At 31.3% G+C, this 134,443-nt stretch overlaps 3 protein-coding genes across 4 annotated transcripts; all 3 read right to left on the bottom strand.

Annotated features, from left to right (window-relative positions):
- Positions 1 to 3,494: 3,494 nt before the first annotated feature.
- On the bottom strand, positions 3,495 to 4,023 carry LOC111379748 (NAC domain-containing protein 72-like). The gene is made up of 2 exons (XM_023003186.1): positions 3,843 to 4,023; positions 3,495 to 3,736 (listed from the first exon to the last, which is right to left on the bottom strand). Exons 1-2 carry the CDS (start codon positions 4,021 to 4,023, stop codon positions 3,495 to 3,497), a joined length of 423 nt encoding a protein of 140 aa, XP_022858954.1.
- A 31,495-nt stretch (positions 4,024 to 35,518) lies between these two features.
- Positions 35,519 to 46,667, bottom strand: LOC111379747 (NAC domain-containing protein 72-like). The gene is made up of 3 exons (XM_023003185.1): positions 46,487 to 46,667; positions 46,081 to 46,382; positions 35,519 to 35,554 (listed from the first exon to the last, which is right to left on the bottom strand). The coding sequence occupies exons 1-3, from the start codon at positions 46,665 to 46,667 to the stop codon at positions 35,519 to 35,521; spliced, it is 519 nt and encodes a 172-aa protein (XP_022858953.1).
- Positions 46,668 to 73,166: 26,499 nt separating this feature from the next.
- Positions 73,167 to 116,823, bottom strand: LOC111379762 (NAC transcription factor 25-like). 2 transcript variants are annotated; one of them, XM_023003201.1, is made up of 2 exons: positions 116,515 to 116,823; positions 73,167 to 74,225 (listed from the first exon to the last, which is right to left on the bottom strand). In XM_023003201.1, exons 1-2 carry the CDS (start codon positions 116,806 to 116,808, stop codon positions 73,518 to 73,520), a joined length of 1,002 nt encoding a protein of 333 aa, XP_022858969.1. In that variant the 5' UTR covers positions 116,809 to 116,823; the 3' UTR covers positions 73,167 to 73,517. The 2 variants fall into 2 exon arrangements, with proteins under 2 accessions (XP_022858969.1, XP_022858968.1); XM_023003200.1 differs by lacking the exon at positions 73,167 to 74,225 and adding an exon at positions 115,400 to 116,286.
- Between the last annotated feature and the right edge of the window lie 17,620 nt (positions 116,824 to 134,443).

The following is a 134,443-nucleotide window of genomic DNA, read 5'->3' as shown; positions in this document are numbered from 1 at the left end:
TTTGAGGTTCATTTTCTAACAAATATGTTAGAAAATCAGGCCCAAAGGAGGTTGACGTCCTAGCCCTCTTGCTTCGTCTAGGTTGTTTATTTATAGATTCTTGATCTATAGTTTCTTCGTTTTCACGAGATCTCTTTTGTGAATTTGATTCACCTTGCATGTTATAAGGAAAAGTATTTTCGAAAAATGTAGCGTCCCTTGATTCAATAATTGTATTAACATGCATATCAGGTATTTCAGACTTATATACCATAAATCTGTACGCATTACTATGATAGGCATAATCAATGAATACACAATCAATGGTTTTAGGTCCTATCTTAACCCTTTTAGGTTTAGGAACTACTACCTTAGCCAAACATCCCCATACCTTCAAGTATTTATAATTAGGTTTGTGACCTTTCCATACTTCATAAGGTATCTTTTGCGTTTTTCGATGTGTTAGTTTGTTAATAATATAGTTGGCAGAAAGCAAGGCTTCCCCCCGACAAGTTCTGCGGTAATCCAGAACTTATTAACATAGCATTCATCATCTCCTTCAATGTTCGATTCTTGCGCTCAGCAATACCATTAGATTGAGGAGAATAAGGTGCGATAGTTTGATGAATAATTTCGTGTTCCGAACAGAATTTCTCAAATGGTGAATCATATTCACCACCTCTATCACTTCTTATGGCCTTAATCTTTTTGCTAAGTTGATTTTCAACTTCTAACTTGTAGTGTTTAAACACTTCAATTGCTTCGTCTTTGCTTTTGAGCAAATACACATAGGAATATCGAGTACAATCATCGATAAAAGTGATAAAGTACTTATTACCTCCTCTAGTTTGAACAAATTTTAAATCACATATGTCGGTGTGAATTAAATCTAGGGGTTCGGTACTTCTTTCAACAAAACGAAAGGGTAGACGTGACATTTTGGCTTCTACACATATATCGCATTTGTGATTAGGATTTAAATTACACTTTGGTAATAAATCTAATTTGATTAGTATACGCAAAGTGTTATAACTTGTATGTCCTAATCGTTCATGCCAAATGTTAAATGACTCAAGCAAGTAAGAAGAAGATGTATTCTTATTCATAATTGGAGGTACAACAGTCATTACATTCAATTTAAAGAGCCCCTCATTTAGGTAGCCTTTTCCTACAAACATTTCATTCTTTGACAGTACAAATTTGTCGGAGACAAATACTAGTTTAAACCTATTCTTACTTAGTAGAGAACCAGATACCAAGTTTTTTCTAACATCGGGCACATGAAGAACATCATTCAGAGTGAGCTCTTTTCCACTTGTCATTTTCAACACTATCTTCCCATGTCCTTCTACCTTGGAAGATGACGAGTTTCCCATGTAAAGATGTTCATCATGATCCATTGCTTTGTAGGTAGAGAACATCCCGCAGTTTGAGCATATGTGACGAGTAGCTCCAGTATCTACCCACCACTCCTTAGTGTTTCCAATTAAGTTACATTCAGAGACGACCGCAGAAAGATTCATGTCTTGTACCTTATCAGTAAGGTTCTCATGTTCTGTTACATTGGCTTAGTTAGTTTTTCCCTTCACATTTTTTGGCTTTCGACAATCCTTGGATCGATGTCCTGCCTTGCCACAATTGTAACAGTTGCCTTTAAACTTTTTAGCAGTTTTTGAAGAACCAATATGTCCTTCCCCATTGTGCTTCCTCTTTTTGCTTGTCTTGAAGCCTCCTTCTACAATGTTGGCTTTTGGTTCCATCGAAGTAGGTGCACCATTCCTTTTTTCCATTTTGCGATTGTCTTCTTCTATTCTCAAACGGACAATGATATCTTCAAGTTTCATTTCCTTACGTTTGTGCTTGAGGTAATTCTTGAAATCCTTCCATGAAGGTGGTAATTTCTCAATTAGTGCAGCGACTTGGAATGATTCACTTAGTTTCATTCCTTCGGCATGGATGTCGCTAAGTAGGATCTGAAGTTCTTGAACTTGGGATATGACAGTCTTGTTGTCAACCATTTTATAATCCAAAAAACGACCAACAATGAATTTCTTCGTGCCGGCATCTTCGGTTTTGTACTTTGTGTCCAAAGATTCCCTCAGTTCTTTTGCAGACTTAGCATTGCAGTACACATTATATAATGTGTTATCCAATCCATTAAGCACATAATTTCTGCATAAGAAATCAGAATGCTTCCATGCATCAACCGCAGCCAATTTTTCAGCATCACTGTCTTGCTCGGTATATGAAGGCGCGTTTTCTTGGAGAAATTTAGCCAGATTTAATGTCGTCAGATAAAAAACCATTTTTTGTTGCCAACGCTTGAAATCTGACCCATTAAACTTTTCTGATTTTTCCCCGATTGTATTCGGGAGTGTGGTACCAGAAGTTGCCATTTCTGAATGCAATCAGAAGATCAACGATAAGAAGGAGTAGAAACAGAAACAAATAATAATTGAAAAAATCAAATTCGTTTTAAGATTGTTGTTTCTAGAGTTTGAATTCACTCCTTCGAAAACAATCCGACAGAATTACCTGAATGCAGGAATTGATCAACAGGATCAGAAATTGTAATTTGAGCCCACCGACTTCACGATGTGTCCTTAAAACGAATTTGCTACCTTCAATGGTGCTAAAGGTGTCCAGCAATCGTTTCCCAGGATAGAACGAATTTTTCGTCTCCTACGGAAGCAGTACTGCAGTCTGTAGGAGTTCCAACAAACTCAACGAAGTATTTTTGACTTCGAGACAAAATCAGAACGAGAGAGAGGGAAATGAGATTCAAAGCACAGAAAGTTTGCAATGAAAATGGTGTAAATTTTCTGGTAGAAAGGCTGGCTATTTATAGACTTGTTCGTGGCCATTCGAACAATCATCACCTTTCAGACAAGCCTCAAAAATCCGAACAGACATACTGTTCTTAAAAGTCGTGTCTATTAAGTCGGTTAACAGTCGGCTGTTTGGTCGGTAAACAGTCGACTGTTAAAAGAAAATAAAACACCCGGAATAAGCCAAAATTTAAATTTCATTTTGTACCCAAGAATTTGATTATTTACAATTTGGCCCAAAATTTTGTCCAAAAAGTTAATATAGTGTAAAGGTCAACTCGGACCCGCACCGAACCGGACTGGGCTCGTGCCGTGCCGTGCCGAGCCGAGCCGGACGGCGGCGCGCGTGTGGGTTTATGACCGAACCCAATAGGATATAGGTCTTCCCCCTTCCAAAGACTATTGGTACCCCTTGGGGCCCAAACCCAATTCCAAACTTCCACCTTATAAACCACACCAAAGTTTCCTAACTTTCCTATGTGGGATAAGTGTTTGGCAAATCAAATTCTTCCATAATCCTTAGTTTATGTGGGTTACTTTAACGCTTAATATTTCATTCAATTTTAAATGGTTTTCGATAAATAAATATATCACGTTAATCATCTCGCGGAGTAGAACGTGAATATGCTAGGTCCCGTATTATTTAAAAGGTGGGTCCCACTGAAATTTGAGTTCAAATTTGACCCATTAAACCATTTTTTCCAACAAGTTAGTCTTCGTTCCTTTATTGTTATTATTAGATTTCCTTTCACAATAGACGAGCACCTTTTTCCGACCAACTTCTTGGCCATTGCTTCGGACAATGATGTCACCTCCGGTGGCTTTCCAGTAGCCATCAGCTGCTGTTCGGTCCGGCCGATCACCTTTATGATACTTCCTAGTTCTTGAAGTAAAAAAGTAGCCCTCATGTGTTCCATTCGTCCCACTTTCTGACAATCATATTAATAAATTCCAAAGAACGTAAATATAAATGATAACCGATGAAGGTAATATTAAAAGAACCACCAAGAAACATCGAGAAATAAAGAAACTTACGGCAAAGATCGCTGGGATGGTACTTGTAGAGATCAACATCTTTTATGGCATCAATGGATATATGTTTATTCAGAATCCTGAGGTTCAAGTAGTGTAACAGTTCCTTGTCGGTTTGCTTGAATCGGTAACCGGGCGGAATATTTTCTTCAACATGAAAAGTAGAACCTTCTTGTGCGGCCATGACAACGTGTTTGCCTTTGTCAATTGTTTCTGGAAGTAATAGAAGAATTTAATGCAGAGATATTGTATTGATTAGGAGTATTATATATGGAGAGAGATAGATGGATAGAGTTAGAAGAGGATTACTATTTTGATAGAGTTAGGTCATTGCACTTTCCATGCACAATCTCTGTTTATACGCACACACAGAATTACATATCGTGTATAGAATATGATTACCTGATTGGTTGTTGATATGGAATAATTGTCTGATGTGGAATAGGAAGAACAAGAGGATTTCGGAGGGAAAGAAGTTCTGTTTTTAATAACAGAAATGAAGGAAGGGAAGGAAGAAGAAAGTTCTGTTTTTAATACCAGAAATGAAGGAAGGTTGCCAAGGTTTAAAAAATAATAATATTAAAATACAAAAAATCAGTCATTAAATAATTCACAATTTCGGTGATAATTATTTGTGATTCTTTATTATTATTATTATTATTATTATTTTTTAAATCAATTAAATGAAACGAGCAGAATTTGACTGCCCGGGTCTGATTATTTGGGATTCAAGCAATTACCCCAATAATAAATGAACACTTTTAATTAATCAATTCTACGTAGTTTTTTTTTTTCCTCTGTGTATATAGGATTTAAGTAATGATAGGACAAAAATATTTAGAACTCTAAGACGGGTCTAAAGTCATCTAATGAGTTCTAAATACCGATATCTCAAATATAATTTTCAAATTTTGAGACTCGATGATTTGATTCTTGATTATCTATACATTCTCAAATCTTCATCATGAAGTTCAACAAAACTTTTGAGTGTTTAAGTATTGGTCCCCGAAATTTGGATCTCTTACAACTTAGCCATTTTATCCAATTTTGTCAACTTTTTTGCTTATTTCCTTCAATCAAATCAACCTATACCACAACATCAAAAAACACATTAAAACGCTCTAAAACTCATAAGAACAAGCTAAATATCAAGTTTAAATGGTACCTAAAGTATGAGTGAAATACACTCATCAAGATATAATCAGGAAGTACACCGGTTATATTATTGATATCATATGCAGGATGATCATTGTATCTTCAAAATTCATACAAATTACTAATTAAATTATAAATGTCCAGTTAAAATCATCCTTGTATCTTCAAAAAACTTATACAACTCACCAGTTAAATTCTAAATACCAAACGAAAAAATAACCTAACGATCTCTAAAACTACACAAATCGTTGGTAAATTAACTTCCAAACACCGATAGCTAGATTAGAATCTATTCACGTGATTCTTAGATTTGTTTGTCATAAAGGATTCATTCTTTATCAAATGGATGTCAAAATTTCTAAACGGCTTTATTCAAGAAGAAGTCTTTGTTGAACAACCCCCTATTTTAAAGATTACAAGTATCCATACTATATTTTTAAACTTAGAAAGGCTCTTTATTGCTTAAAACATGCTCCTAGAGTTTGGTATGAAAGATTGAACAAATTTCTACTTTCAAATGGTTTTTCAATAGGAAAAGCGAAAACTCCCCTTTCCATCAAAACTCAAAAAAAATGATATGATTGTTGTTCAAATTTATATTGATGATATTATATTTATTGCAACTAATATCTATCTTTGTGAAGAGTTTTCAAATTGCGTGAGCATGAAATTTAAAATGAGCATGATTGAAGAACTTAAATTCTTCCTTGGTCTCCAAATCAAGCAAACTAGTGATGGGATATTCTTCAATGAAAGTAAGTATGTATTGTATATGCTAAAGAGGTCTGAAATGGATGACATGAAGCCAATGAACACTCCTATGAGTACATCCATAAAATTGGACAAATATGATGAAGGTACTTCCGTTGATGTAACAAAATATTGAGGTATGATTGGATTCCTTCTTCACTTAACAACAAGTAGACTCAATAATCGGATTCCTTCTTCACTTAACCACAAGTAGACTTGATACTCTGTTTAGTGTGTGTTTACATGCTAAATTTCAATCATATCGTAAAGAATCACACCTTAGTGCTATAAAAGCGATTTTTAGATATCTTAGTGGCATTAGAACCTTCAAGCTTTGGCATCCCAAAGGGCACTCACATTGATCCACTTAGTTATTTGGATGCCGATTGGGGTTGGTTACATAGATGGAAAAAGCACTAGTGAAATATGTCATTTTCTTGACTTTGCACTTGTGTTGTGTTTAGTAAGAAACAAAATTCTATTGCATTGTCTACCTTTGAAGTCAAATATATCTCGACTGCTAGTTGTTGTGTGCAAGTGGTATGGATGAAACAAACTCTTTAGTGACTGTTACTTGTCATTTTATTATATACCTATCATGTGTGATGATACTATTGTCATAAGCTTAATTTTTCTTTAAAAAAAATGTTTTCGCTGCTGCCTCATTTTCCACTTTCACTCCGATACCCCACTGACAGTAACTCACGATCTCGTCTTTCTTTCCTCTATTTTTGTAGCTCATAACGTCATTGATCTCCTGCCTCACGACATCTCTTCTCTTTTTTAGCTATGTCACGATCCTTCAGCTAGAAGGAGAAATCAATTTCAGCCTTTAAATCACGGTGCTCAACTATCATGAACTACCAATGTGTGCGGCTAAATTTGGACATTGGTGATATTAGCATTGCACAACTGCCATTGTGCATGACTCGATCTATGCCGCTGTGAACTGCTAATAAATTTATCTTTGTTGAGTACGGCGACAATGATGGCCCGAAGAAATTAGGAAGAATCATTGGTAGTATTTCCTGATTCTACTTATCCTTGTTGTGTAATGCAGGTAAAGTCAATCCTCTGAGGTCATTGATATACGAATATATCGAGATTGATTGTGGTAGTTCAGGTTTTTGAGGTGGTTTTGTGGTAGATTTCATCCATCGGTGAACATTTAGCAAAAAATTCAGTTTCGTAAAAAAAATAATAATAATAATAAAATAAAAAAATAAAAAAAATAAAAAAAATTGTCTCAAGTTAATGAATGAATATCAATTTATTTTCAAATTTCATGAATGTTATCATATTTATAACAATATGATCACTTAACATCAAGATTATGATAATGTCTTTAGATTACATGTCGCTCATGGATTATATAAAAAATTTAATCAGTCTCGAATGCAACAAAGAGAGCGAAAATTAAAATTGAAGATCGGTGACATAATAAAACTATATTGATTGTAACAGTCTAATTGAGAGTTAGTAATTAAATTCTAATAATTTCGTTAAAATTTTGTTGAAGGATTAGTGATCACAAATAAAAATCACCCCATCAGTTTGGAACGACCCCAAACTGGTCTAACCTCGAAACCCCAATAAACAATCATTCTTCTACAAAAATTTAAACATCTTCAGATCTTTTTCTTGAATCAAATCGCAACACTTCCTATTCCGAATTACATGAGGGTCGCACATTTCCTTCTTGACACCACTATTTGATCGATAGTTCAAACTTTTTCCAAGAGAAAAATTGTTAGCAAAAAGTACTTTTACACCACTCTTTACCATAGACAGTTATTTTCATCAATCCAAAAAAGATACATAATAATCTAACGTTAATAAATTTCAAAAGTGGCATTATCATAAAAGGGCAGCAAATATATTATTGAAGCCCATAAAAAGATCCCATGAAGAAAGTGTAAATCAAGACTTGAATTAAGTGTTATTTAAAAAGAAAAAAGGAAAAAAAAAAGTCCTTTGGAAGAAAATGTTAAACATCAAATGCATCCTATTTCAAAAAAGACAATGATTAAGTCATATCACCATCATAGCCTAATGGGAAATTTTTTTACCTTTCTTCAAATAAGATTGGTCAACTTTTTCGTTGTAACATAGTTAGCATATGAATAAACTAAAAATTACACAAATATCCATCAGTTATTAATATTGAAAATACTCTTCCAAAACAATATTGAAAAATGCTAAATTACTCACTTTAATGTTTGCATGCAAGGAACAATTTTCTATCTCAAGTAACAAAAAAAATTAATCGATAGATTGGTGCTCATACACCATCCACCAATTGAACAATTCGATGCGGATATTTAATACTTCCGCAACATTACATAATCGAAAGTTTAAATTCTTAGAAAATTGCAAAAAATGGCATTCTTCTCTTGATCGAAGATTTTAACATTTTGTCCTTAAGTGTAGATCCGGCACCTTCGCAACCAAATTTACTCACACCATTCTACTGGAGGAGAAGGTAAATAGAAGTCCTCAGTGGAAGCTGCAAAATTACTTGTACCGGAGCCAACCATAACGCCATGTGTTTGTGTAATTGATTGGCCAGGTGGAATTGGCGAAGACTCTAATTGGGCATTGGACGAATTGGCGAAAAGAGAATCCAATATATTATCATCCAATGGAGACAAAAAACCAAACAGAGGCGAGAAATATGGAGTCGTGAAATTCAAGTCATCACCATAATAACCATGCCGATACTGATCATTGCTTTGCATACCGGTCTCAGGTTGAGTAACATTGCATTGATCACCAGGAATGTTCGAAAGAGGTTGAGGAGATGGAAGAATATTACTCTGAATTGCAACTTCGCCATGCATGTACGTAAATGGTTCACGAACCAACTGATATTGATCATCAATGCTTCCTTGTTGGTCGGGAAGATAAGCACCATGCAAGGACAACTGATCAAGTGTCGGTACATGATTATGAATCTATGATAATGATAAGACGACGCTGCTGCCAAATTTGCACCAGGGACATGAGTTTCTTGAACTGGGATCATGTTTCTTCGTTTTCAAATTTTGAGACTCGGTGATTTGATTCTTTATTATTTCTAATTTACTAATTAGTGATTAAGTCAATGCATGGTTTAACTTAATAATAGATTTAGAATAAATTTTGATACAAATTAATCGATGTCTTGAGCTTCAATTTTTATCAACTTTTTTAGATAAATTATATAGATACCAAAATTGTCTTTGAGATTAATATATAACACTTCATATTATCTATACATTAATTTTACCATTTCATAAAAACATCTCAGCCTAGAAACTTTTTACATCTAAACCTTGTCTAGACTCATTTAAACTTGTAAAGTTTGAAACTTTGACACACGCCTAATCACACTTTACGTTGTTTAGAACACTAATCAATTATGACCTATAAAATTTTTAATTTGTGATTGTGAAATTATTTGTGATCTATAAAATTTTTAAATTGAGACTCAGAAATAATTTGCGAATGATAAATTAGATAATTTGTTATCAAATTGAATAAAATTATGAACTTAGTATAATTTATTAATAAAATGTATTTTTAATCAATTAATTCATAAATAAAATTTATTAATATATGATTTTTGAAGTTTTAAACTTTATTTTTTAATTTTAAAATTGATCATACTTAATCTCTTAGATATAAAATTCTTAAATGAATAAATGTCTTAAATGTAGTCTATAACCCACATTTAACCAATTTAGTTGGCTAGCCCGGCTGAAATTGCAAAACCAATGTCGGTTTTCATTTTTGACCCAATTGCAATTTTTTTTAGCCCAAAATAAGACCAACCTAACATGAGCCACCTATCTTCCATCCTTTCTTTTCTTCAGCCCACCGTCAATTTGAGAAATTGTCTCTTATTGAAAACCAAATTTGAAATTTCCAAATCCTTTTAACTCCAAATCTTTCCCTAGCCAACCGTCCACCAGAGCCGCCTAGGCCGACCACAAACTGGAGTCTCTGTACTTTCATATGTTTTTTTCTTTACTTCTTCCCCTAAATCTGTGGGAAAAAAAACTAAATTAAAGGTTGAAAATTAACGAGTATACTCAAATATACCAGAAACAATTAACGACAATATGCTTCTTGAATTAAATTGAACTCACATTTACCAAAATGGTCTCACGATGTGCGCGCATGCCACTTTCCGGCTAGGTTATTTTGCTTGTTTCTCGTAAATTTTAGGACTTCTTCTACAATTCCACCCAGGACAATTTTTGGTCATTTAAATACCATTATTTGTCAATTTATAAGAAGTCAAAGCAAAGATGTTTATATCATAAATATCAAATTTGAAAGTCATGAAAAATATTTATCAAGTTTAAAGGAGGATACTTGGTTGTGGCTTAGGAGATTATGTCATGTTAGGATGGATCTTCTCTCACAAATATTTAAATATTGTTTTGTCAAAAGTTTGTCAAATTTAAAATTTGATAAAGATAAAATTTGTGATGCTTGTCAATTTGATAAACAAGTTTAAAGCTCTTTTAGATCTAAACTATATTCTTTAACTACAAAATCTAAACTATATTCTTTCCTAGAACTGCTGGCTTGGGTGAAAAATATTATGCTGTCATCATTGTCGATGACTTTTCTAGATTCACTTGGGTTATATTCTTAAATCTTAAAGATGAAGTTTTGAATATATTCAAATATTTTTTCAAAAAGGTTCAAAACGCAAAAGGATACTTCATTATAAGTATTAGGGGTGATCATGGTTGAGAATTTGATAATATCGTTTTTGATAATATTTTGTAATGTAAATGGATATGAACATAATTTCTCGACTCCTAGAACTCCTCAACAAAATAATGTCGTTGAAAAAAGAACCACACATTGCAAAAAATGGCTATGACCATTGATCGTTTGATTTTTCGCAAGCGGACGATGTAACACTCCAAATTCTAGCAACCCCGAACGTTAGGAAACATGAATTTTATTAAAGTTCTTGAGGCAAATAAATTTTAGTATAACGAGAAATTCAGTAAAAATTGAATAACCTTTAATAAAAGATATTAAATAGAATGAAAATATGCTGAATGTTTTGGAACCATATCTTTCATCAATCATTAATAAAATTAGGACTAATTGAAAATTATGACGTTATTCACAATTGAGTCTAAATTTAAAAACAAAATAATCAAATGTTATTAAATATTCTAGTGTTCCTCAAAATTAAAGTACTTCATGACGAATATCCATTGGTCCAATATGCATCCATCCACTGCCGTCCGGCATACTAATTTTTACTTGAAAATTGTAAATAAAGAGGGAAGAGTATAACGAATTATACTCAATGAGATGCTTGTTACTCCACATTCAAATCAAACGTGAAATTATGTATAAATTCTCTTACAAACATAACATGATAATTATCACACCATAATAAATGATAATTCAAGCAAGCGCTGCAAAATAACGTGAAGGCTAAATTGTGCCTTAAAATGTGTCATGATTTCTCCCGAAGGAGCCCTGAACTGAAGTAATTAAATTCATACATAACAACGTATTTGAAAGATGTGGAAAAATCACTAATAGCACTGAGCATCTCACCTTACGTAATAAATCTTGTATTATAATATATACTTGGAAAGCAAATTGTGGAAACTTAATTTGCTGAGATTTTTCTCTTGGCGGCTTGTGAAATTGAATAAAATATAGTAGATTGTTTTGGGTATAAAGTCTTAGTAAAATAGAGGAAAATTTAGAGAGGGAGAAAGGATAAACGTGTCCTGCAGAATGCTTTAAGGTTTAGTGCTATATATATAGTAGCACGGTAGAATTATTTATGGTAGTGGAGTTTCATTAAGGTTTAAATTCGCAATTCCCTGCACTCTTCTCGGGAATTGGACCAGACGGAACTCTTATTTAATATTAACCTAACCGGTGGTTTCTTATTAGACTTTGGTAAGTTCCAAGCCAACAACAATTATAATAAAGAGGCATTAAAGATTAAACTGTATATCTTTTGCACACGTGGAAAAGTAAGACAAATTGGGTCTCCTAATTGCATGTGTTATATCTTATTCAAACAACTTAAATAATTAATTAATCTTCGATTAAATCAATATAAATGGCAGAATGTTCCACTGCAATTTCTGTACAACTTAACTAGTTTTAATTAATTAGAGTCCTAACTAATCTAAAACTAAGGTTTATTAAAGAAAAGTGATGTAATTCAAATCCCACATAATTAAGGGTTTACATTTAGTTTCAATCCTAATTAAAGTAGGTTAGTATTACAAAGTAACTAATAATTTTTACAAATCAATAACTAGACAAAACAAAGAATGAATCGTCATCCTTACTTAATTAACAAGAATATTCCCTTAATTATAATTTCCCATCATCTTCTTTTGATGGCTAAAATGAATAATTCGCCATTTATTACGAGCTTCAAAATGAGCCCAATATTGATAGGGTAATTCTTGCTCCTCCAATAGTTAACTATTTGGCCTATTTAATAAAAGTATAAAATCTGAAACTTATTTTCACTTTAGTCCCTCAACTATAAAGATATCCATATATATTCAAATTAACCATAGAGAAAACCAGTTAATTTGCATAAGGACTTATCTGAACATTGCATTTCTATTAAATGACAATTATATGCAAACCAAAAATTTGGGATTCTACAGACGAGATCTTGAAATAGAGTGTCGAACATGCGAGGACTATGTTTTTCATTGAGTTAAAATCAATTGCAACTTTAATCGAATAGTAAACAAGTTGTTGTAATTTTTCTAGCTAAACCTTAAGTTATTAATCAAACTAGTGAAAGCAAGTAATTGTGTTTTTTAAATATGTGAAATGCATTGTTAAGATGTCGAATCCCCCTTATTATTCCATTTTTAGTGTAACAATTAAATTAACAATTTGTAATCATTCATGTTGGTCAATGTTCCTAATTTAATTGAAAGCCTTTCTCAATAGCTATCAAATCTATTTCTCCTCATGTGACCCTCTCATCTCTCAATGAAAGATAGAAACATATAAATACATGCATTAACAAGTGCTAGAACACCTATTGAAACCATATAAAGTATAGAGATATATTTTTATCCTATATCGAACCGTACAATATTTATTATATTGTGCTTAAACCCTATTGTCTCTCTTGACAACAATAAAATCTACTAACAATTCAATTGCTAATCAAGCAATTGAAAAGAACGATAAAAGCTATAATAAACACCCAAAATCAAACTAAACTTAAGTAAAAATAAAAATAAAAAAAAATAAAAAAAAAAATATATATATATATATATATATATATATTAAAATCTAAAATTATCATAACAATGATTCATCTCATCTTAGCAATTTATAAAACTAGTATGACATATCAAAATTACAAGAAATCATTTTTAAGTGAAAAGGCATATTCAGAATTTTTGATAAATTGAGAAGATGAAGATGAAGATAAACCTTGAAATCTTGAGTCGCTTCAATGGTTTCTTGATGAATCTTCCCTTGAACATTCTCTTCTCTGTCCAAAAATCAAGTTTGAATCTTCACTTGATTCTATTCTTACAAGTCCCCTTCCATTCTCTCATAAAATTAAACTATGAATTTGCCTTACCTTTGGTGTATGAATTGATGAATATTGGAGTATAAGATGCATATGAGAGGTGTAGGAGAGGTAGAACTATTAAGTATTTGTTGGAGTAAAAAATTAGTCGAAAATCATGTCCAAATCGGTTTCCACAAGAATTCCAATCAAACACAAAAAGTTATCTTCGTGCGTGCATGTTTTTCTATTTGCACAACATATATTTTGGTCATAACTTTTTCTCCTATTATTCGATTAAAGCAATCTAAAGTGGTTGGAAAGATAACTCAGAGAGTTGCAATTTTGTTGGCAATAGAAATTTTCCAATTCGGATGTTTAATATGCTAAAAATGGGTCTCAGTCTTTGATTAAAAATCTGGAAGATATCATGTGTAATTGAAAATTGATTTATGGTAATAGTCCGATCATATTTCATTCCTTTTTGACTTCTAGTTTTATCAAATTGACTCCTAGCAATTTTCATTGTATATCTTGTGGCCCAAATCAACTATTAGATATTTAAATTTTGTCCTCAAACTTTATACTTCACCATTTTCGCTATTTTTCACTTCTTTCTTTCAATTCCACTTCCAATTATCGAGTTTTACCTAATAAATGAAATATACAATAAACTAGAATATATTTGCTTAGAAAACTATTAAATGCCTATATTTTCATGTCCAAATAAGTGTATAAAATATACTTATCAGCCATGCTAAATGAAAATAGCATGCGAAAATACTTTTGGATCGAAGGCATTAACACCGCTTGCTATAATGTTTATAGAACTTTAGTTAGTCGAAATAAAGCTAAAATCCCCTATGAGCTTTGGATAAATCTTAATTCCAAATATTAGTCATTTCAACTTTATTGGTTGCAAATGCTTTATTTTGAACACAAAAGAAAATTTGGAAAAATTTGATACGAAATCCGATATAGGAATATTTCTCGATTAGCAATGCTCATAGAGCCTTTAGCAAAAGAACTTCAGTCGTTGAAGAATCCATGCATGTCATTTTTGATAAAACTAACCCTCTTGATCGTGAGAAAGGTATTGCTAATGATGCATGTTTGAAAATTCCTTTCGAGCAAATGATTATTCAAGACCAAAATAAGGAAGATCCAAAATATGAACACAAGTACGAAGCAAACGTTCAACAAAGTGAAGTAGAAGCTAATGATATACAAAATGATCATTCTGTACAAAAATGATCAAGGTTTGTTCCTTCTCGTCCAAAAGAACTAATTATTGGTGATCCATCGAAAGGTATTACCGCAAGAGCTTTTGCTAGAAATCATCTAAACAGTTGTGCTTTATTTCCCAAATTGAACCAAAAAATTTCAAAGACGCATAGTTTGATGAATTTTGGATTCTAGCTAAGCATGAAAAACTAAATCAATTTAAAAGAAATCAAGTTTGAGATTTAGTTACTAGACCAAATTATCAAAATTTCATGGCGCAAAATGGGTTTTTAGAAATAAACGAGATAAAAATGGGACAATTGTGCTAACAAGGCTAAATTAGTAGCCCAAGGTTGTAATCAAGAAGAAGGTACCAATTTTGAGGAAACCTTTACACCGATAGCTAGATTAGAATCTATTCACGTGCTTCTTAGATTTGTTTGTCATAAAGGATTCACTCTTTATCAAATGGATGTCAAAATTTCTAAACGGCTTTATTCAAGAAGAAGTCTTTGTTGAACAACCCCTTATTTTAAAGATTACAAGTGTCCATACTATATTTTTAAACTTAGAAAGGCTCTTTATGGCTTAAAACAAGCTCCTAGAGTTCGGTATGAAAGATTGAACAAATTTCTACTTTCAAATGGTTTTTCAATAGGAAAAGTGGATGCTCCCCATTTCATCAAAACTCAAAAAAATGATATGATTGTTGTTCAAATTTATATTGATGATATTATATTTAATACAACTAATATCTATCATTGTGAAGAGTTTTCAAATTGCGTGAGCATGGAATTTAAAATGAGCATGATGGGAGAACTTAAATTCTTCCTTGGTCTCCAAATCAAGCAAACTAGTGATGGGATATTCTTCAATGAAAGTAAGTATATATTGTATATGCTAAAGAGGTCTGAAATGGATGACTTGAAGTCAATGAACACTCCTATGAGTATATCCATAAAATTGGACAAATATGATGAAGGTACTTCCGTTGATGTAACAAAATATTGAGGTATGATCGGATTCCTTCTTCACTTAACCACAAGTAGACTCGATACTCTGTTTAGTGTGTGTTTACATGCTAAATTTCAATCAAATCGTAAAGAATCACGCATTAGTGCTATAAAAGCGATTTTTAGATATCTTAGTGGCATTAGAACCTTCAAGCTTTGGCATCCCAAAGGGCACTCACATTGATCTACTTAGTTATTCGGATGCCGATTGGGGTTGGTTACATAGATGGCAAAAGCACTAGTGAACTATGTCATTTTCTTGGCTTTACACTTGTGTTGTGGTTTAGTAAGAGACAAAATTCTGTTGCATTGTCTACCTTTGAAGCCAAATATATCTCGACTGCTAGTTGTTGTGCGCAAGTGGTATGGATGAAACAAACTCTTTAGTGACCGTCACTTGTCATTTTATTATATACCTATCATGTGTGATGATACTATTGTCATAAGTTTGTCTAAAAATACTATTTTCCAATCTCGAATGAAGCATATTGAAATTAGACATCATTTTCTAAGATTTCATGCACAAAAGGGAGACATTTTGTTAGAATGAAGCATATTGAAATTAGACATCATTTTCTAAGAGTTCATGCACAAAAGGGAGACATTGTGTTAGAACTGGTGAACTCTGAAAATCAACTAGCCGATATCTTCACAAAATCTCTAGCACTTGACCGATTCTCACATATACGAAGATGTTTAGGCATTATTGATGAATCGAAGTATATAACTAGGTTGTATTCATATATGTGTTCATACATGTTTTATTTTTATATGTGGCATTATCTATTTTATATTTGATTTAATATAATATAAAAGGGGAATCGTACGAGTCAACGGAGTCTCCAGATTGATAGAAGAAACTAAAGCAATGGAGCCCTATTGACCTGGACATCCGGCTCCGTGATATTTTAATTTTTAAAATCACATAAAAGGCCTTTTCTTCTCCAATTTCTTTCCTTTCTCTCGCATTTCTCTTCCTAAATCTCCTGTCGATCCTTCAATTTTCCATTCCAAATCATCAATTGTTTTCTAATTAAAAAATTCAAACTTTCATCCACGAAAAACACAAAATACCCCAAAATACGAAAGCCTAGTGCGATTTCTAATTTATTCTCCTATTTTACAATTTTTCTACCATGACAGGTCTAAAAGAGTGGGGAAAAGGCTCAAGAGTACCGTGAGAAGATCTCCTCCGCCCTCCTCCAATGAAGAATTTAACCCCTCCTCCTATGAAGAATTTAACGTGGAACACAAAGTACTAGCTAACCCTTTTGAAAAATCTCCAATTTTAATAGGTAAAATTGTTGATTTTGCTTATTTTATAATTGAAGCACCCACATTTCACATAAAGGAATATTTTGAAAATATGGATTGGATGTCAATTGCTACATTAGACAAACATGCATATCCACGTCTCATGAAAGAATTTTACCAAAAAAATGGTCATTACTCCTCGTTTGAATGAGATTTCTTGTTTACTTAAAAACACCCGCATTATCATTAACAAAACTCTCATTCTAGATATTCTCGAGCTTGAAATGTGTGAAACTCAAATTTCTCTTTGTAAAATTCATACCGTTTGGGAAGGATATAACCCTATTGAAGCTTATCGTCGAGTCATCCGGAAAAACATAGAGAATATCACCAAACTTAGTTCAAATCAACACGCTTTTCCTTTCAAATTTTTGCAAAACATCATTGCACATGTCATTCTTCCCAAAAGAGTCATCGGGATACAGTAAATAAGATTTTTTCATTCTCGATTCCTTTCTTGTCGAGCGAAAACTAGATTTTCCAACGATTGCGCTAGGTCTTATGAAACTTGTCCATTCCGCTCATCATATTAAAGCTTTACCTTATAGAATGCTTCTTACAAAGTTTTTTTAAACATTTTGATACTTCTTTAAATGATGAAACCTTCGTTAAACTTCTCCCTACAAGCACCATCAATATTTAAACTCTTAAACGCATGAAATTAGAGAAGGCGTAGGTAATACTAGCTGAATAACAACAAAGAGCAGCGACAACATCTGTTGTCAAAACACCAACAAATTTTTTTGCCGCCTATTTATCAATGATCGAAGAAATTCGTCGATAAATTAGCTACGTCGGTTTCACCATTTGAATTACCAATGGATTGATTCCATCGGTAAATACCGTTAGCTATAGAAATCAAGTCATTAGAGACGAGAAATTCCATCTTTGAAGCCACATTTTTTTTGTAGTGAGTGTAAACAATTCGTGGATTAGAACTTACCCAAACTTACCAACATATTATTTATGAGTAGGGTTCAAGCAAGGACAAATTGGGCGGGGCAGCACTTGGCTGTAGACCAATTCTGTCATAGTCCGTGTCCATTAAAATGCGTCCGACAAAATGAATAAATTGGAAATTACACCTACCTATATTTTTAAAATGCCCAATTTAAAAATCAAATTTGAAAGTTTTTTGTTCAAAAATCACATAATCATTTAAACTTTTTCTTGTTTTAAAGTTAAATTAATTGCCCTCAATACACACCAGACACACACACACACCAACATCCACAAACCTTAATTTTTCTTTAAAAAAATGTTTTCACTTTCACTCCAATACCCCACTGACAGTAACTCACGATGTCGTCGTTCTTTCCTCTATTTTTGTAGCTCATAACGTCACTGATCTCCTGCCTCACGACATCTCTTCCCTTTTTTAGCTATGTCACGGTCCTTCGGCTAGAAGGAGAAATCAATTTCAGCCTTTAAATCACTGTGCGCAACGATGATGAACTACCAATGTGTGCGGCTAAATTTGGACATTGGTGATATTAGCATTGCACAACTGCCATTTTGCATGACTCGATCTATGCCGCTGTGAATTGCTAATCAATTTTTCTTTGTTGAGTACGGCGACAATGATGGCCCAAAGGAATTAGGAAGAATCATTGGCAGTATTTCGTGATTCTACTTATCCTTGTTGTGTAATGCAGGTAAAGTCAGTTATATGAGGTCATTGATATACGAATATATCGATATCGGTTGTGGTAGTTGTGGTTTTTGAGGTGGTTTTGTGGTTGTGTTGGTCATGTGGTCCCCTTGATAATTTTGAATGAGATTTTTGGGTGGTGGTTTTGATGTTGGTTGCGGTTGTGATTATGTTGGTAGTACTGGTGAGGTGTGGTGATTGTGGTAGTGGTTGTAGGGTGGAATGAGAATGGGATGGGCCATGGGAGTGTCTGTGACTAATTATTTAGTTGACTGTGGCCAATAAATTGGTTAAATCGGGAAAATGACTCACTTTGTGACTAGACACTTCTTTTCAATGCTGAATAGCTGAATTTTTTCCATCCTCTCGTTCGTCTTACCTAGGTACGTTTTATTAGTTTTTTATTTTTCCCTTTTTTCTGAGTCTTTTATTGTACTTCAGTTTATTATTAGGGAAAATTGCAGTCGAGCTACCAAACCTTTCGTTTATTAGCAAACTTTTCCCAAACCTTTAGTTTGTACCACCCATAGTCTCAAACCTTTTAAAAATATGCACCGGGGGTTCAAATGGATGGAAACCATTAGTAAATCCGTCAGTTAAGCTAAAGTCAGCATTTTGACCAAAGTTTGACTACATTTTAAAGGGTAAAAATGTAACATAATGTTTTCTATAAAAACAATTAAATTAATTAAATTTAAAAAACCAAAAATAGAATAAAAGGAAAAGAATTTGAAAAAAAAAATAATTTCATCTTCTTCTTCCCTAAACCAAGCCCACCCCACCCCACCCCACAGCACCACACCGCACCGAAGTCAAACCAACGTCCACCCACTCCAATCACTCCAACCACTGCCGTCCACCACCGTCCACCACTCCAATTGCGTCGGCCATCACTCCCAAATCAATCTTCGGCAGGCGAGGTGAGAAAGATTAAAGACGGCCCGTCAAGCCACCATAGTTCCAAGATTAAAGATGGCTCCTCAAGCTCTTATTTATCAGCTTGAGTGGGATACTAGATGAACTACTGCTCGTTAATTAAATTTAAAAAACCAAAAATAAAATAAAAAGAAAAAAATTAAAAAAAAAATTCATCTTCTTCTTCCCTAAACCAAGCCCACCACACCGCACCGAAGTCAAACCAACGTCCACCCACTCCAATCACTCCAACCACTGCCGTCCACCACCGTCCACCACTCCAATTGTGTCGGCCATCACTCCCAAATCAATCTTCGGCAGGCGAGGTGAGAAAGATTAAAGACGGCCCCTCAAGCCACCATAGTTCCAAGATTAAAGATGGCTCCTCAAGCTCTTATTTATCAGCTTGAGTGGGATAATTCAGCTGTCCAGCATTAACAAGAGCTTGAGGATGAATTTGTTAATGCTGGACAGTTGAAGAATTTGTTAACAAGAGCTTGAGGATGAATTTGCTAACAAATTTGTTAATGCTGGACAGTTGCCCACAAATTCATCCTTCCTGGATGAATTAGATACGTTCACAGAACCTGAAGAAAGAATTTCATTTGGCAGTGACGATTCCATTTGTTGGTTCTGGTTTTTTTTTCCTTTGGGGTGGGAGGGTGAGGGGTGTAGGGTCTGTGAAGAAGATGAAGGGTAATTTGTTTTTAATTATTTTTTTATAGAAAATATAATGTTACATTTTTACCCTTTAAAATATAGTCAAAATTTGATCAAAATGCTGACTTTAGGTCAACTGACGGATTTATTAACGGTTTCCATCCATTTATACTTCGGGTGCATATTTTTGAAAGGTTTGGAACTGTGGGTGGCACAAACTAAAGGTTTGAGCAAAGTCTGCTAATAAACAAAAGCTTTGGTACCTCGACTGCAATTTTCCCTTATTATTATTTTGTTTAAAAAAATTCTTTTGAATTTAATTCCAAGTTTTTAAAAGATATTATCTGTACAAAATTTAAAAATGACTTTATCTAAATAGTTAAATAAGATTTATGCTAGGTGCTATCTACATTATGTCATTAGGGTTTTGAGACTCCTTATTTTGTTGAAAACTTTGAAAACATATATAAAGTTCCTATAAATTTATTAAATAGGATTTGTCTAAATGAAAATTGAAACTATAAAAAATAGTCAATTTTTTGAATTTGAAAAACTTAAAAATTGTATAACTTACTAATTGTAGGATTTTATAATTTTAGATGTTTGATATATATTATTTTAATAATTAAATAATTAAAAATGATTAAAGTCAAAATATATTAAAAATAAGAAAACACTTTTTTACCACTAAACCTCGTCTGGACTCATTTAAACTCGTAAAGATTGAACCTTTGTCTCTATGCCTAGCCACACTTTACGTTGTTTTGAACACTAATAATTGTGACCTATATAATTTTTAATTTGTGATTGTGAAATTATTTATGATCTATAAATTTATTTATCTTTTTTAATTTGAGACTCAGCGATAATTTATGAATGATTAATTCGATAATTTGTGATCAAATTGAAGAAAATTGTGAACTTAGTACATTTTATTAATAAAATTATTTTTAATTAATTATTTCATCAATAAAATTTAATTAATATCCGATTTCTAAAGTTTTAAACTTTATTTCTTAGTTTTGAAATTGGTCATACTTAATCTCATGTATGAAATTCTTCCATGAATATTTCTTAAATGTAGTCCCACCAATAACAAATTTACTTGGCTATCCCGGCTCAAATTGCAAAATCAATTTCAGTTTTATTTTTTTGACCCAATTTATCTTTATTTTTATTTTTTTAAGCCCAAAATAAGACCAACCCATCTTTCATCATTTATCTTCTTCATGAGCCACCTATCTTCCAGGGGCGGAGCCAGGAATATTTTTTAGTGCGGGCATAATAATGCCGAACTTTGAGTTTTTGACTATGAATTTAATAATGATAAAAATATAAAACAATACTACCGCAAACTAAAAATGATATAGCATTGTTCTATGAAAAAAGGTCATCAAGAAAGCTCAATATAAGCTAATTACCTTGCTGTTGGCAGTAGCATGCTTCTCATGAACTGAAGCCTGGGATTTCTGGATTTGTATATGAAACATTCTTTAATATCAAATCTTTCCTCTTTCCCAATGAAACCACCAACCATCACTGTAATATTGACTCCATTGTATGCTTCAACAACATTAGCTGTTGCGACACCACCTGATTTAAATAGCAGAGTAGATAGATACATGTTATCCACTTTTTAAGTTTTAACCCATATCTCATCTGGCATACAAAATATCAAAATACATGAAACTATTGACGATTCATTTCACTACTCAGGAGTAAATTACTAACCTTTGAGAAGAGGGAATGCAGCATTGACCAATCCCATATCACTCAGCAGCAGGACGAATATCTAGCATGTGAAGGATGAACCTAGCAATCATAGGAGCAAGAGCATATCCAATTTTCCCTACAAAATTAGCAAGCTTCAATCAATTTAGTTCTAGAGATAATATAGATTTAAAATCCAGAAACCAGTACCTGAGCAAGTTAAATACTTTGATTCAGACACTTAAATAAAAACCACTCACACTCAACCATATAATAGAACTCCCTATGTTTCTTGAAATGTTACTTAATTTAGCTATGATCAGTTTTTTATATAAGCTATTAGCTTAGAGTACATTTTCAGTTTTTTGTTCGCAATAGAATTCGACAATGTATGCGTTTGAGTGGAAAGATTCAAGATTCAAGAAATTTCCCTCAGCAATTCACATAATCCAATTACTCGAAGCAATTCAATTCACAGATCACAAATACTGGAAGCAAAAATAGAGCTATTCACTAAGAAATTCACAGACACGGTGGTAATAATACTGGAAGCAAAAGCAATTCACATTTCACAGAGCAATGAATTCACTGAGCTAACTCCATATACAATACAAAACTAATACATGAGTATGATGATTTTACCAAAAAAAATAAAATAAAAAATCACCTGTCTACAGCTGAAAAATTGAAATTGGAGTGGCTAAAATTGAAATTGAAATCAAAATCACCTTCTTCAGTTCTTCTGGGCTCTGGCTTCTTCTTCTTTCGTTGGGCTGGCTGGAACTAGAAGAAACAATAGCCGATTCTGCAATTCAGGTGGTGGTGACGGTTGGAATTGTTATATATATGCACTACAACTCACTTCAGCCATCATTGAATTAAGTTCCTATTATACATATACTATAATGAACTATTCCAATCATTTATCACAATCATCACAAATCATGTGAACATCAGAAACACCTTCTGATATTCAAATCAAAAATATTTCTTCAAGATCAAAACAACAAGGCTGAAGCCTAATCATAATAATATAGCAACAAAAGGATGTTATTTTACCGATCAAAAGAGACCTATATGCATAAACTAGCTAGGAATTAGAGGAAAAATCGAATTAAATAGCTAGTTCTTTATTGGCACTAAATAAAGAATTCTACTGGATACAAAATTTCTAGAATAATCATATCCAAGATCATAATAATCTTCAGTTCCGCTCATAAAGAATGAATGAAAATACATTTTTGTGTTTTAGGCATGGAACTGTGATAAATTCATCCACAGAAAGGAGTAATTCCACAGTAACAACAAACCATCTTTACACTTATAATTCATGTTTTTAAGGGATTTCTTTACTTTCTCTGAAGGAAAATTAAGGGGAGCTGAAGCCCCACGCATTGCAAATGCAGCTTGATCATAAACCAAACCAACTTCTTCTGCATTGTTAAAAGTCCAAAGCCAAACCCTTGTTCTGTTCCTGGTCGAATCCCTTATCTCTACAGCATACACTTGGAGGTTAAAGTTGCGGTGGGGGATTGGGGATACTAGAGTCAGGGGCCGGAGATTTGAGCCCCTAATCTAGGAGATGTCGGCGGACAGTGGATTGGAACTGGAAGTCGACGAGAAGGGAAGCGAGAGTCGAGAGAGGTGATTCACGTGAGGGAGCAAGGGTTTGGTTTTGATTTTAGTTGAAATGAAGAGCTTGATTGAATGAAAACGGGTTAATTGAATTATGATTTCGGGTCTGGGTCAGTAAACGAGTCATGGGCTATGGGCAATTGGGCTTCTATCTGGGTTGGAGACTTGAACCAGGCTAAACAAAATTTAAAAATAAATAAATAAATAAAATGGGTCTACTGGAGCCCAAAAGTTCAGTGCGGGCATCTACCTACACTGGACCTAATGGGGCTCCGCCCCTGCTATCTTCCATCCTTTCTTTTCTTCAGCCCACTGTCAATTTGAGAAATTGTCTCATATTGAAAACCAAATTTGAAATTTCCAAATCCGTTTAACCCCAAATCTTTCCCTAGCCAACCATCCACTGGAGCCGCCGAGGCCAACCACAAATTGGAGTCTCTGTACTTTCATACATTTTTTTCTTTACTTCTTCCCCTAAATCCGTGGGGAAAAAAACTCAATTAAAGGTTGAAAATTAACGAGTATACTAAAATATACTAGAAACTCTTTAAGACAATATGCTTCTTGAATTAAATTGAACTCACATTTAGAAGGCGGGTGGGGGAATGCTATTTGATTTACCTAGACCAAAATGGTCTCACGATGTGTGCGCGTGCCACCTTCCAGCTAGCCTATTCTCTTGTTTCTAGTAAATTTCGGGACTTCTTCTACAATTTCACCTAGGGCAATTTTTGGCCATTTAAATACCATTATCTGTCAATTTATAAGAAGTCAAAGCAAAGATGTTTATATCATAAATATCAAATTTGAAAGTCATGAAAAATATTTATCAAGTTTAAAGGAGGATACTTGGTCGTGGCTTAGGAGATTAGGTCATGTTAGGATGAATCTTCTCTCACAAATATTTAAATATTGTTTTGTCAAATGTTTGTCAAATTTAAAGTTTGATAAAGATAAAATTTGTGATTCTTGTCAATTTGGTAAACAAGTTTAAAGCTCTTTTAGATCTAAACTATATTCTTTAACTACAAAATCTAAACTATATTCTTTCCTAGAACTGCTAGCTTGGGTGAAAAACATTATGCTTTCATCATTGTCGATGACTTTTCTAGATTCATTTGGGTTATATTCTTAAATCTTAAAGATGAAGTTTTGAATATATTCAAATATTTTTTCAAAAAGGTTCAAAATGAAAAAGGATACTTCATTATAACTATTAGGGGTGATCATGGTGGAGAATTTGATAATATCATTTTTGATAATCTTTTGTAATGAAAATAGATATGAACATAATTTCTCGACTCCTAGAACTCCTCAATAAAATAATATCGTAGAAAAAAAAGAACCACACATTGCAAGAAATGGCTATGACCATTGATTGTTTGATTTCTCACAAGTGGACGAGATCTTGAAATAGAGTGTCGAACCTACGAGAACTATGTTTTTCATCGAGTTAAAATCAATTGCAACTTTAATCGAATCACAAACAAGTTGTTGTTATTTTTCTAACTAAACCTTAAATTATTAATCAAACTAGTGAAAGCAAGTAACTGTGTTTTTCAAATATGTGACATGCATTGCTAAGATGTCGAATCCCCCTTATTATTCCATTTTTAGTGTAACAATTAAATTAACAATTTGAAATCATTGATGTTGGTCAATGTTCCTAATTTAATTGAAAGCCTTTCTCAATAGCTATCAAATCTATTTCTCCTCATGTGATCCTCTTATCTCTCAATGAAAGATACAAACATATGAATACATGCATTAATAAGTGTTAGAACACCTATTGAAACCGTATAACGCATAGAGATATATTTCTATCCTATATCGAACCGTACAATATTTATTATCTTGTGCTTAAACCCTATTGTCTCTCTTGACAACAATAAAATCCACTAAGAATTGAATTGGTAATCAAGCAATTGAAAAGAATGATGAAAGCTACAATAAACACCCAAAATCAAACAAAACTAAAGTAAAAAATAATAATAATAATAAATTACTAAAATCTAAAATTATGATAACAATGGATCATCTCATCTTAGCAATTTATAAAACTAGTATGAGATATCGAAATTACAAGAAATCATTTTTAAGTGAAAAGGCATATCCCAAATTTTTGATAAATTGAGAAGATGAAGATGAAGATGAAGATAAACCTTGAAATCTTGAGTCGCTTCAATGGTTTCTTGATGAATCTTCACTTGCACCTTCTCTTCTTTGTCCAAAAATCAAGTTTGAATCTTAACTTGATTCTATTCTTGCAAGTCCTCTTCAATTCTCTTATAAAATTAAACTATGAATTTGTCTTACCTTTTGATGTATCAATTGATGAATATTGGAGTATGAGATGCATATGAGAGGTAGAACTGTTAAGTATTTGTTGGAGTAAAAAATTAGTCGAAAATCACTTCCAAATTGGTTTCCTCAAGAGTTCCAATCAAATACAAAAAGTTATCTTCGCGCGTGCATGTTTTTGTATTTGCACAGCAGATATTTTGGTCATAAAATTTTCTCCTAAAATTCGATTAAAGCAATCTAAAGTGTTTGGAAAGATAACTCAAAGAGTTACAATTTTGTTGGCAATAGAAATTTTCCTATTCGGATGTTTAATATGCCAAAAATGGGTCTCAATCTTTGATAAAAAATCTGGAAGATATCATGTGTAATTGAAAATCGATTTATGGTAATAGTCTGATCATATTCTATTCCTTTTTGACTTCTAGTTTTATCAAATTGACTCCTAGCAATGTTCAAAGTATAGGTTGTGGCCCAAATCAACTATTAGATATTTAAATTTTGTCCTCAAACTTTATACTTCACCATTTTCGCCATTTTTCACTTCTTTCTTTCAATTCTACTTCTAATTATCGAGTTTTACCTAATAAATGAAACAATAGATTAGAATATATTTGCTTAGAAAATTATTAAATGCCTATATTTTTATGTCCAAATAAGTGTATAAAATATACTTATCAACCATGCTAAATGAAAATAGCATGCAAAAATACTTTTGGATCGAACGTATTAACTTCACTTGCTATATTGTTAATAGAACTTTAGTTAGTCGAAAGAAAGCTAAAATCCCCTATGAGCTATGGAGAAATCTTAATTCCAAATATTAGTGATTTCAAGTTTATTGGTTGCAAATGCTTTATTTTGAACACAAAAGAAAATTTGATACGAAATCCGATATTGGAATCTCTTTAGAATATTTCTCGACTAGCAATGCTCATAGAGCCTTTAGCAAAAAAACTCCAGTCGTTGAAAAATCTATGCATGTCATTTTTTTATAAAACTAACCCTCTTGATCGTGAGAAAGGTATTGCTAATGACGCAAGTTTGAAAATTCCTTTCGAGCAAATGATTATTCAAGACCAAAATAAGGAAGATCCAAAATATGAACACAAGTACGAAGCAAATGTTCAACAAAGTGAAGTAGAAGCTAATGATATACAAAATGATCATTCTGTTCAAAAATGATCAAGGTTTGTTCCTTCTCGTCCAAAAGAACTAATTATTGTTGATCCATCCAAAGGTATTACCGCAAGAGCTTTTGCTAGAAATCATCTAAACAGTTGTGCTTTGTTTCCCAAATTGAACTAAAAAATTTCAAAGAAGCATAGTTTGATGAATTTTGGATTCTAGCTAAGCATGAAAAACTAAATCAATTTAAAAGAAATCATGTTTGAGATTTAGTTACTAGACCAAATTATCAAAATTTCATGGCGCAAAATGGGTTTTTAGAAATAAACGAGATAAAAATGGGACAATTGTGCTAACAAGGCTAAATTAGTAGCCCAAGGTTGTAATCAAGAAGAAGGTACCAATTTTGAGGAAACCTTTACACCGATAGCTAGATTAGAATCTATTCACGTGCTTCTTAGATTTGTTTGTCATAAAGGATTCACTCTTTATCAAATGGATGTCAAAATTTCTAAACGGCTTTATTCAAGAAGAAGTCTTTGTTGAACAACCCCCTATTTTAAAGATTACAAGTGTCCATACTATATTTTTAAACTTAGAAAGGCTCTTTATGGCTTAAAACATGCTCCTAGAGTTTGGTATGAAAGATTGAACAAATTTATACTTTCAAATTTTGTGAAGAGTTTTCAAATTGCGTGAGCATGGAATTTAAAATGAGCATGATGGGAGAACTTAAATTCTTCCTTGGTCTCCAAATCAAGCAAACTAGTGATGGGATATTCTTCAATGAAAGTAAGTATATATTGTATATGCTAAAGAGGTCTGAAATGGATGACTTGAAGCCAATGAACACTCCTATGAGTACATCCATAAAATTGGACAAATATGATGAAGGTACTTCCGTTGATGTAACAAAATATTGAGGTATAATCGGATTCCTTCTTTACTTAACCACAAGTAGACTCGATACTCTGTTTAGTGTGTGTTTACGTGCTAAATTTCAATCAAATAGTAAAGAATCACACCTTAGTGCTATAAAAGCGATTTTTAGATATCTTAGTGGCATTAGAACCTTCAAGCTTTGGCATCCCAACTGGCACTCACATTGATCCACTTAGTTATTCGGATGCCGATTGGGGTTGGTTACATAGATGGCAAAAGCACTAGTGAAATATGTCATTTTCTTGGCTTTGCACTTGTGTTGTGGTATAGTAAGAAACAAAATTCTGTTGCATTGTCTACCTTTGAAGCCAAATATGTCTCAACTGATAGTTGTTGTGCGCAAGTGGTATGGATGAAACAAACTCTTTAGTGACTGTCACTAGTCATTTTATTATATACCTACCATTTGTGATGATACTACTGTCATAAGCTTGTCTAAAAATACTATTTTCCAATCTCGAATGAAGCATATTGAAATTAGACATCATTTCCCAAGAGTTGATGCACAAAAGGGAGACATTGTGTCAGAATTTGTGAACACCGAAAATCAACTAGCCGATATCTTCACAAAATCTCTAGCATTTGACCGATTCTCACATATTCGAAGATGTTTAGGCATTATTGATGAATTTGAAGTATATAACTAGGTTGAATTCATATATATGTTCATACATGTTTTATTTTTATATGTGGCATTATCTATTTTATATTTGATTTAATATAAAAAGGGGAATCGAACAAGTCAACGGACTCTCCAGATTGATAGAAGAAACTAAAGCAATGGCCCTATTGACCTGGACATCCGGCTCCGTGATATTTCCGTTTTTAAAATCACATAAGAGGCCTTTTCTTCTCCAATTTCTTTCCTTTCTCTTGCATTTCTCTTCCTAAAACTCCTGTCCATCCTTCAATTTTCTGTTCCGAATCATCAATTGTTTTCTAATTCAAAAATCCAACACTTCTACACTTCACATTTCTCAAAAATTCAAACTTTCATCCACGAAAAACACAAAATACCCCAAAATACGAAAGCCTAGTGCGATTTCTAATTTATTCTCTTATTTTACAATTTTTCTACCATGACAGGTCTAAAAGAGTGGGAAAAGGGCTCAAGAGTACCGTGAGAAGATCTCCTCTGCCCTCCTCCAATGAAAAATTTAAAATGGAACACAAAGTACTAGCTAACCCTTTTGAAAAATCTCCAAATTTAATAGGTAAAAATGTTGATTTTGCTCATTTTACAATTGAAGCACCCCCATTTTACATAGAGGAATATTTTGGAAATATGGATTGGATGTCAATTGCTACTTTAGACAAACATGCATATCCACGTCTCATTAAACAATTTTCAAAAAAATGGTCATTACCTCTCGTTTGAATGAGATTTCTTGTTTACTTAAAAACACCCGCATTACCATTAACAAAAATCTCATTCTAGATATTCTCGAGCTTGAAATGTGTGAAACTCAAATTTTTCTTCATAAAATTCATACCGTTTGGGAAGGATATAACCTATTGAAGCTTATCATCGAGTCATCGGGAAAAACATAGAGAATATCACCAAACTTAGTGCAAATCAACACGCTTTTCCTTTCAAATTTTTGCAAAACATCATTGCACATGTCATTCTTCCCAAAAGAGTCATCGGGATACAGTAAATAACATCTTTTCATTCTCGATTCCTTTCTTGTCGAGCGAAAACTAGATTTTCCAATGATTGTGCTAGGTCTTATGAAGCTTGTCCATTCCGCTAGTCATATTAAAGCTTTACCTTATAGAATTTCCAAATCCTTTTAACCCCAAATCTTTCCCTAGCCAACCGTCCACCGGAGCCGTCGAGGCCGACCACAAACTAGAGTCTCTGTACTTTCATATATTTTTTTCTTTACTTCTTCCCCTAAATCTGTGGGAAAAAACTCAATCAAAGGTTGAGAATTAACGAGTATACTAAAATATACCAAAAACTCATTACGACAATATGCTTCTTGAATCAAATTGAACTCACAATTAGAAGGCGCACGCAGGAATGCTATTTGATTTACCTAGACCAACATGGTCTCACGGTGTCGCGTGCCACCTTTTGGCTAGCCAATTTTGCCTGTTTCTCGTAAATTTTGGGACTTCCTTTGCAATTTCACCTAAGGCAATTTTCGGCCATTTATATACCATTATTTGTCATTCTTAGGGCAATACTCATAGAAGAACACTTAAAAAATATTCAAGGAGAGAAGAATCAAGAAGAAAGAGAGAATATCTACCAAAATTTGGGAGTTTGAAAGGAATATTTAGATTTCATCAATCCCTCATATCTTTAAGAATATATTCGTGGAACGGTTTTCTTCCACTATCTTGTATTTTTATATTTTCTTCTTCATTTTGCAATGGGTTCTTTCTTTGTTTCCTTTTTATGCCTTCTATTTTGCAGCGGGCTAAGTGTTTAATGATGGGAGTTATGGTGTAACTCGACCCAAGTTTCATTAATGTCAATATTCATCATTTAATACTTTAATTACTATTGTTATTGTGCATTTATTATTGTTCTTTAATTTTCATGTATGTGGCCAATAGGTGATTTGTGCAATTATTGAGAGATTGTTATGTATTCTTGACCAAAATAATTAATGGTGTAGGTAGTTTTAGGAGATAGATATATACTTCGAACCCTAGATGGCCAATTGAGATATATTCGTTACAGATTTAATGTGATTGGTTCGATTTTTATCAACATAAAGATATAGTGGGTAAAACCAACGATTGAGGTTAAATTCGCTCGAAGTAATTCAATAAACTTGGAAAGGGGGGGGGGGTCTAACATTGCAACTTGGTAGTTTGCATTTTCGATTTATTGAGATATTAAAGAAACAACAGTTAAGTGACATCGTAAATTCCAACTCATTTATAAACCAAAATTGTTAATTGTTCCATAAGTTGTTAAATTGTTGCTAATTGATTATTTCTGGACTATAGAATGCTGAAGTGTTTGAAGTTTTCATGCATTTAGATTTTAAAATGAAACAAAATCGACTTTTTGCCAATAAAGGAAAAACCTTGCTATTTTTCATCACAAGATCGATAAATGGATGATGATTTTCTTGCTAAATGTTGATTGGGAATAATTGTAATAGGTAATGTATATTATACGACTTTTTTGTTATTTATGAATATTACGTGGATATATTATTTACTTGGATGTTGTCAGTATTTCCCTCATTGGATTGGACCGTTAAGTTTGGTAACTGAACTAATAGAGTGGTTAACATTAAACGTAAATTGAAGTTTAATATTTTGATTGAAACATATCTAAGTTAAGTGACTAAATTGACCTTTCACCCAAAACTCAGTGACCTAATCATCCTCCAGTAGGATTTCCTGTAATATTTTCAACCTGGTATCTATCAAAGAAATGAAAAAAAATAGAAAATAACATTGGCTGGATTTCGCATTGTCAACGGTAAATTTCACCCCATCGGTGAACATTTAGCAAAAAATTCAGTTTCGTCAAAAAATAAAAATAATAAAATAATAAAAAAAATAGAAAAAATTGTCTCAAGTTAATGAATGAATATCAATTTATTTTCAAATTTTATGAATGTTATCATATTTATAACAATATGATCATTTAACATCAAGATTATGATAATGTCTTTAGATTACGTGTCGCTCATGGATTATATAAAAATTTTAATCAATCTCGAATGCAACAAAGAGAGCGAAAATTAAAATTGAAGATCGGTGACATAATAAAACTATATTGATTGTAATAAATAAATTCTAATAAATTCATTAAAATTTTGTTGAAGGATTAGTGATCACAACTAAAAATCACCCCATCAGTTTGGAACGACCCCAAACAGGTCTAACCTCGAAACCACAATAAACAATCATTCTTCTACTGGATGAATAAACTAAAAATTACACAAATATCCACTCTTTCAAAATAAATATTGAAAAATGCTAAATTACTCACTCTAATGTTTGCATGCAAGGAACAATTTTCCATCTCAAGTAACAAGAAAAATTAATCGATAGATTGGTGCTCATACACCATCCACCAATTGAACAATTTGATGCAGATATTCAAGACTTCTGCAACATTACATAATCAACAGTTTAAATTCTTAGAAAAATTGCAAAAAATGGCATTCTTCTCTTGATCGAAGATTTTAACATTTTGTCCTCAAATGTAGATCTCGCACCTGCGCAACCAAATTTACTCACACCATTCTATTGGAGGAGAAGGTAAATAAAAGTCCTCAGTGGAAGCTGCAAAATTACTTGTACCCGAGCCACCCACAACGCCATGTGTTTGTGTAATTGATTGACCAGGTGGAATTGGCGAAAACTCTAATTGGGCATTGGATGAATCGGCGAAAAGAGAATCCGTTATATTATCATCCAATGGCTGTAGAAAACCAAATAGAGACGAAAAATATGGAGTCGTGAAATCCAAGTCATCACCATAATCACTGTGACGATACAGATCATTGCTTTGCATATCAGTCTCAGGTTGAGTAACATTGCATTGATCACCAGGAATGTTCGCAAGAGGTTGAGCAGATGGAAGAATATTACTCTGAATTGCAACTTCGCCATGCATGTACGTAACAGGTTCATGAACCAACTGATATTGGTCATAAATGCTTCCTTGTTGGTTGGGAAGATAAGAACCATGCAAGGACAACTGATCAAGTGCCGGTACATGATTACGATAACGATAAGACGATGTTACTGCCAAATTTGCGCCAGGGATGTGAGTTTCTTGAATTGGGATCATATTTCTTCGCGTGTCTTGCTCTATGTTTTTGCTCGATTTTGATGTTCTATAGTAAATTCTACATATGCACTTGTCCAACTGCAAAAATATGAAACAAATTCGTGTTACAAAAATATCAAAATTTATGAATTGCTTGATGGGTTTGAGTTTTTTTTTTTTTTTTTTAATTTTAAATACCATCTAGAATTATTTGTTAAAATTTCAATTCAGTCCTAACAACACCAATATATATGAACTGATCGATTAATGAAAAGTTATAAAAAAAAAAAAAAAAAAGAAAAAAGAAATTTAAGGGTTTTACGTACTATCAATTATCAATTAAAGAACCATATATGGGATTTCATGCAATTATCCAAGCAACAATAATAAATGAACGCAATTAATTAACCAAAGAAGATGAAAACTTTAACATACCGTCTTGTCATCTGGAATTGCATTTGTAGAAGAACATGCGACGTCCTTCATTTGATGAATTGTAAATTCATGCATTATCCAGTTAGTCTTTGTTCCTTTATTGCTATTATCAGATTTCCTTTCATAATAGACGAGAACCTTTTTCCGGCCAACTTCTTGGCCATTGCTTCGGACAATGATGTCACCACCAGTGGCTTTCCAGTAACCATCAGCTGCTGTTCGGTCCGGCCGACCACCTTTATGATACTTCCTAGTTCTAGAAGTAAAAAAGTAGCCCTCATGTGTTCCATTCGTCCCCCTTTCTGACAATCACATTAATAAATTCCAAAGAACGTAAATATAAATGATAACTGAAGAAGATAATATTAAAAGAACCATCAAGAAACAACGAGAAATAAAGAAACTTACGGGAAAGATCATTGGGATGGTACTTGTAGAGATCAACATCTTTTATGGCATCAATCGATATATGTTTATTCAGAATCCTGAGGTTCAAGTAGTGTAATAGTTCCTTGTCGGTCGGCTTGAATCGGTAACCGGGCGGAATATTTTCTTCAACATGAAAAATAGAACCTTCTTGTGCGGCCATGACAACGTGTTTGCCTTTATCAATTGTTTCTGGAAGTAACAGTAGAACTAAACGCAGAGATATTGTATTGATTAGGAGTATTATATATGGAGAGAGATAGATGGATAGAGTTAGAAGAGGATTACTATTCTGATGCAGTTAGGTCATTACACTTTCCATGCACAATCTCTGTTTATACGTACACATAGAATTACATATCGTGTATAGAATATGATATCCTGATTGGTTGTTCGTATGGAATAATTGTCTGTCGTGGAATAGGAAGAACGAGAGGATTTCGGAGGGAAAGAAGTTCTGTTTTTAATACCAGAACTGAAAGAAGGAAAGGAAGAGGAAAGTTCTGTTTTTACTCGTACCCAGGTTGCCAAGGTTTAAAAAATAATAATTAAAATAAAAATAAAAATCAGTCATTAAATAATTCACATTTCGGTGATAATTATTTGTGATTCGAATTTTTTTTTTAATACTGTACTTTAAATCAATTAAATGAAATTAGCAGAATTTGACAGCCCAAACAACAATAATAAATGAACAATTTTAATTAATCCACTCTACTTTTTTTTTTTTTTTTTGCCTGTGTAATTAGGATTTAAGTAATGATAGGAGAAAAATATTTAGAACTCTAAGACGGGTCTAAATTTATCTAATGAGTTCTAAATACTGATATGTCAAATATGGTTTTTAAATTTTGAGACTCGATGATTCGAATCTTCATTATTTACTAATTAGTGTTATATCTTAATAATAGATTTAAAATAAATTTTGATAAAAATTAATCGATGTCCTGAACTTCAATTTTTATCAACCTTTTTAGATAAATTATATAGATACCAAAATTGTCTTTGAGATTAATATATAACACTTCATATTATCTATACATTAATTTTACCATTTCATAAAAACATCTCAGCCTAGAAACTTTTTGAATACCACTGCAATTGAATTATTCGCTAAAATCAACAAATAATTTTACGGATAAGTATCTTTACTCATTATACCTATTTACCGAATTTTACTATATCATCTAAATTTTAAATTCATATTTCTATTTGTAAAGAATTCACAAAATCATCAAATTGGTGATCAAGTAATTTAATACATTAAATCCATAGTAAAATCAATACAGAGAAAAAAAAAACAAGAATCCTAATTAAAAACATAAAGGATCCCAATAAGGACACATTATTGTGCTAACAAGAATTTTAACCATTCATAATAGAGGAAGAAAAACAAATAACAATAGTGAGGTCTATCGCCGGGTTTTGAATTTAGATGTAGAGGAGTGGATGATCTTGCACCAAGTTCTTCTTCTCGTTCCAAATCTTGATTTCAAACCCTTGAATGATTGTTTTTCTCGTTTTAAATTTGCTCTCTAATTCTCAAATTTGTGTTCTTGCCTCTCAATGTGTAGAATCCCCATCTCAAAGTGTGAAAAAATTGTATTTATAGGTGCTTCTTTCGTGTGTAGAAAGTATGGTTTCTATGGCTTCAAAAAGGGCCAAAAATGTACCCAGATGCACCCAAGCGGCACCTCGATGCCATGTAGCGGTGTTGCGGTGCCTCGTCTCTGTGCCACCTCTCAGGTAGGAAATCAGCACAACGTTTCCTTTAGTATTTTTATCATAAATTTTCCGCCTGATATTTGATTGAGGCAATTCAAGTTAGGTTGTAAAACTATTTCAAAAGGCTATAACTTTGCTTCAAATAGCTATTTTCCAATTCGAATGTTTACCCGGTAAAAAATGAGTTTTACTCTTGAACTGAAAATTCATAGCGTACTTAAGCGGTTAGAAATCAACGCCATGTCCATTTCTTGTTTATATTTCATTCCTTTTGACTTTTAATTGTATCCAATTGACCAATAGCATTCTCAAATCTTCATCATGAAGTTCAACAAAACTTTTGAGTGTTTTAAGTATTGGTCCCCGAAATTTTGATCTCTTACAACTTAGCCATTTTATCCAATTTTGTCAACTTTTTTGCTTATTTCCTTCAATCTCATCAACCTATACCACAACATCAAAAAACACATTAAAACGCTCTAAAACTCATGAGAATAAGCAAAATATCAAGTTTAAATAGTACCTAAAGTATGAGTGAAACCAATTGTATTATTGATATCATATACATAATGACCATTGTATCTTCAAAATTCATACAAATTACTAATTAAATTATAAATGTCCAGTCGAAATCATCCTTGTATCTTCAAAAAAAATTTACAACTCACTAGTTAAATTCTAAATACCAAACAAAAAAATAACCTAACGATCTCTAAAAATATACAAATCGTTGGTAAATTAACTTCCAAATACCCGAGAGAGTAAGATTGCTGAGGATGGTAACGAGGCTGGACTCTGTGGAGTTCGGTTTGAAATAGGGTCCACTCACATTATTTGAAAAGGAAAATGTTAAAAAAGTATTAGCAACTAAAATAATAAAAATAGGGGTGAAATCAAAACGGCAAAATTGGGGAACTAAGGAGAGACGGAGAAGCAGATGAGGCCATGTATAAAAGAATCTTTGCATTTAGGGAGAAAATTGGAATAGAAGAAGAGAAGTACATGGAAGCGATGGATTCCATATGGGTGGTTGGATTTTTGTGTATAAATTTCAGTATTTGTTGATACGTGGAGTATCGATGGACATGGTCCAATTTGGATTCGATCGAATTTTTGGGGTTTTAATAAGTGGAACCGCAGGGTCCAAATTTAATTATACAATCGTTCGGGTTTTATTTTATTTGATTCAATTCGGTTAGATTTCATTTAGTCCAGGGCTCTATACAGTAGTTAAATTTTTGAATATCTAAAATACAACTACATTAATTCAACTAATGATATTTTTTATCTTAATTCTTATAAAATAACATAGTTTAATCTTATATATTTTTTTCACCTTTCTTTGTTGAGTGCTTCATAGATTTGATTGTTAGAATCAAGGGAAGAGAAATGTAACGAGCTCAAAATGATAAAGAGAGGCATAGTCGAGCTTCCAATTTGTTTGCTCCAGAAATATGGAAATGGCACTACGGTAAAATGATAGATATTGGTAAAACTTATGTCAATTTGATTAAACTAGGTTGGGGGTGGAAATTAGAAATATGAACATCATATTTAGGGTTTGGGTTAACTTAATTTGTTAACAAATTTATTTAGATAAAAATAAAATAATTTGGCTTATTTAATATAAATAAATTACAAAATTAGAAAGATTCGTTCTTTATTTGGTTATTTGGTTCTTGTTCTAGAGTTTCTCGATTCAGATACATGTTCGAGTACTTAATTTAAGAAGAACGCTAAGTTCAATCCTATTTGAGTCGGATTTGGTTCGGTCCGATTTAGTTCGAGAGTTTTATCCAATCATAACGTGGAGTTCCAAAAATTCAAAATGGAGGCTATGGAGAATAACGAAAATAGAGGTTTTCGCAACGAGTTAGATTTGTTTTCCAATTTTTGCTGTCCAATTTGCTAACCACTAATTATTTTACATTAAAATATCACCTATTTTTAGGTATAAGGTATAGTTAGAAAAATATTGAACATATTAATTTAAAATGATGTGTCAATAATTAATTGAATATACGACAAATTGGTAAACAAAAAATTGGGCAAATGATCTCGACTCTTTTGCAACAGGGTTGGGTGGTTGTGGGTTGTGGCTGTGAAAATAATTGGGAATTGGATTCTTTAGAGAGAATGGAAAAGTTGGTGGGAAGGGAAAATTCGAAAGGGAGGGAAAATCAAATGAGAATAAAAATTGGTCGATCAAATTTTGCTTTTAAATTTAGAATTTATTAAACCAATTATAAATATATATATGTATTTAATTCGTAAAGAATATTTTAAATAATTAATAATCATTTTCATTTTATTGTTTATTAATCATTTTAACATTTATCTAAATTTTAATATTAATAGATCGTATCAAATGCAATCGAGAAGATTCTTTCATAGATTCGATTCAAAATTACGATCCTAAATGTTTTGGTTACATATAGTTATGACATCAAATCCTTATGTTATCTAAAATCGGAAAGTATATTTTATCGTACTTCAATTTATCAAATTCGTTTTTCCCTTTTTCTGAGTCTTTTATTGTACTTCGTTCATTTTTTTTTAATTCTTTTGAGTTATTTCCAAGTTTTTAAAAGATATTATCGGAACAAAAATAAAAAATGACTTTATCTAAATAGTTAAATAAGATTATTTATGCTACGATACTATCTACGTTGTGTAATTAAGATTTTGAGAGTCGTTATTTTATTGAAAACTTCGAAAGCATGTATGAAGTTCCTATAAATTTGTTAAAAAAGATTTGTCTAAATGAAAATTGAAAATATAAAAATTAACCTGACTTTGGCATTTCGAAAACTTAAAAATTGTATGATTGACTAATTGTATGATTTATTAATTAAATATAGAATTTTATAAATTTAGATATTTGATATATATTATTATTTTAATTATTAAATACTGAAAATGACTAAAAAATCAAAATAATATTAAAAATAAAAAAACACTTTTTTACCCCTAAACCTCGTCTAGACTTGTTTAAACTTGTAAAGTTTGAAACTTTGACTCCACGCCTAGCTACACTTTACGTTGTTTAGAACACTAATAAATTATGACCTATAAAATTTTTAATTTGTGATTGTGAAATTATTTGTGATCTATAAAATTTTTAATTTGAGACTCGGAAATAATTTGCGAATGATAAATTCGATAATTTGTTATCAAATTGAATAAAATTATGAACTTAGTATATTTTATTAATAAAATGTATTTTTAATTAATTATTTCATAAATAAAATTTAATTAATATATGATTTTTGAAATTTTAAAATTTATTTTTTAATTTTGAAATTTATCATACTTAATCTCTTAAATATAAAATTCTTACGTGAATAAATGTCTTAAATGTAGTCTATAACCCAGAAGTAACCAATGTGGTTGGCTAGCCCGGCTCAAATTGCAAAACCAATTTCGGTTTTCATTTATTGAACCAATTGCAATTTTATTTTATTTTTTTGAAGCCCAAAATAAGACCAACCCAACGTGAGCCACCTATCTTTCATCCTTTATTTTCTTCAGCCCACCGTCAATTTGAGAAATTGTCTCATATTGAAAACCAAATTTGAAATTTCCAAATCCTTTTAACCCCAAATCTTTCCCTAGCCAACCGTCCACCGGAGCTGTCGAGGCCGACCACAAACTGGAGTCTCTGTACTTTCATACTTTTTTTTTTATTTACTTCTTCCCCTAAATCTGTGGGGGAAAAAAACTCAATTAAAGGTTGAAAATTAACGAGTATACTAAAATATACCAGAAACTCTTTACGACAATATGCTTCTTGAATTAAATTAAACTCACATTTAGAAGGCGGGTGGGGGAATGCTATTTGATTTACCTAGACCAAAATGGTCTCACGACGTGCACGGTGCCACCTTCTGGCTAGCCGATTTTGCTTGTTTCTCGTAAATTCCAGGACTTCTTCTACAATTTCACCTAGGGCAATTTTTGGCCATTTAAATACTGTTATTTGTCAATTTATAAGAAGTCAAAGCAAAGATGTTTATATCATAAATATCAAATTTGAAAGTCATGAAAAATATTTATCAAGTTTAAAGGAGGATACTTGGTTGTGGCTTAGGACATTAGGTCATGTTGGGATGGATCTTCTCTCACAAATATTTAAATATTGTTTTGTCAAAGGTTTGTCAAATTTAAAGTTTGATAAAGATAAAATTGGGATACTTATCAATTTGGTAAACAAGTTTAAAGCTCTTTTAGATCTAAACTATATTCTTTCCTAGAACCGCTAGCTTGGGTAAAAAACATTATGCTTTCATCATCGTCGATGACTTTTCTAGATTCACTTGGGTTATATTCTTAAATCTTAAAGATGAAGTTTTGAATATATTCAAATATTTTTTCAAAAAGGTTCAAAACGAGAAAGGATACTTCATTATAACTATTAGGGGTGATCATGGTGGAGAATTTGATAATATCGTTTTTGATAATCTTTTGTAATGAAAATGGATATGAACATAATTTCTCGACTCCTAGAACTCCTCAACAAAATAATGTCGCAGAAAAAAGAACACACATTGCAAGAAATGGCTATGATTAATCGTTTGATTTCACGCAAGTGGACGAGATCTTGAAATAGTGTCGAACCTACGATGACTATGTTTTTTATTGAGTTAAAATCAATTGCAACTTTAATCGAATAGCAAACAAGTTGTTGTAATTTTTCTAACTAAACCTTAAATTATTAATCAAACTAGTGAAAGCAAGTAACTGTGTTTTTTAAATATGTGAAATGCATTGCTAAAATGTCAAATCTCCCTTATTATTCCATTTTTAATTTAACAATTAAATTAACAATTTGAAATCATTCGTGTTGGTCAATGTTCCTAATTTAATTGAAAGCCTTTCTCAATAGCTATCAAATCTATTTCTCCTCATGTGACCCTCTTATCTCTCAATGAAATATACAAACATATAAATACATGCATTAACAAGTGGTAGAACACCTATTGAAACCGTATAAAGCATAGAGATATATTTATATCCTATGTTGAACCGTATAATATTTATTATATTGTGCTTAAACCCTATTGTCTCTCTTGACAACAATAAAATCTACTAACAATTCAATTGGTAATCAAGCAATTGAAAAGAATGATAAAAACTATAATAAACACCCAAAATAAAACTAAAATAAAGTAAAAAAATATATATATATTAAAATCTAAAATTATCATAACAATTGTTCATCTCAACTTAGAAATTTATAAAACTAGTATAACATATCGAAATTACAAGAAATCATTTTTAAGTGAAAGGCATATCCCGAATTTTTGATAAATTATGAAGATGAAGATAAACCTGGAAATCTTGAGTCGCTTCAATGGTTTCTTGATGAATCTTCACTTGCACCTTCTCTTCTTTGTCCAAAAATCAAGTTTGAATCTTCACTTGATTCTATATTTGCAAGTCCCCTCCAATTATCTAACAAAATTAAACTATGAATTTGCCTTACCTTTGGTGTCTGCATTGAAGAATATTGGAGTATGAGATGCATATGAGAGGTGTAGGAGAGGTAGAACTGTTAAGTATTTGTTGGAGTAAAAAATTAGTCGAAAATCACGTCCAAATTAGTTTTGACAAGAGTTCCAATCACATACAAAAAAGTTATCTTCGTGCGTGCATGTTTTTGTATTTGCACAGCAGATATTTTGGTTATAACTTTTTCTCCTAATATTCGACTAAAGCAATCTAAAGTGGTTGGAAAGATAACTTAGAGAGTTGCAATTTTGTTGGCAATAGAAATTTTCCAATTCGGATGTTTACTATGCCAAAAATGGGTCTCAATCTTTAATTAAAAATCTAGAAGATATCTTGTGTAATTGAAAATCGATTTGTGGTAATACACCGATCATAATCCATTCCTTTTTGACTTCTAGTTTTATCAAATTGACTCCTAGCAATCTTCAACGTATATCTTGTGGCCCTAATCAACTATTAGATATTTAAATTTTGTCCTCAAACTTTATACTTCACCATTTTCGCCATTTTTCACTTCTTTCTTTCAATTCACTTCCAATTATCGAGTTTTACCTAATAAATGAAATATACAATAAATTTGCTTAGAAAATTATTAAATGCCTATATTTTTATGTCCAAATAAGTGTATAAAATATACTTATCAACCATGCTAAATGAAAATAGCATGCCAAAATACTTTTGGATCGAAGGCATTAACACTGCTTGCTATATTATTAATAGAACTTTAATTAGTCGAAAGAAAGCTAAAATCCCCTATGAGCTTTGGAGAAATCTTAATTCCAAATATTAGTCATTTCAAGTTTATTGGTTGCAAATGCCTTACTTTGAACACAAGAAAATTTGGAAAAATTTGATACATCCGATATTGGAATCTCTTTAGAATATTTCTCGACTAGCAATGCTCATAGAGCCTTTAGCAAAAGAACTCTAGTCGTTGAAGAATCTATGCATGTCATTTTTAATAAAACTAACCCCCTTGATCGTGAGAAAGGTATTGCTAATGATGCAGGTTTGGAAATTCCTTTCGAGCAAATGATTATTCAAGACCAAAATAAAGAAGATCCAAAATATGAACACAAGTACAAAGCAAACATTTAACAAAGAGAAGTAGAACCTAATGATATACAAAATGATCATTCTCTACCAAAATTATCAAGGCTTATTCATTCTCGTCCGAAAGAACTAATTATTGGTGATCCATCCAAAGGTATTACCGCAAGAGCTTTTGCTAGAAATCATCTAAACAGTTGTGCTTTATTTCCCAAATTGAACAAAAAAATTTCAAAGAGGTATAGTTTGATGAATTTTGGATTCTAGCTAAGCATGAAAACTAAATCAATTTAAAAGAAATCATATTTGAGATTTAGTTACTAGACCAAATTATCAAAATTTCATGGCGCAAAATGGGTTTTTAGAAATAAACAAGATAAAAATGGGATAATTGTGCTAATAAGGCTAAATTGGTAGCCCAAGGTTGTAATCAAGAAGAATGTACCAATTTTGAGGAAACCTTTACACCGACAGCTAGATTAGAATCTATTCACGTGCTTCTTAGATTTGTTTATCATAAAGGATTCACTCTTTATCCAATGGATGTCAAAATTTCTAAACGGCTTTATTCAAGAAGAAGTCTTTGTTGGACAACCCCCTATTTTAAAGATTACAAGTATCCGTACTATATTTTTAAACTTAGAAAGACTCTTTATGACTTAAAACAAGCTCCTAGAGTTTGGTATGAAAGATTGAACAAATTTATACTTTCAAATGGGTTTTCAATAGGAAAAGCGGATACTCCCCTTTTCATCAAAACTCAAAAAAAATGATATGATTGTTGTTCAAATTTATATTGATGATATTATATTTATTACAACTAATATCTATCTTTATGAAGAGTTTTCAAATTGCGTGAGCATGGAATTTAAAATGAGCATGATGGAAGAACTTAAATTCTTCCTTGGTCTCCAAATCAAGCAAACTAGTGATGGGATATTCTTCAATGAAAGTAAGTATATATTGTATATGCTAAAGAGGTCTGAAATGGATGACTTGAAGCCAATGAACACTCCTATGAGTACATCCATAAAATTGGACAAATATGATGAAGGTACTTTCGTTGATGTAACAAAATATTGACGATATTGGTGATATTAGCATTGCACAACTGCTATTGTGCATGACTCGATCTATGCCACTGTGAGTTGCTAATTAATTTATCTTTGTTGAGTACAGTGACAATGATACTTATCCTTGTTGTGTAATGCAGGTAAAGTCAGTCCTATGAGGTCATTGATATACGAATGTATCGAGATTGGTTGTGGTAGTTGTGGTTTTTGAGGTGGTTTTGTGGTTGTGTTGGTCATGTGGTGCCTTCGATAATTTTGAATGAGATTTTTGGGTGGTGGTTTTGATGTTGGTTGCGATGGTGATGATGTTGTTAGTACTGGTGAGGTGTGGTGATTGTGGCAGTGGTTGTAGGGTGGAATGAGAATGGGATGGGCCATGAGAGTGTTTGTGACTAATTATTTAGTTAATTGTGGCCAATAAATTGGTTAAATCGAGCAAAACGACTCGCTTTGTGACCATACGCTTCTTTTCAATGCTGAATAGCTGAATTTTTTCCATCCTCTCGTTTGTCTTACCTAGGTATGTTTTATTAATTTTTTATTTTTCCCTTTTTTCGGAGTCTTTTATTGTACTTCAGTTTATTATTATTTTGTTTAAAAAAATTCTTTTGAATTTAATTCCAAGTTTTTAAAAGATATTATCTGTACAAAATTTAAAAATGACTTTATCTAATTAGTTAAATAAGATTTATGATACGGTGCTATCTACATTATGTCATTAGGATTTTGAGACTGCTTATTTTGTTGAAAACTTCAAAAACATATATGAAGTTCCTATAAATTTATTAAATAGGATTTGTCTAAATGAAAATTGAAACTATAAAAAATAGTCAATTTTTTGCATTTCGAAAACTTAAAAATTGTATAACTTACTAATTGTAGGATTTTATAATTTTAGATGTTTGATATATATTATTTTAATAATTAAATAATTAAAAATGATTAAAGTCAAAATAATATTAAAAATAAGAAAACACTTTTTTACCACTAAACCTCGTCTAGACTCATTTAAACTCGTAAAGATTGAACCTTTGTCTCTACGCCTAGCCACACTTTACGTTGTTTTGAACACTAATAAATTGTGACCTATATAATTTTTAATTTGTGATTGTGAAATTATTTATGACCTATAAATTTATTTATTTTTTAAATTTGAGACTTAGCAATAATCTGCAAATGATTAATTTGATAATTTGTGATCAAATTGAATAAAATTGTGAACTTAGTAATTTTATTAATAAAATGTATTTTTAATTAATAATTTCATCAATAAAATTTAATTAATATCTAATTTCTAAAGTTTTAAACTTTATTTCTTATTTTTGAAATTGGTCATACTTAATCTCATATATGAAATTCTTCCATGAATAAATGTCTTAAATGTAGTCTATAACCCACCAATAACAAAATTACTTGGCTATCCCGGCTCAAATTGCAAAACCAATTTCGGTTTTAATTTTTTGACCCAACTATTTTTTTTTTCTTTTTTTAAAGCCCAAATATAAGACCAACCCATCTTTCATCATTTATCTACTTCAACGTGAGCCATCTATCTTCCATCCTTTCTTTTCTTCAGCCCACCGTCAATTCGAGAAATTGTCTCATATTGAAAACCAAATTTGAAATTTCCAAATCCTTTTAACCCCAAATCTTTCCCTAGCCAACCGTCCACCGGAGCCGCCGAGGCCTACCACAAACTGGAGTCTCTGTACTTTCATATCTTTTTTTCTTTACTTCTTCCCCTAAATCTGTGAGAAAAAAACTCAATTAAAGGTTGAGAATTAACGAGTATACTAAAATATACCAGATACTCATTACGACAATATGCTTCTTGAAGTAAATTGAACTCACAATTAGAAGGTGCACGTGGGAATGCTATTTGATTTACCTAGACCAAAATGGCCTCACGGTGTCGCGTGCCATCTTTTGGCTAGCCAATTTTGCTTTTTTCTCATAAATTTTGGGACTTCCTTTACAATTTCACCTAAGGCAATTTTTGGCCATTCATATACCATTATTTGTCACTCTTTGGGCAATACTCATAGAAGAACACTTAAAAAAATATTCAAGGAGAGAAGAATCAAGAAGAAAGAGAGAATATCTATCAAAATTTGGGAGTTTGAAAGGAATATTAAGATTTCGTCAATCCCTCATATCTTTAAGAATATATTCGTGGAACGGTTTTCTTCTACTATCTTGTATTTTTATATTTTCTTCTTCATTTTGCAATGGGTTCTTTCTTTGTTTCCTTTTTATGCTTCTATTTTGCAGTTGGCTAAGTGTTTAATGATGAGAGTTATGGTGTAACTCAACCCAAGTTTCATTAATGTCAATATTCATCATTTAATACTTTAATTACTATTGTTATTGTGCATTTATTATTTTGCTTCAATTTTCATGCATGTGGCCAATTGGTGATTTGTGCAATTATTGAGAGATTGTTGTGTATTCTTGACCAAAATAATTAATGATGTAGGTAGTTTTAGGAGATAGATATATACTTCAAACCCTAGATGGCCAATTGAGATATATTCATTACAGATTTAATGTGATTGGTTGAATTTTTATCAAAATAAAGATATAGTGGGTAAAACCAATCGATTGAGGATAAATTCGCTCGAGAAAGGAATTAAATAAACTTAGAAGGGGGGGGGGGGTCTAACATTGCAACTTGGTAGTTTGCATTTTTGATTTATTGAGATATTAAAGAAACAACGGTTAATTGACATCGTAAATTCCAACTCATTTATAAACCAAAATTCCTTCTCTTTCATAATTGTTTTTTTAATAGATCTTCAAATCCATTTTCTTATCCTTTTCTCATTTAATTAAAATTGAGTCAATAATTGTGTAATTAAAAAAAAAAAAAAAAGACTCCTTGAGGTTTCGATACTCGGACTTACAAGTCCGCTTTATTACTTGAACGCATCCATGCAATTACAGTATATAATTTTAGTGAACATGTTGTCTAAATTTGGGACCTGTACCATTTTGCTTCCTCCAACTCTCTAATTTATTATTATTATTATTATTATTTTATTTTATTTTATTTTTCTACCGATCTATCGTTACAGTATTCGTATGGAAGGAACTACATGCCAAGACTGGAGTTTGACTTAATTATTATGCCGTTATTTAATTTTACCTTTTTCCTGTTATTTAATTATACTTTTTTCAAATTTACTTTTTTAAATACTCCTTTTAAAGTGTTTGATTTATAGATTTGGTTTATTCTTGAAACTATCGTAAGAAGTTTCAATTTATTGCGACTTTAATTTTCCACTCACTTAAACGAATGCAATTAATTGACCAAATAATATGAAAACTTTTACATACCGTCTTGTCATCTGGAATTGCATTTGTAGAAGAACATGCGACGTCCTTCATCTGATGAATCGTAAACTCGTGCATTATCCAGTTAGTCTTCGTTCCTTTGTTGTTATTATCAGATTTCCTTTCATAATAGACAAGCACCTTTTTCCGTCCAACTTCTTGGCCATTGCTTTGGACAATGATGTCGCCTCCGGTGGCTTTCCAGTACCCATCAGCTGCTGTTCGGTCCGGCCGATCACCTTTATGATACTTCCTTGTTCTAAAAGTAAAAAAGTAGCCCTCATGTGTTCCATTCGTCCCGCTTTCTGACAATCACATTAATAAATTTCAAAGAACGTAAATATAAATGATAACCGATGGAGATAATATTAAAAGAACCATCAAGAAACAACGAAATAAATAATCTTACGGCAAAGATCGTTCGGATGGTACTTGTAGAGATCAACATCTTTTATGGCATCACTCGATATATGTTTATTCAGAATCCTGAGGTTCAAGTAGTGTAACAGTTCCTTGTCGGTCGGCTTGAATCGGTAACCGGGCGGAATATTTTCTTCAACATGAAAAGTAGAACCTTCTTGTGCGCCCATGACAACGTGTTTGCCTTTGTCAATTGTTTCTGGAAGTAATAGTAGAATTAAACGCAGAGATATTGTATTGATTAGGAGTATTATATATGGAGAGAGATAGATGGATAGAGTTAGAAGAGGATTACTATTCTGATAGAGTTAGGTCATTACACTTTCCATGCATCTCTGTTTATAAGTACACATAGAATTGGATATCGTGTATAGAATATGATTTCCTGATTGGTTGTTCATATGGAATAATTGTCTGACGTGGAATCGGAAGAACGAGAGGACTTCGGAGGGAAAGAAGTTCTGTTTTTAATACCAGAAATGAAGGAAGGGAAGGAAGAAGAAAGTTCTGTTTTATAATAATAATAAAATAAAAAAAATCAGTCATTAAATAATTCACAATTTCGGTGATAATTATTTGTGATTCTTTTTTTTTTTTTTAATTAATTAAATGAAACGAGCAGAATTTGACTGCCCGGGTCTGATTATTTGGGATTCAAGCAATTACCCAAACAACAATAATAAATGAACACTTTTAATTAATCAATTCTACGTTTTTTTTTTCCTTTTCTGTGTATTTAGGATTTAAGTAATGATAGGAGAAAAATATTTATTTTTTTTTTTTTTTTTTTTTTTTTTTTTTTTTTTTGCTTCCCTCTATGTATTTAGGATTTAGGTAATGATTGGACAAAAATATTTAGAACTCTAAGACGGGTCTAAAGTCATCTAATGAGTTCTAAATACCGATATATAATTTTCAAATTTTGAGACTCGATGATTTGATTCATTATTATCTATACATTCTCAAATCTTCATCATGAAGTTCAACAAAACTTTTGAGTGTTTAAGTATTGGTCCCCGAAATTTTGATCTCTTACAACTTAGCCATTTTATCCAATTTTGTCAACTTTTTTGCTTATTTCCTTCAATCAAATCAACCTATACCACAACATCAAAAAACACATTAAAACGCTCTAAAATTCATAAGAATAAGCTAAATATCAAGTTTAAATGGTACCTAAAGTATGAGTGAAATACACTCATCAAGATATAATCAAGAAGTACACCGGTTATATTATTGATATCATATACAGGATGATCATTGTATCTTCAAAATTCATACAAATTACTAATTAAATTATAAATGTCCAGTTGAAATCATCCTTGTATCTTCAAAAAACTTATACAACTCACCAATTAAATTCTAAATACCAAACGAAAAAATAACCTAACGATCTCTAAAACTATACAAATCGTTGGTAAATTAACTTCCAAATACCCAAGAGAGTAAGATTGCTGAGGATGGTAACGAGGCTGGACTCTGTGGAGTTCGGTTTGAAATAGGGTCCACTCTCATCATTTGAAAAGGAAAATGTTAAAAAAGTATTAGCAACTAAAATAATAAAAACAGGGGTGAAATCAAAACGGCAAAATTGGGGAACTAAGGAGAGACGGGGAAGCGGATGAGGCAATGGATAGAAGAATCTTTGCATTTAGGGAGAAAATTGGGATAGAAGAAGAGAAGTACATGGAAGCAATGGATTCCATATGGGTGGTTGGATTTTTGTGTATAAATTTTAGTATTTGTTGATATGTGGAGTATCGATGGACATGGCCCAATTTGGATTCGATCGAATTTTCAAGGTTTTAATAAGTGGAACTGGTGGGTCCAAATTTAATTATACAACCGTTCGGGTTCTATTTTATTTGATTCAAGTCGGTTTGATTCCATTTAGTCTAGGGCTCTATACACTAGTTAAATTTTTGAATATCTAAAATACAACTACATTAATTCAACTAATGATATTTTTAATCTTAATTCTTATTAAATAACGTAGTCTAATCTTATATATCTTTTGCACCTCTCTTTGTTTAGTGTTTCATAGATTTGATTGTTAGAATCATGAGAAGAGAAATGTAACGGGCTCACAATGATAAAGAGAGGCATAGTCGGGCTTCCAATTTAATTGCTCCATAAATATGGAAACGGCACTACGGTAAAATGATAGATATTGGTAAAACTTATGTCAATTTGATTAAATTGGGTTTGGGGTGGAAATTAGAAATATGAAAATCATATTTAGGGTTTGGGTTAAATTAATTTGTTAGCAAATTTATTTAGATAAAAATAAAATAATTTGTCTTATTTAATATAAATAAATTTCAAAATTAGAAAGATTCAGTCTTTATTTGGTTCTTGGTCTAGAGTTTCTTGTTTCAGATACATATTTGAGTACTTAACTTAAGAAGAATGCTAAGTTCAATCCTGTTTGAATCGGATCTGGTTCGGTCCGATTCGGTTCGAGAGTTTTATCCAATCATAACGTGGAGTTCCAAAAATTCAAAATGGAGGCTATGGAGAATAACGAAAATAGAGGTTTTCGCAATGAGTTAGATTTGTTTTTCAATTTTTGTTGTCCAATTTGCTAACCACTAATTATTTTACATTAAAATGCCACCTATTTTTATGTATAAGGTGTAGTTAGAGAAATATTGAACATATTAATTTAAAATGATGTGCCAATAATTAATTGAATATATGACAAATTGGTAAACAAAAAATTGGACAAATGATCTCAACTCTTTTGCAACAGGGTTGGGTAGCTGTGGGTTGTGGCTGTGAAAATAATTGGGAATTGGATACTTTAGAGAGAATGGAAAAGTTGGTGGGAAGGGAAAACTCGAAAGGGAGGGAAAATCAAATGAGAATAAAAATTGGTCGGTCAAATTTTGCTTTTAATTTTAGAATTTATTAAACTAATTATAAATATATATGTATTTAATTCGTAAAGAATATTTTAAATAATTAATAATCATTTTCATTTTATTGTTTATTAATTATTTTAACATTTATCTAAATTTTAATATTTTATAGATCGTATCAAATGCAATCCAGAAGATTCCTTCATAGATTCGATTCAAAATTACGATCCTAAATGTTTTGGTTACATATAGTTATGACATCAAATCCTTATCCCTACTATATAAAAAAGGGGAATGTGAAGGCACTGTAGAAAGTAACAGTGTCTTGATCTATCTTTACTGTAGCTTTTTTTTTTTTTTTTTTTTAATTGGGGGCCAAAAACGACGCCATTTGCTTGATATATATTTTATTTTATTGTACACTACCTCCAAATTTACTGCAACACGCAATTTCCATTCCTCCCCCACTCCGATATAGATATATATATAGTAGGGATATAAGAAAAAAATCACTTTTGTATATATATATAAAAAAAAGATAGAGATAATATGCGACAGAAATTTTTTTACAACATATTATTTGTAGGTAAAAAATTTGAAGAAAAAAGAATTAAAGAGAATTTTACATTTTTAAATAAATGTATAACGTAAAACTACAGCACACAAAAAAATATATACATATATAATCTCTCCGTACATGGAGCAAAAGCCTCCGTGCACAGAGACATTAGTCTCCATCGGAGACTAATGTCTCCGTGCATGGAGGAGGAAATAAAATAAAAATAAAAAAATTTGGAAGGCTCCGTGCACGGGGACCATGAATAATTTTTTATTTTATTTTATTTTTTTATACTTATGTTTTTGTGTTGATTTTCAGACTCATTACGGGATATCAAACGAAATCGAAATATTACATTCTTAATATAGTTTTGAAGTACTCGCGGCATAGTATTGCACGTCGTTAACGGTGCGTGAAACGGTCAATCCTAGCAAATGTTATGGGACGTCAAAATAGGCATTTTCAAACTATATTTCGAAATTTTCGATAACAAGTTAACTTTAAAAATTCATCGACGATTGTACGATAGTCGAATTGATAAATGTTTTACTTTCTCTTAAAGCTCATTTGGAGATCTATATTGTAGAGATATCGAATGATCTAAATAGATATAAAAAATAGTTAAACGGACATTAAACGTATGTGTTAAAAAATACGCATAAGCCGTTTTTTTTTAAAAAAATCAATTATTTTATTAGTATTTCAAAATTTTCGATAACAAGCTAACTTTAAAAATTCGTCGACGATTGTACGATAGTCGAATCGATAAATGTTTTATATTCTCTCGAAACTCATTTTGAGAGCTATATCGTAGATATATCAGATGATTTAAATAAATATCGAAAATAGTTAAACGGAGATTAAACGTATGTGTTAAAAATACGTATACGTCATTTTTTTTTAAAAATCAATTATTTTATTGCTATTTATTCTTTCTTCGCAACAATTTTCTTAATGCATCATTTTACCCAAAAAAATTATGTGGTATAACGGAATTTTTTTCTTCATGCACGGAGTTAATATGTTTTTTTCATCATTTTATATATTGAATTATTACTAGAAAATTAAATTTTATCTTAAACTATTAAAAAAATACTGATTAATAATAAAAAAATTGAAGAAAAAAATTAAAAAGAATTCTAAATTGAAAAAACTATTATTTATAACGTAAAACTACATAGAAAAAATTCTCAAATCTAAGTTTCTGTTTGAAATTATTAAGAGAAAAGAATTATAAATTGAAAAAAAAAATTATAATGTGAACAATAAAAATTAAAATTCTTTTTTCTTCAAATTTTTAACTTATATATATATATATATATATATATATTATTTTTTTTACAAATGAGTATATGTTATAATATTTTGTGTGAATTAGTATAGTTATGGTTGATTTACTCATATGTTAAAGTATACTTTGGTCAATTATTTAATTGTAATATTGTTCATGCGCGATATTAGATATCAAACTATAGTAAAATGGACATATATTTATTAGAACAATTTGATAATTCATATAATTGACGTTAAATTTTGAGAAATGAGAATCATTTCACAAAATTACAAAAATCAGTTCACTCCAAAATAGAAAATATATCCCTACTATATAAAAAGGGGAATGTGAGAGCACTGTAGAAAACAACAGTGTGTTGATTCATCTTTACTGTAGCATTTTGTTTTATTTTTTTTTTCAATTGGGGGCCAAAAACGACGCCATTTGCTTGATATATATTTTATTTTATTGTACACTACTTCCAAATTTACTGCAACATGCAATTTTCATTTCTTCCCCACTCTGATATAGATATATATAGTAGGGATATAAGAAAAATATCACTTTTATATAAAAAAGAAGAAGAAGAAGATAGAGGTAATACGCGACAGAATTTTTTTTTTTACACATATTACTTGTAAGTAAAAAATTTGAAGAGAAAAGAATTAAAGAAAATTTAAAATTGAAAAAAAAAATATTATAACGTAAAACTACATAGCAAAAAAAATGTAATATCTCCGTGCACGGAAGGGAAAAAATAAATTTAGCTAAAGCCTCCGTGCACGGAGGCAAATGTCTCCATGCACGGAGACACTGTCTTTGTGCATGGAGACTCTCCATGTATGGAGACAAAGTTTATAATTTTTTTTTTTTAAGAAGTAATTGTTGCTTTTATCAATTTATTTAAATTTCTTTTTTATTCTTTTCTCTTTTAAATAAAACTTAATTTTTCAATTTTAACAAAATAATATTTATATATATTTTTTTAAATTTTTGTAATTTTTTTATTTTGTTTATTTTGTATTTTTTTTAAATTATTTAAAATTTTATTTTTTTCCAAGTGGGAAGCAAAATAAATAAATATCGAAAATAGTTAAACGGAGATTAAACGTATGTGTTAAAAATACGTATACGTCATTTTTTTTTAAAAATCAATTATTTTATTGCTATTTATTCTTTCTTCGCAACAATTTTCTTAATGCATCATTTTACCCAAAAAAATTATGTGGTATAACGGAATTTTTTTCTTCATGCACGGAGTTAATATGTTTTTTTCATCATTTTATATATTGAATTATTACTAGAAAATTAAATTTTATCTTAAACTATTAAAAAAATACTGATTAATAATAAAAAAATTGAAGAAAAAAATTAAAAAGAATTCTAAATTGAAAAAACTATTATTTATAACGTAAAACTACATAGAAAAAATTCTCAAATCTAAGTTTCTGTTTGAAATTATTAAGAGAAAAGAATTATAAATTGAAAAAAAAAATTATAATGTGAACAATAAAAATTAAAATTCTTTTTTCTTCAAATTTTTAACTTAAAAGTAACTTTTTGTAAAATATTTTTTTATTTTTTTTATATAAAAGATATTTTTTTCTTATATTCCTACTATATATATCTATATAAGAGTGGTTGAGCATGGAGTTGTGAGAGGTATGGAAATTACGTGTTGCAGCTGTTTCTTACAGTATATCATTGTAGTTAGTTTATATAGCATAAAGAGGTATTAGCTTTTATTTAAAAAAGAAGAAAAAAATTAAGAGGACTCCGTGCACAGAGACCTGGAGAAATCAATTTTTTATTTATTTATGTTTTTGTGTTCATTTTAAGATTCATTACATGATATTAAATGAAATCGAAATATTACATTCTTAATATCGTTTTGAAGTGCTCGCGGCATAGTATTGCACGTCGTTAACGGTGCGTGAAACGGTCAATCATAGCAAATGTTATCAGACGTCAAAGTAGGTATTTTCAAACTATATTTCGAAATTTTCGATAACAAGCTAACTTTAAAAATTCATCGACGATTGTGCGATAGTCGAATCGATAAATGTTTTACATTCTCTCGAAACTCATTTTGAGAACTATATCATAGAGACATCGAATGATCTAAATAGATATCAAAAATAGTTAAACGGATATTAAACGTATGTGTTAAAAAATATGCATATGTCGTTTTTCTTAAAAAAATCAATTATTTTATTACTATTTCAAAATTTTCGATAACAAGCTAACTTTAAAAATTCGTCGACGATTTTACGATAGTGAAATCGGTAAATGTTTTACATTCTCTCAAAACTCATTTTGAGAACTATATCGTAGAGATATCGAATGATCTAAATAAATAATGAAAATAGTTAAACGGAGATTAAACGTATGTGTTAAAAATGCGTTTCTTCTTTAAAAAAATTAATTATTTTTTTCTTTTTAATTCTTTTCTCTTCCGAATAAAACTTAATTTTTCAGTTTTAACGAAAAAGTTAATTGTAGGTCAAAAAAATTGAAGAATAAAAATTTTAAAAAATTATATAGTGTGGTCTCCGTGCACGGAGGATTATTTAAATTTTTTTTTTTGTACTTTTTCGTTCTCCATTTTCATACGCTATGGCCACGCCTTTTCAAATCAACTCATTTGCTTATATTATTATATTATATGTATAGTGTAAGAGAAGCAATGTGAATCTATGTAACACGCAACTTTCCATACCTCCCACCTTACTCTGTGCTGACCACTTTTATAAGTAAAAAAAAAAAATCACTTTTAGTAAAAAAAAAAATTAAAAATAAACATATTAACAAAAAATATTTATAATATATGTAAAAATTACTTATATAAGTAAAAAAAATCGTTTAAAATTATTTAGAAGTAAAAAATAAAATAAAGTTATGAAAATTAGATGAAGAATATATAAATATTATTTAATTAAAATTGAAAAATTTACTATATAAATAATTGGTTCTTTTTAATCAATTTATTTAAATTTATTTTTAATTCTTTTCTCTTTCAAATAAAATTTATTTAATTTTTTTTTAAAATTCTTTTGCTCTACCAATCTCGGAGTGACTGTTGTATAGTCTGAATAATAGGCCTGCTGTTAGGGTTCTAATTCTTACACCAACAAGGGAGTTATTTTTGAGTAAGTGCCACTTCAAGTTATTTTTACGTGCGAACTAGAGTTTGTTATTTAAATGTTTGTGTATATGGATATTTTCTTTCAATTTACAACTGCATGTGTTATTTTTGAACTATAAATATAGCCTCTCGAATTGAAGTTGCTAAAGAAAAGCATTTTACAAAAATTCAATTTACAACTTATTTACAATATCAGATAAAAAAAATCTTCATCTACATTAAACAAAAAATACAATCAATAATTAAAAATAAATTATCGTTGACATATATACAATCACAACATTTACTATACTTATTTATAAGAATAAAAATAAATTATCGTGACATAAAATATACAGTCGACCAAAATATGAGAATCAAACAAACATTTCTTATTTCCAAATACTTTTTGTACAATCTATAAATTCTACGCTAATAAAATCAAAATAAATACAAAATTCGTGCAATGTACGAGATGCAAACTAGTGTTATCTAAAAATCGGAAGGTATATTTTATTGTACTTCAGTTTATCAAATTCGTTTTTCCCTTTTTTCTGAGTCTTTTATTGTACTTCATTTTTTTTAAAATTCTTTTGAATTTAATTCCAAGTTTTTAAAAGATATTATCCGTACAAAAATTAAAAATGACTTTATTTAAATAGTTAAATAAGATTTATGCTACGATACTATCTACGTTGTGTAATTAAGATTTTGAGACTCATTATTTTATTGAAAACTTTGAAAATATGTATGAAGTTCCTATAAATTTGTCAAAAAGGATTTGTCTAGATGAAAATTGAAAATATAAAAAATAACTAACTTTTACATTTCGAAAACTTAAAAATTGTATGATTGACTAATTGTATGATTTATTAATTAAATATAGGATTTTATAATTTTAGATATTTGATATATATTATTTTTGTTTTGATTATTAAATACTAAAAATGATTAAAAAGTGAAAATATTATTAAAAATAAAATAAAAAACACTTTTTTACCCCTAAACCTTGTCTAGACTCGTTTAAATTTGTAAAGTTTGAAACTTTGACTCCACGCCTAGCTACACTTTACGTTGTTTATAACACTAATAAATTATGACCTATAAAATTTTTAATTTGTGATTGTTAAATTACTTATGACCTATAAAATTTTTAATTTGAGACTCGGAAATAATTTGAGAATGATAAATTCAATAATTTGTTATCAAATTGAATAATATTATGAACTTAGTATGTTTTATTAATAAAATGTATTTTTAATCAATTATTTCATAAATAAAATTTAATTAATATATGATTTTTGAAGTTTTAAACTTATTTTTTAGTTTTGAAATTGATCGTACTTAATCTTTTAGATATAAAATTCTAACATGAATAAATGTCTTAAATGTAGTCCATAACCCACCAGTAACCAATTTAGTTGGCTAGCCCGGCTCAAATTGCAAAACCAATTTCGGTTTTCAATTTTTGACCCAATTGCAGTTTTTTTTTAGCCCAAAATAAGACCAACCCAACGTGAGCCACCTATCTTTCATCCTTTCTTTTCTTCAGCCCACCGTCAATTTGAGAAATTGTCTCATATTGAAAACCAAATTTGAAATTTCCAAATCCTTTTAACCCAAATCTTTCCCTAGCCAACCGTCCACCGGAGCCGTCGCGGCCGACCACAAACTGGAGTCTTTGTACTTTCATACGTTTTTTTCTTTACTTCTTCCCTTAAATCTGTGGAAAAAAAAGACTAAATTAAAGGTTGAAAATTAACGAGTATACTCAAATATACCAGAAACTATTTACGACAATATGCTTCTTGAAATAAATTGAACTCACATTTAGAAGGCGGGTGGGGAATGCTATTTCATATGCCTAGACCAAAATGGTCTCACGATGTGCGCGCACCCCACCTTCCGGCTAGGTTATTTTGCTTGTTTCTTGTAAATTTCAGGGCTTCTTCAACAATTTCACCTAGGGCAATTTTTGGTCATTTAAATACCATTATTTGTCAATTTATAAGAAGTCAAAGCATGTTTATATCATAAATATCAAATTTGAAAGTCATGAAAAATATTTATCAAGTTTAAAGGAGGATACTTGGTTGTGGCTTAGGAGATTAGGTCATGTTAGGATGGATCTCCTCTCACAAATATTTAAATATTGTTTGGTCAAAAGTTTGTCGAATTTAAAGTTTGATAAAGATAAAATTTGTGATGCTTGTCAATTTGATAAACAAGTTTAAAGCTCTTTTAGATCTAAACTATATTCTTTAACTACAAAATCTAAACTATATTCTTTCCTAGAACTGCTTTGGGTGAAAAATATTATGCTTTCATCATTGTTGATGACTTTTCTAGATTCACTTGGGTTGTATTCTTAAATCTTAAAGATGAAGTTTTGAATATATTCAAATATTTTTTCAAAAAGGTTCAAAACGAAAAAGGATACTTCATTATAACTATTAGGGGTGATCATGGTTGAGAATTTGATAATATCGTTTTTGATAATCTTTTGTAATGAAAATGGATATGAACGTAATTTCTCGACTCCTAGAACTCCTCAACAAAATAATGTCGCAGAAAAAAGAACCACACATTGCAAGAAATGGCTATGACCATTGATCGTTTGATTTCTCGCAAGTGGACGATGTAACGCCCCGAACTCTAGCAACCCCAAACGTTACGAAACATGAATTTTATTAAAGTTCTTGAGGCAAATAAATTTTAGTATAACGAGAAATTCAGTAAAAATTGAATAACCTTTAATAAAAGATATTAAATATAATGAAAATATGCTGAATGTTTTGGAACCATATCTTTCATCAATCATTAATAAAATTAGTTCAAACAAATAATAAAATTAAGACTAATTGAAAATTGTAAATAAAGAGGGATGAGTATAACGAATTATACTCAATGAGATGCTTGCTACTCCACATTCAAATTAAACGTGAAATTATATATAAATTCTCTTACCAACATAACATGAGAATTATCACACCATGATAAATGATAATTCAAGCAAGCGCTGCAAAATTACATGAAGGTTAAATTGTGCCTTAAAATGTATCATGATTTCTCTCGAAGGAGCCCTGAATTGAAATAATTAAATTCATACATAACAACGTATTTGAAATATGTGGAAAAACCATTAATAGCACCGAGCATCTCACCTTACGTAATGAATTTTGTATTATAATATGTACTTGGAAAGCAAATTGTGGGAACTTATTTTGCTGAGATTTTTCTCTTGGCTGCTTGTGAAATTGAATAAAATATAGTAGATTGTTTTGGGTATAAAGCCTTAGTAAAATAGAGGAAAATTTAGAGAGGGAGAGAGGATATATATATATATATAGTAGCACGCTAGAATTATTTATGGTAGTGGAGTTTCATTAAGGTTTAAATTCTCAATTCCCTGCACTCTTCTCGGAAATTGGACCAGACGGAACTCTTATTTAATATTAACTTAACCGGTGGTTTCTTATTAGACTTTGGTAATTAATTAATCTCCTATCTTCGATTAAATCAATATAAATGGCAGAATGTTCCAATGCAATTTCTGTACAACTTAACTAGTTTTAATTAATTAGGGTCCTAACTAATCTAAAACTAAGGTTTATTAAAGAAAAGTGATGTAATTCAAATCCCACATAATTAAGGGTTTACATTTGTTTCAATCCTAATTAAAGTAGGTTAGTATTACAAAGTAACTAATAATTTTTACAAATCAATAACTTGATCCTTACTTAATTAACAAGAATATTCCCTTAATTATAATTTCCCATCAACTTCTTTAGACAGCTAAACTCGGGTTTAACTTATCCAAATTAAAATTTTCTTGAGTTCATAATTTGCCATTTATTACAAGCTTCAAAATGAGCCCAATATTGATAGGGTAATTCTTGCTCCTCTGATAGTTAACTATTTGGCCTATTTAATAATAGTATAAAATCTGAAACTTATTTTCACTTTGATCCCTCAACTATAAAGATATCCATATATATTCCAATTAACCATAGAGATAACCAATTAATTTGCATAAGGACTTATTTGAACATTGCATTTCTATTAAATGACAATTATATGCAAACCAAAAATTTGGGGTTCTATAGACGAGATCTTGAAATAGAGTGTCGAACATGCGAGGATTATGTTTTTCATTGAGTTAAAATCAATTGCAACTTTAATCAAATAGTAAACAAGTTGTTGTAATTTTTCTAACTAAACCTTAAATTATTAATCAAACTAGTGAAAGCAAGTAACTGTGTTTTTTAAATATGTGAAATGTATTGCGAAGATGTCGAATCCCCTTTATTATTTCATTTTTAGGGTAACAATTAAATTAACAATTTGAAATCATTCATGTTGGTCAATGTTCCTAATTTAATTGAAAGCCTTTCTCAATAGCTATCAAATCTATTTCTCCTCATGTGACCCTCTTATCTCTCAATGAAAGATACAAACATATAAATACATGCATTAACAAGTACTAGAACACCTATTGAAACCGTATAAAGCATAGAGATATATTTCTATCTTATGTCGAACCGTACAATATTTATTATATTGTGCTTAAACCCTATTGTCTCTCTTGACAATAATAAAATCCACTAACAATTCAATTGGTAATCAAGCAATTGAAAAGAATGATAAAAGCTATAATAAACACCCAAAATCTAACTAAAAAAATAAAAAAAATTATTAAAATCTAAAATTATCATAACAATGGTTCATCTCATCTTAGCAATTTATAAAACTAGTATGACATATCGAAATTACAATAAATCATTTTAAGTGAAAAGGCATATCTAGAATTTTTGATAAATTGAGAAGATGAAGATGAAGATAAACCTTGAAATCTTGAGTCGCTTCAATGGTTTCTTGATGAATTTTCACTTGCACCTTCTCTTCTTTGTCCAAAAAATCAAGTTTGAATCTTCACTTGACTCTATTCTTGCAAGTCCCCTTCAATTCTCTCATAAAATTAAACTATGAATTTGCCTTACCTTTGGTGTATGAATTGATGAATATTGGAGTATGAGATGCATATGAGAGGTGTAGGAGAGGTAGAACTGTTAAGTATTTGTTAGAGTAAAAAATTAGTCGAAAATCACGTCCAAATTGGTTTCTACTAGAGTTCCAATCAAAAACAAAAAGTTATCTTCGCGCGTGCATATTTTTGTATTTGCACAGCAAATATTATGGTCGTAACTTTTGCTCCTAATATTCTATTAAAGCAATCTAAAGTGGTTGGAAAGATAACTCGGAGAGTTGCAATTTTGTTGGCCATAGAAATTTTCCAATTCGGATGTTTAATATGCCAAAAGTGGGTCTCAATCTTTGATTAAAAATCTGGAAGATATCTTGTGCAATTGAAAATCGATTTATGCTAATAGTCCAATCATATTCCATTCCTTTTTAACTTCTAGTTTTATCAAATTGACACCTAGCAATCTTCAAAGTATATCTTGTGACCCAAATCAACTATTAGATATTTAAATTTTGTCCTCAAACTTTATACTTCACCATTTTCGTCATTTTTCACTTCTTTCTTTCAATTCCACTTCCAATTATCGAGTTTTACCTAATAAACAAAATATACAATAAATTAGAATATATTTGCTTAGAAAATTATTAAATGCCTATATTTTTATGTCCAAATAAGTGTATAAAATATACTTGTCAACCATGCTAAATGAAAATAGCATGCTAAAATACTTTTGGATTGAAGGCATTAACACCGCTTGTTATATTGTTAATAGAACTTTAGCTAGTCGAAAGAAAGCTAAAATCCCCTATGAGTTTTGGAGAAATCTTAATTCCAAATGTTAGTCGTTTCAAGTTTATTGGCTGCAAATGCTTTATTTTGAACACAAAAAAAAATTTGGAAAAATTTGATACGAAATCCGATATTGGAATCTCTTTAGAATATTTCTCGACTAGCAATGCTCACATAGCCTTTAGCAAAAGAACTTCAGTCGTTGAAGAATCCATGCATGTCATTTTTGATAAAACTAACCTTCTTGATCATGAGAAAGGTATTGCTAATGATGCATGTTTGAAAATTCCTTTCGAGCAAACGATTATTCAAGACCAAAAAAAGGAAGATCCAAAATATGAACACAAGTACGAAGCAAACGTTCAACAAAGTGAAGTAGAACCTAATGATATAAAAAATGATCATTCTCTACCAAAATGATCAATGTTTGTCCAAAAGAACTAAATATTGGTGATCCATCCAAAGGTATTACCGCAAGAGCTTTTGCTAGAAATCATCTAAATAATTGTGCTTTATTTCCCAAATTGAACCAAAAAATTTCAAAGAATCATAATTTAATGAATTTTGGATTCTAGCTAAGCATGAAAAACTAAATTAGTTTAAAAGAAATCATGTTTGAGATTTAGTTACTAGGCCAGATTATCAAAATTTCATGGAGCAAAATGGATTTTTAGAAATAAACGAGACAAAAATGGGAAAATTGTGCTAACAAGGCTAAATTAGTAGCCCAAGGTTGTAATCAAGAAGAAGGTACCAAATTTCAGGAAACCTTTACACCGATAGCTAGATTAGAATCTATTCACGTGATTCTTAGATTTGTTTGTCATAAAGGATTTACTCCCCTTTTCATCAAAACTCAAAAAAATGATATGATTGTTGTTCACATTTATATTGATGATATTATATTTATTACAACTAATATCTATCTTTGTGAAAAGTTTGCAAATTGCGTGAGCATGGAATTTAAAATGAGCATGATGGGAGAACTTAAATTCTTCCTTGGTCTCCAAATCAAGCAAACTAGTGATGGGATATTATTCAATGAAAGTAAGTATATATTGTATATGCTAAAGAGGTCTGAAATGGATGACTTGAAGCCAATGAACACTTCTATGAGTACATCCATAAAATTGGACAAATATGATGAAAGTACTTCCGTTGATGTAACAAAATATTGAGGTATGATCGGATTCCTTCTTCACTTAACCACAAGTAGACTCGATAATCGGATTCCTTCTTCACTTAACCACAAGTAGACTCGATACTCTGTTTAGTGTGTGTTTACATGCTAAATTTCAATCAAATCGTAAAGAATCACGCATTAGTGCTATAAAAGCGATTTTTAGATATCTTAGTGGCATTAGAACCTTCAAGCTTTGGCATCCCAAAGGGCACTCACATTGATCCACTTAGTTATTCGGATGCCGATTGGGGTTGGTTACATAGATGGAAAAAGCACTAGTGAAATATGTCATTTTCTTGGCTTTGCACTTGTGTTGTGGTTTAGTAAGAAACAAAATTCTATTGCATTGTCTACCTTTGAAGCCAAATATATCTCGACTGCTAGTTGTTGTGCGCAAGTGGTATGGATGAAACAAAGCATTACACAACAAGGATAAGTAGAATCAGGAAATACTGCCAATGATTCTTCCTAATTTCTTCGGGCCATCATTGTCGCCGTGCTCAACAAAGATAAATTTATTAGCAGTTCACAGCAGCATAGATCGAGTCATGCACAATGGCAGTTGTGCAATGGTAATATCACCAATTTCCAAATTTAGCCGCACACATTGGTAGTTCATGATAGTTGCGCACGGTGATTTAAAGGCTGAAATTGATTTCTCCTTCTAGCCGAAGGATCGTGACATAGCTAAAAAAGAGAAGAGATGTCGTGAGGTAGGAGATCAGTGACGTTATGAGCTACAAAAATAGAGGAAAGAATGACGACATCGTGAGTTACTGTCAGTGGGGTATTGGAGTGAAAGTGGAAAATGAGGCAACAGCGAAAACATTTTTTTTAAAGACAAATTAAGCTTATGACAATAGTATCATCACACATGAAAGGTATATAATAAAATGACAAGTGACAGTCACTAAAGTCAATCCTCTGAGGTCATTGATATACGAATATATCGAGATTGGTTGTGGTAGTTGAGGTTTTTGAGGTGGTTTTGTGGTAGATTTCATCCATCGGTGAACATTTAGCAAAAAATTCAGTTTCGTAAAAAAATAATAATAATAATAAAAAAATAAAAAAAATTGTCTCAAGTTAATGAATGAATATCAATTTATTTTCAAGTTTCATGAATGTTATCATATTTATAACAATATGATCACTTAACATCAAGATTATGATAATGTCTTTAGATTACATGTCGCTCATGGATTATATAAAAATTTTAACCAGTCTCGAATGCAACAAAGAGAGCGAAAATTAAAATTGAAGATCGGTGACATAATAAAACTATATTGATTGTAATAGTCTAATTGAGAGTTAGTAATTAAATTCTAATAATTTCTTTAAGATTTTGTTGAAGGATTAGTGATCACAAATAAAAATCACCCCATCAGTTTGGAACAACCCCAAACTGGTCTAACCTCGAAACCCCAATAAACAATCATTCTTCTACAAAAATTTAAACATTACCGAATTAAGTCGCAACACTTCCTATACCGAATTACATGAGGTTCGCACATGTCCTTCTTGACACCACTATTTGATCGATAGTTCAAACTTTTTCCAAGAGAAAAATTGTTAGCAAAAAGTACTTTTACACCACTCTTTACCATAGACAGTGATTTTTATCAATCCAAAAAAGATACATAATAATCTAATGTTAATAAATTTCAAAAGTGGCATTATCATAAAAGGGTTATCATAAAAGGGTAGCAAATATATTATTGAAGCCCATAAAAAGATCCCATGAAGAAAGTGTAAATCAAGACTTGAATTAAGTGTTATTTAAAAAGAAAAAAGGAAAAAAAAAAGTCGTTTGGAAGAAAATGTTAAACATCAAATGCATCCTATTTCAAAAAAGACAATGATTAAGTCATATCACCATCATAGCCTAATGGGAAAATTTTTTACCTTTCTTCAAATAAGATTGGTCAACTTTTTCGTTGTAACATAGTTAGCATATGAATAAACTAAAAATTACACAAATATCCATCAGTTATTAATATTGAAAATACTCTTCCAAAACAATATTGAAAAATGCTTACTCACTCACTCTAATGTTTGCATGCAAGGAACAATTTTCTATCTCAAGTAACAACAAAAATTAATCGATAGATTGGTGCTCATACACCATCCACCAATTGAACAATTCGATGCGGATATTTAATACTTCCGCAACATTACAAAATCGAAAGTTTAAATTCTTAGAAAAATTGCAAAAAATGGCATTCTTCTCTTGATCGAAGATTTTAACATTTTGTCCTCAAGTGTAGATCCGGCACCTTCGCAACCAAATTTACTCACACCGTTCTATTGGAGGAGAAGGTAAATAGAAGTCCTCAGTGGAAGCTGCAAAATTACTTCTACCGGAGCCAACCATAACGCCATGTGTTTGTGTAATTGATTGGCCAGGTGGAATTGGCGAAGACTCTAATTGGGCATTGGACGAATTGGCGAAAAGAGAATCCAATATATTATCATCCAATGGAGACAAAAAACCAAACAGAGGCGAGAAATATGGAGTCGTGAAATTCAAGTCATCACCATAATCACCATGCCGATACTGATCATTGCTTTGCATACCGGTCTCAGGTTGAGTAACATTGCATTGATCACCAGGAATGTTCGAAAGAGGTTGAGGAGATGGAAGAATATTACTCTGAATTGCAACTTCGCCATGCATGTACGTAAATGGTTCACGAACCAACTGATATTGATCATCAATGCTTCCTTGTTGGTCGGGAAGATAAGCACCATGCAAGGACAACTGATCAAGTGTCGGTACATGATTATGAATCTATGATAATGATAAGACGACGCTGCTGCCAAATTTGCACCAGGGACATGAGTTTCTTGAACTGGGATCATGTTTCTTCGTTTTCAAATTTTGAGACTCGGTGATTTGATTCTTTATTATTTCTAATTTACTAATTAGTGATTAAGTCAATGCATGGTTTAACTTAATAATAGATTTAGAATAAATTTTGATACAAATTAATCGATGTCTTGAGCTTCAATTTTTATCAACTTTTTTAGATAAATTATATAGATACCAAAATTGTCTTTGAGATTAATATATAACACTTCATATTATCTATACATTAATTTTACCATTTCATAAAAACATCTCAGCCTAGAAACTTTTTGAATACCACTGCAATTGAATTATTCACTAAAATCAACAAATAATTTTACTGATAAGTATCTTTACTCATTATACCTATTTACCGAATTTTACTATATGATCTAAATTTTAAATTCATATCTCTATTTGTAAAGGATTCACAAAATCATCAAATTGGTTATCAAGTAACATAATGCATTAAATCCATAGTAAAATCAACACAGAGAAAAAAAAAACCAAGAATCCTAATTAAAAACATAAAGGATCCCAATAAGGTCACATTATTGCCCTAACAAGAATTTTAACCATTCATAATAGAGGAAGAAAAACAAATAACAATAGTGAGGTCAGTCACCGGGTTTTGAATTTAGATGTAGAGGAGTGGATGAATCTTGCACCAAATTATTCTTCTCGTTCCAAATTTCGATTTCAAACCCTTGCATAATTGTTTTTTTCATTTTAAATTTGCTCTCTAATTCTCAAATTTGTGTTCTTGCCTCTCAATGTGTAGAATGCCCATCTCAAAGTGTGAAAAAATTGTATTTATAGGTGCTTCCTTCGTGTGTAGAAAGTATGGTTTTTATGGTTTCAAAAAGAGCCAAAAATGTACCCTAGACGCACCCAGGTGGTGCCTCGATGCCATGTAGCTGTGCTGCGGCGCCTCGTCTCTGTGCCACCTTTCAGGTAGGAAATCAGTACAGCGTTTCTTTTAGTATTTTTATCATAAATTTTCCTCCTGATATCCGATTGAGACAATTTAAGTTGGGTTGTAAAACTAACTCAAAAGGCTATAACTTTGTTTCAAATAGCTATTTTCTAATTCAAATGTTTACAAGGTCAAAAATGAGTTTTAATCTTGAACTGAAAATTCGGAGCGTACTTAAGCGGTTAAAAATCAACGCTATGTCCATTTCTTGTTTATATTTCATTCCTTTTGACTTCTAATTGTATCCAATTGACCTATAGCATTCTCAAATCTTCATCATGAAGTTCAACAAAGCTTTTGAGTGTTTAAGTATTGGTCCCGGGAATTTGGATCTCTTACAACTTAGCCATGTTATCCAATTTTGTCAACTTTTTTGCTTATTTCCTTCAATCTCATCAACCTATACCACAACATCAAAAAACACATTAAAACGCTCTAAAACTCGTAAGAATAAGCTAAATATCAAATTTAAATGGTACCTAAAGTATGAGTGAGATACACTCATCAAAATATAATCAGGAAGTACACCGATTGTATTATTGATATCATATACAGAATGACCATTGTATCTTCAAAATTCATACAAATTACTAAATAAATTATAAATGTCCAGTTGAAATCATCCTTCTATCTCCAAAAACCTTATACAACTCACCAATTAAATTCTAAATACCAAACGAAAAAATAACCTAACGATCTCTAAAACTATACAAATCGTTGGTAAATTAACTTCCAAATACCCGAGAGAGTAAGATTGCTGAGGATGGTAACGAGGCTGGACTCTGTGGAGTTCGGTTTGAAATAGGGTCCACTCTCATCATTTGAAAAGGAAAATGTTAAAAAAGTATTAGCAACTAAAATAATAAAAATAGGGATGAAATCAAAACGGCAAAATTGGGGAACTAAGGAAAGACGGAGAAGTGGATGAGGCAATGTATAGAAGAATCTTTGCATTTAGGGAGAAAATAGGGATAGAAGAAGAGAAATACATGGAAGCGATGGATTCCATATGGGTGGTTGGATTTTTTTTGTGTATAAATTTCAGTATTTGTTCATACGTGGAGTATCGATGGACATGGTCCAATTTGGATTCGATCGAATTTTCGGGGTTTTAATAAGTAGAACCGTTGGGTCCAAATTTAATTATACAACCGTTCGGGTTCTATTTTATTTGATTCAATTCGGTTCGATTCCATTTAATCTAGGGCTCCATAAAATACTTAAATTTTTGAATATCTAAAATACAACTACATTAATTCAACTAATGATATTTTTAATCTTAATTCTTATAAAATAACGTAGTCTAATCTTATTTATCTTTTGCACCTCTCTTTGTTGAGTAATTCATAGATTTGATTGTTAAAATCATGAGAAGAGAAATGTAACGAGCTCATAATGATAAAGAGAGGCAGAGTCGGGCTTCCAACTTGATTGCTCCAGAAATATGGAAACGACATTACGGTAAAATGATAGAAATTGGTAAAACTTATGTTAATTTGATTAAATTGGGTTTAGGGTGGAAATTAGAAATATGAAAATCATATTTAGGGTTTGGGTTAAATTAATTTGTTAGAAAATTTATTTAAATTAATTTAGATAAAAAATAAAATAATTTGGCTTATTTAATATAAATAAATTACAAAATTAGAAAGATTCGGTCTTTATTTGGTTCTTTAGTTCTTGGTCTAGAGTTTCTCGATTCAGATACATATTCGAGTACGTAACTTAAGAAGAACGCTAAGTTTAATACTATTTGAATCGGATCTGGTTCGGTCCGATTCAGTTCGAGAGTTTTATCCAATCATAACGTGGAGTTCCAAAAATTCAAAATGGAGGCTATGAAGAATGAAAGTTCAAGGAATGTTCTACAACCACTTGGAAATTCACGAAGAATGTTATGCTACGTCAAATTCAAGTTTTAGATATTCCCAAGTTTACGTTCCAATCAATTTATTATTCGACCTCACTGCGGAATTGATTAATCAAAGCAACACGTCACTTTAATTAATCGTCTAGGTGATTAAATATACAATCCAGTTAATTCCTATGTTGAACTGCCGGTTTGCATAAAGTAAATAAAATAAAACAAAACAAAACACAACTCACGATATGATGACGGAGAAACCCCAACGTGGGTAAAATTTCGGGACCAAGCCAGTAAGTTCCACTATACCAATTGAGCAAGTATAAATTCTGCCAAACTCCGTACCCAGTCAGACCCGTTGTTCTAGTCTCACGATCTATTACCTTAGATACTAGTAGTCTCCTGCTAGCTTCTCGATCTACCTTTTGCAGCTCAATCTGCTATCAAATACAGCCTCCTGGCCTTTAACTGATTGTATCACCAAGTGGAATTCCAAGAACCTCCTGTTCTTGTCCAGTTCCTGCGCTTGTCATCCACCTCCCTCAATCCCCCTTTGAGAGAGTCCCTTCCTCAACAGATGAAGAAGTACCGGTGTTTTGTCTTCACAAACTTGATGTTTTTCCCCAAAATATTGGTTGTCAGATCACAAGAATAAAATTGATGAATTCTCTAGTTGGTTGTGTTCTTGGATCTCTTCACAATGATGTGAATGTGTTCTAATATAAGCACAATGAAGCAACCTCATTATTTTCGTTCACGGCCTTTGTATTTATAGTTGGGGCAATTTGGAGTTCTAGACGGTGTCAAACTTTCCAAAAATCCAAAATATGATTTTCCATATAACACTGTCGCTCGAGCGGAGAGCGAGCAACAGTATTTTGCTCGAGCAGCGAGCGAGCGACGTCCATTCTTCTTTTCTCGCTCGAGCAGCAGCTAGCGAACTTCTGGCGTCGCGACCTTGATTTGAACCAAATACTCAAACCCTAGTCCCTACCACACAACTTTGCTAAATTTCACCCTAAGTCCCTAACTTTTATAACATGGTACAATTGAGTCACTGACTTTTGCAAATTTACAATTTAGTCCTTTTGTCCACAGAATCGCCAATTTCACCTTTAGACCTAACAAAGAATAACAAAAATAGAGGTTTTCGCAACGAGTTAGATTTGTTTTCCAATTTTCGCTGTCCAATTTGCTAACCACTAATTATTTTACATTAAAATGTCATCTATTTTTAGGTATAAGGAATAGTTAGAGAAATATTGAACATATTTATTTAAATGATGTGTCAATAATTAATTGAATATACGACAAATTGGTAAACAAAAAATTGGACAAATGATCTCAACTCTTTTGCAACAGGGTTGGGTGGTTGTGGGTTGTGGCTGTGAAAATAATTGGGAATTGGATACTTCAGAGAGAATGGAAAAGTTGGTGGGAAGGGAAAATTCGAAAGGGAGGGAAAATCAAATGAGAATAAAAATTGGTCGGTCAAATTTTGCTTTTAATTTTAGAATTTATTAAACTAATTATAAATATATATGTATTTAATTCGTGAAGAATATTTTAAATAAATAATAATCATTTTCATTTTATTGTTTATTAATCATTTTAACATTTATCTAAATTTTAATATTTAATAGATCGTATCAAATGCAATCCAGAAGATTCCTTCATAGATTTGATTCAAAATTACGATCCTAAATGTTTTGGTTACATATAGTTATGACATCAAATCCTTGTGTTATCTAAAAATCGGAAGGTATATTTTATCGTACTCTAGTTTATCAAATTTGTTTTTCCTTTTTTCTGAGTTTTTTATTGTACTTTGTTTTTTATTTTTAAATTCTTTTGAATTTAATTCCAAGTTTCTAAAAGATATTATCTGTACAAAAATTAAAAATGACTTTATCTAAATAGTTAAATAAGATTTATGCTACGATACTATCTACGTTGTGTAATTAAGATTTTGAGACTCGTTCTTTTATTGAAAACTTCGAAAACATGTTTGAAGTTCCTATAAATTTGTTAAATAGGATTTGTCTAAATGAAAATTGAAACTAAAAAAAATAGTCTAATTTTTGCATTTTGAAAACGTAAAAATTGTATGATTGACTAATTGTATGATTTATAAATTAAATATAGGATTTTATAATTTTAGATGTTTGATATATATTATTTATTTTAATTATTAAATAATAAAAATGATTAAAAAGTAAAAATAATATTAAAAATAAGAAAACATTTTTTTTACCCCTAAGCCTCATCTAGACTTGTTTAAACTTGTGAAGTTTGAAACTTTGACTCCATGCCTAGCCACACTTTATGTTGTTTAGAGCATTAATAAATTATGACCTATAAAAATTTTATTTTTGGATTGTGAAATTATTTGTGACCTACAAAATTTTTAATTTGAGACTCGAAAATAATTTGTAAACAATTAATTCAATACTTTGTGATCAAATTGAATAAAATTGTGAACTTAGTATATTTTATTAATAAAATGTATTTTTTGTTAATTATTTCATAAATAAAATTTAATTAATATCTTATTTTTGAAGTTTTAAACTTTATTTCTTAATTTTGAAATTGATCATTGTAGACGGTAATTTCTGCGGCCAAGAAATCGGATCAAGTGGGCCACTAGCAATCCTATGGAACTTCAAGAAAAATAGAACAAAGGAAAATTATAGTAAAAAGATCTTAAAAAGACACCGGTATGGTGTCGACTGAAGACCCTCCGACGGTCAAGTCAATAAATCTTGTTGAAAGTTTGATAAATGTCAGACGGAAGAAAGAAGAAATGAATTGGAGTCTAGTGGATTCTGATACCTGAACGCTTGACCGACTGCTGAATTTATAGGAGTGGGATAACCGTCTAGGAGGGATTGGCGGGGATTCTCCATGATTTCGTGGTTAGTTAGAGCCAAATCTAATCCAATATGTTCAGTTGAAATATCAAATCCGTTTGTAGATAACTCTCACCAGATCTGGATAGATCGTAACGTGAACTATCTGGAAGATAGATTATCGGAGATTTCGAATTGACATATAGGTCATGGATTGTGTATACAGGTCGATTGTTACAATGAGTTGGGCCGATGACGACGCGGTTGAATCATATGTAGACCCTGTCTATGTTTGGGCCACTTGAACTAGTAAATTAATTTTTACCACTGCCATCATACTTAATCTCTTAAAAATGAAATTCTTCCATAAATAAATGTCTTAAATGTAGTCTATAAACCACCAATAACCAATTTACTTGGCCCAATTTTGTTTTTTTTTTTAAATTTTTCGCCCAAAATAAGACCAACCCATCTTTCATCGTTTATCTTCTTCAACGTGAGCCATCCATCTTTCATCCTTTCTTTTCTTCAACGTGAGCCACCCGTCAATTTGAGAAATTGTCTCATATTGAAAACCAAATTTGAAATTTGAAATTTCCAAATTCTTTTAACCCCAGATCTTTCCCTAGCCAACCGTCCACAGAGCCATTGAGGCCGACCACAAACTGGAGTCTCTGTACTTTTATACCTTTTTTCTTTACTTGTTCCCCTAAACCTAGGGGAAAAAACTCAATTAAAGGTTGAAAATTAATGAGTATACTGAAATATACCCGAAACTCATTACGACAATATGCTTCTTGAATTAAATTGAACTCACAATTAGAAGGCGCACGTGGGAATGCTATTTGATTTACCTAGACCAAAATGGTCTCATGGTGTTGCATGCCACCTTTTGGCTAGCCATTTTGCTTGTTCCTCGTAAATTTTGGGACTTCCTTTAAAATTTCACCTTGGGCAATTTTTGGCCATTTATATACCATTATTTTGTCACTCTTAGGGCAATACTCAGTGGAAGAACACTTAAAAAATATTCAAGGAGAGAAGAATCAAGAAGAAAGACAGAATATCTATCAAAATTTGGGAGTTTGAAAGGAATATTCAGATTTCAATCCCTCATATCTTTAAGAATATATTCGTGGAACGGTTTTCATCCATTATCTTATATTTTTATATTTTCTTCTTCATTTTGCAATGGTTCTTTCTTTGTTTCCTTTTTATGCTTCTATTTCGCAGTGGGCTAAGTGTTTAATGATGGGAGTTATGGTGTAACTCGACCCAAGTTTAATTAATGTCAATAATCATCATTTAATACTTTAATTACTATTGTTATTGTGCATTTATTGTTGTGCTTAAATTTTCATGTATGTGGCCAATAGGTGATTTGTGCAATTATTGAGAAATTGTTGTGTATTCTTGACCAAAATAATTAATGGTGTAGGTAGTTTTAGGAGATAGATATATACTTCGAACCCTAGATGGCCAATTGAGATATGTTCATTACAGATTTAATGTGATTGGTCGGATTTTTATCAACATAAAGATATAGTGGGTAAAACCAATCGATTGAGGTTAAATGCTCTCGAGAAAGGTAATTAAATAAACTTGGAAAGGAGGGAGGGGGGGGGGTCTAACATTGCAACTTGGTAGTTTGCATTTTCGATTTATTGAGCTATTAAAGAAACAATGGTTAAGTGACATCGTAAATTCCAACTCATTTATAAACCAAAATTCCTTCTCTTTCATAATTGTTTTTTTAATAGATCTTCAAATCCATTTTCTTTTCCTTCTCTCATTTAATTAAAATTGAGTAAATAATTGTGTAATTAAAAAAAAAACTCCTTGAGGTTTCGATACTCGGACTTACAAGTCCGTTTTATTACTTGAACGCATCCATGCAATTACGGTATATAATTTTAGCGAACATGTTGTCTAAATTTGCGACCTGTACCATTTTGCTTCCTCCAGCTCTCTAATTTATTATTATTATTATATGATCGTTACAGTATTCGTATGGAAGGAACTACATGCCAAGACTGGAGTTTGACTTAATTATTATGCCGTTATTTAATTTTACTTTTTTCCCGTTATTTAATTTTAATTTTTTAAATACTCCTTTTAAAGTGTTTGATTTATAGATTTGGTTTATTCTTGAAACTATCGTAAGAAGTTTCAATTTATTGCGACTTTAATTTTCCAGTCACTTTAACATCGCAACAAACTACCCAAGCACATACTTCTCTTGACCTTTAACAACTTGATTTGCATTTTATGTTGGAGTATAAGTTGATTTAGGATTCATGTCGGATTGTTGATTAATTTTAATATTGTTAATTGTTTGATAAATTGTTAAATTGTTGAATTTGAGGTTTTAACATTTAGATTTTAAAATGAAACAAAAATGACTTTCTGCCACTAAAGGAAAAATATTGTTATTTTTCTTCACAAGAGCGATAAAATGGATGATGATTTTCTTGCTAAATGTTGATTGTATTATGTATAACAATTAACTTCGAACGAGAATTTATTGTGAATTTAGATTTAGATCTTATTGTAGACAACTTTATGTTATAAAACATCAATGGGAATAATTGTAATAGGTAATGTCTATTATATGACATTTTTTTGCCATTTATGAATATTTTCAAGGTTTGAATTAAGAGGTATATTCACTTGGATGTTGTCAGTATTTCCCTCATTGGATTGGACCGTTAAGTTTGGTAACTGAACCATTAGAGTGTTTGACATTAAAAGGATATTGAAGTTTAATAGTTTGATTGAAACATATTAAAGTTAAGTGACTTAATTGACATTTCACCCAAAACTCAAAGACCAAATCATCCTCCAGTAGGATTTCCTGTAATATTTTCAACCTGGTATCTATCAAAGAAATGAAAAATAGAAAACAACAATGGTTGGATTTCCCATTGTCAACGGTAAATTTCATCCATCATTGAACATTTAACAAAAATTTCAGTTTCGTCATAAAATAAATAAATAAATAAATTGTCTCAATTTAATGAATGAATATCTATTTATTTTCAAATTTTATGAATGTTATCATATTTTATAACAATATGATCACTTAACATCAAGGTTATGATAATGTCTTTAGATTACATGTCTCTCATGGATTATATAAAAATTTTAATCAATCTCGAATGCAACAAAGAGAGCGAAAACTAAAATTGAAGATCGGTGACATAATAAAAGTATATTGACTATAATAGTCAAATGCAGACAAATTAATTAAATTCTAATAATTTCATTAAAATTTTGTTCACAAATAAAAATCACCCCTCATCAAAAGTGAGAGCTTGGAACGACCCCAAACTGTTCTAACTTCGAAATCCCAATAAACAATCATTCTTGTACTGGATGAATAAACTAAAATTACACTAATATCCATCAGTCAATAATATTGAAAATACTCTCTTCAAAATAAATATTGAAAAATGCTAAATTACTCACTCTAATGTTTGGATGAAAAAAACAATTTTCTATCTCAAGTAACAACAAAAATTGATCGATAGATTGGTGCTCATACACCATCCAGCAATTGAACAATTTGAAGTGATATTTAATATTTCCGCAAAATTACATAATTAACAGTTTAAATTCTTAGAAAAATTGCAAAAAATGGCATTCTTCTCTTGATCGAAGATTTTCACATTCTGTCCTCAAGTGCAGATCCAGTAACTTTGCAACCAAATTTACTCACGCCATTCTATTGGAGGAGAAGATAAATAAAAGTCCTCAGTGGAAGCTGCAAAATTACTTGTACTCGAGCCACCCACAACGCCATGTGTTTGTGTAATTGATTGACCAGGTGGGATTGGCGAAGACTCTAATTGGGCATTGGACAAATCACCCAAAAGAGAATCCATTATATTATCATCCAATGGCTGTAGAAAACCAAATAGAGACGAAAAATATGGAGTCGTGATATCCAACAAATCACCATAATCACCATTAATGTGTGTAATAGGTTGATACTGGTCATTGCTTTGAATACTAGTCTCAGGTGGAATCAAAGGATTATACTGATCATTGTTTTGAATACCAGTCTCAGGTGGAATCGAAGGATAATACTGATCACCAGGAATGTGCGCAAAAGGTTGAGGAGATTGAAGAATATTACTTTGCAATTGCATTGCCATTTCTCCATGCGTGTACGTAACAGGTTCATGGACCAACTGATATTGATCGTTAATGCTTGCTTGTGGGTCGGGAAGATAAGCACCATACAAGGACGACTGATCAAAGGCAGGTGCAGGATTGTGATAAAACAATGCTGCAGCCAAATTTGCATCAGGGACATCAGTTTCTTGAATTGGGATCATGTTTCTTTGTGTGTCTTGCTCTACGTTTTTGCTCGATTTTGATGTTCTATAGTAAATTCTACATACGCACTTATCCAACTGCAAAAATATGAAACAAATTCGTGTTACATAAATATAAAAATTTATGAATTGTTTGATAGGTTTAAAAAAAGAACTAAAAAAAAAGGAAAAAACCACCAAGAATTATTGGTTAAAATTTCAATTCATTCCTAACAGTAATATATATGAACTGATCGATTAATATATATTTATAGACACGTACCATCAAGTTTCAATTAAAGAACCTTATATGGGCTTTCAAGCAATTATCCAAACAACAATAATAAACGAACGCAATTATTTAACCAAAGAAGATGAAAACTTTAACATACCGTCTTCTCATCCGGAATCGCATTTGTGGAAGAGCATGCGACGTCCTTCATTTGATGAATCGTAAACTCATGCATTATCCAGTTAGTTTTCGTTCCTTTATTGTTATTATCAGATTTCCTTTCATAATAGACGAGCACCTTTTTCCGTCCAACTTCTTGGCCATTGCTTTGGACAATGATGTCGCCTCCGGTGGCTTTCCAGTAGCCATCAGCTGCTGTTCGGTCCGGCCGACCACCTTTATGATACTTCCTAGTTCTAAAAGTAAAAAAGTAGCTCTCATGTGTTCCATTCGTCCCGCTTTCTGACAATCACATTAATAAATTCCAAAGAACGTAAGTATAAGTGATAATATTAAAAGAACCATCAAGAAACAACGAGAAATAAAGAAACTTACGACAAAGATCATTGGGATGGTACTTGTAGAGATCAACATCTTTTATGGCATCAATCGATATACGTTTATTCAGAATCCTGAGGTTCAAGTAGTGTAACAACTCCTTGTCGGTCGGCTTGAATCGGTAACCGGGCGGAATATTTTCTTCAACATGAAAAGTAGAACCTTCTTGTGCGGCCATGACAACGTGTTTGCCTTTGTCAATTGTTTCTGGAAGTAATGGTAGAATTAAACGCAGAGATATTGTATTGATTAGGAGTATTATATACGGAGAGAGATAGATGGATAGAGTTAGAAGAGGATTACTATTCTGATAGAGTTAGGTCATTACACTTTTCATGCACAATCTCTGTTTATGCGTATAGAATATGATTTCCTGATTGGTTGTTCATATGGAATAATTGTCTGACGTGGAATAGGAAGAACGAAAGGATTTCGGAGGGAAAGAAGTTCTGTTTTTAATACGAGAACTGAAAGAAGGAAAGGAAGAGGAAAGTCCTGATTGGTTGCCAAGGTTTAAATAATAATAATAATAATAATAATAATAATAATAATAATAATAATAAATCAGTCATTAAATAATTCCCATTTCGGTGATAATTATTTGTGATTCGGGGATTTTTTTTTTCAATTATTATTTTATTATTATTTTTTACTGTACTTTAAATCAATTAAATGAAATTAGCAGAATTTGACAGCCCGGGTCTGATTATTTGGGATTCAAGCAATTACCCAAAAAATAATAATAAATAAACACTTTTAATTAATCAATTCTACGTTTTTTTTTTCCGTTCCTCTGTGTATTTAGGATTTAAGTAATGACAGGACAAAAATATTTAGAACTCTAAGATGGGTCTAAAGTCATCTAATGAGTTCTAAATACCGATATCTCAAATTTAATTTTCAAATTTTGAGACTCGATGATTTGATTCTTTATTATTTCTAATTTACTAATCAGTGATTAAGTCAATGTATGGTTTAACTTAATGATAGATTTATAATAAATTTTGATAAAAATTAATCGATGTCCTGAACTTCAATTTTTAACAACTTTTTTAGATAAATTATATGGATACCAAAATTGTCTTTGAGATTAATATATAACACTTCATATTATCTATACATTAATTTTACCATTTCATAAAAACATCTCAGCCTAGAAACATTTTGAATACCACTGCAATTGAATTATTCACTAAAATCAACAAATAATTTTACTGATAAGTATCCTTACTCATTATACCTACTTACCGAATTTTACTATATGATCTAAATTTTAAATTCAAATCTCTATTTGTAAAGGATTCACAAAATCATCAAATTGGTGATCAAGTAATTTAATGCATTAAATCCATAGTAAAATCAACACAGAGAAAAAAAAAACCAAGAATCCTAATTAAAAGCATAAAGGATCCCAATAAGGTCACATTATTGCCCTAACAAGAATTTTAACCATTCATAATAGAGGAAGAAAAAGAAATAACAATAGTGAGGTCTATCACTGGGTTTTGAATTTAGATGTAGAGGAGTAGATGAATTTTGCACCAAGTTCTTCTTTTCGCTCCAAATCTTGATTTCAAACCCTTGAATGATTGTTTTTCTCATTTTAAATTTGCTCTCTAATTCTCTAATTTGTGTTCTTGCTTCTCAATGTGTAGAATCCCCATCTCAAAATGTGAAAAAAAAAATATATTCATAGGTGCTTCCTTCATGTGTAGAAAGTATGGTTTTTATGGCTTCAAAAAGGGCCAAAAATGTATCCTAGACGCACCCAGGTGGCTCCTCAATGCCATGTAGTGGTGCTGCGGTGCCTCGTCTCTATGCCACCTCTCAAGTAGGAAATCAGCACAGCGTTTTCTTTAGTATTTTTATTATAAATTTTCCTCCTGATTTCCTATTGAGGCAATTCAAGTTGGGTTGTAAAACTAACTCAAAAGGCTTTAACTTTGCTTCAAATAGCTATTTTCCGATTCGAATGTTTACTGGGTCAAAAATGAGTTTTAATCTTGAGCTGAAAATTCGGAGCGTACTTAAGCGGTTAAAAAATCAATGCAATGTCCATTTCTTGTTTATATTTCATTCCTTTTGATTTCTAATTGTATCCAATTGACCTATAGCATTCTCAAATCTTCGTCATGAAGTTCAACAAAACTTTTGAGTGTGTAAGTATTGGTCCCCGAAATTTGGATCTCTTACAACTTAGCCATTTTATCCAATTTTGTCAACTTTTTTGCTTATTTCCTTTAATCTCATCAACCTATACCACAACATAAAAAAAAAAAAAAAAAAAACACGTTAAATGCTCTGAAACTCATAAGAATAAGCTAAATATCAAGTTTAGATGGTACCTAAAGTATGAGTGAAATACACCCATCAAAATATAATCAGGAAGTACACCGATTGTATTATTGATATCATATACAGAATGACCATTGTATCTTCAAAATTCATACAAATTACTAATTAAATTATAAATGTCCAGTCGAAATCATCCTTGTATCTTCAAAAACTTATACAACTCACCAGTTAAATTCTAAATACCAAACGAAAAAACTAACCTAACGATCTCTAAAACTATACAAATCGTTGGTAAATTAACTTCCAAATACCCGAGAGAGTAAGATTGCTGAGGATGGTAATGAGGCTGGACTCTGTGGAGTTCGGTTTGAAATAGGGTCCACTCTCATCATTTGAAAAGGAAAATGTTAAAAAAGTATTAGCAGCTAAAATAATAAAAATGGGGGTGAAATCAAAACGGCAAAATTGGGGAACTAAGGAGAGACGGGGAAGCGGATGAGGCAATGGATAGAAGAATCTTTGCATTTAGGGAGAAAATTGGGATAGAAGAAGAGAAGTACATGGAAGCAATGGATTCCATATGGGTGGTTGGATTTTTGTGTATAAATTTCAATATTTGTTGATACGTGGAGAATCGATGGACATGGTCCAATTTGTATTCGATCGAATTTTCGGGGTTTTAATAAGTGGAACCATTGGGTCCAAATTTAATTATACAACCGTTCGGGTTTTATTTTATTTGATTCAATTCGGTTCGATTCCATTTAGTCCAGGGCTCCATACAATACTTAAATTTTTGAATATCTAAAATACAACTACATTAATTCAACTAATGATAATTTTAATCTCAATTCTTATAAAATAATGTAGTCTAATCTTATATATGTTTTGCACCTCTCTTTGTTGAGTGTTTCATAGATTTGATTGTTAGAATCATGTGAAGAGAAATGTAACGAGCTCACAATGATAAAGAGAGGCATAGTCGGGCTTCCAATTTGATTGCTCCAGAAATATGGAAACGACCCTATGGTAAAATGATAGATATTGGTAAAACTTATGTCAATTTGATTAAATTGGGTTTGGGGTGGAAATTAGAAATATGAAAATCATATTTAGGTTTTGGGTTAAATTAATTTGTTAGCAAATTTATTTAGATAAAAATAAAATAATTTGGCTTATTTAATATAAATAAATTACAAAATTAGAAAGATTTGGTATTTATTTGGTTCTTTGGTTCTTGGTCTATAGTTTCTCGATTCAGATACATATTCGAGTACTTAACTTAATTCAATCCTGTTTGAGTCGGATCTGGTTCGGTCCAACTCGGTTTGAAAGTTTTATCCAATCATAACGTGGAGTTCCAAAAATTCAAAATGGAGGCTATGGAGAATAACGAAAATAGAGGTTTTCGCAACGAGATAGATTTGTTTTCCAATTTTTGCTGTCCAATTTGCTAACCACTAATTATTCTACATTAAAATCTCACATATTTTTAGGTATAAGGTGTAGTTAGAGAAATATTGAACATATTAATTTAAAATGATGTGTCAATAATTATTTGAATATACGACAAATTGGTAAACAAAAAATTGGACAAATGATCTCAAACTCTTTTGCAACAGGGTTGGGTGGTTGTGGGTTGTGGCTGTGAAAATAATTGGGAATTGGATACTTTAGAGAGAATGGAAAAGTTGGTGGGAAGGGAAAATTCGAAAGGGTGGGAAAATCAAATGAGAATAAAAATTGGTCGGTCAAATTTTGCTTTTAATTTTAGAATTTATTAAACTAATTATATATATATTAATTATAAAATCTCAAAAGCTCATGTTTGTAATTCAAATATTTGCTTCAAAAATATTTTTTATTTAGTAAAAGACTTGGATCAAGATGTTATTCTTGGTACTCCTTTTATTGTTCAAATTTATCCTTTTAAAGCTGATTATAAAGGATTAATTACAAAAATTTTTGGAAAGAAAATTCATTTTGAATTTTCAAATTCCCCTTCTTATAAAGATGTTAATTCTTTAAAGGAAGCTGCAATTTCAAAAATTATTCATAATATCAATCTAAAAAGAAATCATGTTCAGTTTCGCAAAGAAGAAATTTCTTTTCAAAAAACTGAAAAAAAGATTAGAAGAAGATTCTTCTATCAAAAATCAAATTTCAAATTTACAAAAGAAAATTGAACAAGAAATTTGTTCAACCATTCCAAATGCTTTTTGGGATAGGAAAAAACATATTGTTTCTCTTCCTTACAATTCTGATTTTCATGAATCCAATATTCCTACAAAATCTTGTCCTATTCAAATGAAAAAAGAATTACTTGATTTTTGTATCAAGGAAATCAATGATCTACTTGAGAATAATTTAATTCGTCCAAGTAAGTCTCCATGGAGTTGTTCTGCATTTTATGTTAACAATTCTGCTGAAATCGAAAGAGGTGTTCCATGCCTTGTTATCAATTATAAACCACTCAATGCTGCTCTTCAATGGATTCGATATCCAATTCCTCAGAAGAAAGATCTTCTGAATCGTCTTTCAAAAGCTATCATCTTCTCAAAATTTGATATGAAGTCAGGATTCTGGCAAGTTCAAATTAAAGAAGAAGATAGATATAAAACTGCATTTAATGTTCCTTTTGGTCAATACGAATGGAATGTTATGCCTTTTGGTCTCAAAAATGCTCCTTGTGAATTTCAAAATATCATGAATGATATTTTTAATTCATTCTCAGATTTCATTATTTTTTACATTGATGATGTTCTCATTTTTTCAAAATCTATTGAACAACACTTCAAGCATATTCATACATTCATATATGTTATCAAGAAAAATGGTTTAGCAGTTTCTGCTAAAAAGATTGTTTTGTTTCAAACAAAAATTCGTTTTCTTGATCATATTATTCAAAATTCTTCAATTATTCCAATTCAAAGAAGTCTTGATTTCACTGACAAATTTTCAGAAGAAATTAAAGAAAAAATAAGTTTGCAACGTTTTTTAGGTTGTGTCAATTATGTGGCTGATTTTGTCAAAGACATCCGTCAAATCTGTGCCCCATTATTCAAAAGATTACAAAATAACCCTGACCCATGGAATCACGAGTGTACGCATGCAGTTCAAAAGGTGAAAAAGTTGGTCAAAAATATTCCCTGTCTTTCAATCCTTGGTCCCACAGCCTCAATTATCTTCGAAACAGACGCCTCAAACATTGGATTCGGTGGTGTGTTAAAACAATTACCCCTAGGATCGTCAAAAGAACAGTTAGTCAGATTTCATAGTGGAGTCTGGTCTGGACCTCAAATCAACTATTCAACTATCAAAAAAGAGATTCTTTCAATAGTTCTCTGTATCTCAAAATTTCAAGATGATTTGATCAATAAAAAATTTATTTTAAAAATAGATTGCAAAGTCTCAAAAGATGTTTTACAAAAAGATGTAAAAAATCTTGTTTCCAAATAAATCTTTGCAAGATAGCAGGCAATTTTGTCCTGATTTGATTTCAAAATTCTATATATTCATGGAAAATCAAACTTCTTGGCAGATTTCCTCACAAGAGAATTCATTCAAAAGAGTGAGAAAAATGAGTTAGGCTAAGAAAGTTGAAGAAGAAGAGGATTCTCAAAATCCTTTTCAAACTAAGACTTCAAGAAAGAAGAAAGGCTCTATTCCTTTCTTTGAAGATCCCCCAAAGGATCAAAAGGAAGCTTCATCTTCCTAAAATACGCTCTCAACTTTTATCAAAAAACCTGATCAAAATAAACTCAAGCAAAAAGCTGAGTCCTCAACCCCTTCAAACTTCAAAAAAGCCGTCCAAAGTTCCGGCAAACTTCCCCAAATTAACCCTCCAAACTCTTTCAAATATTTCACTAAGATTCTTTCCGACTGTGTTCTTACAATGGAAAGTTCTTGGATCAATAGATATGGCGGTCTTGATGATTGCCTTGAAAGTATTCTTCCAGAAAATTTTTGGTTCATGCCTTCAAATATTCAAAAAACCAGAGATTATTATGAAACCATTCTTCTTTTGACTGGTTCTGCAATTATTACTCTTACTCCTGAACCAAGAGATAAATCAAAAATCATGTTTTCAAAAATTTCAATTACAAGAATTCTGTCTTATGAAGACTGGGGACAGAATCCTTGGGAAGAAAAGAGACTTCGTCTCTCAAAAACATTTTTTACTTGTCAAGAAACTTTCAATTATTTTGATTACCAGAATGCTTGGTATAAGGTTCTTCTTTTTAGACCTGTTACTCATTCTTGGTTCATTATTTTTAATCAAAATTGTAACCCTCATTTTCCAAGTTGGTTTCAAAATTGGTTTCAGTACCATGGAATTGAAGAACAAATTTTACCCAGTCTAGTTCTTCAAGGTTATGACTACTTCAAAAGAGAGGCAAAATCCTTTCTTAAGCCTCAAGAAAATCTTTTGTTTCAATTTGCTTTCAATATGAAAGTGTCATGGATTTTCTGTTGGGATTTTTTCTATTATGAAAATCTTCAAGATATGTTCTCAACCCACAAAATTACAAGAAGATTCAAGATCAAATGGTGGGCAAAATTCAAAGAAACAAATTGTTGCCCAAAAGCAGTTCAATCATGGATTCAAGAACAACAAAATTTAGGTGTACCTAAATTTTCAAAGAAAGAACAAGAAGATCAAGCTGATTTTTTGACTGAAAAACAAAGAATCATTGCAATGTTATCAAAATGTAAAGATCCTAAAGAATTGTTAGAAATTTATGATCAAATTTCTAAACAAGGATCTTCAAAAACAAATGAATCTGATCAAGATGAAGAATCTCAATACTCTCAAGAGACCGACAATGGTGATGACTTAGTTGATCTAGGTGATGACTACACCAAGTATCTTGCTCAAAAAAAGGCTGCTAAAGCTTCAAAGAAAACTTCAAAATGACTATATGGACCCAGTTTTCTCGACGAATTAAGAAAATTTAGGGTCTACAAATCAAGAGAGATTTTGCTTAATCTCTGTCCAATTCAAAATCAGCGGTCCAACATTTGTCAAGATTCCCATCAACTTTGTGTCAGACATCAAATCCTACTTTAATAAAGAAAAAAGAATATCTTTATTAAAGAAAGTCAAAAATTGGAAACTTTTGACTAAAGTTGATGCTGCTTTTCAAGATGCCTCATTATGATGTCATCCACTTCTTTTCTTCAAGATTCTTTCTCTCAAATGAAAGAAATTTCAAATCCGGACTTCATTATAAAAAGAGTTCAAGATTTCATTTCAAGGCAGAGCGAATTCAGCAAGAAAAAGTTTTACTTTTCTTTGTAATTTGTTCTCTCAAATACCTTTCAATTATCATTGTAATATTTTAATCTTCTTCAATTTTCAATAAAATTATCTATTTTCATAAATTTTTGTTCTTCTATTTCATCTCCTATTCCACAGGGTCTTTAATGGTATCAGAGCCATAAGTAAATAAGTGAGATTAGTTTAATCTTACACGATAGGCACTGTTCAAAATAGGTGAGTTTGGTTTTACCCTAGATGTCTGCTGAATAGACGTTGGTCAGCCCTGTAGACGTTGGTCACCCGTATAGGTGGTCCCGTTTGTAGGCTTGGTAAGAACCCGATTTATCCTATTTTACTGTTTTATTGTGTAATTTTAATTTGATTTCATTTCTTCAATTATGTCTTCGGTTTCTAACTGGCTAAGGAGATCTAGGTCTAGAAATAGATCACAAAATCAAAATGAAAATAGTTCAAATGTTTATCAAAATGAAGAAGAAGTTGACAATGCATCAAATTTATCTGCATCTGCATCAAATGATTTCAATTCAAATGAACTTCAAATTGCAAAAATTGAACAACAACTTCAAAATTGGACTATTCCAAAGATAGATAAACATTCTATCTATGAAATAGGAAAATTTGACTTTACTCAAAATTATGTTATCAAAACTTTTGAACGAACCGTTTCAATTAATAGTTCAAATGCATTTATTAATTTATTTTCAAAAGAATCAATTGAATCTCATAGAAAGAGATTTAAATATCTTCATGTTGGTTTAGTTCAAATTGCTTTTAAACCTTTGTTTAGACTTGGTTTAGACATTCCAATTTTAATTACTCTTAGAGATAAGAGACATCTCAATTTCAAAAACTCTCTACTTTCATTACTTGAATCAAATTTTAAAAGTGGTCTAGTTTTTTCAAACTGTTACCCAAATTTCTCAATAAAACTCTTAGATGGAGCAATTTTAAATGCTCTAAATCTTCATATTCAAACTCGAAATCTTGAGTTTGATAGTCGTTCAAATGCCTTTGCTGTTATTTACAGAATCTATTACAAACTCATGAATACTCAACTCAATATTGGTGCTCTTAGATCTTCTCCAAAAGAAGAAAGTCTTTTGGTTGAAGTCAATCCTTTTCATTCAAGTGTTGAAATTCCTAAAAGAATTCCCTGGAATCTTCAATCCAGAAATTTAGAATAGAATTTTGATAATATTCAAGCTCCAACTCCAGCTCAAACAAATTCTATTCCAAATAAAATTTTAACTTTTTCTGATGGAAAAGCTAAGGTTATCTTCCAAGGATCTTCATCTAGAATTCCAAGATCTAACTCTTCTAGATCTTCTAGATCTGAAGAAAGAACTAAGAATTCTTTTCAACCTTCAAGAAATTCTACCTCATCATCTTTCAAAGGAGTAGATTTCACTCCTATCATTCCAAATCCTTTTTATCAACCTAAAGAAAAAGAAGAAGAAACTGAGCAACCAGAGTCTCCTACTTTTTCTGATATGGTTCCTCCTTCAAATTCTGATCTTGATCATCAATGTAATGTAATTTCTTCTGAAATTGATAGAAAAAAAGAGTTTAAATATGATCAAGATATTCATGTTAAAAATTTTCGAAAAATTTTTAGACGACAATTTTCTTCAAAAGTAAAAGAACAATGCTGGGAAGATTATTTTGAAACTTCTACAGAATTAAGTTTTTATGATTGGATTCAAATTAAAGTTTTTGGAAAACAACCAGAAAAATTTCAAGTTTTCACTACAAAAACATCTTCAAAATCATGGAAAACTCCTGACGGAAATACATTCCAATCTATACATCCTCCTTTATAAGATATCTCATTTACCCATGGTAAAACTGAAATCCTTGCATCTCCGCTCAAACGTGTTCCAAATTCTAAAGAACGACTTGATGAATCTCAAGTTGTTGCTAAAGATATCAAATATTCAAGCTCAGAACAATTTTACAAATATTGTTCTTCAATCTGTTTGTTCTCAACTCAACCGTATAGAATCAAATTTTGAATCTGAAACTTTTACTGTTCCAAAAGATTCTTTCAAAGAATATCGTGACAGTAAAAGTAAAGATAAGAATATTTCAAAACCATCTTCATCATCTCCGATTTTCAAAAATGATGATATTATTCCTACTTTTGGAAAATCTTCACAATCTCTTTCAACAGAAAATGAAGTTCTTTCAGAACTTGTCAATCAATTGAAAAATTTTCATGTTTCAAAAAACATCAATACTATAGATTTTGATGAAATTGAAAATCAATTTGTTGATAAAAAATTTTATCAGATCAATAAACTCAGAAATTCTGATTATCAAAATCTTCCAAAATTCTATCCTCGTCCTTCATTTCCAGATCAACTTTTCGACGAAAAGTTACCTGCTCAAAGACCATATGATGGTTCTTCCGGTGTGGAATGGAACATTGACGGTCTTACTGAACAACAAATCATCAATCTTTTAGGACAAATGACTATTTGTTACAAAACCTTCTTGGCAAAAGGAGCTACAAGGCTTCAAGCTACAAATAATATTGTTCTTGGATTCACAGGACAGCTTGGTCAATGGTGGGAGAATTACCTCTCATCTACTTCAAAAAATATTATTTTTTCTGCTGTCAAACGTGATGAAAATAATAGTATTATTACAAATGAAAATGGAGAACCAATCAACGATAGCTATCCTGTACTTGGATTAGCTATTATCAAACATTTTATCGGTACTCCAGAAAACTATATTCAATTTCAAAACGATATTCTTATGAATTTAAGATGTCCAAAACTTCAAGATTTTCGATGGTATAAAGATATGTTTTTAACACGTATCATGCAAAGAGAAGATTGTCAACAATCTTTTTGGAAAGAAAAATTTATTTCAGGACTTCCAAAACTTTTTGCTGAAAAAGTAAAAAATTCAATTTTAGAAGAAAACAATGATCTTCAAAATCTTACTTATGGTGAAATCATTAATTTCATTAATAAGGAAGCTCTCAATTTATGTAATGATTTAAAACTTAAATCTAAATTGAAAGCAGAAAAGGCTCAAACTCAAAATGAGTTAAGATCATTCTGCGAACAATATGGATTTGAGAAAATTTTACCTCCTTCTTCAAGAACAAGAAAAACTCTTCATAAGAAAAGATTTTCAAAAAGAAAATATTATCCTGAAGAAAATTTTCATAAAAAGAAATTTTCAAAAAGAAAACAATTTTCTAAAAGAAAAATTTAAAAGTTACATGTTGGAAATGTAACAAAACTGGTCATTATTCTAATAGATGCCCTCTCAAAGAAAAAATTAGTACTCTTCAAGTTGATGAAGATACTAAAACTCAACTTCGCAATCTTATTCAATCTAGTTCTGATAATGAGTCTAACTCTGAATTAGAACAAGTTTTTCTCAATCAAGAAGACTTTGACTTTGAATCTACTCAAAATTCTAATTCTTGTACTTCTTCAATTGATAAAGAAATTTGTGGTTGTAAAACTATAAATGTCTTAACATGAGAAGAAGAAATCATTCAAAATATCATTGATAGGATTGATAATCCTAAACTCAAAGATAAATTTTCATCCCTGCTTTCTTCCTCTACATCAAAAGAAAATTTTGATGATATCAATCTTACAAATATTCTTCGTCGTGCTCAAAAGGAATTTTCAAAAGGTTTTAAACCCTCAATTCCTGATCTTCAAGTTGAAGTTAAGGAAATGAAATCTCAAATTTCAAAACTTGAAAAACATGTTCAAGATATTCGTATGGAAGTAGTTTGTCTTAAAGCAAAAGACTTAACCAACGAATATTATTCTCAAAACAAAGGAAAATCCAAAGTTTCTTCAAAAACTCCTTCAATCATTCTCATCATTCTGAATCGTCTTTATCTTATTTTTCATCTACTTCAAAATTTCCTCAAACTGAAGAAGAAAAGATTAATGTTATTAATCGAATTCAACTTCAGAAATGGTACTGCAATATGACTATTGTAGTCAACAAAGAATTCAAATTTACTACTTTTTGTTTTAATTGATTCAGGTGATGATCAAAATTGTATTAAGGAAGGACTTATCCCTACAAAATATTTTGAGAAAACTACTGAACGCCTTTATGGTGCTAGTGATAAAAAACTCAATATTAATTACAAAATCTCAAAAGCTCATGTTTGTAATTCAAATATTTGCTTCAAAAATGTTTTTTATTTAGTAAAAGACTTGGATCAAGATGTTATTCTTTGTACTCCTTTTATTGTTCAAATTTATCCTTTTAAAGCTGATTATAAAGGATTAACTACAAAAATTTTTGGAAAGAAAATTCATTTTGAATTTTCAAATCCCCCTTCTTATAAAGATGTTAATTCTTTAAAGGAAGCTGCAATTTCAAAAACTATTCATAATATCAATCTAAAAAGAAATATATATATATTATTTTTTTTAATTCGTAAAGAATATTTTAAATAATTAATAATCATTTTATTTTATTGTTTATTAATCATTTTAACATTTATCTAAATTTTAATGTTTAATAGATCGTATCAAATGCAATCCAGAAGATTCCTTCATAGATTCGATTTAAAATTACGATCCTAAATGTTTTGGTTACATATAGTTATGACATCAAATCCTTATGTTATCTAAAAATAGGAAGGTATATTTTATTGTACTTCAGTTTATCAAATTCGTTTTTCCTTTTTTCTGAGTCTTTTATTGTACTTCGTTTTTTTTTAATTCTTTTGAATTTAATTCCAAGTTTTTTAAAGATACTATCTGTACAAAAATTAAAAATAACTTTATCTAAATAGTTAAATAAGATTTATTCTACGATACTATCTATGTTGTGTAATTAAGATTTTGAGACTCGTTATTTTATGGGAAAATTGCAGCAGCAGCGGTACCAAACGTTTAGTTTATTAGCAGACTTTGTTCAAACCTTTAGTTTGTGCCAGCGAAGGTCCCAAACCTTTCATAAATATGTAGGCGAAGTCCAAATGGATGGAATCCATCTATTTCACCGTTAGTTGACCAAAGAACTGACTTTGACTCCAATTTTGACCATATTAGTAAGGGCAAAATAGTAACTTGCATATTATCCCATTAATTAAATAAGTTAAATAGATAAACCATAAATAAAAAAATGAAAGAAAGAAAATGTGGGCATCGTCTTCTTCCCCCCTCCCCCCCCAACAATCCAAATTGCAACAGACCATCGTCAGCGGTGCCGTCCGCCATCCACCGGCCACCACCAGCCCCCACTCCAACCTTCTTTCTCCAACTCAACACCACATCCCCACTCTCGCTTCCACCTCCTCCTCCATCCCACCCAAAAGCTTGATTCTTGTCCAATTTTTCCTTTTATTTATTCTGATTTTTTCCATTTTAATCCAAATATTCTGCCGTGCATGGTAAGAGATTAACTGATAGATCTTCATTTTGGGTTGGGTTTTGATAAATTTGAACAATAGGTTCTTGTTGGGCTTTAAGTCTTGAGAATTGGTTGTTATTAAAATGGTATAAAATTTGGAATATTTGGTGTTTTTGTTATAATGCCGGAAGTGGGTTTAGGGTTGGTGGTAAAGCCAGAAGTGGGTTGGTGGTGTCGAGATTCGGGATTCAGGTGAGGAGTAATGTCGGAAGTGGGTTGGGGGTAAAGTGATGCGGGAGTCGTCGGTGGTTTGGATAATAGGTTCATTTCCGGGACGGTGGTTCGGGATGGGATGGGGTGGGGTGGTTGAAGAAGACAACCCTTTTTTTAATTTTTTTTCTTAGATTTTTTATTTTTTGATTTTTTCTTGATTTTTTGATTTTTTTCAATTTATTTAATATGGTAATGATCAAGTTACCATTTTATCCTTTCCAATTTAGTCAAAAATAGGTCAACATTTACTTTTCTTGGTCAATTAACGGTCAAATGGATGCATCCATTTGGACTCCCGATGCATATTTTTGAAAGGTTTGAGACAGTGGGTGGCACAGATTAAAAGTTTGGACAAAGTCTGCTAATAAACGAAATATTTGGTACCTCGACTGCAATTTTCCCTTATTTTATTGAAAACTTCGAAAACATGTACCTAACGTTTGCATTTCGAAAACTTAAGAATTTTATGATTGACTAATTGTATGATTTATTAATTAAATATAAGATTTTATAATTTTCGATATTTGATATATATTATTATTTTAATTATTAAATACTAAAAATGATTAAAAATTCAAAATAATATAAAAAATAAAAAAAACAATTTTTTACCTCTAAACCTCGTCTAGACTCGTTTAAACTTGTAAAGTTTGAAACTTTGACTCCATGCCTAACCACACTTTACGTTGTTTAGAACACTAATCAATTATGACCTATAAAATTTTTAATTTGTGATTGTAAAATTATTTGTGACCTATAAAATTTTTAAATTGAGACTCAGAAATAATTTGCAAATGATAAATTCGATAATTTGTTATCAAATTGAATAAAATTATGAACTTAGATGTATTTTTAATCAATTAATTCATAAATAAAATTTAATTAATATATGATTTTTCAAATTTTAAACTTTATTTTTTAATATTGAAATTGATCATACTTAATCTCTTAGATATAAAATTCGTAAATGAATAAATGTCTTAAATGTAGTCTATATCCCACATTTTGCCAATTTAGTTCGCTGGCCCGTCTCAACTTGCAAAACCAATTTCGGTTTTCATTTTTTGACCCAATTGCAATTTTGTTTGGGGTACTTACAAAAGTACCCTATATTTTTGGGTTGTTTTGAAAAAAATATTATAAACTTGGATTAAATGGTAATTACCTTAAATTGAACGTAAAATATACGTTTAAAACCTAAACTCACGTCAATCTTCATAAATCAGCCTCCAGTGTGCAAATATCAAAAGAAAATTGAAAGGAAAAAGAGGAAATCTTACACAAATACATAAACAAAGTTTGTTCATTCTTCAAATCGAGAAAACCATCCACAAAAACATTGAAAAATCTGAAAAAAAAAGTCGAGCAGATCAGCAACGAAAACACAAAAAAAATTACAGGTATTTCTATGTTTTGGATTCAATGATTATAGCTCATTATCCATCTCGTTTTTGTTTGAATTAACATTTATGAAAATAAAATCGTTGAAGTTGAGTGGATTGTGTATGAAAAATTAGTTTTGAATCAATTACATTGATGCTTGCAAGATGTTTGATAAAAAGATAATGTGAAAAAGTGGCATTCTATCACTTTTTTCAAAAAAAAAACTCACAGCATTTCTTTTAAGCAATTAGCTAGGTATGCACGTGTGAGTTTTTGGAAATTTGAACGTACATAATCAAACCCTATTTTCTGGTAATACACATGAGAAAGAAAACTTTAAACCAATTGCATTGATGCTTGCCATGTGTTTGCTCAAAGAAGAAGGTGAGAAAGTGGCATTTTGTCACTTTTCTTAGAAAAAGTGACATTTTTGTGACTTTTTTCCAAAACAGTCACCATTTATCATTGGAGCAATTAATCGGATGCATACATTTGTTTTTTTGAAAGTTTGAATATTCCAATTCATACCTTATTTTTTGGTAATACATATGAAAAAGAAAACTTTGAATCGACTACATGGATGCTTGCAAGATGTTTGATCATGAAGAGTGACATTCTGTCACCTTTCTAAAAAAAGTGACATTTGTTACATTTATACAAGAACAGTCACCCTTTATCATTGGAACAATTAACCGGATGCATACATGTGCTTTTTTGAAAGTTTAAACATGCCAATTCATGCCCTCTTATGTGAGAATACATATGAAAATGAAAATTTTGAATCAATTACATGGATGCACATGGAGAGGGTGACATTCTGTCACTTTTCATAAAAAAAAAAGTGACATTGTGTGACCTTTCTCCAATTCAGTCACACTTTATCATTGGAGCAATTAACCGGATATATACGTGTGCTTTTCTGAAAGTTTAAACATACCAATTCATACTCTATTTTCTAGTACTACATATGAAAAAAAAAACTTTGAATCCACTACATGAATGCATGTAATGTGTTTGCTCATGTAATCCACTATCACTTTTTCCCAAAAAAAAAGTGACATTGTGTCACTTTTCTCCGAAAAAGTGGCATTCTGTCACTTTTTTCCAAAAATAGTTAAGCATTTTGAAATTATTAAGATACATATTCAAGCCCTGTTTTCTAGTAATAAACATGAAAAAAAAAACTTTGAATCAAGTACATTGATGCATGCATGGTGTTTGATGAAGGAGAATGTGAAAAATTAACATGCTGTCACTTTTTTCAGAAAAAGTTACAGAATCACTTTTTGGCCAAATAACTAGATGCATATTACTCGGTCACTTAAAAAAAAAAAAACAAAACTCACACAATCTCTTTGTAATATTTTTGTAGGTATGGATAAAATCAATGTCTTCATTTGTTATGGAGGCAAGTGGACACAAGATAATGAGTACACAAGTGACAAAATGACAAGAATTGTTGTCTCGATGGATTGCACGTACAACCACCTTGAGTGCATGATATGTTCTGTGATGAAAGTAAGTGCATCAACTCAGAAAGTAAAAATATAATATAGAGTGAAGAAAAACCTGCCTTTAATGGAGATTTCAGATGATATTTCACTAACGTTTTATTTGGAGTTGAAGAGAAAGGATAAAGATCTTGCAAGCTTTCCATTGTGCATAGATGTGACAACGGTATCAAAAAGTCACTAAACTGAATTTGTTAATAATATACAATGTTTGGAGGCTGTCAATTATGCAAAAAATGATATGCGACAATAGCAGTTTTGCGAAGCTGTAACTGATAATTCTGTGACATCAGCTCAAAAATTAACTAGTATGGAAGAAATTGCGATTGATGTATACAATAGTATCTCGGAAGTTGGAGAAACAACGAATGAAGGAGGAAGTGATATCATTTCAATGGTCACTATGGATGGAATTTCAAACGATAAAGTGTTCAAGAACAAGACATTGGTTAAGAGAAGTATTTCGATATATGCGATACACAATAACTTTCAATTCAAGGTAAGTAAGTTGGACAAGAAAGAGTATGTGTTGAAATGTATTGATGATAAGTGTAAATGGACTTTTAGAGCTTCAAGACTTGGTGGAACCGATATGTTCAAGGTAAGGTATATAAAAAATGTCCATATATGCTCAAATAACATTATTTTGGGAGATCATCGTCAAGCAACCAGCTCAATAGTAGGAGAATTCATCATGTACAAGTATATCTCAACAAAAACAACATACACTCCTGCAGACATTATAAGTGACATGATGAATACCTATGGAGTGTCAATGAGCTATGAGAAAGCTTGGAGATCTAAGGAGAAAGCATTGGAATTAGTGAGAGGAGATCCTACAGAGTCATATGAAAAGCTTCCGGAATACTTGTACATGATAGAACAAACAAATCCTGGATCATTTACAAAAATTGAGACATATCAGGACAACAAATTCAAGTACCTCTTCATGGCATTAGGAGCATCTATTCAAGGGTGGAAGTATTGTAGACCAGTTATAGTGTTAGATGCTACATTCTTAAAAGGCAACTATGGCGGAACACTATTCACTGCATGTACGCAAGATGCCAACAACAGTATCTTTATATTAGCATTTGGAGTTGGTGATTTAGAAACCAATGATTCTTGGGAGTGGTTCTTAAGTATGTTAAAAGAAGCATATGGTGAGCGAGAAGGTTTGTGTATAATCTCAAATGGACATGCAAGCATAAAAAATGCAATTCACAAAGTGTATGAGAATGCAATGCACGGATTATGTTTCTATCACTTACTAAAGAACTTGAAGTCTTCTTTTGGTGGGAAAAAAAGGGGAAAGAATATTGCAGAACATTTCAATAGGGCTGTAAGAGCATATTCTAAGACTGATTTTGAGTTCCATATGAAACAACTTGATGAAATCAATACAGGAATTCGATCACATTTGGTATATTTTTATTGTTAACTTCTATAATAATTGATGTCACTTTTTGTTTAAAAAGTGACATTCTGTCACTTCTCGACCAAAGGGTGACAGAACATCACTTTTTTTGTTAATAGTGACATGATATGTCACATTTTGTTTGAAAAATTTGTATGTGTTGATACTTTTTATTAAAAGTGAGTTTAAACAAAAAGTGACATTCTGTCACTTTTCAACCAAAGAGTGACAGAATGCCACTTTTTTGTTAATAGTGACATGATGTCAATTTTTGTTTAAAAAGTTTGTATGTGTTGAAAGTGAGTCCAAAACATGATAGAAAGTCACTTTTTCTATTAATATTTTGAATTTTCTTTGTGCAGAAAGATATTGGTTATGAGAAATGGTCGAGGGCTTACATGACAAACAACATATTTTCTACAATGACTTCAAATATAGTTGAATCGGTAAATTCGTAACAAAAGCAATGAAAGGTTGTCCAATAGAGCCTTTATTGGAATCATTAAGATATTTGTTACAAGAATGGTTTGTGAAGCATATAAATAATGCATGAGCAACCTTCACAATACTTGCCACCAAGCAAGAGAAAAAACTAAGAGAAAATTCTGTGGAGTCAAAGAAAATGAAGGTAAAAAGTTATAAACTTGCTGTTTTGTTATTGCACATCAAGATTTCTATTGTAACATGATTTGTATCCTCTATTCATATTGAATTTTCACTTTAAATCTTCCTTTCATATAAAATAGTGACAAATTTATTGATAGATTATTTTGTTATATTATGCACATAGGTATCAACTTCAAGTTCAATATTGTACCAAGTTAATGATGGTTGTGCCTCATATTTGGTGAACATGGAAGAAAGAACATGCACATGCAACCTCTTCCAAGTGGACAAGATTCCATGTGCACATGCACTTGCGATTATTGCAAAGATAAAGGAGGATTCATATTCATATTGTTCCGTATTTTATACAACAAAAATGTATATTCAAACATATAGTGCATCAATTTTTTCACTAGGAGATCATAATGAGTGGAATGTACCAGATGAGGTAAGAGCAAGAATAATCTTGCCTCCTAACCCAAAAAGAAAATCTGGATGACCTAAAGAAAAAAGAATACTATCAAAAGGAGAGAAAACTCAAAGCGCAAAATGTGGAAGATGTGGGAATTATGGTCACAATCATAGATCATGTCAAAATCTGCCAAATGTGAAAAAGAAACCACAAAAGAAAAGGAAGTTTGAAGATATATGAAACTAGATTATTTGATATTTTTTGTTTTGTTCGTTTTTCAATTCAAATATTCTAAGAATTGTAAAAATACCTCAAGCTAAATGTCGATTTTGAAATTTATTGTATATGTGAATTTGTTAGAAAAAAGTGACAGTAGAAATTGATGGATTTTGTTAAAAAATTCTTTGTTGTAAGTATGTGCATGTGGCAATGTATTCATACTCCATTAATATTGGATCCACATTTGGTTAATTGACAAGTGACATTATGTCACTTTTTTGACATACAAGAAACTATTGTCTTTAAAGCTATAGTCAGGCAACATATTGTTAAAAAGGTGACATTATTTCTTCCTCCATCGGTATTGTAAGTGTGTTTAAAACTCCACAAATAATGCTGCTTTTGTTAAAAAAATAAGTGACATTGTTAAAAAAAGTGACATTATGTCACTTTTCTGTCGAAAAAGTAACATTATGTCACTTTTCTGTCGAAAAAGTGACATTTGTGTTTAAGTTATTGTTAAAAATGTGACATTATTCCTTGACATTGCAAGTGTGTTCAAAATTCGACAAATAATACTGCTTTTGTGAAAAAATAAGTGACACTATTAAAAAAAGTGACATTATGTCACTTTTCTGTCTCCATTGACATTGTAAGTGTGTTCAAAATTCCATAAATAATGCTGCTTTTGTTAAAACATAAGTGACACTGTTAAAAAAAGTGACGCAGTGTCACTTTTTTCATGGTCACCAGCTCTGAGTGAGGAGCTCCTTTGCTCGTGCCCCCCACTCGGGAGTCACGAGCTTAATTACTTTTCTTTAGAGCTTACTACAAGTTCTCTCAAAAATAAATCCAACACAAACTCAAGTTCTAACAAATCTTCAAGCAAAAGCAAGAGATCCATAACGGTAAAAAAGTGATGCAGTGCCACTTTTCTGTTGAAAAAGTGACATTATGTCACTTTTTTGACATACAAGAACTATTGTATTTAAAGAATAATAGAAGCTACATCACCAATCCCTGCTCCATTGATGTTGTAAATGAATTGGTCATTAACAATTGAAGTTGTCTACCACCATTAACATTGCCACTTTTCCCTAAAGCAGTTACTATATACAAAGCATCAAAACTACCAGCCAAATGAAGGCATGTCATTACAAAAACAAGACATGTTTCTTCACTTCTTCAAAATCACCTACTTCTCTATCACATCAGGATATAGCTACTCCATCTCCTTTGACACCCATTCATTGTCTGTATCATATTCCTCTTCTTGCTTCTTCTTTCCATAAGCATATAGTTGAGCTGCCAAATTTCTTCTAAGATGTGGAACATTAAAGACTTTGGCATCTCATTTAGCATTCCATTAATGAAGTACTGGGCATATTTAATTGCATAGATTCCACAATCTCCACTGCATGAACTAATGAAAAGTACTTTAGATAATTACATACTAGAATGTCAGATGAAAAAAAAACGTCTTCAGAAATAAACTTACCCATTATTTTGTTGTGGAAGTTTTGGAACCATTTTTACAACTAATGGTTTCAAAGCTTCTTCTTCTGAAATGCTCGTTCCCTCAAAGAAGCCAGTATGAAAAAGAAGATGAGGAATAATATCAGAAAATGGTTTAATAGCCTCAAGTACTAATGCCTTTCTCACAACCTTGTTGTACGAATTATATACATTAAGACACATATGTTGAATGTCAATATGACACAAAATCCAATGAGCTGAATTGGACATTCTAATTGGAATAAGTACATGGTCAACAAGGTTCCAATTTGTGTTGCACGGCATATACAACCCAATAACATATGATAGAAGAGAAGTCTGCTTTTTTAGAGCTGACTTATCTTGGCAAAAGTCGGCGTAAAAACCTCTCATTTGGCTATCAAACGGGAAATCTGTGGTTGTAGCCTTTATGTTTATCCCTTCTCCATATCTTAACAACTTTCTTAAATAATAGAAACACACATCAATATGCTACAAAAAAAGAGAAAAATGACAAAATCAACAATAGTAATAAACAAAATAATCTTAAAAACACAAACATATAAAATAACTTACTGTATCTTCCAAACATTCGTTTGGAATAAACAACTCATACCACCATTGTTTTGTAGAGATTGCAATGTCACAAAAATAAAAGCATGGATTGATAATGGAATTTTCATCATTGAAATGTTTTTTCCTACATAACAAAATGGAAAAAGTCACATGAAAGTTACTGCATTGGAAAAAATTCACAAACAACATATATTAGTAACAACTTTCTTATTTTTCTTTACCAATCCCTTGTTAAACCAAAGTTCAAAAGCATCAACATCATGTGCCATTGGAGGGCCAACACCAACCGGGAATGCAAAAGTACCTTTAAGTCCCCGATGTAGAATCAAATTCATTGACTCAGGGAGACTGAAGAAGCACTCTGGGTTTCTTTTGTCTTTTCAGATGCATGTCTGGGGTCTCATCATCAATATCAATGATTCGAGCATTTCCCTCTTCAATTTCAGTTTCAGCTTCAATTGCAGCCGTTACTTCCACAACTTTCTCCCAAACATCATCTTTCAGTTCAACCTCCTCCAAAAAATCAATTCTGCCTTCATTACATGGTGATACAAAATCCTGGGACATGAACAATAACACAAATTCAAATTATATTAATGTAAAAACATGCACAAGTTATGACGAAAAAGATGATAGAATAAAAACACAAGTACTTCTTGATTTTTTGCTAAACTACGAGCAACAATATCATCAATTTTTAACCAATCATCTTCATGAAATTCTATTTCTTCATTCAAATTCATCTCGACCGCCTTATCACTTTTTATCACTGCCCTGAGACTTTTTTCCACTGCCTTGTCACTTTTTTCAACTGACTTGCCACTTTTTCTGACAGGCACCTCTACATCTGTTTCCCCACAACTCAATTCAAACTCAATACCTAAAGAAAAACTAGGGAAGTCATTATACACCTGGTCTGTTTTATCAGGTAAACTCTCCACACCATCCTACAAAAAAAGTCACAAAGATAATCAAAAAAGTGACAATAAGTTAAAAAAGTAACAAAATTCAGCAAAAAGTTGCAAGTATGAATTCTAAACTCAATAACTCTTGAATACCTTTGTTTGTTCTTCATTACCAGCTAACATCTTGTCTGTTTCATCAGGTAATCTCTCCACACCATCCTACAAAAAAGTCACAAAGATCATCAAAAAGTGACAATAACTTAAAAAAGTAACAAAATTCAGCAAAAAGTCGCAAGTATGAATTCTAAACTCAATAACTCTTGAATACCTTCCTTTCTTCTTTATTACTAGCTAACATCTGGTCCGTTTCATTAGGTAAATTCTTCATACCATCCTACAAAAAAGTCACAAAGACCATCAAAAAGTGACAATAATTTAAAAAAGTAACAAAATTCAGCAAAAAGTCGCAAGTATTAATTCTAAACTCAATAACTCTTGAATACCTTCATCTGTCCTTCATTACCAGCTAACATCTTCTCTACTCTGCATTCCAAAATTTGAAGATGCTCCATCACTTCTTCATTTGTTTCAATCCTTTCTTCAACATCTTTTAGCCGGTTCTCAATTGGATTTGATTGCATTCTACGTTCAAGATCTAAGATTCGTTTTAAAATCACATCATTTGATTGAACAAATTTCAGTTCAACCTCGGATAGCCGTCTCAAAACTTTTTCATTTGATTGCTGGACTTGCTGAAAAGAATGTAAAATAATAAGAACCTTTGAAAAAACTTCGAGCATGGTGAACATAAAATAATAAAAAGAAAAAATACCCACAAACCTCATTAATCTTCCCTTTGTTTTTCTTTTCTGTAGACCTTCCAGTTCGGTCAACAGATTTTGTTTTTCCTTCATCTATGAACTTTTTCAGGCCAACAATAGGATGCTCAAAATTATCATCATCCTGGTCACCACCCAAACCTTCAACAAATAAACCAACCACATACTCTTCTCCCTTCTCAGCCTCCAGAGGCACAATTTGATTCACATCCAACTGAAAAATAAATAATCATATCAATAACAGCAAAAGATAAACTAAAGACATAATATAAACAATAAAAGGGTAAAAAACTTACTTTAATCAAATAAAAAATGGTCTTCCTTAACCCCACAGATGTCACATGTTGATTGCTACTCCAACTCAACATCCGAGGACACTAAGATTCATGCTTCATGCAGTAATTTTTCCGAGCAATAGCAGGAATTGTTTCATAAATCCATACTTGAAACGAAACTAGGAAGCCATTCAATCTATACTCCAAAAACTTCTTTTCCATAAAAATATTCTTCATCTTCTGATTAAATGCACTCTTTAGGGATAATAAAGTCATACTAAAAATTTCTATACCCCATGGAAAAGAATTCAAATCCTCAGACTCCACAAGGCAAAAAAATGAGTCATCAACTCCTTTATGATAGGATGTACCAAATAGAAAGGATGTAATCAAATAAACTATGCCTATATCCACAACATCTTTATCTACAGTATCAGCAGGCAAATTTAAAAACACTTCTTGAACCTCTTTTGTTGTGACACTTTCGTGATCTTTAAAATATTGTTCTTTTAAATGACTCTTCATTCTATATCGAGTTAGATCACCATTTCCAGTACACTTAAGCCTTGATATCAAACAAAACTCTTTGATTGAAAATCTCACCAATTCATCAAAGATATTAAACCACATTTCATTTGAATTTGGCTGCTTAACTTGTCTGAGCAGCAACTGGTGTATCAACTGTGGTTGTAAAATTATTTCCTTCAAATCAATGAAGGCATGAAAGCATATATTTTTGAATAAAGTCCTTTGATATGGACTAAATTTTTCATTCAAGTCTGTTATCACCTCGTGTGGAGATAACAATGTCACTTTTCCTTTGAACCAACAGGATTGAGGGATTAATAAATCCCAATCCTACAAAAAGAAAAAAGAAACAATTAAAATAAAATTCAAGAAGAAGTACGTGCATTATGAAAGTCCAAAAGTGACACAAACTGTAAAAAAGGTGATACAAAACCAAAAAAAGTGACAAAACCATCACAAAGATGCTTCCTCATCAAAACACAACCAAAAAAGTTGTAATTTATTTTATTTTATAGTTGGTATTGCTTCATATGGATGTTAGTAAATGAGTACTCTAACTTGAGCTTTTGACAAGCTAATTCAACCTTTATGAAAAGTGGTCATTGTATCAATTTTATGACTATTATCATTATAATTAAAACAAAGTTTTGGAAATTAATAGGACAGCAGTAAGAAAATTTTGAAGTTTACATATGACAGATAACTCAAGTGCAATGGATGGGCAAATTTGTTCACTGGAAAATCATATAAACAAAGGCACAACCACCATGCATACAAACACATCCACACATTTTTTTTCGTGCATTCTGAAGTCACCATGTAAGACCAACTAGAAACTATGAAAACCAAAGTATCTTTATATTAGCAAAAAAATGTAAATCAATAAAATTTACTAAAATCATTGCTAAAGATACACAATCTTCATTCACTGCACAAAATGTACAAAAACCATTGAGAAACACACAAAAATCGTAAAGAACAAGACAATGTACGCAATATAAGTCAATAAAACATAAAAAAAAATGTTGCTACCTTCAGTTTATAAGAAGATGAGGAAATTTTGGTCCTCTTCTTTAAGGATGGTTCTTCGAGATTTCTTTGCCTCTTCGATCCACTTTTTTCAGCCATTGCAAAAATATGAGTTAATTGTTGGAATCGAAATTAGATTTCCGATCTAGGGTTTAGGCTATTTGGGATTTATGGTCAAAATGATAATGAGACAAGAAACAAAACGATTATGAAGGGAAAACGAAGAAGAAATTGATGGAAAATGGGTCGAAAATGGAGATTTACAGTCGTATGTTGCTAGATGATTTCCACAATGATAATGAGATAAGAAACTAAACAATTACGAAGGGAAAACGAAGAAGAAATTGATGGAAAATGGGTCGAAAATGGAGATTTACAGTTCACTTCTGGATTACATACGCAGCTGGACGATTTCCACAAATGAGCCGTTTTAGGGGATTAGGGTATCGTCCACAAATGAGGCATTTTAGGGGATTAGGGCTTGCTGTAGAATTTTGTTTAGGTTTGGTTTTGATTTTACCAATTTAGGACGTAAATAATACTTCTTTAGAATATTTAAATAATTTAAAAGGTATTAATCAAAACATTTTAAAGTACTTTTCATTATTTCATGCAGATGAGATTGTGGAATCTATGTAATTAAGTATGCCCAGTACTTCATTAATGGAATGCTAAATGAGATGCCAAAGTCTTTTAATGTTCCACATCTTAGAAGAAATTTGGCAGCTCAACTATATGCTTATGGAAAGAAGAAGCAAGAAGAGGAATATGATACAGACAATGAATGGGTGTCAAAGGAGATGGAGTAGCGATATCCTGATGTGATAGAGAAGTAGGTGATCCTGATGTGATAGAGAAGTAGGTGATTTTGAGGAAGTGAAGAAACATGTCTTGTTTTTGTAATGACATGCCTTCATTTGTAATGACTGATTTGATTTGGTTGGTAGTTTTGATGCTTTGTATATAGTAACTGATTTAGGGAAAGGTGGCAATGTTAATGGTGGTAGACAACTTCAATTGTTAATGACCAATTCTTTTGCAACATCAATGGAGTAGGGATTGGTGATGTAGCTTATTCTTTAAACACAATAGTTCTTGTATGTCAAAAAAGTGACATAATGTCACTTTTTCAACAGAAAAGTGACACTGCGTCACTTTTTTACCGTTATGGATCTCTTGCTTTTGCTTGAAGATTTGTTAGAACTTGAGTTTGTGTTAGATTTATTTTTGAGAGAACTTGTACTAAGCTCTAAAGAAAAGCAATTAAGCTCGTGACTCCCGGGTGGGGGGCACGAGCAAAGGAGCTCCTCACTCAGAGCTGGTGACAATGAAAAAAGTGACACTGCGTCACTTTTTTAACAGTGTCACTTATGTTTTAACAAAAGCAGTATTATTTGTGAAATTTTGAACACACTTACAATGTCAATGAAGACAGAAAAGTGACATAATGTCACTTTTTTTAATAGTGTCACTTATTTTTTAACAAAAGCAGTATTATTTGTCGAATTTTGAACACACTTGCAATGTCAAGGAATAATGTCACCTTTTTAACAATAACTTAAACACAAATGTCACTTTTTCGACAAAAAAGTGACATAATGTCACTTTTTTTAACAATGTCACTTATTTTTTTAAGCAGCATATTTGTGAAATTTTGAACACACTTACAATGTCGATGGAGGAAGGAATAATGTCACATTTTTAACAATATGTTGCGTGACTATAGCTTTAAAAACAATAGTTTCTTGTATGTCGAAAAAGTGACATAATGTCACTTGTCAATTAACTAAATGTGGATCCAATGTCAATGGAGTATGAATACATTGTCAAATGCACATACTTACAACAAAGAATTTTTTAACAAAATCAATCAATTTCTACTATCACTTTTTTCTAACAAATTCACATACACAATAAATTTCAAAATCGACATTTAGCTTAAAGTATTTTTACAATTCTTAGAATATTTGAATTGAAAAACGAACAAAAAAAAATATCAAATAATCTAGTTTCATATATCTTCTAACTTCCTTTTCTTTTGTGGTTTCTTTTTCACCTTTGGCGGATTTTGACATGATCTACGATTGTGACCATAATTCCCACATCTTCCACATTTTGCGCTTTGAGTTTTCTCTCCTTTTGATGGTATTCTTTTTTCTTTAGGTCGTCCAGATTTTCTTTTTGGGTTAGGAGCCAAGATTATTCTTGCTCTTACCTCATCTGGTACATTTCACTCATTATGATCTCCTAGTGGAAAAATTGATGCACTATATGTTTGAATTTACATATTTGTTGTATAAAATACAGAACAATATGAATATGAATCCTCCTTTATCTTTGCAATAACCACAAGTGCATGTGCACATGGAATCTTGTCCACTTGAAAATAGTTGCATGTGCATGTTCTTTCTTCCATGTTCACCAAATATGAGGCACAACCATCATTAACTTGGTACAATATTGAACTTGAAGTTGATACCTATGTGCATAATATAACAAAATAATCTATCAATAAATTTGTCACTATTTTATATGAAAGGAAGATTTAAAGTGAAAATTCAATATGAATAGAGGATACAAATCATGTTACAATAGAAATCTTGATGTGCAATAACAAAACAGCAAGTTTATAACTTTTTACTTTCATTTTCTTTGACTTCACAGAATTATCTCTCAGTTTTTTCTCTTGCTTGGTGGCAAGTATTGTGAAGGTTGCTCGTGCATCATTTATCTGCTTTACAAATCATTCTTGTAACAAATATCTTAACGATTCCAATAAAGGCTCTATTGAACAACCTTTCATTGCTTTTGTTACCAAATTTACCGATTCAACTATGTTTGAAGTCATTGTAGAAAATCTATTGTTTGTCATGTAAGCCCTCGACCATTTCTCATAACCAATATCTTTCTGCACAAAGAAAATTTAAAATATTAACAGAAAAAGTGAATTTCTATCATGTTTTGGACTCACTTTCAACACATACAAACTTTTTAAACAAAAATTGACATCATGTCACTATTAACAAAAAAGTGGCATTCTGTCACTCTTTGGTTGAAAAGTGACAGAATGTCACTTTTTGTTTAAACTCCCTTTTAATAAAAAGTATCAACACATACAAATTTTTCAAACAAAATGTGACATATCATGTCACTATTAAAAAAAAAAGTGACGTTCTGTCACCCTTTGGTCGAGAAGTGACAGAATGTCACTTTTTAAACAAAAAGTGACATTAATTATTATAGAAGTTAACAATGAGAATATACCAAATGTGATCGAATTCCTGTATTGATTTCATCAAATTGTTTCATATGGAACTCAAAATCAGTCTCAGAATATACTCTTACAGCCCTATTGAAATATTCTGCAATATTCTTTCCCCTTTTTTCCCACCAAAAGAAGACTTCAAGTTCTTTAGTAAGTGATAGGAACATAATCCGTGCATTGCATTCTCATACACTTTGTGAATTTCATTTTTTATGCTTGCATGTCCATCTGAGATTATACACAAACCTTCTCGCTCACCATATGCTTCTTTTAACATACTTAAGAACCACTCCCAAGAATCATTGGTTTCTAAATCACCAACTCCAAATGCTAATATAAAGATACTGTTGTTGGCATCTTGCGTACATGCAGTGAATAGTGTTCCACCATAGTTGCCTTTTAAGAATATAGCGTCTATTACTATAACTGGTCTACAATACTTCCACCCTTGAATAGATGCTCCTAATGCCATGAAGAGGTACTTGAATTTGTTGTCCTGATATGTCTCAATTTTTGTAAATGATCTAGGATTTGTTTGTTCTATCATGTACAAGTATTCTGGAAGCTTTTCATATGACTCTGTAGGATCTCCTCTCACTAATTCCAATGCTTTCTCCTTAGATCTCCAAGCTTTCTCATAGCTCATCGACACTCCATAGGTATTCATCATGTCACTTATAATGTCTGCAGGAGTGTATGTTGTTTTTGTTGAGATATACTTGTACACGATGAATTCTCCTACTATTGAGGTGGTTGCTTAACGATGATCTCCCAAAATGATGTTATTTGAGTATATATGGACATTTTTTATATACCTTACCTTGAACATATCGGTTCCACCAAGTCTTGAAGCTCTAAAAGTCCATTTACACTTATCATCAATACATTTCAATACGTACTCTTTCTTGTCCGACTTACTTACCTTGAATTGAAAGTTATTGTGTATTGCATATATCGAAATACTTCTCTTAACCAATGTCTTGTTCTTGAACACTTTATCTTTTGAAATTCCATCCATAGTGACCATTGAAATGATACCACTTCCTCCTTCATTCGTTGTTTCTCCAACTTCCGACATACTATTGTATACATCAATCGCAATTTCTTCCATACTAGGTAATTTTTGAGCTGATGTCACAGAATTATCAGTTACAGCTTCGCAAAACTGCAATTGTAGCATATCATTTTTTTCATAATTGACAGCCTCCAAACATTGTATATTATTAACAAATTCAGTTTCGTGACTTTTTGATACCGTTGTCACATCTATGCACAATGGAAAGTTTGCAAGATCTTTATCCTTTCTCTTCAACTCCAAATAAAATGTTAGTGAAATATCATCTGAAATCTCCATTAAAGGCAGGTTTTTCTTCACTCTATATTGTATTTTTACTCTCTGAGTTGATGCACTTACTTTCATCACAGAACATATCATGCACTCAAGGTGGTTGTACGTGCAATCCATCGGGACAACAATTTGAGTCATTTTGTCACTTGTGTACTCATTATCTTGTGTCCACTTGCCTCCATAACACATGAAGACATTGATTTTATCCATACCTACAAAAATATTACAAAGAGATTGTGTGAGTTTTGTTTTTTTTTTAAAGTGACCGAGTAATATGCATCTAGTTATTTGGCCAAAAAGTGATTCTGTGACTTTTTCTGAAAAAGTGACAGCATGTTAATTTTTCACATTCTCCTTCATCAAACACCATGCATGCATCAATGTACTTGAATCAAAATTTTCTTTTTCATGTTTATTACTAGAAAACAGGGCTTGAATATGTATCTTAATAATTCCAAAATGCTTGACTATTTTTGGAAAAAAGTGACAGAATGCCACTTTTTTCGAAGAAAATGATAGAATGCCACTTTTTCGGAGAAAAGTGACACAATGTCAATTTTTTTTTGGGAAAAAGTGATAGTGGATTACATGAGCAAACACATTACATGCATCCATGTAGTGGATTCAAAGTTTTTTTTCATATGTAGTACCAGAAAATAGAGTATGAATTGGCATGTTTAAACTTTCAGAAAAGCACACGTATACATCCGGTTAATAGCTCCAATGATAAAGTGTGACTGAATTGGAGAAAGGTTACACAATGTCACTTTTTTTTTTTTAAAGAAAAGTGACAGAATGTCACCCTCTCCATGTGCATCCATGTAATTGATTCAAAATTTTCATTTTCATATGTATTCTCAGATAAGAGGGCATGAATTTGTATGTTTAAACTTTCAAAAAAGCATACGTATGCGTCCGGTTAATTGTTCCAATGATAAAGGATGACTGTTCTTGTATAAATGTAACAAATGTCACTTTTTTTTAGAAAGGTGACAGAATGTCACTCTTCATGATCAAATATCTTGCAAGCATCCATGTAGTCGATTCAAAGTTTTCTTTTTCATATGTATTACCAAAAAACAAGGTATGAATTGAAATATTCAAACTTTCAAAAAAACAAATGTATGCATCCGATTAATTGCTCCAATAATAAATGGTGACTGTTTTGGAGAAAATTCACAAAATGTCACTTTTTCTAAGAAAAGTGACAAAATGCCACTTTCTCACCTTCTTCTTTGAGCAAACACATTGCAAGCATCAATGCAATTGGTTTAAAGTTTTCTTTCTCATGTGTATTACCAAAAAATAGGATTTGAATATGTACGTTCAAATTTTCAAAAACTCACACGTGCATACCTAGCTAATTGTTTAAAAGAAATGTTGTGACTTTTTTTTGAAAAAAGTGATAGAATGCCACTTTTTCACATTATCTTTTTTGTCAAACACCTTGCAAGCATCAATGTAATTGATTCAAAACTAATTTTTCATACACAATCCACTCAACTTCAACAATCCACTCAACTTCAACAATTTTATTTTCATAAATGTTAATTCAAACAAAAACGAGATGGATAATGAGCTATAATCATTGAATCCAAAATATAGAAATACCTGTAATTTTTTTTGTGTTTTCCTTGCTGATCTGCTCTACTTTTTTTCCAGATTTTTCAATGTTTTTGTGGATGGTTTCCTTGATCTAAAGAATGAACAAACTTTGTTTATGTATTTGTGGAAGATTTCCTCTTTTTCCTTTCAATTTTCCTTTGATTTTTGCACACTGGAGGCTGATTTATGAGGATTGACGTGAGTTTAGGTTTTGAACGTATATTTTACGTTCAATTTAAGGTAATTCAAAACAACCCAAAAATATAGGGTACTTTTGTAAGTACCCCTTCTTTTCTTCACCCCACCGTCAATTTGAGAAATTGTCTCATATTGAAAGCCAAAATTGAAATTTCCAAATCCTTTTAACCCCAAATCTTTCCCAAGCCAACCGTCCACCAGAGCCACCGAGGCCGACCACAAACTGGAGTCTCTATACTTTCATATGTTTTTTTCTTTACTTCTTTCCCTAAATCTGTGGGAAAAAAACTAAATTAAAGGTTGAAAATTAATGAGTATACTCAAATATACCGAAAACTATTTACGACAATATGCTTCTTGAATTAAATTGAACTCACATTTAGAAGGCGGGTGGGGGAATGCTATTTCATTTGCCTAGACCAAAATGGTCTCACGATGTGCGCGCATGCCACCTTCCGGCTAGGTTATTTTGCTGATTTCTCGTAAATTTAAGGACTTCTCTACAATTTCACCTAGGGCAATTTTTGGTCATTTAAATACCATTATTTGTCAATTTATAAGATGTCAAAGCAAAGATGTTTATATCATAAATATCAAATTTGAAAGTCATGAAAAATATTTATCAAGTTTAAAGGAGGATACTTGGTTGTGGCTTAGGAGATTAGGTCATGTTAGGATGGATCATTTCTCACAAATATTTAAATATTGTTTTGTCAAAAGTTTGTCAAATTTAAAGTTTGATAAAGATAAAATTTGTGATACTTGTCAGTTTGGTAAACAAGTTTAAAGCTCTTTTAAATCTAAACTATATTCTTTAACTACAAAATCTAAACCATATTCTTTCCTAGAACTGCTAGCTTGGATGAAAAATATTATGTTTTCATAATTGTCGATGACTTTTCTACATTCACTTGGGTTATATTCTTAAATCTTAAAGATGAAGTTTTGAATATATTCAAATATTTTTTCAAAACGGTTCAAAACGAAAAAGGATACTTCATTATAACTATTAGGGGTGATCATGGTTGAGAATTTGATAATATCATTTTTGATAATCTTTTGTAATGAAAATGGATATGAACATAATTTCTCGACTCCTAGAACTCCTCAACAAAATAATGTCGTAGAATTGCAAGAAATGGCTATGACCATTGACCGTTTGATTTCTCGCAAGTGGATGATGTAACACCCCATATTCTAGCAACCTCAAACGTTACAAAACATGAATTTTATTAAAGTTCTTGAGGCAAATAAATTTTAGTATAACGAGAAATTCAGTAAAAATTGAATAACCTTTAATAAAAGATATTAAATATAATGAAAATATGCAGAATGTTTTGGAATCTTTCATCAATCATTAATAAAATTAGGACTAATTGAAAATTATGACGTTACTCACAATTGAGTCTAAATTTAAAAACAAAATAATCAAATGTTATTAAATATTCTAGTGTTCCTAAAAATTAAAGTACTTCATGATGAATATCCATTGGTCCAATATGCATCCATCCACCGCCGTCCGGCATACTAATTTTTACCTGAAAATTGTGAATAAAGAGGGATGAGTATAATGAATTATACTCAATGAGATGCTTGTTACTTCACATTCAAATCAAACGTGAAATTATGTATAAATTCTCTTACAAATATAACATGAGAATTATCACACCATGATAAATTATAATTCAAGCAAGCGCTGCAAAATAACGTGAAAGCTAAATTGTGCCTTAAAATGTATCATGATTTCTCCCAAAGAAGCCCTGAACTGAAGTAATTAAATTCATACATAACAACGTATTTGAAAGATGTGGAAAAACCATTAAAAGCACTGAGCATCTCACTTTACGTAATGAATCTTGTATTATAATATATACTTGGAAAGCAAATTGTGGAAACTTATTTGCTGAAATTTTTTTCTTGGCTGCTTGTGAAATTGAATAAAATATAGTAGATTGTTTTGGGTATAAAGCCCTAGTAAAATAGAGGAAAATTTAGAGAGGGAGAGAGGATATACGTGTCCTGCAGAATGCTTTAAGGTTTAGTGCTATATATATAGTAGATTAAAATTTGGTGTGCTGTAATCACACTAGAATTATTTATGGTAGTGGAGTTTCATTATGTTTGATTTACCCAATTTCATGGGAAAAAATGTAGTGTTTGATTTACAAGATTTTCCGTAGAATTGGTTTCTAGCTTTTATTGGAAGTTGTGCTATTACTTGATTTGGTGTAATTCCAATTCTCACCAAGGCTATTGTAGCGATTTTTTTTTTTCATTTTTTTTTTAGGCAATGGAAATCAATTCTAAGAATTTTTGTAAAAAAATATTTCCCTATCATTGATAATTTTCATATAAAACAAAGCCAAACAAACGCTAAAAAATAGATGATTTTCTTGAATTATTTATTTTTATTTTATTTTTTTTCTTTTTGGTGATGGAAACCAATGTCATCCTTAATACCAGTAAATTCTATCATTTTAATTGACAAATTTCATGTAAAATAAAGACAAACGAACATCAAAAAACAATTTTATTTCAACATTTTCCACGTGAAAAATTATACCAATCAAATACAATAATTTACAATTTCTAGGAAAATAATTCAATTCCTTGGAATTCGTTTTCCATCCAATTCAATTCCATCTTTACAATCAAACAGACCCTTAAGCACCTGTTTGAGCCCCATTAATTTTTATTACATTACATTTCATTTTTCTCTCTCCTATTTTCAACCACACAATCTTCCATAAAATAATATTACACGTAAATCGAAAAATTTTCCTTCATTTTTAACCACTCATTTTTCAAAAAAATACTATTTCACGCATTAATTTTTCCACGTAATGAGGGCGAAACGAGGGCTTAAATTCTCAATTCCCTGCACTCTTCTCGGAAATTGGACCAGACGGAACTCTTATTTAATATTAACCTAACCGGTGGTTTCTTACTAGACTTTCGTAAGTTCCAAGCCAACAACAATCTCCTACCTTCGATTAAATCAATATAAATGCCAGAATGTTCCACTGCAATTTCTGTACAACTTATCTAGATTTAATTAATTAGAGTCCTAACTAATCTAAAACTAAGGTTTATTAAAGAAAAGTGATGTAATTCAAATCCCACATAATTAAGGGTTTACATTTAGTTTCAATCCTAATTAAAGTAGGGTAGTATTACAAAGTAACTAATAATTTTTACAAATCAATAACTTGACAAAACAAAGAATGAATCGTCATCCTTGCTTAATTAACAAGAATATTCCCTTAATTATAATTTCCCATCAACTTCTTTAGATGGCTAAAATTCGTGTTTAACTTATCCAAATTAAAATTTTCTTGAATCCATAATTCGTCATTTATTACGAGCTTCAAAATTAGCCTAATATTGATAGGGTAATTCTTGCTCCTCCAATAGTTAACTATTTGGCCTATTTAATAAAAGTATAAAATCTGAAACTTATTTTCACTTTGGTCCCTCAACTATAAAGATATCCATATATATTCAAATTAACCATAGAGATAACCAATTAATTTGCATAAGGACTTATCTGAACATTGCATTTTAAATGACAATTATATACAAACCAAAAATTTGGGATTCTATAGACGAGATCTTGAAATAGAGTGTCGAACCTACAATGACTATGTTTTTCATCGAGTTAAAATCAATTGTAACATTAATCAAATAGCAAATAAGTTGTTGCAATTTTTCTAACTAAACCTTAAATTATTAATCAAACTAGTGAAACCAAGTAATTGTGTTTTTTAAATATCTGAAATGCATTGCTAAGATGTCGAATCCCCCTTATTATTCCATTTTTAGTGTAACAATTAAATTAACAATTTGAAATCATTCATGTTGGTCAATGTTCTTAATTTAATTGAAAGCCTTTCTCAATAGCTATCAAATCTATTTCTTCTCATGTAACCCTCTTATCTCTCAATGAAATATACAAACATATAAATACATGCATTAACAAGTACTTGAACACCTATTTAAACCGTATAAAGCATAGAGATATATTTCTATCTTATATCGAACCGTACAATATTTATTATATTGTGCTTAAACCCTCTTGTCTCTCTTGACAACAATAAAATTCACTAACAATTCAATTGGTAATCAAGCAATTGAAAAGAATGATGAAAGCTATAATAAACACCCAAAATAAAACTAAACTAATGTAAAAATAAAATAAAATAAAATAAATTAATAAAATCTAAAATTATCATAACAATGGTTCATCTCATCTTAGCAATTTATAAAACTAGTATGACATATCGAAATTACAAGAAATCATTTTTAAGTGAAAAGGCATATCCAGAATTTAAATTGAGAAGATGAAGATGAAGATAAACCTTGAAATCTTGAGTCACTTCAATGGTTTCTTGATGAATTTTCACTTGCACCTTCTCTTCTTTGTCCAAAAATTAAGTTTGAATCTTCACTTGACTCTATTCTTGCAAGTCCCCCTTCAATTCTCTCATAAAATTAAATTATGAATTTGCCTTACCTTTGGTGTATGAATTGATGAATATTGGAGTATGAGATGCATACGAGAGGTGTAGGAGAGGTAGAACTGTTAAGTATTTGTTGGAGTAAAAAATTAGTCGAAAATCACGTCCAAATCGGTTTCCACAAGAGTTCCAATCAAACACGGAAAGTTATCTTCGCGCGTGCATGTTTTTGTATTTGCACAGCAGATATTTTGGTCATAACTTTTGCTCCTAATATTTGATTAAAGCAATCTAAAGTGGATGGAAAGATAACTCAGAGAGTTGCAATTTTGTTGGCAATAGAAATTTTCCAATTGGGATGTTTAATATGCCGAAAATGGGTTTCAATCTTTGATTAAAAATCTGGAAGATATCTTGTGCAATTGAAAATCAATTTATGATAATAGTCCGATCATATTCCATTCCTTTTTGACTTCTAGTTTTATCAAATTGACACCTAGCAATCTTCAAAGTATATCTTGTGGCCCAAATCAACTATTAGATATTTAAATTTTGTCCTCCAACTTTATATTTCACCAGTTTCGCCATTTTCACTTCATTCATTCAATTCCACTTCCAATTATCGAGTTTAACCTAATAAACGAAATATACAATAAAGTAGAATATATTTGCTTAGAAGATTATTAAATGCCTATATTTTTATGTCCAAATAAGTGTATAAAATATACTTATCAACCATGCTAAATGAAAATAGCATGCTAAAATACTTTTGGATCGAAGGTATTGTTACTAGAACTTTAGTTAGTCGAAAGAAAGCTAAAATCCCCTATGAGCTTTGGAGAAATCTTAATTCCAAATATTAGTCATTTCAAGTTTATTGGTTGCAAATGCTTTATTTTGAACACAAAAGAAAATTTGGAAAATTTTGATACGAAATCCGATATTGGAATCTCTTTAGAATATTTCTCAACTAGCAATGCTCATAGAGCCTTTAGCAAAAGAACTTCAGTCGTTGAAGAATCCATGCATGTCATTTTTGATAAAACTAACCCTCTTGATTGTGAGAAAGGTATTGCTAATTATGCAGGTTTGAAAATTCCTTTTGAGCAAATGATTATTCAAGACCAAGATAAGGAAGATCCAAAATATGAACACAAGTACGAAGCAAACGTCAACAAAGTGAAGTAGAACCTAATGATATACAAAATGATCATTCTCTACCAAAATGATCTATGTTTGTTCCTTCTCGTCCAAAAGAACTAATTATTGGTGATCCATCCAAAGGTATTACCGCAAGAGCTTTTGCTAGAAATCATCTAAACAATTGTGCTTTATTTCCCAAATTGAACCAAAAAATTTCAAAGAATCATAGTTTGATGAATTTTGGATTCTAGCTAAGCATGAAAAACTAAATCAATTTAAAAGAAATCATGTTTGAGATTTAGTTACTAGACCAAATTATCAAAATTTCATGGCGCATAATGGGTTTTTAGAAATAAACGAGATAAAAATGGGATAATTGTGCTAACAAGGCTAAATTAGTAGCCCAAGGTTGTAATCAAGAAGAAGGTACCAGATTTGAGAAAACATTTACACCGATAGCTAGATTAGAATCTATTCACATGATTCTTAGATTTGTTTGTCATAAAGGATTCACTCTTTATCAAATGGATGTCAAAATTCTAAACGGCTTTATTCAAGAAGAAGTCTTTGTTGAACAACCCCCTATTTTAAAGATTACAAGTATCCGTACTATATTTTTAAACTTAGAAAGGCTCTTCATTGCTTAAAACATGCTCCTAGAGTTTGGTATGAAAGATTGAACAAATTTATACTTTCAAATGGTTTTTCAATAGGAAAAGCAGATACTCCCCTTTTCATCAAAACTCAAAAAAATGATATGATTGTTGTTCAAATTTATATTGATGATATTATATTTATTACAACTAATATCTATCTTTGTGAAGAGTTTTCAAATTGCGTGAGCATGGAATTTAAAATGAGCATGATGGGAGAACTTAAATTCTTCCTTGGTCTCCAAATCAAGCAAACTAGAGATGGGATATTCTTCAATGAAAGTAAGTATATATTGTATATGCTAAAGAGGTCTGAAATGGATGACTTGAAGCCAATGACACTCCTATGAGAACATCCATAAAATTGGACAAATATGATGAAGGTACTTCCGTTGATGTAACAAATTATTGAGGTATGATCGGATTCCTTCTTCACTTAACCACAAGTAGATTCGATAAATGGATTCCTTCTTCACTTAACAACAAGTAGACTCGATACTATGTTTAGTGTGTGTTTACATGCTAAATTTCAATCAAATCGTAAAGAATCACACCTTAGTGCTATAAAAGCGATTTTTAGATATCTTAGTGGCATTAGAACCTTCAAGCTTTGGCATCCCAAAGGGCACTCACATTGATCCACTTAGTTATTTGGATGCCGATTGGGGTTGGTTACATAGATGGAAAAAGCACTAGTGAAATATGTCATTTTCTTGGCTTTGCACTTGTGTTGTGGTTTAATAAGAAACAAAATTCTATTGCATTGTCTACCTTTGAAGCCAAATATATCTCAACTGCTAGTTGTTGTGGGCAAGTGGTATAGATGAAACAAACTCTTTAGTGACTGTCACTTGTCATTTTATTATATACCTATCATGTGTGATGATACTATTGTCATAAGCTTAATTTTTCTTTAAAAAAAATGTTTTCGCTGCTGCCTCATTTTCCACTTTCACTCCAATATCCCACTGACAGTATCTCACTTTGTCGTTGTTCTTTCCTCTATTTTTGTAGCTCATAACGTCACTGATCTCCTGCCTCACGACATCTCTTTTCTTTTTTAGCTATGTCACGGTCCTTCGGCTAGAAGGAGAAATCAATTTCAGCCTTTAAATCACCGTGCGCAACTATCATGAACTACCAATGTGCGCGGCTAAATTTGGACATTGGTGATATTAGCATTGCACAACTGCCATTGTGCATGACTCGATCTATGCCGCTGTGAACTGCTAATAAATTTATCTTTGTTGAGTACGGCAACAATGATGGCCCGAAGAAATTAGGAAGAATCATTGGCAGTATTTCCTGATTCTACTTATCCTTGTTGTGTAATGCAGGTAAAGTCAGTCCTATGAGGTCATTGATATATGAATATATTGAGATTGGTTGTGGTAGTTGTGGTTTTTGAGGTGGTTTTGTGGTTGTGTTGGTCATGTGGTGCCTTTGATAATTTTGAATGAGATTTTTGGGTGGTGGTTTTGATGTTGGTTGCGGTCGTGATGATGTTCGTAGTACTAATGAGGTGTGGTGATTGTGGCAGTGGTTGTAGGGTGGAATGAGAATGGGATGGGCCATGGGAGTGTTTGTGACTAATTATTTAGTTGACTATGGCCAATAAATTGGTTAAATCGGGCAAAACGACTTGCTTTGTGACTAGACGCTTCTTTTCAATGCTGAATAGATGAATTTTTTCCATCCTCTCATTCGTCTTACCTAGGTACCTTTTTTTAGTTTTTTATTTTTCCCTTTTTTCTGAGTCTTTTATTGTACTTCACTTTATTATTATTATTTTGTTTAAAAAAATTCTTTTGAATTTAATTCCAAGTTTTTTGAAAAAGATATTTTCTGTACAAAATTCAAAAATGACTTTATCTAAATATTTAAATAAGATTTCTGCTACGGTGCTATCTACATTATGTCATTAGGATTTTGAGACTCCTTATTTTGTTGAAAACTTCGAAATCATATAGGAAGTTCCTATAAATTTATTAAATTGGATTTGTCTAAATGAAAGGTAATTAAATAAACTTGGAAAAAGGGGGGGGGGGGGGGGAGTTCTAACATTGCAACTTGGTAGTTTGCATTTTCATTTTATTGAGATATTAAAGAAACAATAGTTAAGTGACATCGTAAATTCCAACTCATTTATAAACCAAAATTGTTAATTGTTCGATAAATTGTTAAATTGTTGCTAATTGATATTTCTGGACTATAGAATGCTGAAGTGTTTGAAGTTTTCATGCAATTAGATTTTAAAATGAAACAAAATTGACTTTCTGCCAATAAAGGAAAAACCTTGTTATTTTTCTTCACAAGATCGATAAATGGACGATGATTTTCTTGCTAAATTTTGATTGTATTATGTATAACACTTTACTTCGAACGAGAATTTATTGTGAATTTCGATTTAGATCTTATTTTAGACGACTTTATGTTGTAAAACATCATTGGGAATAATTGTAATAGGTAATGTATATTATATAACTTTTTTGGTTATTTATGACTATTACTTGGATATATTATTTACTTGGATGTTGTCAGTATTTCCCTCACTGGATTGGACCGTTAAGTTTGATAACTGAACTAATAGAGTGGTTAACATTAAACGTAAATTGATGTTTAATATTTTGATTGAAACATATCTAAGTTAAGTGACTAAATTGACATTTCACCCAAAACTCAGTGACCTAATCATCCTCCAGTAGGATTTCCTGTAATATTTTCAACCTGGTATCTATCAAAGAAATGAAAAAATAGAAAACAACATTGGCTGGATTTCGCATTGTCAACGGTAAATTTCATCCATCGGTGAACATTTAGCAAAAAATTCAGTTTCGTCCAAAAATAAAATAAAAAATAAATAAATAAAAAATAATAATAATAAATAATAAAAAATTGTCTCAAGTTAATGAATGAATATCAATTTTATGAATGTTATCATATTTATAACAATATGATCACTTAGCATCAAGATTATGATAATGTCTTCAGATTACATGTCGCTCATGAATTATATAAAAATTTTAATCAATCTCGAATGCAACAAAGAGAGTGAAAACTAAAATTGAAGATCGGTGACATAATAAAACTATATTGACTGTAATAGTCTAATTGAGAGTTATTAATTAAATTCTAATAATTTCATTAAAATTTTGTTGAAGGATTAGTGATCACAACTGAAAATCACCCCATCAGTTTGGAACGACCCCAAACTGGTCTAACCTCGAAACCACAATAAACAATCATTCTTCTACTGGATGAATAAAGTAAAAATTACACAAATATCCATCAGTTATTAATATTGAAAAACTCTTTCAAAACAAATATTGAAAAATGCTAAATTACTCACTCTAATGTTTGCATGCAAGGAACAATTTTCTATCTCAAGTAACAACAAAAATTAATCGATAGATTGGTGCTTATACACCATCCACCAATTGAACAATTCGATGCAGATATTCAATACTTCCGCAACATTACATAATCGACAGTTTAAATTCTTAGAAAAATTGCAAAAAATGGCATTCTTCTCTTGATCGAAGATTTTAACATTTTGTCCTCAAGTGTAGATCCGGCACCTTTGCAACCAAATTTACTCACACCATTCTATTGGAGGAGAAGGTAAATAAAAGTCCTCAATGGAAGCTGCAAAATTACTTGTACCCGAGCCACCCACAACGCCATGTGTTTGTGTAATTGATTGACCAGTTGGAATTGGCGAAGACTCTAATTGGGCATTGGACGAATCAGCGAAAAGAGAATCCATTAAATTATCATCCAATGGCGACGAAAAACCAAATAGAGACGAAAAATATGGAGTCGTGATATCCAAGAAATCACCATAATCAACATTAGTGTGTGTAATAGGTTGATACTGATCAGTGCTTTGAACTCTAGTCTCAGGTGGAATTAAAGGATTATACTGATCATTGCTTTGAATACCAGTCTCAGGTGGAATCGAAGGATAATACTGATCACCAGGAATGTGCGCAAGAGGTTGAGGAGATTGAAGAATATTACTTTGCAATTGCATTGCCACTTCTCCATGCGTGTACGTAACAGGTTCATGGATCAGCTGATATTGATCGTTTATGCTTGCTTGCGGGTCGGGAAGATAAGCACCATGCAAGGACGACTGATCAAAGGCCAGTGCAGGATTGTGATGATGATAAAACGATGCTGCTGCCAAATTTGCATCCGGGACATCAGTTTCTTGAATTAGGATCATGTTTCTTTGTGTGTCTTGCTCTACGTTTTTGTTCGATTTTGATGTTCTATAGTAAATTCTACATACGCACTTATCCAACTGCAAAAATATGAAACTAATTCGTGTTACAAAAATATCAAAATTTATGAATTGTTTGATGGGTTTAAAAAAATAATAAAAAAAAAAAGGAAAAGGAAAAGGAAAAAACCATCAAGAATTATTGGTTTATATATATATATATATATATGGGCTTTCAAGCAATTATCCAAACAACAATAATAGAAGAACCCAATTAATTAACCATAGAATCTGAAAACTTTTACATACCGTCTTGTCATCTGGAATTGCATTTGTAGAAGAACAAGCGACGTCCTTCATTTGATGAATCGTAAACTCATGCATTATCCAGTTAGTCTTTGTTCCTTTATTGTTATTATCAGATTTTTTTTCATAATAGACAAGCACCTTTTTCCGTCCAACTTCTTGGCCTTTACTTTGTACAATGATGTCACCCCCCGTGGCTTTCCAGTAACCATCAGCGGCAGTCCGGTCCGGCCGACATCCTTTATGATACTTCCTAGTTCTAGAAGTAAAAAAGTAGCCTTCACGTGTTCCACTCATCGCGCTTTCTGATAATCACATTAATAAATTCCAAAGAATGTAAATATAAAAGATCACTGAGGAAGATAATATAAAAAGAACCACCAAGAAACATCAAGAAATAAAGAAACTTACGGCAAAGATCGCAGGGATGGTACTTGTAGACATCAACATCTTTTATGGCATCAGTCGATATACTTTTATTCAGAATTTTGAGGTTCAAGTAGTGTAATAGCTCCTTGTCTGTCGGCATGAATCGGTAACCAGGCGGGATAGATTCTTCAACATGAAAATTAGAACTTTCTTGTGCGGCCATGACAACGTGTTTGCCTTTGTCAATTGTTTCTGGAAGTAAATTAAATGTATGGACGTTGTATTGATTATGAGTATTATTTATAGTAGTTATGTTGACAGATGGATAGAGTTAGAAGAGAATTAAAATTCTTATAGATTTAGGTACTTTCACTATCTCCACGTGTCTTTCATTCATCCCTTCTCAATTTTGTGCATAACTTGTTTACTAGTTTACTTGTTAAAAGAGGATTAAAATTCTAATATTTCTCACTCGTTTACTAGTTTTTATCAGTAATGTGTTTCCTAATTACATTGATTTCCTTTCGCTATGACAAGATTAATTGTGGAGACATAATACCACCATATACTTCTACGTTGTTTCTTCTCCCCTGTGTGTATATATGATTTAATTAATGATAGGACAAAAATATTTAAAACTCTAGCTGGTTTAAAGTCATCTAATGCACCAGGATCTCAGATATAGATCTCTTAACTAGTTGATGATTCTTTATTATCATTAATTTACTAACTATGATAAAGTTAACATACCATTTAATTTAATACTAGATTTTTAGTAAATTTTGAACGAGTTCAGGTGATAAAAATCATTTTGTCTCTAAAAACTGCTTTTCACAACTAAATATTGAGTTCGGTCATAGAAAATAGATGATGAAAAATCAAATTTTATATTAGTTTGGCATATCTTGCAGTGACCAAAAAATAGTTGCAAATTCTAAATTTTCTACGATCAAATTACATTTGATCGTTGTGAGTGGATGCCAAATCAAAAATTCCCGCCAAAATATCTGTCCATATTCAATGATAATGTAATTGATTGTTAAAAACAACAATTAATTCTATCTTACTGTTGTAACTAAAGAAAAATCGACATTCAAGGACTACTTTCGTAACAGTCGTTAACGTTGACATTTCAACGATTGACTATTTTAATCCTTTAAAGTTAATGACAACCTAATTGCTAATTATAATTTGACTTTTGACATTTAACGACTAGTATTACATAACCTTTGATGGTGAAATTGTCAAAAGTATTTAAAAAAATTTCAAACCGACTATGCCCTTCTGTAACTATCTATTTTGGTTGCTCCATCCCTTTTAAATAAAAATAAATGACGGGGTGCTCTGAACCCACCCTGCTCCAAACTTAATCATGAGACAAGGAAAACATGAAAGAAACTCCTTGATTGGACAGTGCAAAGAATGGTCGAGAATGGCACTAAATCCAATTCATTGCTAATAAGAGTGAATAAGGCTATGTTGAAAGGGCTAATTTACCATAGTACAATATCCATTTTGTTGAAATTTCATGTTTAAAAATGAAAGCAAGTAATGTTTAGCAACTAATCTTTAGCATCCATTTCATGTAATTCTTACTACTAATAAAATAAATGAGGTGCGCGCTCGGAAGGCAGCATGAATGTATAATATCCCTTTTATTGCCCATTTAAATAATTAATTGATTTTAATATTTTTTAAGTAAAATTCAATTTTAAATTTTAAAAACAACAAAAATAACAAGATTTAGAGCGAGATCGAGAAATTTGAGCGAAACTAATAAGTGTAATTCTAAAATTATTTGAGTCATCAAAAGTTTACATTTTGAAGTGCTTTTATTGAATTTATAATCACCTTTGTTTTTATGTGGATTCATTTACGAGAAACCCCATGTCAGATCATTTGAAAATGAGCAAAAAGTAGATAAAAATGTCTTAGATTGAGCAAATTATAGATGATGAAGACCAAAGCGTCAAAATTGGAAATATAGAAACTTGAAATGAAATTTAAAAATAAAAAATAAAAATTATACCTAGAAATAGAGAAGACGAGGAACAAATTAAAAATAAAGAAAAACCCGTAATTTATTCCCTTTTAACTTATTTTGTTTATCCTCTTCAAATTTCCTAGGATTGTGCTACATGTATATAACAATTTATGTAAGGTTCACCAACGGATGGTGTGGCAACGTATAATTGATCAAAATCTCATCAATCAAATAACGTCCCTACTTACGTTTTAACATTATATAAGTAGTAATGTACAAGAAACAATCTCCAATTCCCTAATTAATTTTAATTTAATTATGCTATAAACAATGTTATTTGCAGTCCTTCATAGTACAGTGGCCCTACATTTTGCGGGCACCAAATTTTGTGAGCTCTATGGTAAAAAATGTAAGATATAGTACGAGTTGAAGAGAAGTTTATAACTCATTTTTTGTTTAGTCTACACGCCTTTTGTGGAAGTTACTTTGGCCAGCAAAAATAACCGAGACTTGTTGGAGAAGACCCAGTTAATCCGTTAAAAGAATTATATTCTGCTCTTTATTACATCAATTTCTCTCTCATTAGTCCTAAAAAATAATGATCGCAAAAAGAGATCGAAATTGTATACCACGGAGAACAAATGGTAGCAGAAGTTAGGGATTTTGGATCTTGAGTAGGGCTGTTGGATCTTTTTCTATGTGGTTGTAGAATTTCAAATCCTTGTGCAGTTTTTGTTGTAACTGTAGGGTAAATACTAGACCGAACCTTCAGATATTTTGATGTATGAATTATTGCATGTTTATCTTTAAATAGGAGTTATATATTTTTGTGGTGTATCGATGATGGTGATAGAATTAACTATGAATATATAAGTTAATAATAAATGCGATATTTATGTTATTTTACTCGTGATTATTTAAGTAAATACAAAATTATAGTGTGTCAAACACTTATTGTGGTGGTAACATTACCACTCATTATTTAACTTATATTTGAGTGTTAAAATTACAGCTGAGTGCTTAATTAATTTTGATGTTTCATATGCAAAAATGGGTATTTACCCTTTATTATTACAAAAGATGCAGTATCACCGGAAAAGACAATAATACTTAAATAAAATCTTCATTAATAACCGGGGAAAAACCCTTAAACATCCTTGATGAATAAACTAAAATTACACTAATATCCATCAGTTAATAATATTGAAAATAATCTTTCAAAAAAAATATTGAAAGATGCTAAATTATTCGCTCTAATATTTTATACATGAAACAAATTTCCCTCACAACTAACTACAAATATTAATCGATATATTGGCTTATATAAAAGTTACGAGACTTAACTGAGATTTTACTTAAAATTCAGTGTCCAAATCATCCTCCAATATGATTGCCTAACAATATTTTCAACCTCGTATCTATCAAAGAATGAAAAATAGAATATAGCATTGGCTCGACCTCGTATTGTCAATGGTAAATTTCATCCATCACTACAAGAATTGTAGCCCTTTGAGTTATCTTTTCAACTCATTTTAAATCACCTCAATCAAATATCAAGAGAGAAAGTTATGATGAAACTACTGACGACTGCTCAGCTGTCGCTGACTCCTCGCTCGAGCGACGGTGTCATCTAGCCAAACCATAGATCGCAATTTTGAGAGTTTTAAATAGCCCATGACACTTTCTTGCCACTAACTACAAATATAGAATTCATGGGCGTGAAATTAGAGGTTGCTACATTATTCTTTCATTGCCAAACACATTGATAACATCATTCCAAGCTGCAATTCATTGAAGAATTCATATACATTCATCTTGTGATCCGGCAACCAAGGTTTTGGGAGAAACATCAATCTTCATAGCCCAAAACACCGTGTCTTCCTTAATCTATTGAAGAAAGGGACTCTATCATTGGAGGATTGAGAGAGATGGATTGAAGCGCAGTTACAAGGACAAGAACAAGCGGTTCTTGGTGTTCCACTTCGAGAGACATTTAGTACAGACCAGGAGGTTGCAGGAGACAATAGATTGGGTTGTAAGAGGTAGAATAGAAGTCTAGCAGGAGGTTAGACTCGTCTATGATAGTAGAATAAAGATTGTGGTAGTAGTTCTTAATGGGTACAAGGATAGACTTGTCATTGTATGCTCTGAATTGTCTATAATGGAAGTAACTTGCTTGGTCTAGGAGTTCTACCCACGTTGGAATTTTTTCGTCATCATATCTTGTGTTATTTATTACTTTCCACAGTATTATAACTGCGGCATTCAAACATAGGATAATTGAATTGTTCGTTTAACCACATTTACAACTAATTAAAAGTGACGTGTTGCTTTGGTTAGTACAATTCTGCACACAAGGTCAAACAAATTAGTAATCTTGAACGTAAACTAGGTAACTCTAAAATTTATAGTTGAAGTAGACCGTTCGAGATTCTTTCAATGTCCAATAAACCCAAACTCGAGAGAGGAAGGGGTACTGGGCAGCAAACCGGTTTAGTATCCAAGATAGAATTGTAAGCTTATTCATATGCTATCCATGCAGTCCATTTTCATGCTAAGTGATAAGTGTATTTTTGCACACTTATTTACATCACAAACATGACTTAAATACAAGTAAAAGGATTGAATTGTTACTTAATTTTGTTAAATTCATGCAATGTATGTGATTCTATGGAAATAGTGGAATTTAGGATAAAAGAGCCGAAAAAGGAACGAATTGGGAGGCAAAAACATTCATTTTGGAAAGGATTTGAAGGCAAGAACAAGGATTGATGCGAAGAGTTACAAGATTTCTTCAAGTTTTGATAACCCGGTGATGTATTTTATTCAAAACTTAATAGATTTCGTTATTTTTATCATGATAGGCTAGATTTCTGCAACTAGGTGATCGATAAACCATGTAATTATTATTAAACTTGTTATTTCATGACTTTGAATTCATAGTTCGATGGGATATTTGAATGAATTATATTGATTTATTTATTTTCACAATTAATGTGCACTTAATTTGTATGAACTTGGTGGTTTAATTCTGAATTTGAGAAAATTGGATTAAACTCGACATATATAATTCATCATAGGGTCCGATAGGGGATAGAAATATACCCCTATGCCCTATATAAATCTTTAATTGCTCACAAAAAGATTACATGCGTTCTTGTATAATTGCATCCGTCATAGAGATATAGGCTGGTGATTTATAATAATAGGTTCAATACATCTCGAGAGAGAGTATTGAATAGATTTAGGAGCATTGATATGTCAAATTCTTATTGGATTATCAAAATTGTGAAATTAGGGTTTAATTAATAATTATTTGGGGATTCGTGATCCTAGTGCATTTGTTTTACATAGATTTTCATAAATTGACAATACATTTCATTTATTTTCATAACATTTCGTAATTGAGCCATTCGTTAAGTGAATTTAAGTAATTAGAGTTTGATTCGAAATTAGGGTTTTTCAATTTGGGGATTTCTCCCAAAATTAGGGTTTGATTTGAAATGAGGGTTTTTCAATTTGAGGATTTCCCCCAAAATTAGGGCTTTTAATTCTAAAATTCATCTTAAATCAATTAGTTTCGGTTAAAGCTAAAATAAATAAAATTGAACTACTCTTTCTCTGTGGGACGATATTCGGACTTCTAAAGTCCACTTTATTACTTGTCACGACCCGTACACTTGCGGTAATTTAAATCGAAGGAAATATTTCACGAACACTAAGCAATGACTATATATTAATAAAACTTCAATTAACAAACTAGAAGTTGTCATGATATTAACGATTACATCATTCTATGAGAAGAAAAAAATACAATTATTTGAATGATCTGAACAATATCACGACATTAGTTTTTTTTTTTTCAATCCTTTACTAAAGATACATGTCAAATGTAGTTCAAACAGTGCCTCCTTGGGTTATCTTTCTACCTAATTTAATGATGTGAAAGTGTAAGCCGCATGTATTCTCAATAAGCCCAGTCTTCTACCAAGCAAGATTTCTAAAGGTAACTCATATGCAAAACCTATAGCTTGTAATGGATTAAATATTGAAGTCATTAAATAAATGAGAGAACATTGGGTGATAATATCGCAAAATGCTTAACGCACATTATATATAGTTTGAAAGTATGTAATCAAGAAACACAAAAATCTTGAGAATCCTACGACGGGCATTTAACGAAAGACAAGATTAGCTTCCTTCTTCGTGCTTGGGAGTGATCTTGTCACCCAGGCAGAGAGCAATTCTTTGACCCTGGGTCTTGCTCCTTATCCTAATATATCCATTCAGTTTGCCATTGGCCAGTTTCACGACGCTAATACTCAACAAAGCATCCTCTCCAAAGACACTCTTTGCATACAAATTTGCAGCCACGAACCCGCATTCACCATACGGTGAAGACCTGAATTTGAGCCAGAATATAAGGTAAAACTACACATCCCATAATAAGCAAAAGAAAAGAAAGGATAAACATTGTAGCAGTATTTTCACAGAATATAAAAGGGAAAATAAATAAATAAAAGATACAGATGTTCCATTGATACGTCACAAAAAATATTCTAAAACTTAACGTTAATTAGTAGTTACCTTAACCGCAGAGATAATCTCTCTTTTGCAAAAAGATGGCACAAAGATATTGATTTGTGTCACATAAGGTGTAACACCTAATTTTTTCCTTCATAACTTAATTGGTCAGGACTTCTTGGAACATTTAGTAACTGAACTAATAGAGTTGTTAACATTAAAAGGAAATTGAAGTTTAATATTTTGATTGTAACATATTAAAAATTGATTTGACTGAGATTGCACACAAAATTCAGTGACCAAATCATCCTCCGATAAGATTTCCTCATAATATTTTCAACCTCGTATTTATCAAAGAAAATGAAAAATAGAAAATAGCATTGGCTGGATTTCAGATTTTCAAGGGTAATTTTCATCCATCGCTGAATATTTAGAAACAATTTCAATTCGGTCAAAAATTTTAAACTTGTCTCAGTTTAATAACTAGATATCAATTTAATTTCAAATTTATCACTCTTTTCACATTTTATCCCACTTGATCACATTTTAACACTTATAATGTTGCTTAATGTTTAGTTGACATGTCACACATAGAATACATAAAAATCTATTGCGGTATGGCCCAAATAAAAAATAATCAATAGGGAAAGAGAGCAAAACTAAAATTGAAGTTCAGTTATACAATAAAATTAAATTGAAATTATTAATCTAATTGAGACAAATTAAAGTCTAATAATTTCATTAAAATTTTGTTGAAAGCTTAGTGATCACATCAAAAGTGAAATTTGGCACGATCCCAAGCTAATCTAACTTAAATCCCCAATAGCCAATCATCTTTCTATTGGACATTTATATATAAGACAAGTCGAAAGTCATACTGTTTTTTCAATGCAAACTTGTATATTATTTAAGGATAATTATATTATCACTACAAATTTTACTTACTACACCACATTATATTCATACCACAATTAAAACATATTTTGAATAAATAGTAAATATAGCACATCAAATTTACAATTATAACCCTAATCCAATAAAAACTAGAAAGAATAATTATATGAAATTTGTATCATTTTACTCATGATTATTTAAGTAAATAAAATTTGTGGTGTGTCAATCATTGTTGTAGTGGTAACATTACTACTCATTATTTAACTTATATTTGAGTGTTAAAATTACAGCTGAGTGCTTAATTAATTATGATGTTTCATATGCAAAAATGGGTATTTATCCTTTATTGTTATAGAAAATGTGGTGTCACCAAAAAAGATTATAGCATAAATCCTTAAATTATAAAGTCCTCATTAGATAACGGGGAAAAAAACACCTTAAGCATCCTTGATGAATAAACTAAAATTACACTACAGCTAATAATATTGACAATAATCTTTCAAAACAAATATTGAAAAATGCCAATTTATTTGCTCTAATATTTCACGCACAAAACAAATATCTATCACAACTAACTACAAATATTAATCGATAGATTGGTTCATATAAAAGTTAAGTGACTTTCGTTATGACAAGATTAAATGTGGAGACATAATAACAAGATATACTTCTACGTTTTTTCTTCTCCCCTATGTGTATATATGATTTAATTAATGATAGGACAAAAATATTTAAAACTCTTAACAGGTTTAGAGTCATGTAATGAGTTTTGCACACCAAGATCTTAGATATAGTTTTCAAGTGTTACGTCTCTTAAATAGTTGTTGATTCTTTAAAATCACTAATATACTAACTATGATAAAGTTAACTCACGATTCAATTTAATACTAGATTTTTAGTAAATTTTGATTGAGTTCAAGTGATAAAAAATCAATCTCTTTAAAAGCTATTATTCATGACTAAATATTGAGTTTGGTCATAGAAAATGGATGATGAAAAATCAAATTTTAAATTAGTTGGACATATCTTTCAATGACCAAAAAATAGTTGTTAATTCTAAATTTTCTACAAACAAATGTAATTTGATCGTTGTGAGTGGATGCCAAATCAAAAATTTCCGCCAAAATATCTGTTCATATTCAATGAAAATGTATTTGGTTGTTAAAAACACTGAAGTTATAGTAAACATTCAATGAAAATGTCTAGCCATTGTATAGTAAAACAACAATTAATTCTATCTTATTGTTGAAAGTAAAGAAAAAATCGACAATCAAGGACTACTTTTGTAGCAGTCGTTAATGTTGACATTTCAATGATTGATTATTTTAATAGTTGAAAGTTAATGACAACCTAATTGTAAATTATAGTTTGATGCCAAAATAGTTTTTGATGTTGAACGACTATTATTACATAACCGTTTAAAAATTCTGATATTTCTCTCTCATTATTTAACTTATATATGAGTGTTAAAATTACAGTTGAGTGCTTAATTAATTTTGATGTTTCATATGCAAAAATAGGTATTTATCCTTTATCGTTGCAGAAGATGCAGTAACAACGAAAAAGACTATAGAATAAATCCTTAAATTAAAAATCTTCATTAAATAACGGGGGAAAAACCCTTAAACATCCTTAATGAATAAACTAAAATTACACTAATATCTATCAGTTAATAATATTGAAAGTAATCTTTCAAAACATATATTGAAAGAACCTAAATTATTCTCTCCAATGTTTCATGCATGAAACAAATTTCTCTCACAACTAACTACAAATATTAATTGATATATTGGCTCATATAAAAGTTAAGTGACTTAGCTGAGATTTCACTTAAAATTCAGTGACCAAATCATCCTCCAATAAGATTTTCTAGCAATATTTTCAACCTTGTATCTATCAAAGAATGAAAAATAGAGTATAGCATTGGCTCGACCTCGTATTGTCAATGGTAAATTTCATCCATCACTGTGACAATATATATTTATATATTTATTTATTTCCTTATGTTAGGTTTCCTATTATTCTAGGTTTCCTTGTAGTATATAACCTATTTTTATTTCATTGTAAAACCCTAGTTTTTTGTCGTTGCTTAATAGATTGTAGTTTTCTTTCTTCATTCTTCTTCTTCTTCTCTTCTCTTTTCTTATAGTTCATATTATTATCATGGTATCAGAGCAAATAATTGAATACTAAAGATAATTTGTTATTTCAAAGTTTTTGGTTGCAAATGCTTTATTTTGAATACTAAAGATAACTAGGGAAAATTTGACTCAAAATTCGATGTTGGTATTTTTCTAGAATATTCATCAACCAGCAAAGTTTATAGAGTATTTAATAAAAGAACTCTAGTCGTTGAAGAATCCGTACAAATGTCATCTGATGAAACTAACTCTCTTGATCGTGAGAAAGGTATTGATGATGATGGAGGATTGGAAAGTTCATTCAAACAAGTGAATATTCAAGATCAAAATCAAGGAATTCAAAATGAAAGTCAAGAAAATGAGCCAAATGATGAAGAAAGCAAAGAAAAATCAACCGAGGCTCAAAACAACTCTACGCTACCATAGATTTTGAAGAAACTTTTGCACCGATAGTAAGATAGAATCCATTTGTATGCTTCTTGCATTTGCTTGCTACAAAGGATTCACATTGTATCAAATGGATGTCAAAAGTACATTTTTAAATGGATATATTCAAGAAGAAGTTTTTGTTGAACAACTTCTCGCTTTCAAATATCACAAAAATCCAAATCATGTTTACAAACTTAGAAAAGCACTCTATGGCCTAAAACAAGCTCCTAGATCTTGGTATGAACGATTGAGTAAGTTTTTAATTTCAAATGGATTCTCTATTGGAAAGGCTGATTCCACACTTTTTGTGGAAAGTTATAAGAATGATGTGCTTATTGTTCAAATTTATGCGGATGATATTGTATTTGGTGCCACTAACATGTCTTTGTGCAAAGTTTTCTAAAAGTATGAGCAAGAAATTTGAAATGAACATAATGGGAGAATTAAAATTCTTTCTCGGGTTGCAAATTAAACAAACTTGTGATGGAATCTTCATAAATCAAAACAAGTATTTGCTAGACATCTCAAAAAGTTTGACATGGCTGGATTAAAACCAATGAACAGTCCCATGAGTTAAAAAGCTTGACAAAGATGACCAAGATACTCCTATTGATGTGACTAAATATCGAGGTATGATCGGATCTCTTCTTTATTTAACCACTACTAGATCCGATATTATGTTTAGTGTTTGCCTATGTGCTAGATTTCAATCTAATCCTAAGGAATCGCACCTTAAAGTTGTTAAAAGAATTTTTAGATATCTTAGTGGAACTAGAACCTTAGGTCTTTGGTATCCAAAAGGAACTCAGGTCGATCTACTTAGTTATTCGGATGTAGATTGGGTCGATAGTACAATTGATTGCAAGAGTACTAGCGGAACATGTCACTTCTTAGGCTTCCTACTAGTCTCATGGTTTGTAAGAAACAAAATTCCGTTGCATTATCCACAGCCAAAGCCGAATATATCTCAGCCGCTAGTTATTGTGCACAAGTGTTATGGATGAAACAAATACTTAGGGATTATCACTTGTCTTTTAATAACACTAGCGCTATAAATTTGTCTAAAAATCCTATATTCTACTCTCGAGCAAAGCACGTTGAAATTAGACATCTTTTTCTTAGAGATCATGCTCAAAGAGGTGATATTGCATTAGAATTTGTCAATACGAAAATCAATTGGCCGATATCTTCACTAAACATCTTGCTCTCGACCGGTTCACACACATTCGTAGAGGTTTAGGAATTATTGATGAATTCGAAGTACATAATTGATTTAAGTAATATGTGACTATATTTGTTCTTCTATTTAAAAAAAGGGTTCCGAACAAGTCAACCGAATGCATCAGACACATACCGGACGAATATAACGGATGATCGTATAATTCATCCGATTGGACAATATTTTTCTTCTGTTCTATGGAACAATTCGCTATATCATACCGAACATCTAGTACATTGTGGTTTTAGAATTTTAAAACGCGAATAGAGGCCATTCTATTCCCACTCTTTCCATCTTCTTCGCATTTCTCCCTCTCATCTCACTCGATTCTCACTACTTTAATGTTCCACTTCATCAATTGTACTCAAAATCCTTTAACCCACTTCTTCTACACCCTTTTCTTACTAAAAAATTTAAAATTTCTCTCTATTTCACTTTTTCCCCAATTTCGTGCCCTAGCTCCATTGTTTCAAAATTCCACATTTCACACAATGTCGAGAACAAAGCAAGCTGGAAGAGGACAAAGACAACGGAAAGACGGTCTCCATCACCTCCCTCCAATGAAGACACGAATTCCGAGCTTGAGTTGCCGATGAACCCATTTGAAAAATCTCTCATTCTTCTCGGTGAAAATGTTAATTTTGCAGATTTTACTATTAAAGCACATGCTTTTCATATTGAAGAATTCTTTGAGAAAAAGGGATGGGTTTCAGTTTGTTCATTAGAAGAAAAATGCTTACCCTCAACTCATAAAGACTTTTTACACAAAAATGGTTATCATACCACGATCAGATAGTATTTTCCATTTAATTAAAAATGTGAGGGTTATTGTTAATAAAAGCTCTTATTTGAGACCTTCTTAGGCTTGAACCATGTGGCACAAGTTTTTGTTTACAAAGCTCACCCATTTTTGGAAGGTTATAACTTAAGTTACGCTTGCCGTCGTGTGATGGGAAAAGATTTTGAAAATATTACAAAAATTAGTACAAATCAACTCATCTCACCTTGCAAAGTATTGCAAATTATCATTGCTAGCATTATTCTACCTAGGAAAGGGCATCGGGATGAGGTTAATTACTTTGACTTGTTTATTCTTAATTCATTTTTCGTTGGCCATAAGTTAGATTTCTCGACCATTGCTTTGGGCCTTATGAAACTTATCCACTCTTCCTATTGTACCAAAGCTCTACCCTATGAAATGCTTTTAGAAATTTTTTTCAAACACTTCAATGTCTCTCTTGATGGTGAAGCGGTTGTCAAACCTCGTCCTACCGATACAATCAATATTCAAACCCTCAAAAGTATGAAAATTTAAAAAATCAAGGCCAATGGGTGGCTTACACCAAAGGTTTTGACCCGCATCGAGTCCTTAACATTACCCTTTGAACAAGAAGAGGAAGCCGACGAAAATGTTCCATTACCTTTGAATCCACCGCCCATTCCGACCTTGAGTGCCCCTTCATCTTCTTCTCGTGAGTTCATTTTTACCGAGGATCAATATAATTTACTCAACGGGCGACTCGACTCACTCATGTCTTTAGTTGATGAGCTTAGTGGTCTTCTTCATCATGTTCAGTCACAATAGGCCGCAATAAAAGCTCAGTAGGATGCCATTCTTACATAGCAAGCAGCGATGCAGGTTCAGCAAAATGCATTCTATGCTCACTTTTACGCACATTTTCCTCCACCGCCTCCTTTGGAGCATTAGTTTTAGTCTTATTTATCTTATGAATATTTTTTTTGTAATCCCGAACTCTTTATGACTCTAGCTTTCTATGTTTTGATTATGAAATTATGAACTTATGTTTCTTCTCTTATTTGTCATTTTTTATTATGCCAAAAGGGGAAAATTATATGAGATGATATAATGCATGATAGGAATGCGTAAGTAAGGGGGAATACATGTGTAAAAGATAGTGGAAATTATTTCTTTACTTATCAAATTTCTATCATCTCTTGTTTGCCATAATCAAAAAAGGGAAAAATTGTTGACCTAAGGTTGACTTCTCGTTTTGATTATAACAAACAAATTATGTTTATTACTAACAATTGTATATAAGTGATTATAGAAGTTATGACAAACGTATACAAAATGATGCTTTTGGAGATTCCACAAAAATTAAACAAAGTAGAAGCCGAGCTACTCAACAAGTTAATGAGTACTTCATCAAGTCAAACAATAAAGAGACTAGAAGAAATTAGACTTAGACACTTTGATCTCAAATGTAAAGGTAAAAACACTTTAGTATTTGGCAACTACATCATTTGAAGCTAAAGAAAGTTTCTTCGCACAAAAACACAATTTTTTGCATAAATAATCTTTTCTAAGGTATGAATCTAATTATACACTTTAAGAAATGTCAATAATCTTAAAAAACAAGTTAGAAACATCCTTCATGAGATTACACCCTTTTAAAACATTAAAAGGAGGAAAGTATGGCAAGTTTGTCCAACAGTCTAGAAATTGAATGTTATGACTTCTGAACAAAAAAGGATTAGTTGAACGTCCAGTAAGCTAGAGGACATCTAGTAGCCTGGTTCAGTAAAACATAACTTTTTGACAATTTTGCTACTGTAAATATCAGATCAGTTTGCATTCAAGCATAAACCTTTGTGAGAATTAAAGTGAGATATTATTGATCTTAACTACTCAATCATTTCTCTATATTTATCTTTTCGATTTATTTATATTAGAAAAACTTTGGATTGACTCAACATTTGAAAATCATTTCATTCATCAAAGTTTTTCTTATCTAACACTTGAGCTTAAATTATTGCTATTTACTAAAGTGTTAGCCAATTTCTCTTATTATACTTAACTCTGAATATATCATTCATTACAAAAGAAGTCTCTATTTGTAAACTTTTTATTTTCAAACTTGTGGGTCGGGTAGAGGTCCCAAAAATCTCAACATTGTAAAAGGATCAATGCTCCTTAGTTGTAAGTCACCGGAAGTGTTGTAAAAAGGATTGATTGCACCATAAGTCAATCAATATAGTGAAAAAGGCCTTGCTTGTGGGGGAGAGTTTGGTAACGGGGGACGTGAATCATTGCATTGGATCGAACATCCATATCATATCATTTGACTTCTCTTCCCTTTTATTTATCATTGCTTTTATTTATTACTTATGATTTCATCTTAGTCTTTGCTCTTTTTCATATTTATGAATATTTGATTAATTGCTACACTTAAGTGAGTATTAGTTGTATACTTAGAATTATTTTTTGAAAAAGTTGCAATAACCAATTCACCCCCTTCTTGGTTAGCTAGTCTTGGACTTTCAGGTTTGTCATCGTAGAGTCACTTAGATATTTCTTCCTCATGAATTTTTTACCCGGGTTCTTCCAAACACATGTTGTCTAACTCAAATTCTTTAATGACTTGCGTCCCTCTAACCCATCCATGTCTATTTATAATTGCTGATGGTACAACATTACCTTTAGCAGGTGTTGGTTTTGTTAATGCACATAATTTATCACTTTCTGATGTCTATTATGTTCTAGCTCTTACTTTGAATATTATCTCTATTGGCCAACTGTGCGATTCTAGATACTTAGTTCAGTTTTCTTCTACTACTTGTCATGTGCAGGATCTTCAATCTCGAAAGTTGATTGGGATAGGCCATAGACAATGATGGTTATATGTTCTGGACAATCTAATTGCAGCCCTTCGTGTTGATTTGTCATCTTTTTCTTTGAATTCTCCCTCTTCTAGTTTTTATTGGTGGCATTCTCGATCTGGACATGTTTCCGCTAGTCGTTTGAAATTTTTAGTTTCTAAGGGTCAATTGGGAAATATACAAGCTCATGATATTTTTTATTGTAGTAGTTGCAAATTAGCAAAATTTCTACTTTACCTTTTCCTCGAAGTATTTCTCATTATATTGCACCATTTGATCTTATTCACTCTGATGTGTGGGGACTTGCTACTATTGCTACAAAAGGAGGGCCTTGATATCATATGTCCTTTCTTAATGATTATAGTTGTTATTGTAGAAACTGCTCGTTCACTTCTCTTGTCATCCAAAGTTCCCAGTGAATTTTGGGAAAAAGTAGCCCTTACTACTATTTCTATAATTAATAAGATTGCATCTTCCCACACTTCAGGTTTATCACCCTTTGAAATATTATACGGGCATCCTCCGAATCACTTTTCATTGAGAGTCTTTAGTTGTACTTGCTTTGTTCTTCGTCTTGAAGTCCAACGTAGTAAGTTGACATCTCGCTCTGCTATCTGTGTTTTCTTAAGTTATGGGCAAGTGAAAAAGGGTTATCGCTGTTTCAATCCCATAACTAATAAATTATATGTTTCTCGTCATGTCATGTTTTTTTAGCACATTCCATTACTCTCTATTTCTGGTAATACTCATGACGTGACTAAAACTGATCTCATTCATATTAATCCATTCTCTGATAATATAACCCGTCCACCTTCCCATATCTCATGTACCGTAGATTCTTCTTATCCTGTAGGTACACATGCTCTAGTTCATGACACCCCTCCTCCTTCTATGGATTCCCAAGCACCACCCGAGATTGTTGATTCAGCTCCAGATCCATCTCTTCCTCGATATCCTCAACGTATTCATAAGTCCACTCAGTTACCCGATTTTGCTTATTCTTGTTATTTCGAGTCCTTTTGTTGCTTTCTAGCCTCCATTCATAAGTTATCCGAACCATCTTCCTATAAATAAGCTATTTTAGATCCTCTTTAGCAATAGGATATGGCTGATGAACTCTCTGCTCTGCATAAGACAGACACTTGGAATTTGGTTGCATTGCCTTTGGGTAAAGATGCTATTGATTATCGTTGGGTTTATAAGATTAAAACCAAATCTAACGTTTTAGTTGAGTGCTACAAGGATAGAGTGGTTGCTAAAGGTTTTAATCAACAGTATGGTTTCGATTATAAGGATATTTTTGTTCCTGTTGCCAAGATGACCACTGTTCGTATACTTATTACAGTTGTATTTATTTGTCAGTGGAGCCTCTCTCAATTGGACGTAAAAAATGCCTTTTTAAATGGAAATTTTTAGGAGGAGGTTTACATGGTCCCTCCTTCTGGTCTTTCTCACTTTCCTGGATTTGTTTACAAGCTCAAGAAAGCACTTTATGACCTCAAACAAGCACCTCGTGCCTGGTTTGAGAATTTTTTCACTGTTATTACGTCTCTTGATTTTACATCGAGTCATCATGACAATGTTCTATTCTTATGCACTTCAGCTGGTCGCATTCTATTATTTCTATATACTGACGATATGATTATTACTGGTAATGATGTTGATAGAATTGCAAATTTGAAATCAGAATTGTCTTGTCGTTTTGAAATGAAGGACTTGGGTCCACTATCTTATTTGTTTATGTATTGAAGTTACTTCTTCTCCTAGAGGTTATCTTATCTCTTAGTCTAAGTATACTATGAATGTTATTGAGCGTGCCCGCCTTCCTGATACTAAAATTATTGATACTCTGACGGTGTACCATTGACTGATCCTACCTTGTATCGCACTATTGTTGGATGTTTCGTTTATATGACCATCACACGTCCTAACATTGCTTATGTTGTTCACATTGTTAGTCAATTTTTCTCAGCTCCTACTATAGTTCATTAGGCAACAGCTGTTCGTATTTTGCGTTATCATTATAGTATATGCTTTCAAAGTCTTTTGTTCCCATCGACCTCATCATTAGTTCTTTGTGCCTACTCTGATGCAGATTGGGCTAGCGACCCCATTGATCATAAGTCCACTACTGATTTTTGTATATTTTTGGGTGATTTTCTTATCTTTTGGAAAAGTAAGAGGTAAACTATTGTTTTCTGTTCTTCTACAGAGGCAGAGCATCGAGTTATGGCATCCACTATCACCGAGATTGTGCGGTTGCAATGGTTACTTGTAGGCATGGTTATTCCTCATTCTTCCCCAACTCCTATGTATTGTGATAATACTAGTGCTATTCAAATTTCTCACAACTCTGTGTTTCATGAATGCACAAAGTATATTGAGATTGATTGTCATTTGGTTCGTCATCATCTGCAGACTGGCACCATCTCCCTACCTTTTGTATCTTCATTATTCGAGCTTGTCGATTTTTTTCACTAAGACTCATCCGGTTCATCGTTTTCGCTTCTTACATGACAAATTCTCCCTACTTCTTGCTTTAGCATCATGAGTTTGAGGGAGGATGATAATATATATATTTATTTATTTGATATTTATTTATTTATTTCCTTATGTTAGCTTTCCTATTTTTCAAGGTTTCCTTGCAGCATAAAACCTATTTTTATTTCATTGTAAAACCCTAGTTTTTTTTTTTTTTTTTTTTTTTTTTTTTTTTTTTTTTTTTTTTTTTTTTTTTTTTTTGCTTAATAG

This window comes from Olea europaea, unplaced genomic scaffold (assembly GCF_002742605.1).
Source record: "Olea europaea var. sylvestris unplaced genomic scaffold, O_europaea_v1 scaffold203, whole genome shotgun sequence".
Classification (NCBI taxonomy): Eukaryota; Viridiplantae; Streptophyta; class Magnoliopsida; order Lamiales; family Oleaceae; genus Olea; species Olea europaea.
This window is presented reverse-complemented; position numbering and strand designations above follow the sequence as displayed.

Coding starts and splice junctions, on each gene's coding strand:
- LOC111379748 (XM_023003186.1), bottom strand. CDS start 4,023: ATGGCCGCACAAGAAGGTTCTACTTTTCATGTTGAAGAAAATATTCCG. Junction 3,737..3,842: donor CCATCCCAGCGATCTTTGCC/GTAAGTTTCTTT, acceptor TATGATTGTCAG/AAAGTGGGACGAATGGAACA.
- LOC111379747 (XM_023003185.1), bottom strand. CDS start 46,667: ATGGGCGCACAAGAAGGTTCTACTTTTCATGTTGAAGAAAATATTCCG. Junction 46,383..46,486: donor CCATCCGAACGATCTTTGCC/GTAAGATTATTT, acceptor TGTGATTGTCAG/AAAGCGGGACGAATGGAACA. Junction 35,555..46,080: donor CAATTCCAGATGACAAGACG/GTATGTAAAAGT, acceptor GTTGTGGTATAG/GTTGATGAGATTGAAGGAAA.
- LOC111379762 (XM_023003200.1), bottom strand. CDS start 116,808: ATGAGTGGAACACGTGAAGGCTACTTTTTTACTTCTAGAACTAGGAAG. Junction 116,287..116,514: donor CAATTCCAGATGACAAGACG/GTATGTAAAAGT, acceptor ATATTTTTGCAG/TTGGATAAGTGCGTATGTAG.